The sequence below is a fragment of the Haliotis asinina genome, chromosome 5 (genome assembly GCF_037392515.1).
Source record: "Haliotis asinina isolate JCU_RB_2024 chromosome 5, JCU_Hal_asi_v2, whole genome shotgun sequence".
Classification (NCBI taxonomy): domain Eukaryota; kingdom Metazoa; phylum Mollusca; class Gastropoda; order Lepetellida; family Haliotidae; genus Haliotis; species Haliotis asinina.
Window position 1 is genome coordinate 77,813,573 of NC_090284.1, and position 124,503 is coordinate 77,938,075.

Consider the following 124,503-nt stretch of genomic DNA (forward strand, 5'->3'; position numbering starts at 1 on the left):
TTTTCGGAAAGCTTCAGCATTAGACTATTATACATTTTACATAACAGGGTTATTTGTGGTAAATTGTACAATGTTCTAAGTGATATGTATTCTGAGGCTAAAGCTTATGTTAAAACTAGCAATGGCATGTTAAGTCCGGTTTTGTTTTGCCCAATTTTAGTAATTACTGTTTTAATATCAGAATTTACACAGAGTGGCTTAAGGGGCATATTTGTTCATGACCTGACAGAGGCAATTTTACATTTGTTGTTTACAGATAATCTTGCTTTTATTGATGACAAAAAGATGCCTTTGTGCACTTCTCGTAATGCCATTTTAGGAGATGTGGTTAGAAGTTATTTATGTGTATATTATTACTGTCGTTTTATTAGCTATTGGTGTAGATTACTTCATATGGGCGGATGTAGATATCCTAAGGTTTGCTGTGAAATGATGAAACAGTTCGATGAGCACCGTGAAATGTGTTGGGTTTCACATATTCGTAAGCTATTCCTTGAAACTGGATTTGCTTATGTCTGGAATAGCCATGCACTGGAAAAAAGTTCACCTTTACAAGTTTGTAAATCTTTTGTAGAGATGATGTTTACAAGACATTTACAATTTTGGAAAGATTATGTTTACAAGACATTTACAATTTGTAAAGACCCACAAGGGGAGATAACTGGTGGGTGATGGTGAAACGGTCTGCAAGGCCTCAAATTCACACCTAATAAATCCTAAAGGCTAATTACAGTTTGACCCCTCGACATAATTAATGAGGTAACTGGGGCGTGAAACAATAGTGGGACAGATCACTGTTCAGTGGACAGGAGTTACTCTGTTAGGGGTAGGATGCTGATGCTCTTACTACAGTGTTCGGTGGAGTGAAGATACATGGGTGTTTCTGTCACTATGCACAAGCTGTTTAGAAAAGAATTCCGACTCAATATCCCACTCATTTTGTGTTTGGGAACAGTGAATAACAATAGCCATAAACAATATCGCCTTGTCACCTCTGATAAATATGCTAAATGATAGTATATGTTGCTATGAATCATGTGGTCGATCCAACCTTTACCAATAGTACCAGGGATACAGATGAGATAGGTCACCTTTTGAAATATTTCACAATCATATTTGATTTTTGTTGTTTCTGTTGATTCTTCCTTTCTATGGTCAGCCAAACAACAATCCACCATAATCCCATAAAATCATTGAGGCATGAAGTCCCATGAAGTCCCAGAAGACCTGTTGCACACGGGCTAGTTGCAGTTAACACATACTGCTATATTTAACATAACTAAACAATAATCTTCAGGAATGGAACCCCATGACAGAAATGTTCCCTGGGCAAATAACAGTTTCGAGGTTGGCATGGGAGGTTAAAGTAACTTGTAGGAAAAGCCAATCCCAACGTTTTCGAGATGATAAATTTCATGTTGGACTGGAGACGCAAATTAATGTGGTAATGTCAAGATTGTCCTGTCTGTATTTACACACAGATGTAAAGATATTGAGTATCAAAATTGGCATGCCAGGATTTCAACGTTATCTTTTGTTTAATAATTATGGTAATTTTAAAACTCGTCCGGGAGTTGAGAAGTAGTAGAGCTGTTCCAGTTAAATGATCTCTTAAGGGTATACTGTAAATTTCGTTGTGCATCGCATATATTGAATACTCAGCTACTACGTTTGTTTTAAACGTCTGAAAGACCACAATCAACTGTTGTGCTCGAAGCGTAATTTAGGAACTGTTGAAGATGAAGTCCATTTCCTTCTGGTATGTCCTAAGTAAGACAAGAAGAGAACTGTTTATACCACCATATTATTATAATAATCCATCCCATGGTCTCTCATTAATGTCAAGAACAAATTCTTCTCTTATACAGAGGATATATCAGAGGAAGAGGAAATTTACCATGTTAAGTAGTCGTGCATTATGTACAAATATATCTTGAGCAGTGTATTATTTGTATAAAGTATTAGAACTGTTTCAGGCAAAGGATACCATAAGGGTATATTGTATGTTTTGTTGTGCATTGCTTAAATTAAGCCAAGAGCGGTCAAGTACTCTATAGTCAAATAGACAGCCTCAATCCATATGACACACACGTAGTCGAAATAAAATATGATAATATCATCATAGGACATGTTCCCAATGAACAGTGAAAGAGTGTAGTAAATATTTCATCAAAAGATCATTCAAGTTCAGTTTTGTTTTATGACAGTCATCCACTTTGATCAAATCTTGCCCAAGGTGGCCCTGAAATTCCAGCACACTTCGTCTTTGTCTCTACTTTAATGTCTGGAAAATCCTTCTCCGTGGTACAGAAATGGACATTTTAAAGCGAGTGAAATCTGAGTATAAAAATAACTTCAGTCCTGCTTCACAACAGTTAAGTATTGATGGGAAGAGTTTACGTAAAAACGTGACAGGAGACGTGCACATGCAGAAAACCATCAGTTCCAAAAATAAAAGAAACACTCGTCTGTAGGTTCCATGGGCAGAGGATTCCGACACTTACATATTTTTGAAAGAAGAGTCTATTTCTTTAACATAAGAAACCAATATTCCTGGGGAACTACTCAAATGCAGTAACCATTGGATCTTATGGTTCTTTTTCCTGTGACACTTTAGAAACTTATGAGTCCAGTTTGCAACTGTAAAAAGGTCTTTTGAATTGTGTGGAATTGCAGGTCCTAGGAGTCTAAGTGCTGGGCGGAAGTCTATGCAATTTACTTGGCTTTCAATCTGGTCTGGGAAAAAACTGAAGCCAAGATGATGACACCTGTGATGAAGCCGAGGAGGATCCAGTGGATTTTGAGGACTTGAGCGTGAGACTGGTTCAACTCTGTAAAGCACACGTAATTGGACATGCTTTATAACTGTAAGTTTCAGAAGTATATAATTGCGTTCTACAATTCTGTATGACTGCGTCATACCATATAACTATGTCTTGGAACTATTTTCTTCAGTTGCAATCATTAATCCGAATTAAGCCTTGACCTTAATGATGGGGTTTATACTTATTAACGAGGAGGGTCATTCTTCTCCTTTAAGCCCAGGGCTGAGATACGGAAAATCCAGGGAGTGTTCTATGATTAGAATTGTTTTACAGCTGGACGCAGTGCTGGAATGTACTAGAACCCTCTTGTGGTGCAGAAAACTCCATGGATTTCCAGCAACTTATCTTTGTGTATACAAGCAGAGGCAGGTATAGCCTCTCATCCCAATCAGGAGACAAGCATAGTGTATGATATCATATTCTACCTAACCCACCACTGTCTGCATTGCTAATCACTGCTCTTGTATAATAGTACCTCTGCATCCGTACAGTCAGATAATGTTGTGCTGCCATAATGATGCCTTTGAACATACTGTCTTTATGTTGATTTGTGAGCTTAGAACATTTCATTATACAATTGCTGCCTACATGACACTTCAGTATGTTTGTTTCACACCTAGTTATCTCATGGACTGATTCCTGTGTGGGCTGACCTCGTGGCGGTAAGGTCCTAGGTCATTTTCAACACTGATGACACATCTCGACCTTCTGGACGCGTGGACAGATCTGTAGTGCTCAGTTGGACCTTGTAGAACGCCACAGATCTACTGCCGTCATGAACTGTCCCCTCATCCTCGCCCTGGCCCTCGCCACAGATATGTCTTGTACGGGAAATAATTTATTGGATCAAATCCATATATCGACGATACTTAACTTGAAAAAGATATTTTCCCACCGTATTTGACCTTCTCCATCATACAAAGATACGCAATGTGACACTGATCATCGACAGTGATACATATGAAGAGCTAACCAATGTTACATTAAACGAAGACTGCAGAGTTCCTGAACGAATAGCGAACACAGTCACCAAGCAGCGCAGCGTGTGTGGTACTGACATACTGTTTAATGCCTTCGTGGCAGCTTTGTTTTCATAAAAGTACTAAACTCAAACTAAAATAATAAACAAGCAAAATTCTTTTAGAATCAACAATCATTACTTCAACTCAAACACTCTCTATGGCTACAGAGAGCGATGAGATTGGCTTATACAGATTCCGTAATCCCGTGTACACACCAAGCCAGCAGTGAGACATGTGTTACTACACTACCAACCTAACTTAATGCGATGATAAGAAAGTGTTGACAATTATCATGTCTCCATTCACACACTGAAGGACGAGACACATTGAAAGGTAACATGTTAAACATTAGGAATTGTATGAAACATATAGTGAATCACTGACAGGCTAGATTATAGAACCTTTATCCAAAGAACGCTTTAATTATCGTCCATTGGGTATTGAAAGGTGTAACCATGATAACAAGACAACAGTAGACCCATGGCGCTCTGTGAACAGTACAGGCAGATTCACTGTCTCTTTTCGTTGTAAACTAATGGGCAAAAAAAACCGAAAAGAAACGAGAACCCACCATTGTGAAGAAGGAATGTGACGCTTCTTTTCAGAGGAGTACACAAACTCCGTGGTCTAGACTACGAGTTGTCGACTATGTACCATTTACGTTATGGCTGCGGAACGAGACTCGACCCTACAAAAGTGCTAGAATCTGTACTTAATGGAGAAAGTGTAACTAGTGGAGCGGCTAAGCATCAGTGGACAGTGCACATGCACCCAAGTGTGCGCCCCGGAACCTAACCTTGGTCAGTATGTCGATTGTAGAATATTTTGTGTCGAGTGTACGGTGCCAGTCTCGACTTTACATGGTTTGTCGTGCGCATATCGTCTGTCTTTCCCTTAGAGGGCGTGTTGTGTGCACGGTGTCAGTGTCTCTCTTAACGCTGTGTCACTTACATGCTGTGTCGCCTGTTCGGTTCCAATCTCTCCTTTACAGGAGACACTCCCCCTTTCGCGCGTATGGTGTCCGTCTCTCCTTATCAAGGTGTGTTGGGTGTAAGTCTCTCCTTACCAGGGTGTGTCGTGTATACGGTGTCAGTCTCTTTGTTGGAAGGTGCGTCGTGTATACGATGCCATTATTTTTGCATACATGCTGTGTCGTACGTATGATCCCTGTGTCTCCTTTACAGGGTGTGTCGTGTGTACGGTGCCAGTCTCGTGTTTATTACGTTATTTTTAGAAGTGGGCAATCCTGGATGTACTCAGAGTGGCAACTTTTAGAAAAATCACATTATCCTCCACTTATCATTCACGTTCTTGTTAAATATGAATCTCAAAACTGTTTACACAACCAACTGTGAGAAGATGTGTTGAAGGAAAACTAAAGCTAGTGTTACAGTTAAGAATTTACTATGTAAGAAATCCCCTGTGAACCAGCAAAACAGAACAAAGACAAGTCATACACGTTCAAATTCTGTATTATTTAGGCAAAGACAGCAAGTTATACAAAGTCACAAGTCAATTTCACAATACAGATTTCAAATTCAATACAAATGCGACAAAATCTAAGGCAATGGGTCACACAATATGTACTATAGCAAACTCACCAAAGTCTTCGTGCAAGAGAGAAACAGTCGTGCAGAATGTAATACAGTGAGCGGTCTGACGGCGGCTAGGAAGATCGAACGTTGACAGAGGCAGAAAGATATAAACTCCAGCGAATGAATGTGAATCTGTGTCGCTCACAACACGACAACTAGCATTTATATACATTTTTAGTCATTTCGCGAAAGTACGAGCACTAACTGTCATCGCCAACACTGCAGAATGCCCTCGAAACAATGTTCCCCTAAACAAACAGGAAGTCAAAGGCAGATAATTCCCGGACAAGCCTGCTGCAAAATCCTAAAAATGCGGATCATCTATTAAAACGAAATGTGACCCATCATATTTAATATTCAAAACACTAAACATTGTGACCCAATAATAATTATTATTGAATTAATAACAAAATTTACAGAAAATACACACTCACAATCACATTTTATGGATTACAACGTCTTTATACAGATTTTTGTACCGCTGTCAAAACAGGAATGAAGCTGTCTGTTTAATGTGTATGTATTGCATGCTAGTCATCTTGTTCATGCTACAGTGAACCGTGCTAGACTAACAGCCTATGCTTGTGAGAAATTTCCCAACCAAATAACAGATTGATGTGTTTCCTCAGCAACTGTTCTGAAGACCTACATACATGACTGGAACATGACAAACAATGTGACAAATGGTATTGTCGAATACAATTGTAGACACATTTAGACAACCATAAATATCCTGTATAAACACAGCACTCACCTCCACAGATTCCCACATACAGTCCGCAAAGTTCTACCACTAGACATTTAAACAAATATCACCAATCCCAAACATGTGATCTCTCCCAAGTTTATTTTGTACACTACCCATATTTAAGAAGCTGCATCAGCAAAAGTCAGTGTGTCAGCTTCGACAACAACAGCCGCACTGACTGTCAATGTCCAAATCACAGTGTAAACCTCCACTGTATTGACGGACAATGTTACTGTGACTACCCCTCGTAAGTATACAACCTCCACTGTATTGACGGACAATGTCACTGTGGCTACCCCTGGTAGGTATTATAATTATGGGGGTTTGGACGAGAGTGACACTTGCATAATGTTTGGTATTTCTGTAAAGAGCACTGAAGTTGATCACTTTATACTTTCTCGGATGCTGGGATTTTTTCTGTTGTCATGCCAGGTGTACATTGGGGACGTCAGAGAATGTCTCTAGTTCAGCAATAACTGAAGGTAACGGGTGAAGTCATCGGAGGCATGGAAATAAACTTGACCACTGTTCTCATATTTCATTTTATTGTTATGGAAATGTTGAAATGGGACATTTAACAAAGTTACATAGTAGAAAGAAACAGCCGTTATAAAAAGACCTGGTAAACCACAAAAGGGAGACTACTCTTCCTGCACTTTTATTATTCCTACACGTTAGAAACGAAGTAGGTAAAAGTGTCAAAGAGATGATAGATGCTTGATAGATAACCGATGTGAAGACGAGGTAGTGTAGTGTAGCTGGCCCTGGCCGGGAGCACAGCATACCAACAATCGCTGTGGACAAGAAATCCTGGAAAGGGTGGCACTATAGTCTTTTATTCAATATCTGTATTCAGTCCACGTATACACTTATTGAAGCCGCCGCAAGTTTTTTCTGATATGTTCATCATTTTCACTACTCCCAGGCCCAAGGCCTCTTAGCGTACATTGTCACCAGTTTCCCACATCATTTACTTGCGTCTTTTATCATTCAGCATCCAGTATTTTCACCCCTTCGAGTGGTATGATGTACCGTGACAATTTGTTATGCATGGACAACTTCAGTGGATGCGACGGTTCTGTGTCGATGCTTAAACCGTTATCAAGCAACTTTCAGCAATAAAGAAGTTGTCAGTACATACACAACAAATCTTTCCCAAATGTTTCCCATCGAGCAGTTCAACAAAACGTCATCTCCTCGAGCGATCAGCGATTTAAACAGACAGTACTTTATGACTGAACGTTCCCTTTCTTTGGGTACTCAGCAAAATAACTGTAGCTCGACCAGAAGTTTCCAGTTCACAGACAGACTGAGTAAAGACTTTGGCACAATGCAGCAAAGCCATATAGGGGTTTGGATCACCTAAAGTTTCAGTGTCACCCTCTCAGTGTCACCACCTCTTCCAGTGTAACAATGTAAACTGACATAAAATGGCCGGCCGATAGTGACCATTGATTGTCTTCTCAAATGCGACATGATCAACGCATACTAGAAAAACAGAATGTGTTAGTGTATTCCCAATTCAATTAAACGAGAGGCCGATTACACATAGCGGAGATTTGCTGTTAATTTGTTTGTTTCTTTGTTTGTTTTCTGTTTTTTTTGACATGACACAATGGCACAGATCGGCATGTACTTCGTGGTTCGCTAGTGTTTCTGAGAACGGTGAATTGCTTTACACATAAATCTACAGGAACAGGTGCTGCAGGTGAAGGTCGGGCTGAGAACTGGGCCACCTGGCTTTCTGTTATATATCTGGTACTGCCCCCAAGGTCTGCCTCCGAGGAAGCGAACACTTGCCTTGCGTAGTTTCCCAGTTTTGGCGAACGCCTGTTATCATCACTACAGCTAGTGGTGTTTATGTTTATGCTACGGTAGGAATCGTGTACTGGTGTTTGATGTTTTAAGAGATTCCGGGGATTACTGAGAATTGTTTTACAGATAAGGTTTAGAGATAACGATAGAGACTATTTTGAGACTAGCTTCTATCACGACATTGATAGTTAACAAATGTGACATGTCTCTCCTCTAGCTGTGACCAATGGTGCTGCATGTGATCGAGGGTCACATTAACTAAACTGACCGGCAAAACAAAAATGTATACACGGTTTTCAAGAGGTCATTATCATTGACCCACACAATCTAGACACACAAATATAGTGAATTGGTTTTAACATCAACTGTTCTAAACCTGACCTGCAAATCACATACATAATACAGAAACAGTCGTGCTCACGCATGTGTGAGTTCACTTGGGGTCCTGAAAGCCAGTTTTCAGTCTCATAGAGAATAAGCACGCACTGAGCTAATGAATGTTTACTATCATCACCTTAATATCCTGTATGTCCACTACCTGCATCAATACATGCACGGAGGCTTCATCTAGCCGAAGACGTTAGACAAGGTTTGCAACCCCATTCGTCCTGGAGGGCTTGTGCTACCTAGTTGCTATCTATTCTTCAGTGGGGTGGCGCGTTTCCGCCAGCGTCTGTCTAGTGCATCACACATGTGCTCGATCGGTTACATATTTGGAGAACGCGCTGGCCACTGTAGAACGTTTACGTTGTTCCATCTTGTCGCTGCCAGCCACCAACATTTCGGGCCCAACACAATCTGTGACGTCTGTTCAGGGGTCAACACCAGTCCTTTGAAGGGTCTATACACTGCTGATGGCGTTATTGCCCTCAAATGCTGGTCATCAGCTGGTGTTGGTCTTTCCTGTGTCTGGGCCCGTCTGCCCGTACTCTTGCAGCAGTCTAGAGACGGCCACGCGGGTGCAGCCGAAGGTTCTTGCTGGTGTGTGTCGACCTGATCTGGAGCATGACTATGCCCTCTCACGCTCAGCTGCTGAAAGTCGTTTCATATCTGTGGTGATTTTCTTTTTTGTTTGAAACTGCCTGTGTAACCTGTCCGTTCACTAGTCTTTATACCCTTTGTGCATATGAAACTCTAACAGTGGCAAAAGATCATGATTTATAACAATTTACCACCTCCACGTTCTATTCACGACGTGCTCGTGAATTTCACTGCAGGTATCAAATTGCTAGGTCATGTTTAAGTTGAGTGTCAGCACCACACCTTGTTCCTTGTCATAGGAAGAACGAAAGGTGTCAGCTTATTATCAGTAACTGGGATATTTTCTATTGCGTACGAGCAGCGAATCTTTGTAGGCAAGACAGCCTGAGTTAGGAGTTGTGTCACATCGGCATTATTCCAGCTATATAGTGATGGGATCATGACTACGTTCATAAGCATTTTAAATACAACAGAGAGAAATGCATACCGTGAGAGGGGATCAGTGTATAAATATGCAATATGTTTTACAATTTTCAATTTTGTACTTTTTCATATATGTTCAATATATCTTATCTACAAATTAACATCTTACATTTATGTATCTTTCTTTCAAGAAGTTTATGTTAAGATATGTAAAAGAGTATGATACCTGATACCCATAGAAAAGCATCGTATTAAATGTCTCAACATATATAGGTAGCATGGCCACCCGAAGATCAACAGAACAGGATATTGTTCTGTTTGTTCGGACATGCCATGTACTTGCCTACTTTAATTCCCTATGGGATTATCATGTCTGAACAGATATCTCCATCCGTCAGCCTGACCCAACAATCATCTGCTACACCAGTCCTAGTCTTGCTTTTGAGACCACCCCTCCTACCTGTTTCTTCTTATATTGATAGTGAGACGCCATGGTAGCTACATCCTTAACAGTTCCAGCATGAAAGTCATCTTTTTATAAATCCGACTATCATTTATGATGAAGCTTAGTGTAAGATCAAACTTGGCATTTGAAAAGTGCTCACTGTAGTACAATATCATTGCACACTAATTTGCATAAAGCAAATTAGTCGTTCTGCTCATTTCTACACTAATGTCTCCTTGGAAAAGTCCTTTTTTCATGTTTCATATATCCCTACCACTGGAACTGTAGTTAGGCCGCACTTGCTTTAACAGATATTTCACACTTTTTATCATTCCGGGGGATATAGTTGACGCCTCGTCTGTCCGTCCGTCCATCCGTCTGTCCGTAATCATTTTGTTTCTGGAGCATAACTCAGAAACCGTTCCATATTTTTAGACCAAACTTGATAGATATAATGATCTCAACCTATAGTTGTGCCCTTTGCTATTTACTGAGTTTTGGCATTTTTAATTTTTGTTTTGTTTTTCCATGGAACATTTTGGTGTTAGTCTAGTGGTGGGGGGCTTCGTTTCTGGAGCATACCTCAAAAACCGTTCAATATTTTTCTGCAAAACTTGGTAGATATATCAATCGGAACCTAAAGTGGTGCCTTTTGCTAGTTACAGGTTTTTAGTGATTTACTATTTTATCGGTTTCCATGGAAACGTTTCGGACTTACTCTGAAAAGTGAGACCTGTGTTGAGTTTCTGGAGCAGAACTCTAAAACTTCTAAATATCTGTCAGTAAAACTTGGTAGGTATGTGTGGCAGACCCCAAAGTGGTGTCTTTTGCTATTTACAGGTTTTTGTGACGTATCGTTTTCTGGGTTTCCATGGAAAGATTTCGGACTTAGTCTCAAAATGGTGGGATGGGATTCGTTTCCGGAGCAAAACTCAAAAACCATTCAATATTTTTCAGCAAAACTTCGTAGATATATCAGTCGGAACCGAAAGTGGTGCCTTTTGCTATTTCCAGATTTTAGTGATTTATTATTTTATCCATTTCCTTGGAAACGCTTTTGACTTACCCTCAAAAGTGAGAGGTGTGTTTTGTTTCATGAGCAGAACTCATAAACTTCTTAATATCTACCAAGTAAAACTTGGTAGATATGTGTGGCAGACCCCAAAGTGGTGCCTTTTGCTTTTTACAGGTTTTTATGATGTATTATTTTCTCGGTTCCATGAACATGTTGCTGACTTCATTTCTGGAGCACTGCTCGAAAACCATTTCATATCTTTCAAAAGATTTTGGCAGATACACAAGACAGATATTGAAATGGTGACTTTTTCTGATTTCAGATATATGGCATTTATATTTTTCATGAATTCCATGGAAACAATTCAGACATGGTCGAAAAACAATAAGTAACTGTGAGATGATTCGTCCTTTCAAATGTGTGAGGGCCGGGGGATACGTCATCTTCTGATGACTCTTGTTTTCTATTTCCAACAGTGCTATAGACTTTTGGTTTTGGTGACAAGGCTCATTTATTATTTATTTGTAAGATATAGGAGGAATTTGAGGATGTATTTGTCAGTACATGAGTATATTGACACTGGAATACATCCTGCTTCCAGATATTGCGGATCTAGCAATAATTGACGATTCTTCTTCGGATTCGGACTTTGACACTGCACTTGAAAATGCTTTGTAAGGCCGCCTAACTCGGAAACCCTCTCAGAATACCTCTGATATCCCGACCAAGTTGCACAAACACAACGGGAAATCAGGAATTACCATCACAGTAAGAATCACAGATTGTAACAGTGAGTACACCAACACACACTGTCAGTGAGTACACCAACACACACTGTCAGTGAGTACACCACCACATCCTGTCAGTTATATTTAGTACCCCAACACACACTGTCAGAGAGTACACCACCATACCCTATGAGTACAACACCACATCATGTCAGTGAGTACACCACCACACCCTGCAAGTGAGTATATCACCACATCCTGTCAGTGAGTACATCACCACACCCTGTCAGTGAGGACTCCACCACACCTGTCAGTGAGGGCATCACTACACTCTGTCAGTGAGTACACCACCACACTCTGTCAGTGAGCACACCACCACACTCTGTCAGTGAGGACACCACCACACCCTGTCAGTGAGTGTTTTCTGTCATATAGATTCTGCTGAGTGCTACAACAAATAAATTAAAACAAAATGCAAATGTAAAACAGACTAATGTTATGGCAGCAATGTCAGGCTACTACCTTGTTCAGGAATGTATCCATCAATATCCACATAAAAGAACGATATTCCATTCATCTGCAGCTGGTAAATAATCCTGCTCTATGTCGTGTGTCTTACAACAGTCTAATTTGCGAAAAAGTAACACATCGTTTCAAGTCTTCAAATTAGTGAAAACCTGATAAACCTCTCATTGGTCTCCCAAGATAGCACACCTGGCAACTAATTGTATGACGTCCGCCATTCTAAGTAATTTAGTTGACCAATAATGAGCAATCTATCAATCAACGTAATGGTGGTTAATTCGTTGAAGGGAGGATGTTGTTTTTACACTCGCACTTTACTACAGGGTGTAGTCAGTACAGATTAGTACATCTACACACACTGCCTTTTGACAAATCCGCTGTAGAAGATAAAAGTAATTAATTAATCTGTGTGTTATTGGTTAATCCTTAGATCGATGTTTGTTTTGTAACTCAGTTGATAAACCTTCTTGCATCACTTACTTGCACATATTACATAACATACAATACATTTGTCACTACAGACCTTAATTTATAATGTTGAGTATTTACTCCAGACAGGAGAAATGTCAAATGGGAACCTTTGTTGAGTAACTGAGTGCTGTTACCACTAATTATACCTGTTGTAAATTAATTAACTGACCACCAAGAGAATGATGACAAATAACACGTGTAGGTTTACACCATCAATCGCGAGTTACAGCAAGGAAGATGTAATCTCTGTGTCGCATGCAGCCTGAAAACACTTATGGGTCAAAACTGTTTTGAGGATGCCAACGGAACTTCGTTACATAAGAAATACATACAAGCATTTGCTGTGTACTTGGGTAAATAGGTGTAGTCAGGTTTTTTTACGTAAGAAAATTTTCAGATTTTAGGTGACTCTTTAGGTGAAGAAATTCTGCTAATGTGGACCGGAGCCCAGTCCCTTTGTCCGTCATGGTCGAGGGAACGGGCGCTGACCAATTTGCAGATTGTTTTCGTAATTAGACCGTTGGCGAGAAACATTATTTGCTCCGCATCAGTGCCCTTTAATGTAAAGGAGTAAGGGTTAATTTGATGCTGTCTGGAACTGAATGTTAAAACTGTCAGTTTCTGAATTGTGCCTCTCTTTCAGCTGTCTCTCGTAGATGTCTGTGGGGGTCTTCTTGATGCTGGGACTCACACAATTATTGTCCCTGACTATAATTTAAGAGAGCACTATCATGAAATGATAATTCATACCAAAATTAATTATTAATTGTAACCAGTACAAGCAATATATTAGCATTCAAATATTAGGAAAATATGAATACAGAATATTAGTTTCATCATGTATCAGTAATAGCTTAAACAAGACTCCTCTCAAAAGTAGTAAAGCTTATCTCACAGACATTCTATTGAAAAAGGTATAAGTTATGACCACACAATTTCACAGTTAGAATCCTAGCCTGAGGTAATCAGAACACCACTGTAAGACAAACTGTAATTCACTAAGACAAGGGTTATGTCTAGACAGGTTAATAAACTGCTTTGAAGAGGTAAACATGCCATCACATACAGTAAAATAACATTATGCAAACACCAGTTAAGGGTCGTTAAAGATCTAGCCCAGAGTAAGCAATCAAGCATCCAGTAAATGTGCCAACAAGATTAATGTCACTTAGATAATAGGATTAAAAGATTAAGTACTCCCCCTGTCTGGTCACTGAAGTTGTAATGGTAGGACACACCCCATATTTGTTTATTCTGTATTTCATTGGCTATTGTAGGTTACACCCATTTTTGTATCAGTCAGCAGATCAGAATCTTTGTATTGTTTAAATTGTAGTTAAATAGTCTCCAACTCCAATTGTCCAATTGACTCCCAACACAGGTCAGCTGTAGCCCTCAGCCCAGAGGGTTGTACCAACTCTTTGTGGCCACCCTTTTTACTCTGTCTCTTGTAAATAAAATTGTAATTAGCTTCTTGCGACTTCGGACTCTTTGCTGAGTTAATTCCACCAAACAAACCAGCATGCCGGTTAGATAAGGGATTTCACTGGTAACCTCACTTGGACCAAGACCCGTATCATTACAGCACCTTGAAATATGGCGAATTGACAGCCTTTACTCATTGAGCTGTGTCCTTCTATGGAGTTTGCAGCTGAACGCCATATTGCTCATGAGCACTCACTACAAAAATGACTTGGTTTCCAGAAACCTGGAAACCATCCGTAATGTGGGTAATTGCGGAATCCAGTTGTTTTCCGTTCCCTGAAACTCACTAACTGAGTTTCCAACTAGATTCCATTTTGGAAATGTGATTTTGGTATTTCTGTAAATGGAAACCAAAATGAAACTAAGTTCGGGGGTTTCCATACCTGGAATTTGCAACTCTCAGATCTCACTAAATGGAAACCAACATAAAAGTAGAAAATGTAGTTTCATGTTGGTTTCCATTGCGCTGTTTTGAACTAAGTAACATAAAATGTGTAATTGTTTACCATCCTGACATCCAGTTGGTATCCATTCAGTAAAACTGGGTGACCTAGTTTCCAAATAGAATCCATAATGGATACTCTAAGCTCCGGTGATGGAAACTGACATGAAGCTATGGTCATGTGTTGGTTTCCATTCCTGACTGAAACTTAGCTTTCACGAGATGTTATAATTCAATCTGAATGTGCCTGGGGAAGGAATAGTAGATTCGTATCATTGCTTAGATGAACAAGACATCAAAAGTAAATTGTTGACGGATCATTCTGTGGATATCACAATATTAAATGTGGCTTCAAACTGATGATACAAGAGCAAACTATACACTTTTTTCCTTCACATTCTTGTTTATTCGTCCAGTACATAATGTACATACAACATAACCAAATAATGTAAATCCTAGGAATCAGTAAAAATGCATGGCGTATGTCACTATTCTTGTAACCTCCAACTGGAAACATGTTTCACTTGTAGTTATGCATCATGCACATGTCTCCTTTCAGAAGCTTTTTGATGGGTTTGGATGAACAAGATGAATCACTTAAGAAGGTGTGGGGAAAGCAGAGGCCCACGGTTTGTACGCAAAGAACGGCAAAAAGTTCAGAGTAAGTAAACGTATTCTAGCCATTTTACATCTTGCAGAGATTAAAAATTTTAAGGAAACTTTTAAAATATCAAGTTAATTTGGATTCTTTCTATGTACATTCAAGGAATTTCAAAATGAACACTGTTTAAAAAGCGCAATTTATCCTTTGAAAAATACAGCTTAAAAAGTTTAATTAAATATCATGCAGCACATTATGCTGCAGCGTATGCTTGTGACCCCATATTCATAGCTTGTCTGCCTGAATGACTCCACATTATTGGTTAAGAAAACATGTCTTTTCACAATAACGAACAAAATCGTAGTTTGATACACATAATGTGCATTGTAAGTAACATTCAGAAAATAAATTATGGCTTTCAAAGGCGAATTTCTTCATGTCTCTGCACTCTATCATATATCAATAAGCTGTTCTTTGATTGAAACTTTTGATGTCAAATGCTCAGTTTATACTTTTTGATCTCTTCGCTTATCGGACATGGGGTTCAATGTATTTCACCTCAAGCAATGTTTGACAGTTTTCTTTTCTCTAGCCATGGATATCGTAGACGAATGCTTGTTTGTACTGATAGTTTGTTTTCTAAATTTCAGAAGCTGGAAAGCAGGAAGGCTGTGAAACGATTGACTGGCCGGAGGAGAAGAAGCACACAGTTCTTCCTCTCTTAGGGAAAGAGCTAACATTTTTCAAAACAGGAAGCCAAGTGATATGGGCTGGTCTACAGTGTGTTTAAGAAAAATATTCTGTACTCCCTGCTAATTATTCCCTTGCTTTTGTTTCATTTACTAACTTGAATATTCCGAATATTATTTGTTTACAAACATATTGTTGAATATAAATAAACTTTTAATGAATTTGTGTTTTATTCTGTTGTTTGTCATCCTGAAGCCTTTTACCATTATGCAATTGTATAAAATACCTGATTTGCTACACGTGAGACATGAAACAACATCTTTTCCGGAGGACCGGGTAAAGGGCCGACACGTGCAAGTTTCAGTTCATGGAAACTAGGTATTAAACTAGGTTGGAAACTACAACACGGAAACCGGGTTGAAACCTACAGTAAACTCATACATGGAAACCAGGTTGAAACCTACAATAAACTCATACATGGAAACCAGGTTGATACCTGCAATAAACTCATACATGGAAACCGGGTTGAAACCTACAGTAAACACATACCTGGAAACCAGGTTGAAACCTACAATAAACTCGTACATGGAAACCAACTGGATCCCGCTTGGAGGAGTGGGTAATGAAACGAACTGGAAACCATCCTGAAATGGTGCAGTTTCAGTTGCATGGAAACCACAATGAAACTATAGGAAACTCCCTGGAAACCAACTGGAAATGTTGGTTTCCATGACGTTTCTTGTCGGTTTCAGAGTTCCGGAAACCAGCTTATTTTTGCTGTGACTCATCTCAATGGGTACTTAGCAAGCTAAGGAGTTCCGAAGAACTCAACAAGCACAGGAGTTGCATTACTTGTAACAGGCCTCCTTTGTGCATCACTGTTCATACTGTCAGAACAAAGGGTATCTGTGTCCCACTGTCCAACCATGGGATAAGTGCATATCGTGAGAATAAGTTTAAAAATTTGAAAAGTTGAATATAAATTGTATATTTATGTGCTTATCCTATCCAATGCAACAGATTCCCACCCATCCTCCCCTACTTTGCAGATTTTCCAAGAATGAGAATGCTGTTTCAGTGATAGTCACATGGGTAGCTAGTGCAGTGCATTGCCCGTACTTTGCATGACATTTAGGAAGCTCTCTTGTCATGAGGGTATCACGGAGTGCTTGGATGGGTGGATAAAAGAGGCCTTGGGGGAAAAGTGTACATCGTTCCACTCACATGTCTATTACATTTTTATTTAAAGACAGCAAATGTCATAGCTCCAAATTCAAAAGCACGTAATTCGTTATTCTCATTACATAGTTACAATTTATGATACAGGTCAACTTCACACAGGTTCTTAACAATGAGATGCCCGCTCACGTGGGAAAACAGTTCTGTCGGGTGTCAAGCATCATGTGAATCTCTATAAGCTGAAATGTCCACACAGCCATCAGAATATTCTTGACGGTGAACACCTCATTGTAAGAGACACACATGGGAGGTCCATCTACATCCGTTTTCTTGATATTGTCATGAGCAAGGCGGCTGTGGCCAGTACGACATCGTCGTAAAATGACCTCTTCACGTCTTGACTGACAATCTAGGTAGGCATATACATATTGCTGGCTTCAGTTCATGAAAGTATATTTCTTCCTACCTGGGTGTCCCACTTCATTTTCATGAGGTCATGATGTAACATTGAAAGTTGATTTGAAGTCACTATACGGGATCAGCAGTGGAGATTGTTGTCAAGGACTGCATTAGCTGTGTTGCCTGCTATGTCGACGTCAGCGGACAACAAAGAGAGGACGATGTCACAATGACCAGAGGAAAGGTCGTTGTAAATGCCTAGGATGATAGGGTGACTTGAAATAACATTTTGAAATTCTTGAAAGCAAGATAATATAACCTTGATGGAAGTAGCATGTAAACATAGGTCTGGCCTATCATTTGGATTTAGTTATTGCAGAATTGTGCGTGTTGTGCTGGTGCGCCGTCACGTTTGTGTCAGTGACTTTATCATGAACAACCTACCGTTAATTACAATTCGCAAAACCATAATAACTTCTTTCCAATTCTTCAATCTCCGAATAATATTACTCATAAATGAAACTTAACTGGGTAGCAGTCCATAAGATAACTACATGTATATAAACTAGTCTAAAAAAGAAAACATACAGTGTAGCAACCTGAAAAGAAAATCACATCAGTAGCATATATATATATATATATATATATATATATATATATATATATATATATATATATATATATATATATATATATATATATATATATATATATATATATATATATATATATATATATGAATATCTGTGTAATTTTGATTCTACAGCAATTATACACAATTTCATTTCATAAAGCCGACATGTTTCACCGATACTGTGAGGTACGTGGTATCATAGTCTGAACTTTTACACAAATCAACAAGGCATTTCCCTGCATAATGTCATGAAATGTTGAATCACCATTAAGTGTGACCACCACTCGCTTCAACACACGCCAAAACACGTCGATGCATGTAAGACTGCCAATGACGTTAGTCGTGACCCGTTGCCATTTCTGGCGCTTGCGGTCTTCTGATTTGTCAATCCAGGTAGTCAAATAAGTGTTCTCTCGTATTCATGTCGGGAAAACATGTTGGCCATGGCAAAACAACGATGTCAGCCCTACACAGGAAGTTGTTTGTTAGTGTTGATGTATGACTCCGTTATCGTGTTGTTGGACAATGTCTCGTTGTTGTGGTGGATAAATGGAAACACGACTGGTCGCAACACTTCATCCCTGAATTGCCCAGCATTCACATCGACGTAGATCCTACACTACACCATGGCGACATGGTGAACGAAATTCGCTGCTAAACGTTCACCTACTCGTCTGTAAACAGGAGGCCTACCGTCATTACTGTACAGACTCAGGAGAACGTCACACGTCGGCAGTCACGCATCTTGCAACGTCGAGCTCGCCTGGCCAGTGGACGACATCGATCTTGAAGAGTCAGAATTATGTACTCCCCGGTTGGGTCGCGGCCACAGCAATAATGCTTGTCATCACAACACACCTTAACAGCACATGCACGTTTCAGATACAGTCCAAATTTAAGAAACATTTCTCTCAAATCCAATGAACAAGGATACATTGAGAACGATTGGCCAGGTATGTTTTAAGGGTGTACTTTATATTTAAAATTTTCATGATTACATATTATGCGGCGTGATGGTTAGAGCGTCCGCCCGGAGTTTGGAAGGTCGCAGGTTCGATCCCGGGCCGCGTCATACCAAAGGACGTTAAAACTATGGTACTCGTTGGTATCTGCCTTGGGCTAGGGTTTATTGTGTACAACACGGACTGGTATACTCAGAATCAGCATGTGTCGGAGTGGTATTCATGTTTAACTGCGGCATGGTGTCTAAGTGAGCTACCACTGAAAAAACATGTTACGTCTGGGCTAGGACAAGAAGCTACTGTTGGTAGCCGTGGAGGAAGGTACGTGTTGTGTGCTAGTTCCGATGTTGGTACAAGGAGCCATGGAGGAAGGTACGTGTTGTGTGCTTGGTCCGATGTCGGTACAAGGAGCCATGGAGTTAGGTACGTGTGTTTTATAGGAATATGTACAGATTGTATTATTAGTTTGTAGTGCTGATACGTGAATGCATCGTGACTGGGTTGAGTTTATTTTGAAGCTTAACCGTGCAACACAAATTCATCAAAACACGATTATGTACATTCTTAGATAATGTACAAATCTGTTAGTTTGTGTGAAGATGACATACGTTCAGTAGGAGAAGCGATATAAAAGACAGCAAGCTGCACTCCCACGCATTCGTCATGAGGGTTATTTTTGTTCTTGGAGTCTTGGCTGCAGTTGGTAAGTACATCAGCTCACAAGGATCTCATCTTCTGCAGTGCCCAATGGGGTCGATGTCCTGCATTGTTATGTTGTCCAACACATCTGTTGTTCAGATTGCAGGCCGGTGTCCTGCGTTGTTATGTTGTCCAACACATCTGTTGTTCAGATTGCAGGCCGGTGTCCTGCGTTGTTATGTTGTCCAACACATCTGTTGTTCAGATTGCAGGTCGGTGTCCTGCGTTGTTATGTTGTCCAACACATCTGTTGTTCAGATTGCAGGCCGGTGTCCTGCGTTGTTATGTTGTCCAACACATCTGTTGTTCAGAATGCAGGTCGGTGTCCTGCGTTGTTATGTTAAACTATATATGTATAAACTTGGTAGGCCTAGTGGCAGTAAGAGTTGTATACTCCCCAGGGATTTGAGACTGATAATACGATGTGACGTTGGGATTGACATCCAATGATCGACATCCAATCGATCGAGGAAAACAAATACCAGCGTCTTGAGCAAGCACTAATTGCATGGACATGTGCGCTATATAAATATCCAATAATAACAACAATTATTACTTATTTATGAAATTGAATGTTCTGTCCCTTTTGACGGCAATGTGACTATAAAGATTCTGGAATAGCATGATAAATATACGGACCTCGCTTTTGAAATATCTCACTTGCATCCCAAGTACACTGTCAGGCTCCCCATTGTTCTCGGGGCCTTGGTTTGGTACCTCATGATCTCTTGGCGCAGAGTGCCCGGGTTCTCCACCGGAAGCAAAGCCTTCTGACAATCTGGGTAATGCAGAAGGTTGCAGTGTTGGGGAGCCATCATATTCTCCGGAAAGTTCTTCGTGGGTTCGACTGGGCAGCGCTTCCTGGGAGAAGTCCCATTCGCTGTCTGGGCTGCGTGTAGAAGGGGCGAGGGCCCTGAGCTGATGATGCGCTTTACCAGAATCACCAGAAAAAAAGAGAATCACTGTGCCAGTATCACACGAACCCTCTGTGCTGCATTTTCTTTAATCTGTAAAACATAATGTTGGGCAACGTATCTGTTGATCAGAGTGCAGGTCAGCGTCCTACACGTTGTGATGCTAGGTAACACACGAATGTATGGCATGACACACTGACGTATGGTAAGACAATACTAATCCGAGAGCATTCTTTCTTTCTTGCAACTTTAAGTTAAAGACTGTTCACCTTTGTATAAGGCACACGTTAATGTAGAGATTATGCCCATACATAAATGAGTTGTAGATTAAATCTCACTTCAGGCTAATGTTTACCTGACGCTCAGCACAACGAGCACAGGTTTATTCTGAAGCGAACACCTTTCCCAATGTACATGAGCCAGTTCTTCTCCAAACTACAGAAACAAAGAGCTCACTCACGACATTCTGTCCACAGAGATGGAGTCCACTCAAACACAATGGACAGTCAATATTTGGTGTTGCCTTGACCCCGATTTCTCGAAACAAACTTTTTACTCAAATTTCAAACTGAGTTTGACAAAATGAAACAGCTGAATTTTAAATAAACCCATACATACTTAATTAATCTATCCACCAAACTCACATTGTCTACTATGTTTGAATTTGATATTGATTTCAGTTCATTCTAGGAATTTTCCTGTGTTTTCTCAAATTTGAGTAAAACTCAAACTTAAGACAAAAATGAGACATACGTTGTTTTTGCCTGGTCGGCCCTGTGAGTAGAATATGATGGCTGCCTTGGTACCAGTCTTTGCTTTTCAAATGGTGAGTTTTCCCTTCGAGCTATACAGGCAGCGTCCTTAGCTGCAGGACACCCTTCCATATCGCACCAGCATGCCATTACTATGGAGCCTTCACACATGACCTGACATGAAGTCTTCCATACTCAGTGTTACGTAAACAAATTGTGTGCGACACAACACTACAGCAGGGTTGTAACTATCGATACTGTGCAGTTGTTGAGTCTCCGATAGCAATTAATCGATGGTAGAAAGCGCAGCGAAATATACATGAAATACCAGATTAGTTCCCACTGATTTAAATGTAACCCTCCCAGTTACCCCTTAACCTAACTTGATTTGGATTTCAACTTTCTTGTCTGCTACGAGGGTTGGCTGAACAGTTCTCAGCCTGAGTGTTTTTCCCCACCAGGTAGAGACAGGTGTTTGCCACCAATGAGGACAATCATTTAGTGAATCATAGACACAAGAACTACAAACATACTAATAGTTTTATCTCAACTACAGCTCTTTTGGTAAACCTACCCTCTGAAATCATCAGAAATGGACAAAACTGAATACAGGGCAGTCATCAAGTACTTGCAAAAGAAAGGGATGTCCCCAACACAGATACATGCTGACACGGTCTTCACTCTAGGGGATGATGCTCCTTCATTTTCCACAGTAAAGAAGTGGGCTGCAGAATTTAAATGTGGCAGACAAAGCCTTGATGATGACCCACGCTCAGGAAGGCCTTCAACAGCAACCACTCCAGAAAACATCACGCGAGTGCTCGATATGTTGATGGATGATTGACGATTGACTACTCGACATATTGCTAGATATTGCTATCTCTCATGAGAGGGTTGAGCATATTATCACCAACGAATTAGGAATGACTAAAGTTTCTGCAAGATGGGTGCTCTTGACAGCAGAACAGAAACGTGTCAGGTTCCAGATGTCCCTTGACAATTTGCGTTGTTTTGAAGCAGATCCCGATGATTTTGTGGCACGATTTGTAACCATGGATGAGACCTGGATACATCACTTTCAACCAGAAACAAAACTACAGTCAAAACAGTGGAAGCATCCTGATTCACAAGCTCCGAAGAAAGCCAAGTCTGTTCCTTCAGCTGGAAAGGTGATGGCATCAGTCTTTTGGGATTCCAGGGGTATTCTGCTCATTGACTATCTTGAAAAAGGTCAAACTATCAACGGCAGATACTATGCTGATCTACTGAACCAGTTGCGAGAAGCAATCAAAGCCAAACGACGAGGGATGATCGCTAAAGGTGTCCTCTTCCACCAAGACAATGCGCCTGTTAACAAATCGGTGGTGGCCATGTCAACAATCCGCGATTGTGGCTTTGAACTCATTGACCATCCTCCTTATTCACCTGATTTGGCTCCTTCTGACTTCCACCTGTTCCCCAAAATGAAAAAGGAACTCGCCGGTCGCCATTGTGCAAGTAATGATGACGTCATTTCCGCTGTGACTGATTTTTTCAGGGTAGCTGAAGAAGATTTCTTCCTGACCGGGATTCGGGCCTTGCAGCATCCCTGGCAAAAGTGTGTGAACTTGGAAGGGGACTATGTAGAAAAATATATTACAAACGTGGACTTTGTAACGTTTTTTCACAGTGAGGCTTAGAACTTTTCAGCCATCCCTCGTATCAACAGAGACTTCAGATTGTAATTGTTTCATATAAACAATTAATGCATTCGGGAAATGACGTCAAACGAGACCATTCAAGGAGAAACAGTTTTGCAATAGCTGGTCGCAATAGACTATCACTAACGCAATGAGTCCTAACAATTAATGCATTCGGGAAATGACGTCAAACGAGACCATTCAAGGAGAAACAGTTTTGCAATAGCTGGTCGCAATAGACTATCACTAACGCAATGAGTCCTAACAATTAATGCATTCGGGAAATGACGTCAAACGAGACAATTCAAGGAGAAACAGTTTTGCAATAGCTGGTCGCAATAGACTATCACTAACGCAATGAATCCTAACAATTAATGCATTCGGGAAATGACGTCAAACGAGACCATTCAAGGAGAAACAGTTGTGCAATAGCTGGTCGCAATAGACTATCACTAACGCAATGAGTCCTAACAATTAATGCATTCGGGAAATGACGTCAAACGAGACCATTCAAGGAGAAACAGTTTTGCAATAGCTGGTCGCAATAGACTATCACTAACGCAATGAGTCCTAACAATTAATGCATTCGGGAAATGACGTCAAACGAGACCATTCAAGGAGAAACAGTTGTGCAATAGCTGGTCGCAATAGACTATCACTAACGCAATGAATCCTAACAATTAATGCATTCGGGAAATGACGTCAAACGAGACCATTCAAGGAGAAACAGTTTTGCAATAGCTGGTCGCAATAGACTATCACTAACGCAATGAGTCCTAACAATTAATGCATTCGGGAAATGACGTCAAACGAGACCATTCAAGGAGAAACAGTTGTGCAATAGCTGGTCGCAATAGACTATCACTAACGCAATGAATCCTAAGAAGTAAACAAAGAAATGCCACACAGAATCAACAGCGTGTCAGTTTTTGACAATTGCATTATAAAAGTAACCATGTAAAACTCAGTAGATAGAGATGGCAGTTAAAGCAGAGTAACAGAATATGTGCAAGGTCAATATAATGTACTCTCCTCTAAAAAGAAACACATATGTGCATTTTCACGAATTTGATATGCTAACGTTAAACTGTGATACTACGTGTAAATTTCACAGCATAAAAGATCAAATGTCTTTTAACATGTACAACTTTTGAACAATTCAGTAAGTGGGGGCTTCTGTTCCCCTTTAGGCGTTTTCTTCAAAATCTGTTGTGGCCACCATTAGCCCCTAAAACAGGTCTTCACTGTCTCGGCATTGACTGAATAAATGTTTGAATTCAAACTTCTGGCAAACTCCTTTGGCAATGCCTGCGACAGTTGATCCAGCGTCTGGGGCGTCGGTTGACGTACACTTATGTCGACTTCATCTAACAAATGCTGGATCAGGTTGATTCTGGACGGTTTTGAAGGTCATGGAACGGAGGGTCAAGGTTCAGAAACATGTGAATCCTTAAGAATTTATCACTGTGCCAAATAACAGACGAAGGTACCCAAAGTTAGATTTCTGAGTGTAGTAACCCCCCACATCATGACACTTCCACCATCATATCGACCAACGCCTGTCTTGTAGATTCCAGAATTGAGAGTTGTTGCAGCGCTGGACCCGTCGGCGGCGATGTAGTCGATGAAGCACGGAGCCGAACTAGGATTTTTCTAACTCGAAGTTCAGCTTCTTGTAAAAGATTACGAAAGGTTTGCGCTGACACCCTCCTCAAACCAGGCACTACGCTTGCAGTTGCTGTGATAGGTTGAATCCGCAGATGAAATAACTGTGAAGCAATGGTAATCCGAGGTTTACCACTTTGAGGCCGATATTGCGTAGAATTAGTTTGGTCCCATGAACGACTGGTGGTATTCTGGGGAACACTGAGGTGGCTCGCCAGGACAGGCTGACACTCCAGAGACTCCAGACTTGGAATGGCAATGTTTCCATTTTCAGTAGTCGCAGTCTGACGATATTCTTTCATTTACCCAAAAATGGCAGTGACCGTCTGAAAGCAAAACGAGCTGCTTATACAGGCAAATGTCCCTGTCCACAATAAAGTTGTTGTTTTTTTTCTCCATGCGATTTTGCATTCGTCCCATGTGCACGTGCCAACAAATGGCGAAACATAGCAATCAGTGTAAAAATACTTGAAAGTTGATGCACCAATATCACGCACGTCTGTCTTTTTGGGGATAAGTGTAAGAAGTGATTGTAACAACAACGAGAATGGTGAATACTACATTCCCCTAGGTACATGGCGTTGTCAATTAGCCATTATTGTGTGGCTAAGAACCCATGAGGTGAGAAAGTGATCTGCTCGGATCTGCTGGCTGTGCTTACTGTAATGGTTGTTTGCCTCTTCGTGATTTTCTAGGTTAGACCATAGTTGAAAATGTGTTGAACTGAACATGTGTGTATGATACGTTTACAGTTCTTTAAGTAATAATTACATGGTATGACGAGGAGTTCTAAGAGCTCACATATAATGCATGTTGTGGACGGATAGCTACATCCGATGTACACGTTGTTGTAGCTGCCACCGTCCAGGGGGAGCCCTGCAACGACGTACGTGACTGTTCCGTCACCCAGTGCGGCTCAGGTGGAACTATCACGTGCGCGTCGGGAATATGCACGTGTACCAGCCTCTGTACACCAGAACCAAACCTAGGTAGGTGGGACTCTCTCCCTCTGTGTGTGTGTGCGGGTGTGTGTGTGTCTGTGTCTCTGTGTGTGTCTGTGTCTGTGTCTCTGTGTGTGTCTGTGTCTGTGTCTGTGTCTCTGCGTGTGTCTGTGTCTCTGTGTGTGTCTGTGTCTATGTGTGTCTCAGTGTGTGTGTGTCTGTGCCTGTGTGTGTGTGTGGTATGGGGGGGGGTCACATGTTGTGACTGTGTGAGGGACAGAGAGTGTGTGTGTGTTGTAAGTGGGCGTGTGTGTGATCAATTGCGTGTGCGTGCTGTGGGTGTGTGCCTTGCGCGAGTGTCGTTTGTAAAGGGAGAGACTGTGTGTTTTGTGCGTGTGTGAGAGGGAAAGAGACCGTGTGTGTATTGTGTGCGTGTGATTTGTGTTGTGTGTTGTGTGTTGTGAGTGTGTGTGCGCGAGGGAGAGAAACTGTGTTGGAAGTGTGCATGTTTTGTGTATGTGTTCTTATGTTTGTATATGTGAGTGAGGGAGACAGTGTGTGTGTTATGATTGTGTGTGAGGGAGACAGTGTGTGTGTTATGATTGTGTGTGAGGGAGACAGTATGTGTGGTATAATTGTGTGTGTGAGGGAGACAGTATGTGTGTTATGATTGTGTGTGAGGGAGACAGTATGTGTGTTATGATTGTGTGTGAGGGAGACAGTATGTGTGTTATGATTGTGTGTGAGGGAGACAGTATGTGTGTTATGATTGTGTGTGAGGGAGACAGTATGTGTGTTATGATTGTGTGTGAGAGAGAGTTTATGTGTTGTGAATGCAAGTGATGTGCATGTAGAGTGTGTTTTGAGAGTTTGTTGGAGGAAGAGTGTTTGTGTTGTGAGTGTGTGTGTGGTGGAGAGAGATCATGCGTGTTGTGAGTGTGTGTGAGGGTGAAAGTGTACACGTGTGAGAGTGTGTATTGTGAGTATGTGTTGTGTGTGAGGAAGACAGTGTGTTTTGTGAGTGTGTGTGAGGAAGAAAGTGAGTGTATGTGTGTGGTGTGTGAATGTGTGTGAGCGGTGTGTTTGTCAGAGAGTCTGTGTCCGTTGTGAGAGTGTGATGTGTATGAGGGAGACGGTGTGTGTGTGCATGTGTTATCAGTGTGTGTGTGTGTGTGTGTGTGTGTGTGTGTGTGTGTGTGTGTGTGTGTGTGTGTGTGTGTGTGTGTGGATTACATTCTCATTAGAAACCAATGTGTAGATTTTATTAAATTGAAAAGGATAACTAAATACAGCATTTCTATTTAAATTGATAAATGCTTGTTTGGGTTTTGATAAAGATCTTCTATATGCATGTACCTACATACATCCAGAAACATCACCATGGTATGACCAATTTCTTTTACAATGTATAAATGGAATCTCTATGTTGTAAGATAACCTACTGGAAATAAGTTCGTAACTACCAGATGTTTATACCTCGTACGTCGGTGATTCTAACGCACGAACTGGGACACGTCCAGACTCTATTGTAGTTGATATATTAGAATCCATGGAAAATGAAAACTACACCTTTAGTGAATCTGTTTTGATTTACTTCAATCTTAAACGTTTTTCCGCCCACAAGGCAGTAAACAACTATGGCAAACACTTGCTTGACTCATGCTCTGTATTCAACATCCAGATAATGAAGGGGCCATGTGACTCAGGAACTAGAGATTTACATATATTGGTATTATGGTGCCAATGTCATTGCTTATAGAATATCCCCGACAAGTTCATTTGACTTTGTTAACGATTTCGCTAAAACACCCAGAGCCGGGTCACCCTATCTCCGATTCACGGTAAGATTACGAGTGCTTCATGCATGACAACATAATGTATTAGGAGAGCAATACCGGCTTTAAATTCATTTGGGACAGTAATAAACTAGAACAGTTCAGACATAACATTTTATCTGATGATGTACAGGAACTCCTAGATAAATCTGTGGACTGCGCTTTTACGTGCATTGAGAAAAGGGTTCATTCGCACGAAGAGGAATTTACAATATCGTAGAGGCTCTTAGTCTAACCGCATCTGATATAAAGAGAAAATTTAGGAAAACCAAAACATCTGTAAATGACTGGTCTGACAAAGAATGCTGAAAATTGAAAAATGAACGCTTTAGACGTCTGAACAAATCCAAAGCTCACAGATCAAAAATGAAAACTCATCAGTAAACTATAATAAGATAAGAAATAAATACCATTCCGTGTGCAAACGATTATAATCTCGTAAACACTGTCGTAAACTGCGAACTCACAGAACAGATACTCGCCTACAACTAGTGAAGAAATATTAGACAACATCCAGAATCTTAAGTTTAGCAAATCCCCAAGAATAAACAACATGATACCTGAATTGTTTAAATATTCGGCTGACCCTTTAATCCCTTACTATTTGTATGCGTTATTTGATGACCTCGCTAAAGCGTTTGACTCTGCGGTCTGCAAATGCAAATATATGAACTAGAAAACTTTTGTAAAAGCGGATAGAAATTTGGATCAGACAAACGTAGTGGTATTTAAGAATGGGCGAAACCTAGGAAACAATGGAAAATGGTATTATAAAATTGTAAACTTGAAACTACAAATTCGTACTAATTCCTAGGTGTATATTTCATTAATCAATTATATTGGCCATTGCACGCAAACTATGCAGCTGTGCAGGCACAGACAGTATTCCATGGAGTCCCAGGACAAATACGTACTCTTGCTGATCTCAACATGAATTTATTTTCCCAAAATCACCCGTTGAAGATAACACTGTTTAATAATTTTACAATCATATATGTTATTTCACATTGTGTCATAACATCGTGAGCTGTCGGAACTATTTGCACTAGTTGATCCTAAAAGCAACGTGATCAAGAGAGATGGAGAGAGAGACGCAGAGAGAAATAGAGAGAGAGTTTATGTATGGTGAATGTGTGATGAAGTTTAGCACACGTGTGTGCGTGTTTTGAGAGTCTGTGTGACAAACAGAATGTGTGTGCAGTGAGTGTATTTGTGAGTGTGTGAGAGAGAGAGATACACTGAGAGAGTTTATATGCTGTGAATGTAAGTGTGCTCCGTGTGTGCTTGCGAGAGAGAAGAGCGCGATCGAGAGAGTGCGTGTTTCTGTGTGCTGAGTGGAGGGGAGCGTCGAGATGTTTGTTGCTTCGGGATAATTTGGGACGGTATCATGTTAATGTTAAGAAGGTGATGGGTCATACTTCATGTATGTAATTCTGTACAAACAAGTCACAAGGCTGGTAAATGTGTCACTTTTAAAATAGCGTAAAGGTATCGTTCACACGATATGCATATATAATACCAGGCAGATACTGATTGCGTGTAACACCCGCCTGTGTCTTCCCCCCACCAGCAAGATGTAGAAGTCAGGCTGACTGCCGCAATGCTTACAATCAGGGCCAGATATCCTGCACGTGCCAGCCTCTCTCTGACCTTCACTGCATCGACGGACAATGTCACTGTGGCTACCCCTCGTAAGTATACAATCTTCACTCTGTAGACGTAGAATGTCACTGTGGCTACCCCTCGTAAGTATACAATCTTCGCTGTGTAGATGGAGAATGTCACCGTGGCTACCCCTCGTAAGTATACAATCTTCACTGTGTAGACGGACAATGTCACCGTGGCTACCCCTCGTAAGTATACAATCTCCACTGTGTAGACGGACAATGTCACTGTGGCTACCCCTCGTCAGTATACAATCTTCACTGTGTAGATGGAGAATGTCACCGTGGCTACCCGTCGTAAGTATACAACCCCCACTGTGTAGACGGACAATGTCACCGTGGCTACCCCTCGTAAGTATACAATCTCCACTGTGTAGACGGACAATGTCACTGTGGCTACCCCTCGTCAGTATACAATCTTCACTGTGTAGATGGAGAATGTCACCGTGGCTACCCGTCGTAAGTATACAACCCCCACTGTGTAGACGGACAATGTCACCGTGGCTACCCCTCGTAAGTATACAATCTCCACTGTGTAGACGGACAATGTCACCGTGGCTACCGCTCGTAAGTATACAATATCCACTGCATAGACGTAGAATGTCACCGTGGCTACCGCTCGTAAGTATACAATCTCCTCTGCATTGACGGACAATGTCACTGTGGCTACCCCTCGTAAGTATACAATATCCTCTGTGTAGATGGAGAAAACAATCTTAACGTTGTGGACTGTCAATTATCACAGAAGCTCGTGCCCATGATGATTAAGTTCATCGCTTGTACTGGACATAAGTACACGTAGCTTGTTGTTGATAAGTGCCTTGTCTGTTTCAGCGGCTGAAAAGCACATCGCGTTAACAACCGGAAATGCGAAATCTGCTGACAATAAATGGTTTAAGTGCACTCTAGTTGCTTATTGTTTTTCTTGCAATTCATACCGAAGAAAGCTGTAGTTTCCCGACACTCAAGAGTATGGACCAACATTGCTTGGGCCGTGCAATATTACCTCTAAGCTGGTATGTTCTGGCACGGCATCTCACCATACGGATATCGCGATCTGGTTCAAATTCTGCAATATATTGACTTATTCAGGGTTAGTTCCTTTTGGATTATGTAGCCTTGATTTACATAGCAACACGATGGCATCTGCTTCACGTGATTTCGAAGTGACTACCAGTGAGCGAGTACAGTCTTACGTCGCTGATGTATACCTATAGTGGGCTTCTCACTATATGTTAGGTCATCTCTTGTTTTCCCAAGATAACCGCATTTGAGGATTTTGTTTTGGAGGGTCAGGTTTACTTTTCGCTAGAAAGATCTCTTCCCAGGTTTTACTTTTTAGTTCGACCGCTTCCTAACTTCATACGGACATCAACATTCAAATGATACATGAGTGTTTGAATCATTTGAAAATTATCGTTGCAGATTAAACTCACAATACAATGTGTTTTCCAAGTGGGATAGGAACCGCATTTCTCATATCCAGGGGCAGACGCTCTACCGCACGGTCACCGGGCCAACAAATTAGAATAGTAAAATTATCTACTTATAGCTACTGCGATTACATTGATTTTACGCCCGCTTCAGTTATTGTTATGTAACTTCATTAAATGATCATGTATATTGTAATTACCCATCATTGACGGTGTATATGTTAGAGAAAACACTTCTCCTCGGATTTGGTAGACAATGAAAAAACATCGGGGTCGGGAAACCCCTTCCCCTCCGGTTTCACATTGGCTACCTCGGCGGCGTGTTTTCTCCTACACTTAAATCTATCCATGCAATATGACGACAGGGGGCAAGAAGCATGGACACTCATTGGTGACTGCGAAGAAGCGTGTAAAAACGTGAAGTTTGGAAATATGTATGGCTCATAAATATAGAAGCAATTCCATTTATATGTACAGAGTTTGCTTTAAGCTTGACAGAGATTCCTAGGACCAATATACCGTAGTTATAACTAGTTTTAAGTTTCCATATTTTTTATATCATCTTTCAAAATGTTTTACTTTTCAAGATTCTAGTCAGAGTCGAGAGACCATTAAACAAAATCTGTTCAGGATTTGGGGGTTTGAATGGTTTTATAAATGACATTTCCGAGGAATTGGGAGGCTTCAAATAGATCAGTTGTTTTATTTGGACTTATTAGTAGAACCTCCAGCTCTGACCATTTAACAATTCACATTATTTTGTTACTTTCGTTGTCTTCATAATGGGAGGTATGTTATGAATTTATCATAAAGGTCTAAGTGTAATCAATGTTGCATAATGGGAGGCATGTTATGAATTTATCATAAAGGTCTAAGTGTAATCAATGTTGCATAATGGGAGGCATGTTATGAATTTATCATAAAGGTCTAAGTGTAATCAATGTTGCATAATGGGAGGCATGTTATGAATTTATCATAAAGGTCTAAGTGTAATCAATGTTGCATAATGGGAGGCATGTTATGAATTTATCATAAAGGTCTAAGTGTAATCAATGTTGCATAATGGGAGGTATGTTATGAATTTATCATAAAGGTCTAAGTGTAATCAATGTTGCATAATGGGAGGCATGTTATGAATTTATCATAAAGGTCTAAGTGTAATCAATGTTGCATAATGGGAGGTATGTTATGAATTTATCATAAAGGTCTAAGTGTAATCAATGTTGCATAATGGGAGGCATGTTATGAATTTATCATAAAGGTCTAAGTGTAATCAATGTTGCATAATGGGAGGTATGTTATGAATTTATCATAAAGGTCTAAGTGTAATCAATGTTGCATAATGGGAGGCATGTTATGAATTTATCATAAAGGTCTAAGTGTAATCAATGTTGCATAATGGGAGGTATGTTATGAATTTATCATAAAGGTCTAAGTGTAATCAATGTTGCATAATGGGAGGCATGTTATGAATTTATCATAAAGGTCTAAGTGTAATCAATGTTGCATAATGGGAGGTATGTTATGAATTTATCATAAAGGTCTAAGTGTAATCAATGTTGCATAATGGGAGGCATGTTATGAATTTATCATAAAGGTCTAAGTGTAATCAATGTTGCATAATGGGAGGTATGTTATGAATTTATCATAAAGGTCTAAGTGTAATCAATGTTGCATAATGGGAGGCATGTTATGAATTTATCATAAAGGTCTAAGTGTAATCAATGTTGCATAATGGGAGGTATGTTATGAATTTATCATAAAGGTCTAAGTGTAATCAATGTTGCATAATGGGAGGTATGTTATGAATTTATCATAAAGGTCTAAGTGTAATCAATGTTGCATAATGGGAGGCATGTTATGAATTTATCATAAAGGTCTAAGTGTAATCAATGTTGCATAATGGGAGGTATGTTATGAATTTATCATAAAGGTCTAAGTGTAATCAATGTTGCATAATGGGAGGCATGTTATGAATTTATCATAAAGGTCTAAGTGTAATCAATGTTGCATAATGGGAGGTATGTTATGAATTTATCATAAAGGTCTAAGTGTAATCAATGTTGCATAATGGGAGGTATGTTATGAATTTATCATAAAGGTCTAAGTGTAATCAATGTTGCATAATGGGAGGCATGTTATGAATTTATCATAAAGGTCTAAGTGTAATCAATGTTGCATAATGGGAGGTATGTTATGAATTTATCATAAAGGTCTAAGTGTAATCAATGTTGCATAATGGGAGGTATGTTATGAATTTATCATAAAGGTCTAAGTGTAATCAATGTTGCATAATGGGAGGCATGTTATGAATTTATCATAAAGGTCTAAGTGTAATCAATGTTGCATAATGGGAGGCATGTTATGAATTTATCATAAAGGTCTAAGTGTAATCAATGTTGCATAATGGGAGGCATGTTATGAATTTATCATAAAGGTCTAAGTGTAATCAATGTTGCATAATGGGAGGCATGTTATGAATTTATCATAAAGGTCTAAGTGTAATCAATGTTGCATAATGGGAGGTATGTTATGAATTTATCATAAAGGTCTAAGTGTAATCAATGTTGCATAATGGGAGGTATGTTATGAATTTATCATAAAGGTCTAAGTGTAATCAATGTTGCATAATGGGAGGCATGTTATGAATTTATCATAAAGGTCTAAGTGTAATCAATGTTGCATAATGGGAGGCATGTTATGAATTTATCATAAAGGTCTATGTGTAATCAATGTTGCATAATGGGAGGCATGTTATGAATTTATCATAAAGGTCTAAGTGTAATCAATGTTGCATAATGGGAGGTATGTTATGAATTTATCATAAAGGTCTAAGTGTAATCAATGTTGCATAATGGGAGGTATGTTATGAATTTATCATAAAGGTCTAAGTGTAATCAATGTTGCATAATGGGAGGCATGTTCTGAATTTATCATAAAGGTCTAAGTGTAATCAATGTTGCATAATGGGAGGTATGTTATGAATTTATCATAAAGGTCTAAGTGTAATCAATGTTGCATAATGGGAGGCATGTTATGAATTTATCATAAAGGTCTAAGTGTAATCAATGTTGCATAATGGGAGGTATGTTATGAATTTATCATAAAGGTCTAAGTGTAATCAATGTTGCATAATGGGAGGTATGTTATGAATTTATCATAAAGGTCTAAGTGTAATCAATGTTGCATAATGGGAGGCATGTTATGAATTTATCATAAAGGTCTAAGTGTAATCAATGTTGCATAATGGGAGGTATGTTATGAATTTATCATAAAGGTCTAAGTGTAATCAATGTTGCATAATGGGAGGTATGTTATGAATTTATCATAAAGGTCTAAGTGTAATCAATGTTGCATAATGGGAGGCATGTTATGAATTTATCATAAAGGTCTAAGTGTAATCAATGTTGCATAATGGGAGGCATGTTATGAATTTATCATAAAGGTCTAAGTGTAATCAATGTTGCATAATGGGAGGCATGTTATGAATTTATCATAAAGGTCTAAGTGTAATCAATGTTGCATAATGGGAGGCATGTTATGAATTTATCATAAAGGTCTAAGTGTAATCAATGTTGCATAATGGGAGGTATGTTATGAATTTATCATAAAGGTCTAAGTGTAATCAATGTTGCATAATGGGAGGTATGTTATGAATTTATCATAAAGGTCTAAGTGTAATCAATGTTGCATAATGGGAGGTATGTTATGAATTTATCATAAAGGTCTAAGTGTAATCAATGTTGCATAATGGGAGGCATGTTATGAATTTATCATAAAGGTCTAAGTGTAATCAATGTTGCATAATGGGAGGTATGTTATGAATTTATCATAAAGGTCTAAGTGTAATCAATGTTGCATAATGGGAGGTATGTTATGAATTTATCATAAAGGTCTAAGTGTAATCAATGTTGCATAATGGGAGGTATGTTATGAATTTATCATAAAGGTCTAAGTGTAATCAATGTTGCATAATGGGAGGTATGTTATGAATTTATCATAAAGGTCTAAGTGTAATCAATGTTGCATAATGGGAGGTATGTTATGAATTTATCATAAAGGTCTAAGTGTAATCAATGTTGCATAATGGGAGGTATGTTATGAATTTATCATAAAGGTCTAAGTGTAATCAATGTTGCATAATGGGAGGTATGTTATGAATTTATCATAAAGGTCTAAGTGTAATCAATGTTGCATAATGGGAGGTATGTTATGAATTTATCATAAAGGTCTAAGTGTAATCAATGTTGCATAATGGGAGGCATGTTATGAATTTATCATAAAGGTCTAAGTGTAATCAATGTTGCATAATGGGAGGTATGTTATGAATTTATCATAAAGGTCTAAGTGTAATCAATGTTGCATAATGGGAGGCATGTTATGAATTTATCATAAAGGTCTAAGTGTAATCAATGTTGCATAATGGGAGGCATGTTATGAATTTATCATAAAGGTCTAAGTGTAATCAATGTTGCATAATGGGAGGTATGTTATGAATTTATCATAAAGGTCTAAGTGTAATCAATGTTGCATAATGGGAGGTATGTTATGAATTTATCATAAAGGTCTAAGTGTAATCAATGTTGCATAATGGGAGGCATGTTATGAATTTATCATAAAGGTCTAAGTGTAATCAATGTTGCATAATGGGAGGCATGTTATGAATTTATCATAAAGGTCTAAGTGTAATCAATGTTGCATAATGGGAGGCATGTTATGAATTTATCATAAAGGTCTAAGTGTAATCAATGTTGCATAATGGGAGGCATGTTATGAATTTATCATAAAGGTCTAAGTGTAATCAATGTTGCATAATGGGAGGTATGTTATGAATTTATCATAAAGGTCTAAGTGTAATCAATGTTGCATAATGGGAGGTATGTTATGAATTTATCATAAAGGTCTAAGTGTAATCAATGTTGCATAATGGGAGGTATGTTATGAATTTATCATAAAGGTCTAAGTGTAATCAATGTTGCATAATGGGAGGTATGTTATGAATTTATCATAAAGGTCTAAGTGTAATCAATGTTGCATAATGGGAGGCATGTTATGAATTTATCATAAAGGTCTAAGTGTAATCAATGTTGCATAATGGGAGGCATGTTATGAATTTATCATAAAGGTCTAAGTGTAATCAATGTTGCATAATGGGAGGCATGTTATGAATTTATCATAAAGGTCTAAGTGTAATCAATGTTGCATAATGGGAGGCATGTTATGAATTTATCATAAAGGTCTAAGTGTAATCAATGTTGCATAATGGGAGGCATGTTATGAATTTATCATAAAGGTCTAAGTGTAATCAATGTTGCATAATGGGAGGCATGTTATGAATTTATCATAAAGGTCTAAGTGTAATCAATGTTGCATAATGGGAGGCATGTTATGAATTTATCATAAAGGTCTAAGTGTAATCAATGTTGCATAATGGGAGGCATGTTATGAATTTATCATAAAGGTCTAAGTGTAATCAATGTTGCATAATGGGAGGCATGTTATGAATTTATCATAAAGGTCTAAGTGTAATCAATGTTGCATAATGGGAGGCATGTTATGAATTTATCATAACGGTCTAAGTGTAATCAATGTTGCATAATGGGAGGCATGTTATGAATTTATCATAAAGGTCTAAGTGTAATCAATGTTGCATAATGGGAGGTATGTTATGAATTTATCATAAAGGTCTAAGTGTAATCAATGTTGCATAATGGGAGGTATGTTATGAATTTATCATAAAGGTCTAAGTGTAATCAATGTTGCATAATGGGAGGCATGTTATGAATTTATCATAAAGGTCTAAGTGTAATCAATGTTGCATAATGGGAGGCATGTTATGAATTTATCATAAAGGTCTATGTGTAATCAATGTTGCATAATGGGAGGCATGTTATGAATTTATCATAAAGGTCTAAGTGTAATCAATGTTGCATAATGGGAGGTATGTTATGAATTTATCATAAAGGTCTAAGTGTAATCAATGTTGCATAATGGGAGGTATGTTATGAATTTATCATAAAGGTCTAAGTGTAATCAATGTTGCATAATGGGAGGTATGTTATGAATTTATCATAAAGGTCTAAGTGTAATCAATGTTGCATAATGGGAGGCATGTTATGAATTTATCATAAAGGTCTAAGTGTAATCAATGTTGCATAATGGGAGGTATGTTATGAATTTATCATAAAGGTCTAAGTGTAATCAATGTTGCATAATGGGAGGTATGTTATGAATTTATCATAAAGGTCTAAGTGTAATCAATGTTGCATAATGGGAGGTATGTTATGAATTTATCATAAAGGTCTAAGTGTAATCAATGTTGCATAATGGGAGGTATGTTATGAATTTATCATAAAGGTCTAAGTGTAATCAATGTTGCATAATGGGAGGTATGTTATGAATTTATCATAAAGGTCTAAGTGTAATCAATGTTGCATAATGGGAGGCATGTTATGAATTTATCATAAAGGTCTAAGTGTAATCAATGTTGCATAATGGGAGGCATGTTATGAATTTATCATAAAGGTCTAAGTGTAATCAATGTTGCATAATGGGAGGTATGTTATGAATTTATCATAAAGGTCTAAGTGTAATCAATGTTGCATAATGGGAGGTATGTTATGAATTTATCATAAAGGTCTAAGTGTAATCAATGTTGCATAATGGGAGGTATGTTATGAATTTATCATAAAGGTCTAAGTGTAATCAATGTTGCATAATGGGAGGTATGTTATGAATTTATCATAAAGGTCTAAGTGTAATCAATGTTGCATAATGGGAAGTATGTTATGAATTTATCATAAAGGTCTAAGTGTAATCAATGTTGCATAATGGGAGGTATGTTATGAATTTATCATAAAGGTCTAAGTGTAATCAATGTTGCATAATGGGAGGTATGTTATGAATTTATCATAAAGGTCTAAGTGTAATCAATGTTGCATAATGGGAGGTATGTTATGAATTTATCATAAAGGTCTAAGTGTAATCAATGTTGCATAATGGGAGGTATGTTATGAATTTATCATAAAGGTCTAAGTGTAATCAATGTTGCATAATGGCATTCCCGTTAAGGATCTTAGTTGTTGGGGGTCACAAGAGATTTTAACCCTAATTCATGTTTTTGCTTTAACAGTTCATGTTAACACGTGTATATATTTGCGTTGAATCTGAACGACTCCTCTTTAACAAGTGTGAATTTTACAACACAACGCGGTGTGCACATAAACATGTGTTATCTATGCACTTGGGAGTGTGGTGGAGTATTGTGGGGTTAATAGTCTATCCAAACTTCAATCCTCACTTCAACTCCAGTTATTAGTTTGCAGTTAGCAATTTACGCAGCATATCTGAACGGGGACATGTGTCCGGAGTGGGTGCTGGTGGTCACAGTACAGAGAGTTCCTTGGTGCCATGTATCTGTCTGTTTCTGGCAAACCTGGAAATTTACCAAATGCATTCATGATTTGAATAGGAGACACATAACAAACGTCCATCAAAGTGCAATAACTTAACTGTGAGTTAACAATAAGTTTAAACTGTACCATGCCCTACACCTGCAAGTGGTGACGCTGTCAGGTTTCCGATGCACCCGATTGCTAACACATGATACGACAGATGAGCATGTATTATGGGAAGTGTTATATACACTAAAATTACAATGTAGTTTACCTTAATCCTACTTAACATGTGTTTTGGTTACTAATGAGATCCTAATGAACAACCTCAGTGGCATGCGTCACTAGTGTTTTGATGGCTAATTAATCAACTCACATAAAATGCCTTCCGATAGATTAAGAATGAAATCACATAGTGGTGCAGTAAAAGGTATTGACTTGACAAATACACATGCACGTTGCACGCATCTCTCTGTCCGGATAACTGGAAATCTATGGAAATGGTCTGAAAATTCACCGTCCGGGTCCGGGAGCGCGGGGTCCGGTTAAGCGAATACAATTAATGAACGTAAGTTTCGTTTCACATAAAAACCGTCCGGAAGGCGGGTTTTCCGGTTATGTGGGGTCCGAGTAAACGGGGTTCGATTGTATATGGTGTAAGTGAAAATAAGGAATAGCATTGAAATGCTTCTTTCCGACTGGTGCGTCAAATGTTTTCGACTGATCAACCATGTGACTCTCTAAAAGCTGTGACTAGTCCTGAGTCCTATCATATCACCTGTCACAATTGCATCAATACTGCTCTAACGCTGTTACTAATCCTCCAAATAGAGGAAGTGTCACTGTTCCTTTAAGCTGAAAACATTGAAGTCTTATGTCAAAAGTCTTCTTGACTTGAGCGTTGAACATGAAAGTCTGAATATGGAAGACATGATGACGGTTCACTTCGACCAATAAGTTAATCATTGGGAGGGTATTGGAATCTTGACAATTTTTAAAGATATCGGACTACCCACACAACATCCATGGCACACACACACTCTCACGTGCACCAATACTTACCCACACCTTCACGTCCACAACGCACACACATCTACGAAGCACACGTGCAATATAATGATCCGCGAACCTTGGTTTCTTTTCTTAGCTCTTTACCAAATCACATACTCAGAATACCTTATCTCACTAGGTCTGCACTTCCAATCTACTTTAGAATCATTCTACAACAATTGGCATTGTTTTACAATGAAATGCCCCGGTTCACTTCTACCTCTAGACCAATATGTTAATCAGTGGGAGGTTATTGGAATCTTGCCAATTTTTAAAGATTACCCATACAACTGAAGCTTATGTTGAACCTCTTGAACAAATTTCCCTGTTTTGATTTGGACACTGAAACGTGTTTCGTAAAGCCAGTTGTGTGCTGATGTGCCTTCATCACCTGCTGCTGCCTAGCCTTGTCCCGCAACAGCAGACGACAGGTGGCGCCATGGCCTGATGTACTATACCCAGTTCAATAAGGGTACAAAAGGTAGGAAACAAGGGCTGGCGGTATAGTTTAAATGGATCAAGCATTCATGTCAGACGTATCTCAGAAGGTAGCAGTGGCTATACATCCGACTACTAAAAGCAGCCTCACAAGGACATGCGCGGCGCACATGCATTGTACCGCACACATACACATCCACTAAGTACACACATACCAATGCATGCATGCGAATCCACTGCACACACACACACATACTTACGCACACATGCACATCCAAGGCGCACACACCTACTCACCTCACACTTGCACATTCATGCCGCACACATACTCACGCACACATGCACATACACGAAGAACACACATATTAATGCACACAGGTAGAACCACAGTGCACTCATACTAACGCATAAAAGCACATCCACGAAGCACACACATTCCCTCGCATACATGCACATCCACGAAGCACACAAATACTAACGTCAACATGAACATGTACGAAGCACACAAATACTCACGCACACATGCACATCCACGTGGCACATAAATACTCACGCACACATGCACAGTCACGACGCACATATATTTACGCGCGCAAGCACGCACGCACGCACGCACGCACTCACCCACACCTTCACATCCACAACGGACACACATCCGCGAGGCACACGTGGGAGTATAATGATCCGAGAACCCTTTTCAGTCCAGGTTGTCAAGACAACAGAATGTATTAATTTTTCGTTTTTAAGATGGCTGGCTGTCAAGGTCCGAAGGAGGGACTTGTACTTTCATCTGGTCATCTTCTCAGTACGACATATTGTATTGTCTTCGTTTAAGACGTCTAAGCTCCCCAGAATTTGTAAATAGCTGAAATAACGCTTGGGATTTGTCTTTGCATTCCTTCAGCCATTGCTATCACTGCTCAATATAGATACGCTGACCTTCATTGTTATCGCCGACTTAAACCTGGCTTAGATACAATATCGGCACATTTAGCACGTCGCTGCTTTTCCAAACTTTCAATAACCTCAGTCTCCAAACGGTGTATGCCCGTATCACCATAGAGACAGGAGTGTCATCGTGGATGGCGGGTTCAGTGCCACAGACCGGCCTACTCCACACGGTTAGCTAGATGTTATAAGAATGGTGATAGAACGCCATACCTTAACATTAACTTATCTTAGCGCTAAATCTAGGCCCTGATAGCCGTGGTAAACGACTTCTGGGACCATCATGGATGTCACGATTTTTTAATCAATGGCCATTTGATGAAAATGTTCCACATTGTGGAAGTCGTGTAATCATCTATATTGGGTGTGACGACCTTCACGACCACTGATCGTGTCTTGAGCCGATTCGTGTGTCAGAATGTGTTTATCGGAAATTGAGTTGCTTCCATTCCTGATGGTGATTTCACATGGTGTAGCCACTCCTTTAAAAACAGCCCAGTCTCTCGGGCTGCCCCACATACTGCAGGTGGGTTACATCTGTTCACATCGCATAATCACAGGCACCCTCAATCAAACATGAAGGCATTCCTCGCACTTGGAGTTGTGGCATTCGTAGGTAAAATACATTTAACTTTATTGTGTAGTAGTGCAACTAAAAGGCAAGGATAGAATGGTTAAGGTGTCCCTGCTATGACATCATCTCTTCTGGGCTGTTATCTTTCAACACAGGGATTGCTTCCTTCGGAAAGTTCACAATCTACATTCAATGTATGGCAGAGGTAAATTGTATCCCGACTAACACAACAGTTTATTCTATGTGTGGCAGGGGAATATTGTGCCCCTAGCCATCAGAACAGTTTATTCTATGTGTAGCGGGGGTAAATTGTGTTCCTGACTAAAACAACAGTTTATTCTATGTGTGGCAGGGGAATATTGTGTCCCTAGCCATTAGAACAGTTTATTCCATGTATGACAGGGGCAAATTGTGTCCCTGACTGACACAACATTTATTCTATGTGTGGCAGGGGTATATTGTGTCCCTAGCCATCAGAACAGTTTATTCTGTGTGTGGCAGGGGTAAATTGTCTCCCTGACCAACGCAATAGTTTATTTCAGGTAGGGCAGGGGTAAATTGTGTCCCTGGACAACACACCAATTCATTGCTTAATCTACTGTCTAGCAGGGGATTATCAAGTATATACCTGCTAATGCCAAGTATATGAACAAAGATGAATGTCAACATGACAGATGATGTCTGTAAGTATATCTGCTACACCAACGGTATAGCATTTCATTCATTGTGCGTGTGATATACTGGGCGACGTTTGCGTTCGCACTCTGTCTGTTCAAGTTCAAGATTACAATATTCTAAACCACAGCAAAACTTTCCAAAGTCTTATGGTCATCATGTAGGGGACATTTCCAAACTTGACACCTCACTGACAAATGTCGCATGAAATTCCATATTCTGACTAGCGCCATATGCTCTCACGTACTTTAGGTGAACAACTGCAGTGCATGTGTTTGTGGCGTGTTGACAATGTCGACAGCTATTCTCTGAATACCCCTTCACAGTGCCCACCCTGCAGAGGCGACACTGTTAACCAGACATTGTTATCACAATCGTAATATCACTCGACACAGCTGCATTGTGACTACTTGCTTCTGACTCTCATGTCGGCGATCTTCTGTTGCAGTGGTCGCTATGCACGGAGAGCCGTGTTCTGAATCCACCACCTGCAGCATCACCCAGTGCGTTAGTGGAGCTAATCTCACCTGTATAGGCGGCACGTGCACCTGCACAAGACTGTGTTCGGCAGAACCTAATCTCGGTAAGTATTCTTATCATGTTTTAAACAAAATACAATTTTCACATTCCGATCCTCCTCCTCCTCCCCATCATCATCACCATCATTTAAAGATTAAAACAAATAATGTGGGCGTGATCCTGCAATACACGGATCTGATCATCTGCTCGGGGTCCCTGCCTCATCACCCTTTTTCCTGGAAGCGCTGTTCAGTTGATTCAGGCTTTCAAAGAATGTGAAGACTCCCAGATATCTCAGATACTCCTGACAGCCTTCTGCATCAAGCAGTGTGTTTGGAGGATTCTACTCCCGACAACCTTCTGCATCAACTAGTCTGTTTGGAGGACAGTTCTCCTGACAGCAAACATGAATACTCATCAAATGTTTTTTAACAAAGAAGTAGTAACGGACAAAGAAGTATTGTCTGTCAAATTTTGTGCCAGAAAGAGCATTCAGTGATACAGATAACGTCATTGGTTTATCTGAAACGGAAACATTTTGTTTCATAGCTTCGATGTATCTGAAGCTGTATACGGGCCTACTCCAGAGAATGTAATTATAGTTGTTGTTTCCTTGGCGCCTTCTACATATTCTGGCTTCTTCCAATAATGGACCTCTGAACCGAACCCTTAAGCATGACACAGACGCTTAAACAGGTTTTGCACAACGCCATTATGTTGCTTAAGAGGGTGTTTGTACCATCGCCGGTCATGCACTTACACGTGTTAGGCGGTCCGTAGCATAATCTACATCTCATATTTACATTTTGACATAACATTATACAGTGGCAGTTCCCAATAGGAAGTGACTTGTCCTAATCAGCAAAGTGAAAGTCTGTTGTTTCATTTTCCAGGCTAGCTAACTTTACCCAACTTGGCAGGACTGCTCTTTTTAACACTTTGCAAATACACTTGATGCTGTTGATAGATAGAAAATCTGTTACTGGACAGAATTCGCATTTCGCTGATACTGACTAGTGTACCGACAGAAAAGAACTATCAACAAAATCAACTTTAGTATTGAAATGATGTCCATCTTTGCTTGTTTGCTTTGTGGAATGTTTGCTTTTAAATAACGCCCTCCCAGGATGACTGGTCGATATATTGATTGAGGGAATAGCGAGGGTATGCCATGTATTGTCGACATAAGGAAGTCAGTATGACAATGGCCATGTTGGTTGGTTTGGTATGGCAGGAGTACTTAACTTGCGCCTTTGACTTTGGTCCGAGATCTCATCGATGAACTTCAGATTTTTTTATTATTGCAACCTCGCGATGCTGTTTACGTGATTTCAAATTTGGATATTTTTTTCGGTTCGTATTTTGATATTTTTTTTTTGTTTCTGTATGTTGTGCATAATTATGACGACACGTGTCCAGTAGTGATATGAAAAAGCTCAACATAGTATTGTTTCCGATGCACGTGGAAACTTCAAATTCTATTGTCCGTCAACTTACCTTTCGGCACACGATTTTTCACAATTTGCATAAAAGTCCTGTCAATGTGTAACAAGATATTGAATTTTGAAACGATTATTACACGTTTTGCCTTCAAACCTATCATATAGAAATTGTGAAAAATGTTGATAGTGTTACGAGGGGGTTAAAGCACGTGCTGGAAAAGTCAACAACATTGTAAAGCGTGTGTCAGCGTGAAATGTACATGCACGGGTTTTTTCATCTATCAGCTGCATACAGGCAAAGGAATTGAAAACTATGTTGTCTGTAGATACGCGGCAAATCATCAGAGTTCACTAAAAGAACAAGCAATGCCACCAAGACCTGCTAAAGAACTCTGCAAAGTGTTATTTCCCATGACACTATTTCAGAGTCTGTTCATGACACTGCAGTTAAATTAGGGGCCGTCTCAAAACATGCAAAGAAAAGAAAGCTGGATAACTTCGATAAAAGAATTCTGAGGGAGGGCATGATCCGGTTACATTGGTCCAATGAGGTCATATCGTCAAGCAGACTGAAGAAAATATTGAAAGAGCACAAAGGCATTGTGTTGTATAGTTTTACTTTTTGTTTGAATATCATTTCACGAGCAACCCTTCTGGGTCAGCCAAGTTTAACTGATGCAACTCGCTTGTCACAAGCTCTCTGATTGGCTGTTACAGTGCTGTCAGTACTCGGTCTATCAGACGCATAATTCATATAGTAGAAGCCAGACAGACTATTCAAGTACTCGTGACATCTCTCCTTTTACGAATTAAACATGATTAAGTGAATTAAACAATGAAAAGTGAATTAAACCACTGATAAAATGAAGATTTCTATTTCATTTTCACAATAACGCGATGCTTGGTAACGGCAATCAGTCTGTTCATAGTAATGAAGTCAGTCATCACGCTGTGTGTTCTATGATGTCACCATTTAAATCACTTTTGAATCACTGTGATGTAAAGTAACTTATCAACTATAAACTGAAATCGACACTTTAAAGTCCACATAAATCACTGATACACATTCAGCACTTGGACTATTTGTAACATATGTGAAAGTCTACTTGTATCTCGCTGGCATCCTGACTTCCCTCCCACTGCGAGTTGTTGTTACACTGTTGGGTGGTGGTTTAGGGATATCACCTGGCATCAGATGGTCTTCCGGGGCTGTGTGAGGCATCGCGATATCATGTGTAACCTCAAGCTTATCATCGAATTTGCACGGTTTTATGTGTTGCCACTTTCTTCTGTATTCAGCGCCATCTGGTGTCCTGGAGTAACGGTCACATTTCCGAGTCACTTTACCTGGTGTCTACGACTTTTTGTTTTCACACCAGATTACAAAAGGTTCATTGTAGCTTAATGGTCGCCATGACCTGGTGCCCCCTCCATAATACTTGGTGTGGTTTCCATGTTTAAGTTTGAGTGCACAATCAACTGAAAATTGCTTTCTTGAGTTCAAACTGCTTTTCAGCACTGGTAACCTTGTCCTCAGTTTTCTCCCATAGAGAAGTTGTGCTGGTGATTTACCATCAATCACCGGTGTGTCCCTGTAGTTCAACAGAGTAAGGTAGGGGTCACTGCTAGAATCCTTGGCTTTCTTTAACAAATATTTCACAATTCCCACAATTTGATTAGTTCGTTAATTTCATAGTCTTGCTCATTTGCCATCTGAAATTTCTTCAGATACTTTTTAGAAAATGGCAGTGATCTTTTGATCATGTTTACGCGACAGCCTAGAACTTTTCTTAGCTCTGTTTCTTCAAACGTGTGCAGTACTGGAGCTCTTGACAATGCATCAACCATTACTAGCTGCTTGCCTGGAATCCATTCATATGTGAAATTATATTTCTGCAGCCTCAATAACAGTCTCTCAATTCTTGGCGGTGCATTCACCAGTGGCTTGTTGAAGATAAACTTCAAAGGCGTATGGTCATTTTCAACAACAAAGAGACGCCCATAGACATATTGGTGAAATTGCTCTGCTGCATAAGCTACGGACAAGAACTCGTTTTATATTTGAGCACAATGCTCTTCCGCAGACGTCACAGATCTGGATGCGAAGGCAAGTGGAGAACCTCTTTGCACCACTTGGATGCATCACAGGAAATGTTCACTTCTTGTTCTGGATTCAACAACTTTAATACTGGTGCACTGGTCAATAATACTTTCAGTTTTTGAAACTCCTGTTCATATTTTTCATTCCACACAAATGCAACTTTACTGACTTTTCAGTCATAACCTTTGTGTATTTGTCCTTGTTGAGTATAAGGTTTTTGTCTCTGATGATCTGTAATACTCTGGCCAGCCTCTGGGTTAATTCTGCTTCTGTGTCTGCATGAACTAAGATATCATCCACATAAACCTCAACACCTACACAAGCCGTGAACCAGTCTGATACAGTTCTCTGATGCACTTGTGTGCATATGTTCAGTCCAAATGCTAAGCGATGGAAACAGTAATTACCATAGGATGTGCTAAATGTGGTTAACATAGCACTTTCATTATCCAACTTTATTTGCCAGAAGGAAGCTGTTGCATCATATTTCGCACAAGTATTTGGAGTTCCCCAAGTTTGCTGCCATCTCTTCAATGGTCGGAATGCTAAATTGGTGTCATCTGAGATACTGATTCAAATTTCGTGGATCGAGACAGATCCTTAGATCACCCGATGGATTCTCTGCAATCACCATGGAATGTATCCAATCACTAGGCTCCTCAACTTTTGATATTACACCATTAGCTTCCTTTCTTTCTAACTCGTTCTTTACTTTATCATGTAAAGCAAAGGGTATCCTCCTTGGAAGATTCTGCACTGGTTCAGTATGTAGTTAGCTTTCTGCTAGGTTCTGCTATAGATTTAGTTGTCACTGACTTCTAAATGTGGTAGGGAATAGTACTGACATCAGATCCAGTGTCTAGTTTGAAAGTCACCGTTTTATTTCTGAAACCTACAACCGGCTTCACGAATCAGTCAGAGTTGTCAGACACTGTGTGCACACTGTCTGTCGATGATCCCTTGGAGATATATCCCACACAAAAATCACTTTGATCATGATCATTTGTTGTGTGCCGTCCATATATATATGGCCTATTGTACTGGAGATATTCTTGTGCATAAAGCACAGTGCTTTGGCGTGACCTACAGAGTTTTTGAAAATGTCCCAGTTTTTGACACCTGTGGCACTTCGTCATGTAGGCAGAACATTTATTTATGGGATGATATTTCCACAATTATTTATCTTTCTTTCTCTTTCATTTCCCTTCATTTAGTTGAGTTTTGTTGGCTCATTTTTATGTTCATACCCCTGTTCTCTTTCATTTGGCTTGAATGTCCTTGGTTGACTTTTCTCGTGTGTTGCATGCACCACATTTGTTTCAGTGTTCATGTCTTTCAGTTTTCTACACACTTTCATGTGATTTGCACACTGTTTTCAGATCAAGCTGGCCACTGACAATGCCCTCTATCACCTGATCACACATGTTCCCTTCCATTTTATCTCCAAATTCACATTTGCCCACTTGAGTTCTCAATTCTTGCAAGAAAGTGTCAAAATTCGTATCACCCTGCCTTATCTGACGAAATATGTGTCTTTCTTTTGTTTTGTTTGATTTGCCCACGAAATGTTCAAACATCTGTAATAAGTCATTCGTAGGCTGGAACGTCTCTACAGCTTCTCTCCCGGTCCTATTGTCTGAGCCGTTATATATACCCAGGGTTGGCCAGTCTTGGTCTTTGTTCTTAGTTGTCCCCCCTTAGCTCCCTGTCAGTGATGGGTCATCAGTAATGATCTTAATTTGACCTCTAATTATTAACTGGCCAGAATGTGCTTTGAAGATGTTGTCTTAAACTTGATTGCTTTGGTACATTACCGGGTGGCTAATGCCTGTAATGACTTTTTCCTTTCGTCAGCATTATTTCTAGCGGTCAGCAAGTGCACGCTCAGTTGTGGGGCCGGCTGGTGATATTTTAGCCGCCTGCAACTATGACGGGTATTACCCAGGGGCAAGGGTATCTCACTGACCAGTGCAAATATCAATTACCCAAACCCGCTTAGTGAGTGTGGGCCACCTGGGCTCCTTTAATCGAGAGTTTGACAAGTAAATGGCGTTTTTTTTAATTTATCTTCCCTTCACCATTCCGCTGGGTGCGCTGATCAGGACGGTCCAACCTTAAACTGACAGCTCATGTTGTATGCGCGATGAGAGCCGTGCGTGTTACCATTACACTTAGAGACAGTTAACCAGTATAGCCTTCACCTTCACCGGTAACGTGCACGCCGGTGCATGGACAGAATATCGATCTTTTCCCCTTTTACGATGATATGTCAAGTGTTATATCCTGAAATATTTATTCTATGATTCTATGATACACCTGGGATAGGCATGACTGCTTACTTTGCAAGTATGAATCGCGAAATGGCAGTTTTGTCGTTTTGTTGACGTTTTGTAATCGGTTGTTTAAGTCTAGATGTCTCAGTATCACACATGTAAAACTGCAGTGTATATTCAGTGTATATGTACTCAAACCATTTTAGTACTACGGCCGATATGGCTGCATTCATGGAATTTGCAAGAGCGGGGAACTGATGCGGTGCGCGAAATGTGAAACACTGGAAGTCTTTTCATGTAAATTTCAGTCGGTCGTTCATGATGGGATTAAGATTTTGGACAACACAAATATTTAGCGTGTACAGAGGAAAGTGAGAAACAATGGTCAAGTAATTGTTAAATAACAGTAGCGGACGAATTATGTCAATCATCGCCTACATGTAGCCAACTTTCAAAAGCTATAAACACAGGCATTACTAAAATCTACTTTTTTATGTCTGTAACGGTTTGTGATGCATGAAATATAAATTCACTGTATAGGCAAATAATACATAAAGGATATTGCAAATTTCTACAATGACAAATTATCTACAATTTAATTATCATTAAATAAGGGTATAAAGTAACAGGTTTTGTTTTTCTTAAGTTTTAATAAAGGAAATAATATAAAAATATCAATTTACTAAATATGCAATTTCAGACACAGAAGAAACAAAACTACCATTAGGTAAAGTCTACATATTCAAGGGCACTAAATTCTATTTTCATTACATAACTAAACAATACATATATTCATATTGATAATGAATTTCAATTTCTAATATAATAAATGGCAGTATTAAGTGTTGTCAGCATCAAATGGTTTACATTTTCCTGCAGTGTCTAAATACATCTTGTCTTCACAGTGATCAGATTATTATAATGGTCATGAAAAAGCACGTATTTCATTTGTAGAGCTCGATCTTATCTTTTGTTGCATTAAATTGATTTTTCAAATTCTAACACAAATATATCAATAAAGTCAATATCTTTCTCTGTTAATCCCAAACAAACAGACATATCCTAAAATTTTCTTTAAGAACTGTTGAATGAAAATCACAAAGTTAGATTGTAAATTGTCTGTCATGGGAAATATTTTGTGAACTTAATGTTACCAAAACAAAAAACATATGAAACATATTTCTATCATAAACATCCGCTTTGGGCGGTCATAATTATATGTTGTTCTTTGAGAGAACTATATGGAAATGACTATTTATATTAAGAGCTTTAAGTGGTGTTAAACTTTTGTAAGAAATAAACCAGTAAATTCACAATACTGACTGGTGGACATATTTTTCAAGGGGGAAATATTTTATTTCAAGCTATGATGACTGGTGTTTCTGATGCAACCGACTATTTGCTAGGATAATAGGTGTATGGCACTTGTATATCTAAACATAAAAATATACAGTAGTGTCAGAATTGAAAAACAAAATGGATTCAGATGAGTGAGGAACTGCTGTTCAGAACGTAATATATATGTTTTTAAGTGACTGTTACATTCTATACAGCATTTCTTCAATTGTCAGGGATGTGTGTTAATCATAAATTCTCGATAAATAACTTCCAGTGGGAGCTCGTTCGCCGGAGGTGTAGGCCCGATTTTTTACATTGAATTGGTGGTTGTATAGGAACTATTTGTAAGATTTTAAAGAATTACCGGTGGGAACAAAATGACGACTGATAACATATAAAAAAGAATTCCTTCATTACTTCCCAGATGCCTCGACACCCGAAATTTGCTTTGTCTCGTGTTCTGTCGTAGGAAATGCCGTGACAATATACCGACTTTTCATGGCGTTTTCCCTGTTATCTTCTATCGTGTCAATTCTTACTGCATTTGTAAATTAAACAACGGATGCCTTTCTAAACTAAAAATCAAAGCAAAACATGCGTCAGTTATGGCTTTTCGTCGTAAACGATATTTTTTTTCAGTTAAGGTGAAACAAGGAAACGTGTAAGCTGGGTCCTGTGTTTACATGTAGCAAGTTGTCGCAGCGCACATTGACTCGGAAACCAGACCGGAAGCGAGAAGTTGCACCGTCACTTATATCATTATAAGAGGAGAGTTATCGCCCCTCGCAACAAAAAGATCGCCCATTAACTTATTGCATTGGGGCTAGCTGGAGTCCTGATATTGTGCCTTGGATAGTCACAAGCTCTCTGATTGGCTGTTATAGTGTTGTCAGTACTCGGTCTAACAGACGCATCATTCATATAATTGAAGCCAGACAGACTATTAAAGCTCACATATCGATGTATCAAAGTATACCATATTCAAGCTCTTGTTCAAATTTGGATATAGATACTCATATGTGTCACAGCGTATTGTTGGCTGTTCCATCATATCAATGTACTCCTTTGTATAACTACGTCTATATTTAATTGAAGGATTTTTATATGATGGCTTATTAGAAAGAAGCTGTAATAATTGATATGAAATTATGAAATGTAAATCTTAGGTACGTCATATGATGTACGGAACGTTTTAGGCGTTTTGTGTTGAAAAGGTAATTTTTGCCAAATGTTGACGAACTTTAAAGACATGATCAACTCGACATTTATAGCCAGATGCAGAAGCCAGACGAATTGCCGTACCTCTTACAACCAGGGCCAGATAGCCTGCACGTGCCAGCCTCTCTCTGATCTCCACTGTATTGACGGACAATGTCACTGCGGCTACCCAACGTAAGTACAAATATTCAACGTATTGACGGAGAATGTTACTGTGGCTACCCGTCGTAGGAATACAACCGCCACCTTTGCTGAGGGTCAAACATTACGTAATTGCTCTGCCAACTATATGTATCCAGGTGTAAACTTAAGTACACTGTACCACATCCTCCAGATAGATCCAGGTCCCCACGTAAGTGCACTGCTCTACATCGTCCACCTTCCTCATTCTGTCTGTTATTGTATATTACAGAGGCAACTAAAGGTCCCGGAGGAGGATTATATGCAAATAAAACATGTCTTTCTGAAAATAGTTTGTTGTCCAATCTGCGTACGTTGTGCGCGTGTGATTTCTGTTCAGTGGAACATGTACGCCCTTTTCTGCAAACCTGCAAAACTTTCTGGAACTTTCTACGAAAACTGGCTCAACAACTGGCTCAGTCCGCCCAGCAACAAGGACGAAGCATCCCTTCGACTTTTCCTGTGCACTGAGGAGTTTTGGCCAGTCTTGTTCAGGAGCTGAAACGTTTCATTGAGCTTGAGTCACTCTAAATGAGCGTGTTCATTTAGCTAAAAACCTGAGGGTTGCCACTCTGATTCAGTTTGGGTCACTTTCGTTTGCTGAGGGACTGTCAGTTTAAATGTTTTTAACAGAATTTACTTTTTTCATCAATCGCGTGTGCTTCTTCTTAACGATGCTCGTTAAAGTATACGTAAAGTGTTTTTTGGGTTTTTTTGTTTTTGTCATCAAATGCAACCAGGATACAATTCTTTAAAAACACTTGAACCTTCAAGAGTTGTGTTATGGTTTCTGTACAACAGTGTAGTTACGTTCTCAATCCCTTCGATCAAACGAAGAACGAAATAAATAATTATTTATTTAATATTTATTTATTAAAACGGGTAATGCCCACCGCAGGTCACAGACGAGCCGGTTTATGGACACATAGAGAGCATACATGTAACTGACAGACTTGTACATGACGTATACAACGGGATATCAAAAAGTAGTGAGCCTAGCTATATTTTCCATGTCCAATGTTTGTAAAGTTTCCATTTTATTGTGAAGGGATCATTAGCTAAGCCGTGTCCAAAGTTTCACAATCGTGGGTAATGTGGTTCACGAGATATAAGTCATCACAACACTTTGGGGTATAATATTTGTAAAATATTGGCAGAAAGTAAAACGATATGTCATTTGCTAGCTCTTGGATAATGGTATATTCTCAAATAATATCATATAAAATATGTCCATAGTGGTATTGAATGTATTCCCGTCATAATCAAGATTTGGATTGCTTGATTTAGATTTAGACAGTTGTTAGAATCAGTTATGTACTCATGAGGGAGTAGCAGCAGCAAGAGATTGTAGTTTAAAATTGTCTTTTTATGCACTGCAACATATACGTCTGATCATGAGGTGTTATTGTTGGAGAGGCTCACTACTTTTTGACATCCCCTCGTACATGTAGTTGTAAATACGTGTATATCTAGCTGACAGTTGTACATGACGTGTACATTTAGTACATAATGTATTCATGTAAACGTCAGAGTAGTACATACCCTATACATGTAGCCGGTAGAATTGCACATGACGTATACATGTAGCTGACAGAGTTGTGCATGAAGTATGCATTTAGCCGACAGTGTTGTACATGACGCATACATGTAGCTGACAGAGTTGTACATGTAGCTTACAGACTTATACATGACGTATACAAGTAGCTGACAGAGTTATACATGTAGCTTACAGACGTATACATGACGTATACAAGTAGCTCACAGAGTTATACATCACGTATACATGTAGCTGACAGAGCTGCACATAATGCATGCATGTAAACGTCTGAGTTGTACATACCCTATACATGTAGCCGGTAGAGTTGTACATGACGTATACATGTAGCTGACAGAGTTGTACATGACGCATACATGTAGCTGACAGAGTTATACATGTAGCTGACAGAGTTAGACATGACGTATACACATAGCTGACAGAGTTATACATGACGTATACATGTAACTGACAGAGGTATACATGACGTGTACATTTAGCCGACAGAGTTATACATGTAGCTGACAGAGTTAGACATGACGTATACATGTAGCTGACAGTTGTAGATGACGTGTACATTTAGTACATATTGTATGCACGTAAACGTCTGAGTTGTACATACCCTATACATGTAGCCGGTAGAGTTGTACATGACGTGTACATTTAGCCGACAGAGTTGTCCATGACGTATACATGCAGCTGACAGAGTTGTACATAATGTATGCATGTAAACGTCTGTGTTGTACATACCCTATACATGTAGCCGGTAGAGTTGTACATGCCGTATACATGTAGCCGACAGAGTGGTACATGACGTATACATGTAGCTGACAGAGTTGTACATGACGTGTTCATTTAGCTGACAGAGTTATACATGACGCATACATGTCGCTGATAGAGTTGTACATGACGTATACATGTAGCTGACAGAGTTATACATGTAGCTGACAGAGTTAGACATGCCGTATACATGTAGCTGACAGAGTTATACATGACGTGTACATTTAGCCGACAGAGTTGTACATGACGTATGCATGTAGCTGACAGTTATACATGTAGCTGACAGAGTTATACATGGCGTATACATGTAGCTGACAGAGTTGTACATGACGTGTACATTTAGCCGACAGAGTTGTACATGACGTATGCATGTAGCTGACAGTTATACATGTAGCTGACAGAGTTATACATGGCGTATACATGTAGCTGACAGAGTTCTACATGACGTATACATGTAGCTGACAGAGTTGTACATGACGTGTACATTTAGCCGACAGAGTTGTACATGACGTATGCATGTAGCTGACAGTTATACATGTAGCTGACAGAGTTATACATGGCGTATACATGTAGCTGACAGAGTTCTACATGACGTATACATGTAGCCGACAGAGTTGTACATGACGTGTACATTTAGCTGACAGAGTTGTACATGACGCATACATGTAGCTGACAGAGTTGTACATGACGTATACATGTAGCTGACAGAGTTGTACATGACGTGTACATGTAGCTGACAGAGTTATACATGTAGCTGACAGAGTTAGACATGGCGTATACATGTAGCTGACAGAGTTAGACATGGCGTATACATGTAGCTGACAGAGTTATACATGTAGCTGACAGAGTTAGACATGACGTATACATGTAGCTGACAGAGTTATACATGGCGTATACATGTAGCTGATAGAGTTGTACATGACGTGTACATTTAGCCGGTAGAGTTGTACATGGCGTATACATGTAGCTGACAGAGTTCTACATGACGTATACATGTAGCTGACAGAGTTAGACATGACGTATACATGTAGCTGACAGAGTTGTACATGACGTATACATGTAGCTGACAGAGTTGTACATGACGTGTACATGTAGCTGACAGAGTTATACATGTAGCTGACAGAGTTAGACATGGCGCATACATGTAGCTGACAGAGTTAGACATGGCGTATACATGTAGCTGACAGAGTTATACATGTAGCTGACAGAGTTATACATGTAGCTGACAGAGTTAGACATGGTGTATACATGTAGCTGACAGAGTTAAAGATGTAGCTGACAGAGTTATACATGGCGTATACATGTAGCTGACAGAGTTATACATGGCGTATACATGTAGCTGATAGAGTTGTACATGACGTGTACATTTAGCCGGTAGAGTTGTACATGGCGTATACATGTAGCTGACAGAGTTCTACATGACGTATACATGTAGCTGACAGAGTTGTACATGACGTATACATGTAGCTGACAGAGTTGTACATGACGTATACATGTAGCTGACAGAGTTGTACATGACGTGTACATGTAGCTGACAGAGTTATACATGTAGCTGACAGAGTTAGACATGGCGTATACATGTAGCTGACAGAGTTAGACATGGCGTATACATGTAGCTGACAGAGTTATACATGTAGCTGACAGAGTTGTACATGACGTATACATGTAGCTGACAGAGTTGTACATGACGTATACATGTAGCTGACAGAGTTGTACATGACGTGTACATGTAGCTGACAGAGTTATACATGTAGCTGACAGAGTTAGACATGGCGTATACATGTAGCTGACAGAGTTAGACATGGCGTATACATGTAGCTGACAGAGTTATACATGTAGCTGACAGAGTTATACATGTAGCTGACAGAGTTAGACATGGCGTATACATGTAGCTGACAGAGTTAAAGATGTAGCTGACAGAGTTATACATGGCGTATACATGTAGCTGACAGAGTTATACATGGCGTATACATGTAGCTGATAGAGTTGTACATGACGTGTACATTTAGCCGGTAGAGTTGTACATGGCGTATACATGTAGCTGACAGAGTTCTACATGACGTATACATGTAGCTGACAGAGTTGTACATGACGTATACATGTAGCTGACAGAGTTGTACATGACGTATACATGTAGCTGACAGAGTTGTACATGACGTGTACATGTAGCTGACAGAGTTATACATGTAGCTGACAGAGTTAGACATGGCGTATACATGTAGCTGACAGAGTTAGACATGGCGTATACATGTAGCTGACAGAGTTATACATGTAGCTGACAGAGTTATACATGACGTATACATGTAGCTGACAGAGTTATACATGGCGTATACATGTAGCTGATAGAGTTGTACATGACGTGTACATTTAGCCGGTAGAGTTGTACATGGCGTATACATGTAGCTGACAGAGTTCTACATGACGTGTACATTTAGCCGACAGAGTTGTACATGACGTGTACATGTAGCTGACAGAGTTGTACATGACGCATACATGTACCTGAAGTTATACATGTAGCTGACAGAGTTATACATGTAGCTGACAGAGTTAGACATGTAGTTGACAGAGTTAGACATGACGTATACATGTAGCTGACAGAGTTAGACATGACGTATACATGTAGCTGACAGAGTTATACATGTAGCTGACAGAGTTAGACATGACGTATACATGTAGCTGACAGAGTTGTACATGGCGTATACATGTAGCTGATAGAGTTGTACATGACGTGTACATTTAGCCGACAGAGTTGTACATGACGTGTACATGTAGCTGACAGAGTTATACATGTAGCTGACAGAGTTAGACATGGCGTATACATGTAGCTGACAGAGTTGTACATGACGTGTACATGTAGCTGACAGAGTTATACATGTAGCTGACAGAGTTAGACATGGCGTATACATGTAGCTGACAGAGTTATACATGGCGTATACATGTAGCTGACAGAGTTATACATGTAGCTGACAGAGTTAGACATGACGTATACATGTAGCTGACAGAGTTATACATGGCGTATACATGTAGCTGATAGAGTTGTACATGACGTGTACATTTAGCCGGTAGAGTTGTACATGGCGTATACATGTAGCTGACAGAGTTCTACATGACGTGTACATTTAGCCGACAGAGTTGTACATGACGTGTACATGTAGCTGACAGAGTTGTACATGACGCATACATGTACCTGAAGTTATACATGTAGCTGACAGAGTTATACATGTAGCTGACAGAGTTAGACATGTAGTTGACAGAGTTAGACATGACGTATACATGTAGCTGACAGAGTTAGACATGACGTATACATGTAGCTGACAGAGTTATACATGTAGCTGACAGAGTTAGACATGACGTATACATGTAGCTGACAGAGTTGTACATGGCGTATACATGTAGCTGATAGAGTTGTACATGACGTGTACATTTAGCCGACAGAGTTGTACATGACGTGTACATGTAGCTGACAGAGTTATACATGTAGCTGACAGAGTTAGACATGGCGTATACATGTAGCTGACAGAGTTGTACATGACGTGTACATGTAGCTGACAGAGTTATACATGTAGCTGACAGAGTTAGACATGGCGTATACATGTAGCTGACAGAGTTATACATGGCGTATACATGTAGCTGACAGAGTTATACATGTAGCTGACAGAGTTAGACATGACGTATACATGTAGCTGACAGAGTTATACATGGCGTATACATGTAGCTGATAGAGTTGTACATGACGTGTACATTTAGCCGGTAGAGTTGTACATGGCGTATACATGTAGCTGACAGAGTTCTACATGACGTGTACATTTAGCCGACAGAGTTGTACATGACGTGTACATGTAGCTGACAGAGTTGTACATGACGCATACATGTACCTGAAGTTATACATGTAGCTGACAGAGTTATACATGTAGCTGACAGAGTTAGACATGTAGTTGACAGAGTTAGACATGACGTATACATGTAGCTGACAGAGTTAGACATGACGTATACATGTAGCTGACAGAGTTATACATGTAGCTGACAGAGTTAGACATGACGTATACATGTAGCTGACAGAGTTGTACATGGCGTATACATGTAGCTGATAGAGTTGTACATGACGTGTACATTTAGCCGACAGAGTTGTACATGACGTGTACATGTAGCTGACAGAGTTATACATGTAGCTGACAGAGTTAGACATGGCGTATACATGTAGCTGACAGAGTTGTACATGACGTGTACATGTAGCTGACAGAGTTATACATGTAGCTGACAGAGTTAGACATGGCGTATACATGTAGCTGACAGAGTTATACATGGCGTATACATGTAGCTGACAGAGTTATACATGTAGCTGACAGAGTTAGACATGACGTATACATGTAGCTGACAGAGTTATACATGGCGTATACATGTAGCTGATAGAGTTGTACATGACGTGTACATTTAGCCGGTAGAGTTGTACATGGCGTATACATGTAGCTGACAGAGTTCTACATGACGTGTACATTTAGCCGACAGAGTTGTACATGACGTGTACATGTAGCTGACAGAGTTGTACATGACGCATACATGTACCTGAAGTTATACATGTAGCTGACAGAGTTATACATGTAGCTGACAGAGTTAGACATGTAGTTGACAGAGTTAGACATGACGTATACATGTAGCTGACAGAGTTAGACATGACGTATACATGTAGCTGACAGAGTTATACATGTAGCTGACAGAGTTAGACATGACGTATACATGTAGCTGACAGAGTTGTACATGGCGTATACATGTAGCTGATAGAGTTGTACATGACGTGTACATTTAGCCGACAGAGTTGTACATGACGTGTACATGTAGCTGACAGAGTTATACATGTAGCTGACAGAGTTAGACATGGCGTATACATGTAGCTGACAGAATTATACATGGCGTATACACGTAGCTGACAGAGTTATACATGTAGCTGACAGAGTTAGACATGACGTATACATGTAGCTGACAGAGTTATACATGGCGTATACATGTAGCTGACAGAGTTGTACATGACGTGTACATTTAGCCGACAGAGTTGTACATGACGTGTACATGTAGCTGACAGAGTTATACATGTAGCTGACAGAGTTAGACATGGCGTATACATGTAGCTGACAGAGTTAGACATGGCGTATACATGTAGCTGACAGAGTTATACATGTAGCTGACAGAGTTAGACATGACGTATACATGTAGCTGACAGAGTTATACATGGCGTATACATGTAGCTGATAGAGTTGTACATGACGTGTACATTTAGCCGACAGAGTTGTACATGACGTATACATGTAGCTGACAGAGTTATACATGGCGTATACATGTAGCTGACAGAGTTATACATGTAGCTGACAGAGTTAGACATGACGTATACATGTAGCTGACAGAGTTATACATGGCGTATACATGTAGCTGATAGAGTTGTACATGACGTGTACATTTAGCCGGTAGAGTTGTACATGGCGTATACATGTAGCTGACAGAGTTCTACATGACGTGTACATTTAGCCGACAGAGTTGTACATGACGTGTACATGTAGCTGACAGAGTTGTACATGACGCATACATGTACCTGAAGTTATACATGTAGCTGACAGAGTTATACATGTAGCTGACAGAGTTAGACATGTAGTTGACAGAGTTAGACATGACGTATACATGTAGCTGACAGAGTTAGACATGACGTATACATGTAGCTGACAGAGTTATACATGTAGCTGACAGAGTTAGACATGACGTATACATGTAGCTGACAGAGTTGTACATGGCGTATACATGTAGCTGATAGAGTTGTACATGACGTGTACATTTAGCCGACAGAGTTGTACATGACGTGTACATGTAGCTGACAGAGTTATACATGTAGCTGACAGAGTTAGACATGGCGTATACATGTAGCTGACAGAATTATACATGGCGTATACACGTAGCTGACAGAGTTATACATGTAGCTGACAGAGTTAGACATGACGTATACATGTAGCTGACAGAGTTATACATGGCGTATACATGTAGCTGACAGAGTTGTACATGACGTGTACATTTAGCCGACAGAGTTGTACATGACGTGTACATGTAGCTGACAGAGTTATACATGTAGCTGACAGAGTTAGACATGGCGTATACATGTAGCTGACAGAGTTAGACATGGCGTATACATGTAGCTGACAGAGTTATACATGTAGCTGACAGAGTTAGACATGACGTATACATGTAGCTGACAGAGTTATACATGGCGTATACATGTAGCTGATAGAGTTGTACATGACGTGTACATTTAGCCGACAGAGTTGTACATGACGTATACATGTAGCTGACAGAGTTAGACATGACGTATACATGTAGCTGACAGAGTTGTACATGACGTGTACATTTAGCCGACAGATTTGTACATGACGCATACATGTAGCTGACAGAGTTATACATGTAGCTGACAGAGTTATACATGTAGCTGACAGAGTTGTACATGACGTATACATGTAGCCGACAGTGTTGTACATGACGTTTACATTACGTATACATATAGCTGACGGAATTGAGCATGACGTATCCGTCTATATAAGGTCCTAATAAAGGGACACGTGGCCTTTCACGTGATCCCTCATTTTTTCCCTCAGTATATGTACACTCGGTTTTAAGAATGAAATGAAACTGTACTGAGCAATAGACAAATCACCAAAAGCATGTACTCACGAAACAGTCGTGCAAAACGTGCTGCGTTGATGGAGCAAGTTGTTAACATTAAAGTTCAAGTCAGGTTTGGACAGTGAAACAGTGTTCAGTAACGCGTATGGTCGTCATGTGCACGAATGCAAGCTACTACAAGTCTTTGCATTGACCGAATGAGCCTTAAAGATCGTGTTGTGCAATGTTCTTCCATTGTCTCTTTAAAGCCTGTTCAAGGTCATCCTGAGCCTGGGGAACTGGGGAACATGGAGACTGTCTTCCAGTAAGGTCCCAAGCATGTTCAGTGGAATTAAAATCAGATGACTTTGCAGGCTAGTCCATACGTGTCACATTGTTGATCTATACATCATATACAACTGTTTCTTGGGCATTATAATCCATGGACGGGTTTCGTCATCTACACGAAATGAAGTTAGGACCCGCTTGTTGGACCAGAGGAGTGAATGAGTGAGTTTAGTTATACGCGGCACTCATGAATATTCCTTCACAGGTCGTTTGACCAGACGAAGGATTACAGGCAGGTTTTAACATATCAAACTGCACGTGTGAAAGGTGGAGCACATTCATACCACACGTTTTGCATGTTGTTTCTAAGGGTGTTTGTATTCGGGTGGTGTTATCGATGTTATCACGTAAGTCAGTCACTAATGGTTACAGCACCTAAAAGGTTATGTATTCTTCTTAATATTTACCTTGTAGCAACATGGCGGCAAAAATTGCTATAGAAATTGATGAAGATATTACACTGAAAATACTTGCTGCTTAATCTTTTGTGAGGAGTACATACAATTAGTATGTACAGCATCACAAAACATGTCTGTAATGTACTGTACTGGCCTAAATACTGAAATAGATCATGAGGCAAGTTATTGTGACACAGAAGTCACTGGTATTATTGTGAATCGATTGTTTTTGAAATTGGACAATTGACCGAGTATGTTAGATTGGTAGAAGAAGCACCAACACGGGACAAGCGTCGCAATCTCTATCTCTACATGGAAAGGACTAGAGAGGTTTGCGGTGCAAAATAAAATAACTTTAGGTCATATCAAGTTAATATTGGATGGCAGAGCATTTGCGTTTGATCTGTCAAACAATTGTATTGTTGCTTTCGATACGAACCCACTGCCAAGCTGGATAGATGGATAGGGGTGTGGCCCAGCCCAGGGTACAAACAGAACTGATAATGATGTAATTAGTATAATCTCATGGAACGTTTGTGGACTTAAGAAACTTGTAAATGAATACTTAATATCCTTTTGGTGTAATTTTGACATTATCAATCTTTGTGAAACATTTAGTGATGATGTGAATGAATTCTCTGATCTTCTACCAGGATATGAACATTATTCACTAGTAACAGATTATAGTGGGAAAGGTAGACAATCAGGTGGTATTTGTGTTTACATAAGGAAAGCCATTGTGCACCATTTTATGAGGATTAATTTTATCTTTGACGATGGCATATATTTTCATGCAACTATACCCAAAAATAATGATAATGATGTTTATGATTAGTTGATTATGTGATGTGCTTATGTACCTCCGAAGAACTCCCAGATTTATGTAGAGAAGCATGAACCAGATGGTGTTGAGCAAGTACATTACAGCATAAGGCAAATATTGTGCAGTAGAAAAGAAGCTTGTGATGTGATAATAATGGGCGATTTGAACGCTCGAGTGGGAGAGGAGTAGGATTTCATATTTGATGATTCTGTGAAGAATGTAGATGTCGAATATGATTGTGATTGGTTCGATCAAAAGCGCACTTCGAAGGATAAACCTGTGCATTCATGGGGCATGTCTCTCCTAGGAATGTGTAGACTAAATGGGAGATCGCTACTAGATAAGAATGGGGATTTCACATTTTTCTCTCATTTGGGTAAAAGTGTGATAGACTATATCCTGTTATTATCAAGTATATTCAGCTATGCCTCAAATTTCAGTGTCTCACAAAATGATGAGTCAGACCATTTTCCTGTATCTTGCTCCTTAAATCTAAATATGTGTACTTCCTCTCAATCCATTGCTTGCAATACTCATGCGTGGGATAAGCTACATTGGAAGGATATATAGTGTGTGTAATGAATACAAAGGAAAATTGAAAAGCAATTTCAGGGATATATCTTTTGAAGATGCCATTGAGTGTTCAGATATTAATGGCGCTCAAATTTTATTAGCATCAGCTATTACACCTCCAGCAGTGCAGTGTGGAATGTTATGTCACAACAAGTTTAATATATGTACTTATGCCTCTCAGCCTGACTGGTGGGATACTGAATTGACAGCCCTAAAGAAAGAAAAAATATGTTCTGTTAAATAATTTTCGTTTGACTTGAAATACGTTTAAACTATTGTGTCTTCAAAAGAAAAGACTGTATGAAAAACGCCAAAACATCACATTAACTGATCTTCTACCCACTAACAATTTTGACACAAAAGAAGTATGGAGGAAAGTAAAGTGTTTCACTCGCCGCAGTAGTCAGTGTAGTTCCAATACACCAGACGAATGGCATACTTACTTTAAGATTCTGCTTCCAGACACCACTTTGACATTTGCAGTGACTTAGATACCCATGAGCAAGACACTTTGAGGCAGTACTTTGAAACGGTAAATGGACAGTTTTGTTACAATTCTGCAGAAATCGCCCCAGAAGAGGAGCATTCTGTATTTAATGACGGCTTACACATTGGAATTTCTTTCCAGGAAATAGAATGTACCCTCCGAAATCTCTCTAGTGGGACGTGTGCTGGTCCTGATTGGGTATTGAATGAATATCTTAGTCATGGGTCTGCTGAGCTTACACCCTACTTCCATAAGTTATTTAATAGTGTGCTTAACTCTGGAATCTTCCCTGCAGAATGGAGTGAAGTAATTGTATATCATTTGCATAAGAAAGGTACCAAGTCAGACCCTAACAATTATAGAGGTATCTCACTTCTCTCAGTGATGGGAAAGTGTTTCACAAAAATAATGAATAACAGACTAGTTGCTTGGTGTGAAGATAAGGAAATACTGGGTGAAGAACAGTGTGGGTACAGACAGGGTAGAGGTACAGTGGACCATATTTTTACTCTTTATTCCCTAGTCCAGAAGTATCTATCCAAATCAAAAGGTCGCTTTTTCTGTATATTTATTGACTTTGTTAACTGGCGAGCTTGGGGAATCAGCTTGCTTGCCAGCTAGGAGGTGTAACTATACCAACCCCCACACAACACGAGAACCTTAGTGAATAAACAAGGAGTTTATTACGCCACAGTCACAGGATCATTTTTACATGGTTAGATACAAATAATTATTAGAACATATTGACAATCAGTAATCAGTTGCCAAGATACATTATCATTACATGCTGCTATACAAAGTGCATAATCATCATACGTCGATGTACACGACACATACTACATAAATCAAGATACCTTTTCCAACACATAACATCAACCCAAATTCGTTCATACATCTTATAATACTAGCATATCCAAAACAACATTACGCAGTACATAATGAAATACACAGTGTCGAACACACTCTATACATTATACCAGTACCATTCAACACGGGAAGATATTCACTCATAATACATTAATTGAAACAATACACGACACGCTCCACGACAGCCACGAAACCATATTATCAAACAGACAAAACATGAACAGCAATACAGGGAGCGAGTTGGGCTTTACAGCGTTTTTAACAATATTTCAGCAATAGCTTGGGATACCAGGAATGGGCTTAATACATTAAATATTGTGCCCACGTGGGGAATCAAACCCGGGCCTTCAGCGTGACGAGCAAACGCTCTAACCACTAGGGTACCTAGGGTACCGCTCCTGAACACAGCAATAGAGAGTAATACAGTCTAAAATATATCAACGACCACGTTCCACATAAACATAACGACCTTGCCAAGGATCTTAACATGTGGTCATGATAGCAAAAATGTATTGCAGAAAACATTGAACAGTAATGGTAACGATTTGCCAAGGTAGAAGAAAGTAAAGGGTCTTACCTGAGTGAATAAACAAGGAGTTTATTATGCCACAGTCACAGGATGATTTGTGACTGTGGTCGTCCCTGTTTTATACCCTTTCCCAGCTGTCATAGCTAATCGGGTTTACTGATAATATTGCTGATAGTTTGTTGTATCTAAATCCTATTGCCTAATTCGATTACCGATATCGTGCCTACTGCGAAGTTAAGTTACTCTATCTGTCAGAATTAAATAAAGATTTTCATAACATATTTGACGACAACGGCGTTGACAAGCGAAAGACACGATGCATCTGCTGACACATACAAGATATTGGTCTTGGACATTCGTTATCAGTGTGACCACGAGTGAAGTACACAATAAATTGGATTAGCCTATCTTTATCTGTTAACACTTACAAGATATTGGTTTTGGACCTTCGTTATCATTGTGACCCTTGGCAGACTGAAGATGTGGAACGTGTAGCATTTCGATATTTCAATAAAATATTCTGTCATAGAATCTTTATAACATATTGTGCATTTCCACCATGTTAATAACTTCACTAAAGCATTTGACAGAGTGCAGCACTACCTCGTGAAATATGTGCTTCTACGTCATGGACTAAGTGGGAAAATGTTTAGAGTTATATCATCTATGTATGATCAGCTGAAATCCTGTGTTCTTGCAGAAAAAAACTTACTTTATCAGACTACTTTTCCTGCACGGTTGGCACCCGCCAAGGCTGTATGATTAGTCCTCTTATATTTACTCTTTTTATCAATGAATTAGCAATTATGTGAAAGGCCAAAGACTGCAAGGGAATTTTTGTAAGTGATGTTTTTGAAAACATTACTTCTCTGATGTTTGCTGATGATATTTCAAATGTGAGTGACATTGTTGGAAAAGTACAGAAAACCATTGACACTGCTGTGGAATACTGTGACCGGTACGGAATGAAGATCAACTTAAATAAAACCAAAATTATTGTCTTCAGAAGAGGTGGAGTTGTGAAAATACATGAGTAATGGTATATCAAATCGCAAGAGATCGAAGTAGTCAGTTCTTATAAGTATCTGGGAATCTGTTTCACATCCAAACTGTCATGGAGTTTAGCTAGAAAGACTCTTGCACAACAAGCGGATAAAGTCATGTATACTCTTTTGAATTTTATAAACAAATTTAAACTCAAAACCAAAAATGCGCTCTGTCTGTTTGATAGAATGGTTTTACCAATACATGTACTTAACTATGCTTCGGAAATTTGGGGCTTCGAAGAATCTTACTCGGGTGAAAGCATTCATATGAAATTTTGCAAAAGGATTCTGTCGGCTAAATCTAGTACAAACAACGCTATTGATTGGTCAGATGTACAGATTGCTGGACGTTTGGTCTAAACCTTTGTGTATGTCCAGCCAACGTTATCCTAAAGCATGTTATTCAATGCTGTGAGCTCTGGACAGCAAAGGAAGAAATATAATATATTTCCATATTATGGGCCTCTTTAGTAAGATACTTACTCTTTTCCTATGGGTTCGGCATTGTGTGGGAAAATCAAGGAGATGAAGATAAAATACTCTCTCTTCAAACAAGTTATTGATTGTTGGAAACAGAACTGGTTGACTACTATAAAAGAAAGCAGAAAGTTACCTCTCTGTCACAAATATAAATCTTCACTGGAAATGGAATCCTATTTCAGTGTTGTGCAAACAACAAGATATGGAACTGAGCTTATAAGATTCAGGTGTATTAATCCTAATCTTGCAACTGAAGCAGGGAGATGGACAGGACTTGCAATAGAAGAGAGAGTTTGTAAATTCTGTGAGTCTTTATACAACAGTATTATCCTTGAGGATGAAATCCGTTTTCTTATAACTTGCCCCCAGTATCATGATCTTCGTGTTCATCTGTTAAATATCCCATATACTCTGTCAGATGAAATGAAGTTTATGTATATCATGAATTGTGAGAACCAGTCTTTGTTAGCAGAATTTATCTTCAAAGCCTTGGCAGTGAGGATGCAGTATCTTGACTCATGATGTAAGGGAAACAACTCCAGCATCAAGCACAATCTATCAATTACTTTAGCATTTATTTATGCATTGTCACCTGTATACATTGCACTGTTCAGTGTTCACCTATATATATATTGTGTAAATCCGTTTGTACTCTGGGCCTGTGGCACCTGTTACTGAATAAAGGAATTGAAATTGAAAGAAGCACCAACAATTATTCGAATTTCAAGAAGCATAAAAATTGACATAAACATGAACATGGCCTGCAGTGTTAACTTTAAATGACCAAACAACTAGATACATATCATTTCCACTTCAAATAGTCCCAAGAAGAGAAGTCAGATAAATACTCTCAATCCGTCGTTCTGGAACAAGGTGCATGTGAAGTTGGTCAAGGCATTACGTGCCTGCTTGCGTATGTTATACAGAATGCTAGTTTTTGTACATGACTATATACACTGCAAATAGAGCAATATGCATTCAGAAATAATGACCACCAACGATCTCAAGGTACGATTGGGATGAGATGCTAGATTTCTATGTTAATGTTTAGGTTCAGAAAACTGCCACGATTCGTGAAACATTCATTCAGTCGACGAATTAGTATTTGCTCACGTTCAAACAACGCGGCCAGTTGCCCATGACGTTGGCGTCTTCGTATCATGTCAAGGAGTGTTCGGTGGGGTATGACCAGGCTCACTTCTCGGACACGAAGTCGACCTTTTGAAGTTTTGATATGGACACGAAGTCTACCTGCGGCTAACTTGGATGTCAAAGGTGTTGCTAGAGTCACGCTAATCCGCTAGAAGGTGTTGCTAGAGTCACGCTAGTCCGCTAGAAGGTGTTGTTAGAGTCACGCTAGTCCGCTAGAAGGTGTTGTTAGAGTCACGCTAGTCCGCTAGAAGGTGTTGCTAGAGTCACGCTAGTCCGCTAGAAGGTGTTGTTAGAGTCACGCTAGTCCGCTAGAAGGTGTTGTTTTAAGATTGTCGGTAATTTGGGCGTCCCATAAGATAGAACGTAGTTCAGTCGTGTTGTTCACATAAAATGTCACCCTTGTCATCAATGTTTTCATATGAGAGTGATTTTTACAATCATGAACACATTTAATTAAATTTGCTATTCTAGTATATAACGACAGAACTTGATGTAGATTACATTCAGTTTCGAAATGCCAAATGACCAGATGATTCCAGTGATTTCTTCCTACATCCCGTGGCGGCAGATACCAATGTGCTGGTGGCTTTATGTACCGTGTGAACAAGAGGAAGCGAGACTGGATATCGTGGAAATGTACAGAGAACTGTAACGCCACTGTGTCAACCGTCAGTGACATAGTGACGAAGTGAAAGGTGACTACAGTCATCCCAATGTCGAAACAGTCATAAAGGTAAACATTTTGTCGATCTCTAATATCGACATATTAAAAAGAAAAATATTTATATGTATAAATATATCTGACCCATGTCACGTTTTGCATATGAAGTGCTTAGGTATATAAAATGAATTAAAAATCAACTTTGATTGTCTTTCTGATGTACTATGAGATCGCTGCGCGGAATGCCTCTGCAGTTATTCTCCCCCAAGCAGAATGGAAAGGGTGTTCTTTTTTCCCATTACACTCAGTGTATATGGAGGAAAACCCAACAACATCAACTACAGAAAGCCAACAGTGAAACTGACGAAATCGGAAGATTCACCAGGACATGTGCTGTGCTGCCATTGCTACCAGTCCATGTATGTATCAGAATATGCTTAATACAATATTGCAGAAATATATAAGAATTACAATTAATAAACACAAACACGGTAAGTAGATGCATAAAGCATGATATTAATCACTATTTTCTATGTCTGAAGGTTGAGGAGATGTGGCTGGATAAATCAGCGACTATGCCCGACGAACCATGATGCCGAGACTTTGAGGGATTACATCACCAGTTACTGGATCGACAGTGGCCTCCATAGACCATAGTGGGACCTCCACGATTTCGACGGCCCCACACCAACAATCACCTTGAAGGGTGGTATTCTCGACTCAAGAGATTTTCTGGGAACGGTGCATCCCAATATCTTTGAAATTATCAAGTTTCTTGCTGAGGAGCAGATCCACACTGAAGTCCGTCTATTACAGTTCGGCGGTGGCCAAAAACGTCCCTTGAAGGAAAAGAAGTAAAGGAATTTGGAGCGTCGCCTGGACGTCCTCAGACATAACCGCAGGTATGGACTCATCAGCACAAGAGATTGTGCAGATGCTGCAGCTCACCTGCTTCATGTGGGATGATTTCTATCAGTGAATATACTGGACGACATATAGTATTTCCTGTTGTCTGTGCTTTCAATCGCATAATCCGGATTATCACCTTGTGAAAACACCGGATTATGTCTTTGTCTTTTTTAATTCCCAGTTACTTGGTGTAGTGTCAAATGGACAGGACGTCGACCTTTTTCTTTACCTGAACCGTGACATTTTACCCAAAGGTCGACGTCCTGTGCAGACACCCTTCTTGCAATTATATTCTGTTGATGTTATCATCCTGAACATGAGTATGACGAGGTGTTGTCCTGAAAGACAGAAGCATATTGTTTCGATGTCAGTGTCTGCTAACCGTTCCCTGCACAATACAGAGCGGGATTCGCCCAGTCTCCGTAATGCAGCCCGGTCGCAGACGGGCTGATGCAGAGTGACCTCATCTGGTTTTCAGCTAGTCAGTAGGTTCCCGACACAGTATCGCCAGTTCACAGAGAATAAAAACGAGCAAATCACAACTGTATTACAATCAGAATCAATAGCATTGACAAGAAATGGTCTTCAGAGATCGACTTTCCTTAAAATGTGTCAATCAAAACGACAACCTGAGCACGTGTGGCGCGACGCACATTCTCCAGTTAGAGTCACATTGCACTGCAGACACAAACTATAGGATAATACAAAATACAAAATACAGTACCACACAGCCACATATAGCACAACACATGTATATTGAGTTCATATTCTGATATATATGCACGTTATATATTGTTGACATTTATCACTTCTACAAGTATGAGCGTGCCGACAATATACCATATATAATAGTGCATGCAAAATCGGTTAAATGGTCAAAATCGGCCGAATAGTTTTCGATATATGGACTTTGAAGAGAGCATGGGGTAGTGGAAAAGGTTTTTGGTTGCTAAGGGCTGAAGACAATGTTATTTCAAACGGATTTTGAAAGGAGAAATAATGAGTATCAGTTCGAACCGCACACTTTGACTAACTCATATAAACCAATTACGCTACTAAGCTGTTTTGGATTTTGTTCACCAAAATATTAAACAAAATATATTCACTTTGGATGGCATGTTTCTTGAAATAGTTGATAGCTACACCTACCTCGGTATAACGCCCCACAGAAACAGACAACTCGTTTCGAGTATCAAAACTGTAAGTAATAGTGCTTCCAAAGCAATGTATAATTTAGTTTAAAAAGCTAGAAAGTTAGACTTGTCTTTAGATTGCTTATTGTCAGCATTTGACTCAATGGTAACACCTATCTTGACCTACGGGGCTGAAGTGTGGTCTTTTGAAAACCTTGAAATTCTTGAGAAAATGCATTTAAGATTTTTATGACTCATTACAGGATTAAGAAATTCAACCCCTCGTTTCATACTGTATGGGGAACTAGGAAGATTCCCTATTAGAATTATGATATTGCAGCAGGGTGGTGGATATAACCACTAGTTGTAACCACAGAAATACCATCCTCTCATAATCCCCAGTTTCATCATATCCATAAATTATGGTCTTCAACCATGTGCTTCACCAGTTTTAAAATTCTTTGGCTTAAATGATGCATTCTGCATGAACTCTTACAGGAGGGAGGTTCTCTCTTTTCAGCCTTCCTCCCAACTTTGACACTGCAATAAATTTCATCACTCATCTAGAACTGTGCTTGCTGTGACTAGCAGCCCAGTGGCTGGACATTATACACCACGCCCGGCTACAATATATAAACGTTTATTAAACTTTGGCTAACTTACCAAGAAGGTGTTTTTAAGCTTACCAACTTAATTTACAACTACTTATCATTCCAAAGAAGAACAGATAAAAAATATAATCCCTGGCTACAGCACGTTAAAATATATTAGACACTACTGGACTCTATTATGTTTTTGAAAATCCATCAACTTGCACAACCCAGTGGCTGGTCTCAAAAGTTGATTACATTCTTAGGATCGGTTTATCCAAAACTGGCACAATGACATTATTTCTAGCCCCAAGGGAACTTACTATCAACATCTAACGCCGTTTCCTAATTTTGACGAATATCTCTTCCTCCCAAAACGTATTTCATTGCCAGTGTTGAGATTTAGAACATGTAACCATAATATACCTACTGAGACGGGCCGCTGGTGTAACATTCCAAGGGACGAGAGAACGTGCCAGATATGTACTTCTAAAAACATTGGGGACGAGTGCCATTATATTTTCCGTTGTAAAGCATTAGATACTTTGAGGAAGCAATACCTACCCACCCATCTAATCATTTTTCCTAATGAAATAAAGTTTACGAAAATACTTTCTGTTAAAACTTCGCACGATATAGTGAATGTATCAAAATATATTGTAAAACTATCATCCCTTGTCAGAAAAGGATATTAATGTGTTTAGGTGTTGTTTTCCTGCCATCTTGGATCCTAGCTGATTTTGTATTTGTATATATGTCTAGATTATATGCTCTTGTACCACCAAGGTGTTTTTTTTTAGAATAAAGAAATTGTTAATTGTGAACCTGCGCAGGCTGTAATAACTTTTCTCCATCAAGGCCTGTGCCACATGCTCTTACAATAAGATCGTTAAAGGCTCATAAAATATATTGCACATATAGTGAAAAAGAGCATCCGGCCATCAAGGCCTGTGAGATATTAGTGCAACAAGCGGTTCGCATAGATCACTTGATGCCATAAGCTAGATGAGCTGGTTAACTGGTGTGAGCTGGATGGAAGAGTGGTCCGATCTAATTAGTTTCAGACCTACCTTAAGTCAGAATATAATGGACAAACGACAAGAAAATGGACCTCGTCCTCCACACTGTTAGTGTTACAGCAGTGACATATTCTTTCCTCTAAAGCAACCTTGTGGCGAGCAAACCCACCTAACTGCACCTGTAAGGGGAGGGTCCCACACCGCAGTTTACTCAGATGACTACGTAGATATCTGACCATGATAGTACTTACATATGGTTCAGTACTGAGTTTTTGCTTAAATAGACGATATGTACGAAGTTTATTGCCATATAGTTGGCCTCTATCGTTAAATATTTGAGTACGCCATTCTTGATTGTCCAAAATCACTAGAAGACTTTAATTTCTGAAATTCGGGTTTGAAAATAGTATAAAAACTAGATACTGGGAGATTCCAAGAAGCAAACAACTTAAGAATTTTGTTATTCCATGAATGTCTAAATTTAAGACACCAATTAGAGATTACATGGATAGGTCTGTTTTGGTCGGTTGCATGTATCTTACACCAAAATCGTAAGATTTCAACCGTTGTTTAGTTAAGGGAGGCGTCCATCCCATCTCGCACGCACTGCTAAGTTTGGGGCTTTACTCCCTACCCATAAGAAAATACGACAGGCTGTATCGCATTGATGCAACTAAATTCCCACGTACCCCATATGGCACTGCCGTAAGAAAGAACTGGTTGAAATAGATTATCATACAGGGTTTTATAAACATTACAAGCAAATCCTCCCGCAACTTTTAATTTACAAGTGATAACTCCTAGGGCTCGCTCGCTCGCTCACTCACTCACTCACTCACTCACTCACTCACTCACTCACTCACTCACTCACTCACTCACTCACTCACTCACTCACTCACTCACTCACTCACTCACTCACTCACTCACTCACTCACTCACTCACTCACTCACTCACTCACTCACTCACTCTACCTCAACGCCAACAACCTTTACATCTAGGCCATGAACTAGTATCTCCCCACCGGGGGATTCGAATTGCCTGAGACGATCGATGTCACGAGCGGATTGGAACAAAGGCTACCTGCTCGAAGTGGACTTGGAATATCCAGCAGCGTTACATCACCCACACAACAGCTATCTGCTGGCTCCCGAACGATTGACGGTGAACCCGGATTGGATGTCCGACTACCAACGAACCTTGCTGGTAAACAACAATAAGCCGGCCAGGGTTGAAAAGCTTGAAAACGAAATACATCGATCTCTATCACAACCGCACCTGTACCTGTCACCGGGCATGAAACTCACGAAAATCGAGTTCGACCAAAGTCTTTGGATGCAGCCGAAAACTCGCCACCAGCGATTTCGAGACAAATCATGAACAAACTCATGAGCAACTCGGTGTTTGGCATGACAATGGAGTATTTGAGAAAATGCATCAACACGAAGCTTGTGAGGTCAATCGAGGATGAAAACACTGGAATCTCATTGTTCGCCCGGCGTTCAGCCGGAGCAAGATATTTAATGAGGGCTTGGCTGTGTTGCACATGAGCAAAAGTCACATCAAATTCAACCAGCCCCAAGATGTATTCCATCATGAAAGCCGACGATGACAAAATCAGGAAGACAACAGGAGTGAAAAAATTCAAAAGAAGATTCAAAGAAGCTCTCTCCAAAAACAAAGTGTTCAAACACCAAATGAACAGGCTGAGAAGCAGTGACTGACGATCAACAATACCTCGCTGTCTCCCAAGGACATGACATGATCGCTCCACCTGATCAAAGAATTTGCTCATCCATAAAGTTTTGTCCTTATCTGATTCACCAACTTCTAAACATGCCTCTCACAGAAGTTACAAACAGTGATAGGATCAAATCTACGTTCAGAATCATTTTAAGTATAAGTCCAAATGGTTTCTTTAAACACATATCTATTACAATATTAATTAAAGACAGTAAATGTCATAGCTCCAAATTCAAAAGCACGTAATTCGTTATTCTCATTACATAGTTACAATTTATGATACAGGTCAACTTCACACAGGTTCTTAACAATGAGATGCCCGCTCACGTGGGAAAACAGTTCTGTCGGGTGTCAAGCATCATGTACATGTGAATCTCTAAAAGTTGAATCCCTACACACAGCCATCAGAATATTCTTGACGCTGAACACCTCATCGCAAGAAACACTCGTGGGAGGTCCATCTACATCCGTTTTCTGGATATTGTCATGAGCAAATTGTGGCCAATACTTCGTCGTAAAATTACCTCTTCACGTCTTCACTGACAACACATGTAGGCATATACAAGTTGCTGGCTTCAGTTCTTGAAGTTTATTTCTTCCTACCTGGGTGTCCCACTTCATTTTCATGAGGTCATGATGTAACTTGTGGAATGGTTTTGTTGTTTCATATGGGTAAAAGTCGTGAAAATAGCCTGGCCTCAGCAGTGAACATAGAACTAATGTTGGGAATTCTGTAAGGTGCTATGATATTGATATCAATGCTAGCTACAAATATGTGTGGTTCAATTCTAATTCCAAATGGTGGAACCATGCTTAACAGATTGTGAAACAGGTTTTCAACTGTATGTTGGACTGGGTTTATTTGGACGTACTTTAGTGATAAATTACAAAATGAATGAAAGTTTCTGGCGGCATTGTTCAAGGGAAGATTCGTTAGCCTCCGCATATAGACTGTTCACCGAAGGGGTACTACATGACAGAGCCTGAGGCCTTAGTGGTGGATATAGTCTAATTATTCTAACTTGCTTTTGCGGGCTCCACCATAGACAATGGAGCTATAATCTAGTTCAGAGCGAACCGTTCATTGGTACATGTGAAGGAGAGTAGTTTGATCTCCTCCCCACTCTGTATTTGAAACGCAAAACCTACCAAGCACTTGCTTTTTTTAAAAAAATGTGTGTAGTAAGAATGTAAAGAGACGGCTGAATATGAGTCTCAGGATTTTGGCCTCTTCTAACCTTGATGGAAGTAGCATGTAAACATAGGTCTGGCCTATCGTTTGGATTTAGTTATGGCAGAATTGTGCGTGTTGTGCTGGTGCGCCGTTACGTTTGTGTCTGTGAATTTATCATGAAACAACCTACCGTTAATTACAATTCGCAAAAGCATAGTAGCTTCTTTCCAATTCTTCAATCTCCAAATAATATTACTCGTATTTTTAACGAGTCGAATCCCTCATTGAAACTTATTATTTAACCGGGTACCGGTTCATAAGATAACAATATGTATATAAACTAGTCTAAGAAAAAGAAAATCATAACAGTAGCAAATATATTAATATCTGTTTACTTTTGCTTCTACAGCAATTATACACAAATTTATTTAATATAAAGCCCACATGTTTGACTGACACTGAGAGGTACGTGGTATCATAGTCTGAACTGTTACACAAATCAACAAGGCATTTCCCTGCATAATGTCATCAAATGTTGAATCACCATTAAGTGTGATCACCACTCGCTTCAACACACGCCAAAACACGTCGACGCATGTAAGATTACGAATGACGTTAGTCGTGACCCGTTGCCATTTCTGGCGCTTGCGGTCTTCTGATTTGTCAATCCAGGTAGTTAAATAAGTGTTCTCTCGTATTCATGTCGGGAAAACATGTTGGCCATGGCGAAACAACGATGTCAGCCCAATACAGGAAATTGTTTGTCAGTGTTGATGTATGACTCCGTTATCGTGGTTGTGCTGGATAAATGGAAACACGACTGGTCGCAACACTTCATCCCTGTATCGCCGTGCATTCACATCGACGTAGATCCCACACTACACCATGGCGACATGGTGAACGAAATTCGACGCTAAACGTTCACCTACTCGTCTGTAAACACGAGGCCTACCGTCATTACTGTACAGACTCAGGAGAACGTTACATGTCGCCAATCACGCATCTTGCAACGTCGAACTGGACTGGTGGACGACGTCGATCTTGAAGAGTCAGAATTATGTACACCCCGGCAGGGTCGCGGCCACAGCAATAATGCTTGTCATCACAACACATCTTAACAGCACATTCAAGTATCATATATAGTCCAAATTTGAGAAACATTTCTCTCAAATCGAATGAACAAGGATACATTGAGAACGATTGGTCAGCTATGTTGTAAGGGAGTAATGTCATATTTTAAATTTTCATGATTACATATTATATGGTGTGGTGGTTAGAGCGTCCGCCCGGAGTTTAGAAGGTAGCGGATTCGATCCCCTTGCGATCGGCATTAATGTGTACAACACGGACTGGAAGGCTCAGAGTCAGCATAATGTGTCTGAGTGGTTTTCATGCTTACCTGCGGCATACATATATATACTGCTATGTATACACTGATATATATACACTGATACATACATATATATATATATATAGAGAGAGAGAGTTATATAGTTATATATAGTTATATATATATAGTTATATATAGTTATATATACATATATACATGTATAGTGATATATACATATGAATATTTACAGATTGTATTATTAGTTTGTAGAGTTGATAAGTGGATGCATCGTGACTGGGTTGAGTTTATTTTGAAGCTTAACCATGCAACACAAATTCATCAACACGATTATGTACATTCTAAGATAGTTTTAAAAAAACAATTAGTTTGTGTGAAGGTGACATATGTCCAGTAGGAGAAGTGATATAAAGCACAGCAAGCTGCACTCCCACGCATTCGTCATGAGGGTTGCTTTTGTTCTTGGAGTCCTGGCTGCAGTCGGTAAGTACATCATCTCACCAGGATCTCATCTTCTACAGTGCCTATATGACAAAACGGGGTCGATGTCATTCATTGTTACGTTGGTCAACAAATCTGTTGTTTCGAATGCAGGTCGGTGTCCTGCGTTGTTATGTTAAACTATATATGTATAAACTTGGTACGCCTAGTGGCAGCTAGAGTTGTATACTCCCCAGGGATTTGAGACTGATAACACAATGTGACGTTGAGACTGACATCCAGTGATCGAGGGAAACAAATACCAGCGCCTTGAGCAAGCACTAGTTGCATGGATATGTGCGCTATATAAGTATCAATAACAACAATAATTATTATTAATTTATAAAATTGAATGTTCTGTCCCTTTTGACAGTAATGTGACTTGTAATATTCTTGAAAAGTATGATAAATATGCTGACCTCGCCTTTGAAATGTCTCGCTTGCATTCTAAGTACACTGTCTTCGTGCTCCCCATTGTCCTTGATGCCCTTGGTTTGGTACCTCCTGAACTCTTGGCGCAGATCAGAAGAGTCCCTTCTGACAATCTGGGTAATGCAGAAGGCCTCAATGTTGGAGAGCCTCCATATTTTTCGGCAAGTTCTTGGTGGGTCGGCTTGGCAGCAGTTCGGTGTCTGGGCTGCGTGTAGAGGGAGCGAGGGCCCAGAGCTGGTGATAATCCTTACTCGCCTGACTGTGCCAGGATCACCCGAACCCTCTCTGCTGCATTTTTGTCTTTAATCTATAAAACATAAATCTTGGCAACACATCTGTTGATCAGAATGCAGGTCAGCGTCCTACGCTGTTATGCTAGATCTGTTCCATAGATCTGTTGTTCATCATGTAGGACAAACGAATGTATGGTAAGACAATATTAATCCGAGAAAAATCGACTGAAGAAATCACATTATATGCAACTGTAACCTGAAGACTGTTCACCCTTTTATAAGACACACACGAATGCAGAGATGCTGATACATAAATGAGTTATAGATTAAATCTGACTTCAGACTAATTTTTATGTGAGGCTCAGCACAATGAGCACGGGTTTATTCTGAAGCGAACACCTCCCAATGTACATGTGAGACGATCTTTCTCAAAACTACAGAAACAAAGAACTTACGACATTCTATTCACAGAGATGGAATCGAGACAAACACAATGGACAGCCAATATTTGGTGTTGCCCTTGCCCCGATTTCTCGAAACAACTTAAGTTTTTACTCAAATTTCAAATTTCAAACTCAGTTTGACAAAGTGAAGCAGCTGAATCTTAACTGTATTTTACAGTAAACTCACACATACTTAATTAATCTGTCTATTAAATCACGAGTTCGGAGAATTGGTTGGCAGGAGGTTTGACAATACCAACCCCCACATAACACAACACCTGAGCAAAACAAACAAGGAGCTTAATGCACACCAGTCACAGGATGATTTTACAAGATAATCCAATAGTAATATGTTACAATTATAGTTATGAATCAGCTTTCAAAGAATACAAACATCATACGTAGATTCGTTATACATACTTCATTAATCACGGCACACATTCAAAAGCATACAACCTAATCTCATTGTTAAGTGCTCTACACATCAAGCCAGAGAGCGTTGATAGAATATATATTCTAAACAGTTCCACAACAGCATAGTATTCACAACGTAATGCCACAGATAAACTTTACTAGACAGCCACCCTCGGATTTGTGTTATATATCTATTCCAGCTAGCGCAGATAATCGCGTTTACAGATAAAACTTACGACAATGTTGTTATTGTGAACTTGAGGTGATTCAGATGGACCAAGGCATCAATGGTCAGTCGTGAGCATGACACGAGGGTATACGTGGCACGCACGTGATTTGTCCAGCGTGAACCAGAAACATTCGTATAGACAGATACACGCATTGCACCTTGGTTCTGTTAGCTTTAATGATACCGGTCAAGGATTAAATCCGATACTCGTTATCACTGTGATCCTTGAACCTTGACAGGTTTAACATTGAGGAACGTGGTCAGATGGTCTGTAAATTTCCAGTTTTCAATAACACACAACGTTATAAAATATTGGTAAAACTTTGTCCAATTTTCCCGTGTTAATATATCCACCAAACTCAAAGTGTCTACTGTGTTTGAGTTTAATATTGATTTCAGTTCATTTTGGGAAATGAATTTCCCTGTGTTTACTCAAACCTGAGTAACATTCAAAACTTTAAGTCAAAAATGAGACATACGTTGTTTTTGCCTGGTCGGCCCTGTGAGTAGAATATGTTGGCTGCCTTGATACCAGTCTTTAAATTTCAAATGGTGAGTTTTCCCATCGAGCTATACAGGCAGCGTCCTTAGCTGCAGAACACCCTTCCATATCGCACCAACATGCCATTACTATGGAGCCTTCACACATGACCTGACATGAAGTCTTCCATACTCAGTGTTACGGAAACAAATTGTGTGCGACACAACACTACAGCAGGGTTGTAACTATCGATACTGTGCAGTTGTTGAGTCTCCGATAGCAATTAATCGATGGTAGAAACGAAAAGCGCAGCGCAATATACGGGAAATGCCAGATAAGTTCCCACTGATTTAAATGTAACCCTCCCTGTTACCCCTTAACCTAACTTGATTTGGATTTCACCTTTCTTGTCTGTTATCAAAAGAGACTTCAGCTGCTATTTGTTGCATATAAACAATTAATTCATTGGGAAATGACAATTCAAGGAGAGAAAAAAATATTACCATAGTTTTGAAATAATTGGCTGCAATAGACTATCACTAACGCAATGAGTCCTAACAATTAATGCATTCGGGAAATGACGTCAAACGAGACCATTCAAGGAGAAACAGTTGTGCAATAGCTGGTCGCAATAGACTATCGCTAACGCAATGAGTCCTAACAATTAATGCATTCGGGAAATGACGTCAAACGAGACCATTCAAGGAGAAACAGTTTTGCAATAGCTGGTCGCAATAGACTATCACTAACGCAATGAGTCCTAACAATTAATGCATTCGGGAAATGACGTCAAACGAGACCATTCAAGGAGAAACAGTTTTGCAATAGCTGGTCGCAATAGACTATCGCTAACGCAATGAGTCCTAACAATTAATGCATTCGGGAAATGACGTCAAACGAGACCATTCAAGGAGAAACAGTTTTGCAATAGCTGGTCGCAATAGACTATCGCTAACGCAATGAGTCCTAACAATTAATGCATTCGGGAAATGACGTCAAACGAGACCATTCAAGGAGAAACAGTTTTGCAATAGCTGGTCGCAATAGACTATCACTAACGCAATGAGTCCTAACAATTAATGCATTCGGGAAATGACGTCAAACGAGACCATTCAAGGAGAAACAGTTTTGCAATAGCTGGTCGCAATAGACTATCACTAACGCAATGAGTCCTAACAATTAATGCATTCGGGAAATGACGTCAAACGAGACCATTCAAGGAGAAACAGTTTTGCAATAGCTGGTCGCAATAGACTATCACTAACGCAATGAGTCCTAACAATTAATGCATTCGGGAAATGACGTCAAACGAGACCATTCAAGGAGAAACAGTTTTGCAATAGCTGGTCGCAATAGACTATCACTAACGCAATGAGTCCTAACAATTAATGCATTCGGGAAATGACGTCAAACGAGACCATTCAAGGAGAAACAGTTTTGCAATAGCTGGTCGCAATAGACTATCACTAACGCAATGAGTCCTAACAATTAATGCATTCGGGAAATGACGTCAAACGAGACCATTCAAGGAGAAACAGTTGTGCAATAGCTGGTCGCAATAGACTATCACTAACGCAATGAGTCCTAACAATTAATGCATTCGGGAAATGACGTCAAACGAGACCATTCAAGGAGAAACAGTTTTGCAATAGCTGGTCGCAATAGACTATCACTAACGCAATGAGTCCTAACAATTAATGCATTCGGGAAATGACGTCAAACGAGACCATTCAAGGAGAAACAGTTTTGCAATAGCTGGTCGCAATAGACTATCACTAACGCAATGAGTCCTAACAATTAATGCATTCGGGAAATGACGTCAAACGAGACCATTCAAGGAGAAACAGTTTTGCAATAGCTGGTCGCAATAGACTATCACTAACGCAATGAGTCCTAACAATTAATGCATTCGGGAAATGACGTCAAACGAGACCATTCAAGGAGAAACAGTTTTGCAATAGCTGGTCGCAATAGACTATCACTAACGCAATGAGTCCTAACAATTAATGCATTCGGGAAATGACGTCAAACGAGACCATTCAAGGAGAAACAGTTTTGCAATAGCTGGTCGCAATAGACTATCACTAACGCAATGAGTCCTAACAATTAATGCATTCGGGAAATGACGTCAAACGAGACCATTCAAGGAGAAACAGTTTTGCAATAGCTGGTCGCAATAGACTATCACTAACGCAATGAGTCCTAACAATTAATGCATTCGGGAAATGACGTCAAACGAGACCATTCAAGGAGAAACAGTTTTGCAATAGCTGGTCGCAATAGACTATCACTAACGCAATGAGTCCTAACAATTAATGCATTCGGGAAATGACGTCAAACGAGACCATTCAAGGAGAAACAGTTTTGCAATAGCTGGTCGCAATAGACTATCACTAACGCAATGAGTCCTAACAATTAATGCATTCGGGAAATGACGTCAAACGAGACCATTCAAGGAGAAACAGTTTTGCAATAGCTGGTCGCAATAGACTATCACTAACGCAATGAGTCCTAACAATTAATGCATTCGGGAAATGACGTCAAACGAGACCATTCAAGGAGAAACAGTTTTGCAATAGCTGGTCGCAATAGACTATCACTAACGCAATGAGTCCTAACAATTAATGCATTCGGGAAATGACGTCAAACGAGACCATTCAAGGAGAAACAGTTTTGCAATAGCTGGTCGCAATAGACTATCACTAACGCAATGAGTCCTAACAATTAATGCATTCGGGAAATGACGTCAAACGAGACCATTCAAGGAGAAACAGTTTTGCAATAGCTGGTCGCAATAGACTATCACTAACGCAATGAGTCCTAACAATTAATGCATTCGGGAAATGACGTCAAACGAGACCATTCAAGGAGAAACAGTTTTGCAATAGCTGGTCGCAATAGACTATCACTAACGCAATGAGTCCTAACAATTAATGCATTCGGGAAATGACGTCAAACGAGACCATTCAAGGAGAAACAGTTTTGCAATAGCTGGTCGCAATAGACTATCACTAACGCAATGAGTCCTAACAATTAATGCATTCGGGAAATGACGTCAAACGAGACCATTCAAGGAGAAACAGTTTTGCAATAGCTGGTCGCAATAGACTATCACTAACGCAATGAGTCCTAACAATTAATGCATTCGGGAAATGACGTCAAACGAGACCATTCAAGGAGAAACAGTTTTGCAATAGCTGGTCGCAATAGACTATCACTAACGCAATGAGTCCTAACAATTAATGCATTCGGGAAATGACGTCAAACGAGACCATTCAAGGAGAAACAGTTGTGCAATAGCTGGTCGCAATAGACTATCACTAACGCATTGAGTCCTAACAATTAATGCATTCGGGAAATGACGTCAAACGAGACCATTCAAGGAGAAACAGTTTTGCAATAGCTGGTCGCAATAGACTATCACTAACGCAATGAATCCTAACAATTAATGCATTCGGGAAATGACGTCAAACGAGACCATTCAAGGAGAAACAGTTTTGCAATAGCTGGTCGCAATAGACTATCACTAACGCAATGAATCCTAACAATTAATGCATTCGGGAAATGACGTCAAACGAGACCATTCAAGGAGAAACAGTTTTGCAATAGCTGGTCGCAATAGACTATCACTAACGCAATGAGTCCTAACAATTAATGCATTCGGGAAATGACGTCAAACGAGACCATTCAAGGAGAAACAGTTTTGCAATAGCTGGTCGCAAAAGACTATCACTAACGCAATGAATCCTAACAATTAATGCATTCGGGAAATGACGTCAAACGAGACCATTCAAGGAGAAACAGTTTTGCAATAGCTGGTCGCAATAGACTATCACTAACGCAATGAATCCTAACAATTAATGCATTCGGGAAATGACGTCAAACGAGACCATTCAAGGAGAAACAGTTTTGCAATAGCTGGTCGCAATAGACTATCACTAACGCAATGAATCCTAACAATTAATGCATTCGGGAAATGACGTCAAACGAGACCATTCAAGGAGAAACAGTTTTGCAATAGCTGGTCGCAATAGACTATCACTAACGCAATGAATCCTAACAATTAATGCATTCGGGAAATGACGTCAAACGAGACCATTCAAGGAGAAACAGTTTTGCAATAGCTGGTCGCAATAGACTATCACTAACGCAATGAGTCCTAACAATTAATGCATTCGGGAAATGACGTCAAACGAGACCATTCAAGGAGAAACAGTTGTGCAATAGCTGGTCGCAATAGACTATCACTAACGCAATGAATCCTAACAATTAATGCATTCGGGAAATGACGTCAAACGAGACCATTCAAGGAGAAACAGTTGTGCAATAGCTGGTCGCAATAGACTATCACTAACGCAATGAGTCCTAACAATTAATGCATTCGGGAAATGACGTCAAACGAGACCATTCAAGGAGAAACAGTTGTGCAATAGCTGGTCGCAATAGACTATCACTAACGCAATGAGTCCTAACAATTAATGCATTCGGGAAATGACGTCAAACGAGACAATTCAAGGAGAAACAGTTGTGCAATAGCTGGTCGCAATAGACTATCACTAACGCAATGAATCCTAACAATTAATGCATTCGGGAAATGACGTCAAACGAGACCATTCAAGGAGAAACAGTTGTGCAATAGCTGGTCGCAATAGACTATCACTAACGCAATGAGTCCTAACAATTAATGCATTCGGGAAATGACGTCAAACGAGACCATTCAAGGAGAAACAGTTGTGCAATAGCTGGTCGCAATAGACTATCACTAACGCAATGAGTCCTAACAATTAATGCATTCGGGAAATGACGTCAAACGAGACAATTCAAGGAGAAACAGTTGTGCAATAGCTGGTCGCAATAGACTATCACTAACGCAATGAGTCCTAACAATTAATGCATTCGGGAAATGACGTCAAACGAGACCATTCAAGGAGAAACAGTTGTGCAATAGCTGGTCGCAATAGACTATCACTAACGCAATGAATCCTAACAATTAATGCATTCGGGAAATGACGTCAAACGAGACCATTCAAGGAGAAACAGTTGTGCAATAGCTGGTCGCAATAGACTATCACTAACGCAATGAGTCCTAACAATTAATGCATTCGGGAAATGACGTCAAACGAGACCATTCAAGGAGAAACAGTTGTGCAATAGCTGGTCGCAATAGACTATCACTAACGCAATGAATCCTAACAATTAATGCATTCGGGAAATGACGTCAAACGAGACCATTCAAGGAGAAACAGTTGTGCAATAGCTGGTCACAATAGACTATCACTAACGCAATGAGTCCTAACAATTAATGCATTCGGGAAATGACGTCAAACGAGACCATTCAAGGAGAAACAGTTGTGCAATAGCTGGTCGCAATAGACTATCACTAACGCAATGAGTCCTAACAATTAATGCATTCGGGAAATGACGTCAAACGAGACCATTCAAGGAGAAACAGTTGTGCAATAGCTGGTCGCAATAGACTATCACTAACGCAATGAGTCCTAACAATTAATGCATTCGGGAAATGACGTCAAACGAGACCATTCAAGGAGAAACAGTTGTGCAATAGCTGGTCGCAATAGACTATCACTAACGCAATGAGTCCTAACAATTAATGCATTCGGGAAATGACGTCAAACGAGACCATTCAAGGAGAAACAGTTGTGCAATAGCTGGTCGCAATAGACTATCACTAACGCAATGAGTCCTAACAATTAATGCATTCGGGAAATGACGTCAAACGAGACCATTCAAGGAGAAACAGTTTTGCAATAGCTGGTCGCAATAGACTATCACTAACGCAATGAGTCCTAACAATTAATGCATTCGGGAAATGACGTCAAACGAGACCATTCAAGGAGAAACAGTTTTGCAATAGCTGGTCGCAATAGACTATCACTAACGCAATGAGTCCTAACAATTAATGCATTCGGGAAATGACGTCAAACGAGACCATTCAAGGAGAAACAGTTGTGCAATAGCTGGTCGCAATAGACTATCACTAACGCAATGAGTCCTAACAATTAATGCATTCGGGAAATGACGTCAAACGAGACAATTCAAGGAGAAACAGTTGTGCAATAGCTGGTCGCAATAGACTATCACTAACGCAATGAATCCTAACAATTAATGCATTCGGGAAATGACGTCAAACGAGACAATTCAAGGAGAAACAGTTGTGCAATAGCTGGTCGCAATAGACTATCACTAACGCAATGAGTCCTAACAATTAATGCATTCGGGAAATGACGTCAAACGAGACCATTCAAGGAGAAACAGTTTTGCAATAGCTGGTCGCAATAGACTATCACTAACGCAATGAATCCTAACAATTAATGCATTCGGGAAATGACGTCAAACGAGACCATTCAAGGAGAAACAGTTGTGCAATAGCTGGTCGCAATAGACTATCACTAACGCAATGAATCCTAAGAAGTAAACAAAGAAATGCCACACAGAATCAACAGCGTGTCAGTTTTTGACAATTGCATTATAAAAGTAACCATGTAAAACTCAGTAGATAGAGATGGCAGTTAAAGCAGAGTAACAGAATATGTGCAAGGTCAATATAATGTACTCTCCTCTAAAAAGAAACACATATGTGCATTTTCACGAATTTGATCTACTAACTTTAAACTGTGATAACACGTGTAAATTTCACAGTATAAAAGATCAAATGTCTTTTAACATGTACAACTTTCGAACAATTCAGTAAGTGAAGGCATCAGTTCCTATTTGGGCGTTGTCTACAAAATCTCTTGTGGCCACCATTAGCCCCTAAAACCGGTCTTCACTGTGTCACTGACTGAATATTTTTTTTTTATTTAACCATCTGGCCCATCTCTTTGACATTTCCTGCGACAAGTTCAGCTTCTCGTAATAGGTTTGCGCTGACACCCTCCTCAAACAAGGCACTACGCTTGCAGTTGCTGTGACAGGTTGAATCCGCTGATGAAGTAACTGCGAAGCATTGGTAATCCGAGGTTTACTACTCTGATTCCGATATTGTGTAGAATCGGTTTGGTCCCATGAACGACTGGTGGTATTCTGGGGAACACTGAGGTGGCTCGCCAGGACATACTGACACTCCAGAGACTCCAGACTTGGAATGGCAATGTTTCCATTTTCAGTAGTCGCAGTCTGACGATATTCTTTCATTTACCTAAAAATGGCAGCCGCTTATACGGGCAAATGTCCCTGTCCACAATAACGTATTCGTCGCACTTGCACGTGCACTTTTTCTCCATGCGTTTTTTTTCGTTCCATGCGCACATGCCATCAAATGGCGAAAAATAGCAATCAAAGTGAAAAATGCTTGAAAGTTGATGCACCAATATCACCCACGTATTTCTGTTTGGGGAGAAGAGTAAGAAGTGATTATAACAACAACGACAATGACGTTGTCAATTCCCAATTATTGTCTGGCTAAGAACCCATGTGGCGAGAATGTGATCTGCTCGGTGGTACTTAGTGTAACGGTTGTTTGCCTTTCCATGGTGTTCTAGGTCAGGCCATAGTTGAAAAGCTATGTAACTGATTGTTGACCTGTACACTTGTTTACAGTTCTTTTAGTAATAAAGACATGGTATGATGAGGAGCTGTAAGAGCTCACATATAATGCATGTTTTGGACTGATAACCACACCCGATGTATACGTTGTTGTAGCTGCCTCCGTCCAAGGGGAGGCCTGCATCACCGTACTTGACTGTCTCGTTACCCAGTGCGGCTCTGGTGGAACTATCACGTGCGTGTCAGGAATATGCACGTGTACCAGCCTGTGTAGCCCAGAACCTAACCTAGGTAGGTGGGACTCTCTCTCTCCCTCCTGTGTGTGTGTGTGTGTGTGTGTGTGTGTAGGTTTGAGTGTCGTGCGCGTGTGGGTACATATGTTGTGAGTGTCTGAGGGACATAGAGTGTGTGTTGTGAGTGTGCGTATGTGTGTGAGTGTGAGGAATTGTGTGTGCGTGTTGTGAGTGTGTGCCTTGCGCGAGTGTCGTTTGTAAATGGAGAGACTGTGTGTGTGTTGTGCGGGTGTGAGAGAGAGAGAGCGTGCGTGTTTGTTATGCGCGTGAATGTAATCATGCGTGTTGTGAGTGTTGTGGAAGAAAGTGTACGCGTGTGAGAGATTGTATGGCGAGCATCTGTTGTGTGAGGGAGACAGTGTGTCTTGTGAGTGTGTTAGAGGAAGAAACTCAGTGTGTGTGTGTGTGTGTGTGTGTGTGTGTGTGCGGGGGGAGGCATATGTGTGAGGGGTAGCATGCGCGTTGTGCGTTTGTGAGAGAGTGTGTGTCAGTTCTGACTGTGTGTTGTGTGTGAGGTGTGAGGGAGACAGTGTTTGTGGATGTGGTATCAGTGTGTTTGAATGTGGATTACATTCCCATTAGAAACCAACATGTAGATTTTATAAAATTGAAAAGAATAACTGAATACGGCATTTTATTAGATAAATCCTTGTTTGGCCTTTGATAAATCTTCTTTATGCATGTACCTACATACATCCAGAAACATCACCATGGTATGACCAATGTCTTCTACAATGTATAAATGGACTCTATTTTCCAAGATAACCTACTGGAAATAAGTTCGGGACTACCAGATGTTTATATCTCGTGCGTCGATGACTATAACGTACGAACTGGGACACGTCCCGACGTTATTGAAGGTGATATATTAGAATTCACAGAAAATGAAAACTACTCCTTTAGTGAATCTGTTTTGATTTACTTCAATCTTAAACGTTTTTCCGCCCACAAGGCAGTAAACAACTATGGCAAACACTCGCTTGACTCATGCTCTGTATTCAATATCCAGGTAATGTGTGACTCTGACTCAGAAACTAGAGATTTACATATATCGGTATTATGGTGCCAATGTCATTGATTATAATATCCTCGGCAACTTTATTTGATTTTGTTAGCGATTTCGCTAAAACACCCAGAGCCGGGTCACCCTATCTCCGACTCACGTTAAGATTACGAGTTTTTCATGCACGACAACATAATGTATTAGGAGAGCAATACCGGCTTTAAATTCATTTGGGATAGTAATAAACTAGAACAGTTCAGACATAACATTTTATGTGATGATGTACAGGAACTGCTAGATAAATCTGTGGACTGCGCTTTTACGTGCATTGACAACATTGTAAACATTGAGCGAATTGAGCGAATTTTGTTTTCTCCTTCATGGGAATGGTGGTCCATTCCCAAATTAACACGAACAATACTGAGTGTTTGTTTAAACTCCTCGATGAGGTCCAAGAGGTAATTCGAACAGGTGAAAAACCAAAGTTAAGATGTTTCTTTCAAGGTTACAGATCTTCTTTTGATCACATATTGTACTACATACATAAACTACATACATATACAAACACATTCCCACAGATCGCCATTTTAGATAAGGACATATTTGATATATATATCAAGTTATGTTACATTGATTAAATGGACAAAATATTCTTACTTATTACACATATGTGCAGATGACTAGATTAACTTTATAGATTGGAAATACTAAATGGACAATATTCTAACCATATACTCATTTAGAAATGTACAAATCACAATGTTTTAGCTAGTGTAAGGGTATAGGATGCTCTAACAGGGAGGCGTAGACCTGCCATGTACTGAACCAAGTGCACTTCTCTTGTCGTATGTTCATCCAACAAAAAGCGAATCAACTCGAATGCATTAGGATGGGTTTTACTGACAAGGTTCTTAGCCTTCCAATTTGTTATTGGTTCTTGGTAATTGTTCTATGATGTCATCTGGAGGTGGTGACGTAGTCGGCCAATTGATGACATCAGTTGTACTGTGGTATATCAGCTAGGATTTTTGAGTCATAAAGTTAAAGTTGCAAACCAACCCATTTATAGGAAACTTGAACTGCATTGTTATTGTTGTTTCACTATTGTTGGGGAAAAACGTTCACCAACAGGACAAGATTAGAACTGTCCCCCAACATGTTCAGGTCGGTAAAGCAATAATCCTTCACTAATCCCTTGTGCAAACAATGTAAAAACAACAATCATCAAAGGGTACCAATTTGCGCTTTCCCGCCGAAATTAAAAATTCGACGTCGTGCGAGTTCCCCGACAAAAAACATTTACCATGTTGTAGAGGCACTTAGTCTGGCCGCATCTGATATGAAGAGAAAATCTAGGAAAACCGAAACATCTGTAAATGACTGGTCTGACAAAAAATGCTGAAAATTGAAAAATGAACGCTTTAGACGTCTGGACTAATTAAATGCTCACAAATTAAAAATAAAAACTCACAAGTAAACTATAATAAGATAAGAAATAAATACCATTCCGTGTGCAAACGATAATAATCCCCTCAACACTGTCGTAAACTGTGAACTCAGAGAACAGATACTCGCCTATAACTAGTGCAGAAATATTAGGTAACATCCAGAATCAAATCAGTTTAACAAATCCCCAGGAATAAACAACATGATACCTGAATTGTTTAAATATTCGCCTGACCCTTTAATCCCATACTATTTGTATGCGTTATTTGATGACCTTGCTAAAGCGTTTGACTCTGCGGTTTGCAAAGGTAAATATATGACCTAGAACACTTTTGTAAAAGCGGACAGAAATTTGGATAAGACAAACGTAGTGGTATTTAAAATGGGAGAAAACTAGGGAAAAATGGAAAATGGTATTATAAAATTGTAAACTTGAAACTACAAATTCGTACTAATTCCTAGGTGTATATTTCATTAATCAATTATATTGGCCATTGCACGCAAACTATGCAGCTGTGCAAGCACAGACAGTATTCCATGGAGTCCAGGAAAAATACGTATTCTTGCTGATCTCAACATGAATTTATTTTTCAAAAATCTGATATGAACATATATCATATTCTTTAATATGGCGCAAAAAATATGGGGATTACATTTGGTACATCTGTAAGCCTGTAAACAGTTTTTGTGTGTTAAGCAAAACACTCCAAATATCATAATCTGTGTAGAATGTGGCAGGCATGTATCACCCGTTGAAGATATCACTCTTTAGTAATTTTACACATTGTGTAATTACACATTGTGTCCCGTAATAAAGACTGCTAGTGGGAGACAGTATGTGCGTTTTGAGCATGTGTGCGTGGAGGGGGATGTTTTGTTGTGGAATCCTCCTCCATTCCTCCTGCAGCATGTGCAGCAACTGTTGAAGATTCTAAGGTGGATTACGACGTCAACGTACCCTTCTATCGATCTGATCCCAAAGGTGTTTGATTTGGTTTAGATCCTGGGATCTGGAAGGCCAGGGGAGGGTACTGATGTCGTTATTGGCCACAGTGGCACGTGCTGTGTGGGGCTTGGCGTTATCCTGTTGAAAGAGCGGCCATTGACGGTGAACAAGCTGAGGGACGTGCGGACAAAGAATCTGGTCGATGTATCGATTGACCTTCAGATTGCCTTGGACAAGCACAAGTTCCGATCTGTGGGTGTATGAGATCCACCCCTTCATAACACACTCTTCACCGAATGTGTCCACCTATCTGATGCAGTTAGGAACAACATGTTCATGACGTCGTCTGCAGACACGGTCTCTATCATTACGTCGCCTGAGGAGATACAGGGATTCATTGCTAAACCATATGCGCCTCCAGTTTGCCTGGTTCCATGGCAGCACCATCTTACACCATCTCACTCGTCAACGTCGATGTAGTCGTGTCAAGGAGGGGGCAACGTTTTGACGTATGGCACGCATTCCTACTTCTCGGAGACGGTTCCTGATTGGCTGATCGGACACTCTTTGGGTTACAAACTGTTCTTGTGCTGTGTCGCGGGTGGTACGATGGCGGTCACGTAGATGGGTTACCCGGGTGTACCGATCTTGGGCAGGTGAGGTGACTCTAGGTCTTCCTGACTTTGGACAGTCATTTGTCGAATTTGTTAGACGAAATCGATCCCACAATCGAGTTATTTTGCTGGGATGAACGTTGAAGATCCTTGCCACCTCACTCTTTGATTCGCCAGCTTGCAATCGTCCAATTGCCTGATTTTGATCGACAGCGTTGCAACGTCTACTTTTTATGGTGTCTTATAACTGCCACCGCGTGCCACATAAGAAAAGAACGACGTCGTAGAAGACGTCGCCCACGACCTCGCATAAAAAAGACGACGTCTTGAGCCACGTCGCGTTCTAAAATATCTTTTGGGTACACAAACAAACGGGCGACGTCGTGAACAACGTCGAGCAAGACGTCAATCTATTTTTTCCCTTTTTGAAGGGTTATCGACCTTTGAACATGGCTGACCACGCTTATGTCTAAAAGAAGAATTGTTAAACGAAACAGGATAAATACTTTAGCAACTCTCTATAAATATTTCTGTCGACCCGAAAATGTTTTTAATTTACATATCCAAACAAATATCATCCAAAAATGTCACTGTCCCTTGTATGTAAACCAAAATGAAACGATCTCTTCCCCACATTCCTAATCACCGGCACTACTGTTCGGCGGGGCATAGCTCGGGAAGTCAGCTAGACAAAAGCAGCTGGACTTCACACATGTATCTTGAATTGTTTTTTAATTATTCACAGATTAGTATTATATCTACCTACATATCACTTTCCTAGCCATTTTCTCTCTCAATTTTCAACATAGTCAGAATCAAAAGTGTTAAGTCTCTCGTTTTGGGGGATAAGGTATCAACATTATGAACTTATGGATTTGGGGAATTCCATCGTTTTATTGTATCAAGTTAAGGTGATCAGAGTTATATTTTATTACGGTTAAGAATTTACAGTGACAAACTATGTAAGAAATCCCCTTGTGAACCAGCGAAACGGAACAAAGACAAGTCATAAACGTTCAAATTGTATTATTATGAAACGAGAGCAAGGTATACAAAGTCACAAATCAATTTCACATAACAGATTTCAAATACAATATAAGTGAGACAAAATCTAAGGCAATGGGTCACAAAATGTAATATAGTAAACTCACTAAAGTCTTAGTGCGAGAGGGAAACACAACGATCGGTCTGACAGCAGATAATGTAGATTCAGGCATTGACGGGTTTTGATGGTCAAGCATTGGCAGTGATGTATATCCTCCAGTTTTTATGAATGAGTGTCGCCCTCAACACGGCAACCAGCCTTTTATATACATACTAAGTCATTTCGGGCACTTACAACAATCGTCAACACTGTAGAATGCCCTCGAATAAGTCTTCCGGAAGTAAACATATAGAAAACTAGGAGCAGATAAATTCTGGAAAACCAGAATCCTGAAAGTGTTGACCATCTATTAAAACGAAATGTGACCCATCATAAGTATTATTCAAAACACTAAATGTTGTGACCCAACAATAATTATTACTTAATTAATGCAAAAAAATATACAGAAAATACATACTCAGAACAATATATTTTCTAAACTTTTATGCGATATTTACGTCGCGATACGTCTAGATTTAAAACTTTTTAAGCAGTTCATCAACAGACAAACTTTCGTTATTATTGAGTTCATGTGAGTTTATTTTATACGTCTTGAATAATCACACTGTTCATTGTACCATCAGGTTTAATGCTTTAGTTTTCGAATAAACTGTATCTATTTCGTTTTGTTAGGATTGAATGAAACCTTTCATATTTTATGTCAGTGTCATCAATTATTGCATATGGAGACAAGTCATCTGCGAAAAATCTAATATTGCTATCAATATCATCTATAATATCATCCACATATATTATTCAATTCAGTTTATTGTATCCACAGGCCCATATACAAATAAACATATTGTCATACATATATACGTTGGCAATGGAAATATAACACACTTGGCATATATAGTTTACATTTGCTCTTTCATCTTTTCGTATCTAATAGAAATGGCGTGTTTACATAAGTTCCACACAGTTTCACTTCTACAATCAGACATAAGTGTACAAACCATTACAAGATTACAATTCTTAATGTATTTCTGAGGAATATATTGTTGTCTAATTTCAGTATACAGTGGGCATTTTAAAATAACATGGAATTCATCTTCTTTTTCATTTAAGTTGCAAAGTTTACAAATCCTATCCTCTTTAGGTATATTATTTCTACGTCCGATATCTACCTGTAATTGGGCGCCTCCGGTTCTTAGTAAAGCTATGTATCGCCTCGTTGCTGAAAGTTGAAAATTTGTAACATATTTTTCTGGGAACATAGTTTGTTTATATAAAGAATAATTGTCGTATCTAGTACTATCGGTTAAAACTGAATGCCACTCTTGTATGGAGACATCTTTAAGCCTCATCTTTATCATATTCAAAAAATAACTGGCAATGACCAATCTCTTGATATATCCATGCATATCCAAGACCCAGCTTGAACAGTGATTCTCTTAGAAATGATACCCAGCTAACTCTTTTCTGTATATCTAAACAAAATAACATATTGTAAGCTTTTGGGGAAGTCTATTATCTGACATGTGGAGTAGTGATAACTAATATCTAATGCATCTAGTAAACGTTTCTACATGGACTGGGAATCTGCCACAATCACCAGTAACCATTGCATTTGGTGTATTATTTGGAACTCCCAAGAATCTTTTGCAGGCTGTTATTTGTATTCGTTCTAAAACATGAAACTTCTGGTAGCCCCACAATTCTGCGCGGTACACACAAATAGGTTCGTATCGAATATTTTAAAATACTGCTCGTAAGATAGATTGCCTAGCGGTTTCATTGACCTCAGTAGCTCATGTAGCGCAGCTTTACCCTTAATACAGACACTTTGTACAGATTTTTGCATGTTTAGATTATATATAAACAGGACACCAAGATATTTATACTGTTGAACTATTTTAACTAAGTCATTTCAAAAGTACCATTTTTTCATATTTTCGTAGACCACCATGTTTCCTAAACACCACAATATTAGTTTTTTTGTAAATTAACCTGCAATTTCCATTTTATACAATAAGCATTCAAAGTGTCAAGATATTTTTGTAGACCAATGGCTGTATCTGAAAAGAGTATTTTGTCATCCGCAAAAAGTAAAATGCGCAGTTCTATATATTCCGGGAATAGTTTAATTCTTCTGTGACCAGTAGACTCAAGGGATTATATCAATTCATTTATATATAGGGAAAACAACAAAGGGCTCAAGACACACCCTCGGCGTAGTCCTCTGGACGATTCAAATACCTCTGAGAAAGAATCGTTAGACTTTACTATATATTTAACTCTTTCATAGATAGCCTGTAAAGCACCCAAAATGTTTCCTGATAATCCTATCTTATGTAATAACATAAGTAAGAGTCTTCTATCAATGGAGGCAAATGCTTTACGAAAATCTATAAATGCTACATAGAATCTGCCTTTCCGTTTAGATAAATGTTTCTGAATAAGAGCATTCAATATAAAAATATTGTCTGTTGTTGAATAACCTTCTCGAAAACCTGCCTGTTCTTCTTATATTTTTTACAAATTGTTTTACCAATGTCGTCAATCTCTGGTTAAGAATCGCTGTATATATCTTCCCAAGTACACTCATTAAGGTTATTCCCCTATAGTTGTCAGGATTCATCCTATCACCAGATGTATAAATAGGTAGTATCATGCCCATTGACCACTGAGGTGGAAATAAACCATTCTTAAATATGTGGTTAAACAACATTTGCAAAAAGCGGTTAATATGGTGTTTTCCCTCTTTGAAAAATTCACCAATCAACTGGTCGAGTCCAGCAGCCTTACCTCCCTTGAGTCTATCTATTGCCATGTTTATTTCCTGCTCTGTGATATCAACATTGATATCTCCCGTTATCTCACGAGTTTCTTCATTTAAAACAGAAAGACTTTCAGGGAAATCTTGATCCGAAGATTCCTTTTCAACGTACAATGCAGAAAAGTAGTCAAACCATTTCTCAGTACTAATATTACACACAGTGCGGGGAGTATCCCGAAGCTTCTTAAAACTACGCCCAAAGTGCGTTAAATCCTTGTTTAGCATATCGCCCCGAGACTGTGAGATTTTATGCCTGTAATCATTCTGTTTCTTTCTTATCATAGATTTATATCTGTTTGTTGTGACTCTATATGATGTAATTTTTTCTCTCGACTTGTTACTACGTAGTCTGCGTAATGCCTGACTCTCCTCCCGCCTACCCCGCCTGCAATCCCCATCAAACCATTTCCATCTAAGTTGTCTGCCAGAACTACCTCTGCTGAACTCAACCTGGAAACATTTTGCCGCTTTGTTTATAGTACTTGTGAATAAGTCTATAGATTCCTTTGTGTTTTCTGCATATTTGATTGCACTGGTACTGTCATCTGAACCCAAGTTCGTTACATATATTTCTTTCTTATCAATATCCCAGACGTGCTTGTTGAATGTTGAACTACTTTCATCCTTGCATACATTTGCATTATAGACACATAATTAAGGTAAGTGGCTTGATTCTGATCTATTCACAACATTAAAATGAAGTACCCGGTCACTCACATCTAAACATATCAGACAGTAATCTGTCAGACTCGCACCCGTATTGCCGAAGAAGGTCATTGCGCCTACATGTGTATCATTTCTATGGCGATCATTAACAATATGTAAGCCAAACACGGAGCAGAGGTCTATTAATGATTTGCCGAATGTGTTAACATACTTATCCTCGCTTTCCCAGATAGCAACTGTTTTGACAACGTCAACAACTCTCCTTGAACTTACATCAAAATCAGGAATATTATGAATACTACGGGTTCTAATACTGATCTTTGAGGGACGACTGTTAATACTGGTCCGAGATACTTCACCAACCTCTTGTCAACAAATACTATAGTCATTTGCACATTAGATGATTTGGAACAGATCCTACCTGCCCAATTTTACCCGAGTTTTATAGGGATACATTTGGAGAAGGTGTGGTGAGACTCTGGAGTTAATGGTAAAAAGATTTCTCCCTCCACTCTCTTAAATACTTTTACTGTCAGTTTGTGTGTTTAGGAAAACAGGATTGAAACGGTTGAAGTTTACCAAATTTAGAAACAACATTTCCGAGTAGCCTCGTTGTTAACCATGACATATCACATCATGCGGTAATTCGGTAACTTGTCTAATTTGAGCATTCCTAATACATTCCATTGATCGGTGACTATCCGTGAAGAACGATAGTATTATCAATTCAATTTAATTCAATTAATTTGTTCCCAAGAAGGCAACCCACGAGTGACTATCCGTGAAGAATGAATTTGTTCCCAAGAAGGCAACCCACGAGTGACTATCCGTGAAGAATGAATGTGTTCCGAAGAAGGCAACCCACGAGTGACTATCCGTGAAGAATGAATGTGTTCCCAAGAAGGCAACCCACGAGTGACTATCCGTGAAGAATGAATTTGTTCCCAAGAAGGCAACCCACGAGTGACTATCCGTGAAGAATGAATTTGTTCCCAAGAAGGCAATCCACGAGTGGTACAAGAGAAAGGTTTCCAGCATAACAACAATTTGTACTTTCCAAGATGACGGTTACATTGTACTGGCGACATAAAGACATTACGATTGAAAACAATTATGAATATTTAAATCCAGGCATATAAATATAAAATCCGCTTGAGACATCCGGCACACATGTATGCAATCACACTAGAAGGCGCTTATCTATTATACAGATGACTTGTGCAAGGTTCTTGATTTTTTTTTTACATTTCTACTACTCAACAATTTCTTGTACTTTGTTATACTTGGGAACAGTATTATGTATTTGTTTCGGATAAATTTGGATCTGCATTCATAAAAAGCTTCACATTTAAACGGAAGTGGACTTCATCGGTTACAGCGACATACGCAGTTTACATGTCCTATATTCTCTCACTGTGGTAAGCCAACAGCCATCCATGACAAGCAGATTATGGTTACAAGTTCTGTATTTCGGGAGGTGATGACATACATGTTTAGGCAGAAGAAGATAGCTATCAAATGGAGAAATATCTTTTAAAATTTTGTAATGAAGTCTTTCGGGCTTCTCTAGACGACAGATCTCCAGTTTTGACAGGTATGATCTTTCAGTGTCTGTTAGTCATTGGCTTTGTTGGTCACACGAAATACATAGGATAGGCTGACGTTTCTTTTATTAGCCCGGGACAAGACAGGCCGAACAGACTCAACACTTTTGATGGAGGCTATTTTGAAAGTGGACAGATAAGGGCTTCACTTTAACGGATCAGTTATGTAGCATCACAATGTGATATGTAGATAGATATAATACTTGTCTGCGGATTTAAGCACAATTAAAGATACACCTTTGAGGTGTTCGGTGTATTTGAAGACCCGTGGCAAGTGGGAAGGAACGCTTGCGACTCAGTATGTTTGCAGAGTATATACGAGGGGATGTCAAAAATAGTGAGCCTCACCATTACAATGATATAAATGTAGCTATTTTATGTTTTATTTTCGACATGGTATCTTTCAACATAAAGCAAACTGGTTTGCTATTATCCAGCCTTACGATCTCCATTTTATTTTGACTTTTTATCTTGGTACCCCCAAAAACGCAAAATCTGCAATAATTGCATCACAAACTTCAGGAAACAAAATACGCAAGAAACAGTTTGTGTATTTGTGGTAGGTAGAAGTCCGCTAAAATCAAACTTGTATATTAAAGTGGATAAAAAAACATTTGAAGCTACAAACGCTTGTTAAAGTGGCTCTCTCCTTCATGCTTACTGAAAGAGCTTGCTTTGGAGACACTAAACTCCCCCTTCCAGATGACGTCATCATAAGGACATAACTGATCCTGATGTTTTCACTATTTATACATGATGCCAATCGTGTAAGTTAAAACGAATGGTCACACAAGTGTCGGCTCCCAACATATTGTAAATAGTGTAAGTTTGAATATCTGCACACAATGTTTGTGAAAGATCAAAGTTGGGGCGCCCTTGTCTAAATCTTCTTTAAACATACCAAATCTGTGGCTGTTGATTATGATGGGAATACATTCCATACCATTCTGAACATATTTTATATGCTATTATCTGAGGACAATATTTAATGACATATCGTTTTCATTTTATGGAATCATTTTACAAATATTATACCCCAGTGTGTTGTGATGACTCATATCACGTGCATCACACTACCCACATATGTGAAACTTTGGATGTGGCTTTGCGAATGATCCCTTCACAATAAAATGAAAACTTGATAAACACTGGACATGGAAACTATACTTAGGCTCACTACTTTTGGACATGCCATCATATAGTAAAAGGGGTTTCACTTCGAGCAACGTTTGCTTGGAATACTACGTTTTTAACTCTATAAAGATGTATTTAGGTGGGTATAATACCGTTTTGGCTTTGATGTGCAGAAGTAAATTTAAGCATATGCCTACGCCCTGACTATCGGATTGGGGCTGAGTAAGTAGTACAGAGTAAGTAATACAGAGTAAGTAGTACAGAGTAGGTAGTACAGAGTAATTTTTCAGTTTTAATTTCCATGAGATACATATTACATACACCAGGCACTTATGGATGCATACATGTATACATACGAACATTTAACTCGCTGTTATCGTTAAGCTGTCCAGTGGTCAAAATATGTGATTAATAGTGGTACATCATCATATAATGATTCCACGCGGGACCACAGTAGGCCTGGGCATAGGTATAGGCATTTGTTTTAATATAATACATACTGGTACACATACAAACAGGTTGCAAGTCACTGTCATCATGGAAATGTACAGTGATCATCATCTCACTAATAACAACATCTGATTAATAATAGTTCATCACCCATTAATTTTTCCATGTACGACCACAGTGGGTCTAGGGAGAATTGCATATAACAGACAGTTAATAGTACATTGTCACATAATGTTTGAATTTATTAGGTCTAGGATGACTTGCACATGTCAGGCACTTTGTATTGAATTACATACACATACAAACCAGCTTTCGAGTCACAGTCATCCCGGAAGTGTACAGTAATCATTATCTCAGTAATGATAATGTCTGATTAATGATACTACAATGTCATATAATTATTACATCTGAGACCACACTGAATCTGGGTAAACTTTGCAACTTGCGTACTATTGTGCAAGGAAAGTGGGGACATATGACCAAAATGTCACAAATAGCTTAGTCATCGTGTGGAAAAGCAATAAAGTTACATGAGTTGTGGTATCTTTTGGTCTCACTTTTTATCTGTTGAAAATTTGATTTTAATTCTTCTCTGTTCATAGTGTAAATATTTTCTTTACTATTAGGCAAATAATGTTTGGAGGGTTGTTATTTTCCCCCTTTAAACAAAATAATATATTTTCTAGTGTTAATTCAATGTGTCGTTCGCCCAATATCTCGAGTCATGACAACACCGTCCACACTCCCTATACAAAACTACACACAAACAGTAGATGTTGGAAAGACTCTCGGGTCTGTTTACAAAATGTTCTTAAACTTACTTTACTTACTTACTTTCCTTTTGTTATCAAACTTATCTTAAATGTTAAAATCGGATATACTTGTTTATTTTGCAATTTCTTAACAGACAGATTTTTCTTACTGAAATTATCAAATACTGCATTCTTAATGCTAAGGTGTTCAAGGAAATTAATATATATTATTATATTCCATGGGGTGAATCATACCATTTTGATTTTTATTGTGGTTCAGCAATGTATCCCCGTTTTCCATTTCCTGAAACAAACCGGTTGTTTTAGAGACTATTGAGATGATAAAATTGCACCATAGATATTGGATAAATTTACACTTTCCCTTGGTCGCCTTTTTGTGACCAATGTTTAAAAATTCAGACCATACCTTCAGGACATCTATCAAAAATTTATTTGTGATTTTCGGTAGCATATTTTTACTATTATATTTCCGTCAGCTGTCCAAAGCTTTGACATGTTTGGAAGGTATATTGAACTATCATTCTTCCATAAAGTATCCTCATCCAATAATCCTTTAATCCACATCAACTTTTGTGCTGCAATAGGTCTCTTTATATAACTGGAACTTTAATATGTTAGAGTAGAAGTAACTATTGTTCTTTTGACGTTTCCTTTTTACAGATAAAGTTAAAGGGGCACTGATGCAGAGCGGATAATGTTTCTCGCCAACGGTCTAATTTCGAAACCAAACTGCAAATTGGTCAGCGCCCGCTCCCTCGACCGTGACGGACAAAGGGACTGGGCTCCTGTCCATATTAGCAGAATTTCTTCACCTAAACAGTCATGAGGCCGGATGCCCATCATATGCCATTATTTAAAAATACCCATGGTATTACTTGTCTGATTGTAACAAATTATCCCAGCAGTGTAGTCTTTTCTGATGCCTGGATGGTATAGTGACTGATCCAATTTCATCCTATTTCTGTGTTTTTAACCTCGATCTTTAATCATGTTACGTGGAAATATGATGTCTACAAGCACGTAGCAAGCCATTTGTTTCAGTCCGAAAGATTGCAAAGCTTTATATGTAGGTAGTTTTGAGTGTTGGTTCAGCTGTGATAGCAAATATCATAATATTTCATGCAATAAACTGATTTATATTTGCTCGTCACGACCATTATGTGTTTCTGTTGTGTCATCATGTGCATCATAGATACTATCGTCCTTAGAAAACAAGTCCCTGAAGTGGCAACACCATTCTGCCTGTGATACACTCGATAAGGGTAGGGCGCCTCTTTGGAGGGTGCGAATATTTCGCCAAAGTAGCCTTGGACTGTGGTGGGTACTATTCAGTCGAGATAACCTTGTGTTTTGTACTACACGCTTGAAAGCTCTACAGACACTCTTATACTTATTTCTGATTTTACAATACCTTCTACGATTCTGCACAGAGCGATAACATCTGAATTGCCTAAGGGCCTTCCGAGATTCCGATCTAGCTACAGTCCACTCCTCGCTGAATTTCGGTTTACGGTTTAGATCACCTTGTCTAAACTGTCTCCTCATACAGGCTGCCGAATCTAATATACGCTTTATAAAATTGTCTATGCCCTCTTCTAAAGAAGTCTCTAATTTGCTAAATATTAAATCTTTATTGGCATCCAGACTTCCTTTAAGAAACATTATATAATCATCCTGCTTAAAAGCATCCCATACAAATTTGCTAAAACTCTCAGCTCAATCCACTGTCCGGTTAGAACGGTAGGTAGACGGGAACGTAGACGACAGCTCTAGAGGAAAATGATCCGAATGAGGTCTGTCACCAACATTTAATTTTTCTACGAATTCAAACAAATCAGCAGATGCAAGAAAATAATCAACGACACTTGAGCCATTTTCTCCAACAAATGTAAACTCTCCACCTCTCAAAATAAACATGAACTTTTGAAGTTTTGGAGTGTATTGATTGATCCAACATGAATTACTATACTTTTGGCAGAACGAGTAATATGATTTCATAATCTGTCTGTGAATTATGTTCCAAGCCAAACGAGATTGTTATTTTAAGTATGTTCTCAGTATGATCATTCACCCATCCTTCAAGTTCATTCCAGAATATTTGTGTTACTCTACATTCCCAAAAAACATGAACATTATTCACATTCAGCTCATTACAAAACAGCAAACAGTATTGTCTATAAGTTTCATTTTTAATAGTTAATTTCAGTTTAGATAATACCGTGTAAAAACTTGTATTGAAAATCAAGTAGTTTAACATCTTTTAAACCATTAGTGACAAAAGTCTGATTCCAATCAAAAGTAATATTACCAAAGGATTTTTGCTATTTAAGACATATTTTAGGTAAATCCAGATCGGAAATCAAGGCGTCATAAAAAAATTCTAGCTCCTTTGCATGATTTCAATAAATTCCAGCGACACTCAGTTAAGAGTAAATAGAAAATTGGATATTTCCAGAGTGTTTAATAGTATACTTCCAAGAATCAGGAAGTATATTTAAGGCATGCAAATAGTCCAGGTATGTGCCTTTAATGTTATTACATATGGGATGTAGGGTAGTGAGATGCGAATGGGAGCAGAGTCGGGCTTGTTAGTACTGGGTTTTGGTGCTGAGTTGAGGACGGAGTTGATGAGACGGTCAACAAGTTTAGTGGGATAGTTGTTAAGTCGGGTGAAGACCTGTCGGAGATGTTTAAGTTCAGCCTGAGGGGTGACAGAGTAGAGGTTGAGTGCTCGGTAGGTAAGAGTGGAGATAATGCCGGTTTTAGATCTGGCTCCTCATAAACCTCCCTAACTCACATTCCTCACCACTGCCTTCCCACTAAGTATTCCCCCAACCAACTTGGCTTCTCCCCAATTAACTTCCTTTCACCTATTGTCATCGTAATCCCACTCATCCCATTTTGTTATTTTAAGATCATCATCATGTCACTGTAGCCCATCATATAACTCTCTTTGATCTTGCTTTCCCACATTTGTTGTTTTCTTGTACATATACTGATGTACCCCATCATTCTCCCATAGGCTTGAAAACGGTATAAGAACCTATACCGAAGTGTGAACATAAAGTACTTGATCATCGATGAAGTTGTAGAAGTTCCATTTCTTCATGTAGAAACGTTCACTGACAAGTGGGCATGGCGTATATAATCTAGCCTGCATATCAAATATTGCCCCCAAAATAAAAGGATTTATCCATCAGAGCAAGGTCCTTGTCCTTTATCTTTTCTTCACGGGCTCACACTTTCTCTTGGTGTTGGATGTACTCGTTTCAAGTTCTTGATGAACTAACAAACTCTCCTTTTCTCTGCAGTACCTCTGGTAAAGTGAACACGGATCATTCTTTGGTACGTGAAAAGAATGGTTGAACTCCTCGGTGAACACCGTCCTGTAAAGTGATGAAGACATTGCTTTGGTAGCATCACTGGTGCACTTGTCATTGTACAGTTCGTACATGTTTTACATTTAATGTCGACCCTCAAAGTTTTCTGTTCGGATCTCGACGGGTGTAGTGAGCATCGTCTGTTGGGAATGATTCTAAGTGCTCTCAAACCATTTTAGTGTACCGGAATTGATTGGAGAATGGATTGCCTTGGGATGTTGCTGAAGTAGACGTCAATACAGTACTGTCGTGGCATATGTACGTTGATGATGTTAATGGCACTGCTTGAGTCATATGTGAAGCATAGTGATCGTGAAGTCCTGTGAACGATACATGTGCCAAGACAATTCTTTGTTCATTCTCATTTCCTTGGGTTGTTGGCGTAATGTCCATGAGATTGACAGATGTTTTGCTGCAAAACATTCGAAAATATTGACCTGACCAATTTGCCAGTGACAGCGGGGGAAGTCTGCAACTCTGTTGGAGAAGTAGACAGCATCAAGCAGCTTTTCTTCTTCCAGTAAATAATCCTGCCAGTCTACTGGGTACTGTCCTCATTGATAGGAAAAAAATCAGTGTACTCATACATCCTTTCTTCTAAATGATCACAAAGTTGTTTTTTTCAAATGAGTGGCGGTCATACTTACTGATAGATGGAACGCTGACGCAGTAAAGACCAGAGCGTGGCACCTGTTGTGTAGTGTTTCCGCCAGACCGAGGAAGCTGAAACAATCTTCTTTCATGAATCTGGCGTATCTGAGCTGAATATTCCTTAGTCTGTAGCTTGTTTGAACAGATGACAAAATTTGGGGTCTTGGACGTATATAGGCTTGCTTTGTCATGTGGTTTCCTTGTCTTCAATTTTAATTAGCCTCGCTTGTTTGACCAAATGTTCATTTGAAGATTCTGAACCGGTGAAAAACTCTGAGTCTGCTGAGTCGAGTGTGGTTGTATCTGGATCATATTCTTCACCTAATGATGATGCTGGGTCGTTGTCAGGGAGTATTCCTTTTCTACTCCATAGTCACTACTCCTTAGTCTTTGTCACTATTCCTCAGAGATGATATTCCTCCACGCCCATAACACTTTGCGAAAATGAGTCTGTAGCCGCGTCAGTCTGGACTGGTATGTTTACAGGCTTATCACTCTGCTCTGGTATGTCTATAGGCGCATGAATCTGTGCGGGAATTTGATAATCATGACACCCAATAACTAAATCCATTCAGTATGTCTGTGGGTGTATCACCCAGTGCCGCTATGTCAATAGGCGTATCCGTCTGTTTAGGTGTGTCTGTAGGTGTACCTTTCAGTGCCGGTGCGTCTGTGGGCGCATAGCTCTGTAATAATTAGTCTATAGATTCACCACACTGTACTATTATGTCTATAGGGTTGCCACTCTGTACTGGTATGTCTACAAGTGCATCACTCTGTATTGGTGTGTTAACTTGTTGTGGCAAATACTTGGATCCAGTATCTATTGTCCTTTGTAAATCAAGAGGCACATGTATTGATACAAACTGGGTTTGATTATCCTGTTACGGTTACGAATTTAGCGTGACAACCAGCAAAACAGGACAAAGACAAGTCATAAACGTTCCAATTGTATTATGCAGCGAGAGCAAGGCATACAAAGTCACAAGTCAATTTCACAATGCTGATTACAAATTCAATACAAATGAGACAAAATCAATGGGCAATGGGTCACAAAATATATTTAGTCACAAAGTATATTTAGTAGCAAACTCACCAAAGTCTTGGTGTGAGAGAGAATCAACTATGCAGAATGTAAACACAGCGATCGCTCTGACAGCACATAATGTAGATTCAGGCGTTGGCGGATTTTGATGATGTAACTCCAGTAATTATGAATGAGTGTCTCCCTCAACACGGCAACCGGCCTTTTTATACATATACTAAGTCATTTCTCGAAAGTTCGGGCACTTACGAACATCGTCAACATTGTAGAATGCCCTCGAATAAGTCTCCCACAAGCAAACACATAGAAAACTTATAAAAAACTTAGAAAACAGATAAATCCGGAAACCAGAATCCTAAAAGTGGTGACCATCTATTAAAACGAAATGTGACCCATCATGATTATTATTCAAAACACTAAATGTTATGACCCAACAATAATTATTACTGAATTAATAACAACAATATACAGAAAATACACACTCGTAACAATCCTCAGTCGTATCACCCGGAGTTACTATATTCATTGGCTCACCCTCTTCATCACTTGCGTCGTACTGTGTAAGTATATGCGAATGGTATCAGATTGTGCTGTGGTGTCCAGGAACACCCGACATTGGGTTTGATTTATGTCTAATAGAATTAGCATGGTCTGATATGTCAGTGGCAAGTGACCAACTTGAAGATGTGACTGGGATTCATCTTCACCTGTATCGGAGCAAAACGCTGTTTTCTTGATACACCCAAAACCAAAGTACTACAATAAGGGACTGGGTAATATCACACCCTGAATATGATAATCATTACACTCAATAATTAAATCCATTCAGTTTCAGTTTGAAATATTGCTGACAAATACCTTGTATACTGAAAGCATATCACGAAGGTGAAGCACAAGTATATCACCACACTCACTGAGGTTATATCCGTGGACTGGTGTAAACTTTTGTTATTGTTTTTCTCCCGTGAGTACCCGGATGATATCACAGAATTCGTGACTGGTTCGTGACCTCTGCTGCGCAGTCCGTAAGCGCAATTGATAGTTTAATTATAGACAGATCAACTGAGGTGAAGTCATTTGTACTTCATTACAAATGTATTATGAAAACAAATGAAACACTTTGAAGGTTAATCATCTGCCAGTGGTAGAAATGGTAAAAAACTATTAGGACGGAAAAATAACGAAGCCAATGCACGTCTCTATATTTTGTCTCATAACCCTAATTAGTTTATTGTCGTATTTGTATGATTCTGAAAATTAATAAAAGAACACACGATTTGCTTATACTCATAGTAAATTTCTAACATAACAGCAACATTTATACAGTGTATAGATTGCCAATGTGGATCCTATTTCACACACATACGCGATCTAGTGTGTGTTTTCTGTCATACAGATTCTGCTGAATGCTACAACAAATAAATTAAAACAAAATGCAAATAATGAATGTAAAACAGACTAATTATATAGCAACAATGTCAGGCTACTACCTTGTTCAGGAATGTATCCATCAATATCCACGTAAAAGAAATCGTATTCCATTCATCTGCAGCTGGTAAATAATCCTGCTCTATGTCGCGTGTCTTACAACTGTCTAGTTTGCGAAAAAGTTACACATCGTTTCACGTCTTTCGTTGGTGAAAACTAGATAAACCTCTGATTGGTCTCCCAAGATAGCACACCTGGCAACTAATTGTATGATGTCCACTATTCTAAGTAATTTAGTTAACCAATATTGAGCAATCAATCAATCAACGCAAGGGTGGTTAATTCTTTGAAGGGAGGATGTTGTTTTTGCACTCACACTTTACGACAGGGTGTAGTCATCTACACACTCTGCCTTTTGACAAATCCGCTAGAAGATAAAAGTAATTAATCAATGAGTGTGTTATCGGTTAATCCTTTGATCGATGTTTGTTTTTGTAACTCAGCTGATAAACCCTCTTGCATCACTTACATGCACATATTACATAACATACAACACATTTGCCATTACAGACCTTAATTTATAATGTTGAGTATTTACTCCAGACAGGAGAAATGCCAAATGGGAACCTGTGTTGAGTAACCGAAGTGGTGTTGCTACTAATTATACCTGTTATAAATTCATGAATTGACCATCAATTTAAGAGAATGATGACAAATAACACGTGTAGGTTTACACCATCAAACGCGAGTTACAGCAAGGAAGATGTAATCTCTGTGTCGCAGCCTGAAAACACTTATGGGCCGAAACTGTTTTGAGGATACCAACGGAATTTCGTTACATAAGGAATACACACAGGTATTTGCTGTGTACTTTGGTAAATAGGTGAAATAAGTTTTTTTTTTACGTAAGACAATTTTCAGATTTCTCTACCAAAGGCAAAGTCATCGTTTTTTTTCTGTTTACGAATTCAAATAAATCAATTGTGTGTTTTATTATCATAAATAATAAACCATTGTAGCTACTATAGCTACCAGAATTTACGTATGCTATTTGCTATTACAGCTCAACCAACACTCAAAACTACCTAAATATAAAGCTTTGCAATCTTCCGTACTGAAACAAATGGCTTGCTACGTGCCTGTAGACATCATATTTGCATGTAACATGATTAAATATCGAGGTTAAAAACACAGAAATAGGATCAAATTGGATCAGTAAGTATACCATCCAAGCATCCGAAAAGAACTACACTGCTGGGATATATGGTTACGATCAGACAAGGAATATCATGGATATTTTAAACAAATGGCATGTGATGGGCATCCGGCCTCCGGACTGTTTAGGTGAAGAAATTCTGCTAATATGGACAGGAGCCCAGTTCCTTTGTCCGTCACGGTCGAAGGAGTGGGCGCTGACCAATTTGCGGTCTGCTTTCGTAATTAGACCGTTGGCGAGAAGCATTATTCGCTCCGCATCAGTGCCCCTTTAAGAGTTCATTAACAAGTACTCCGACCTTTGGGTGGATGTAAAAACAAACTGTTTGGTTTGTAGGGGTGTATCGCTATGGTTCTAGATAATGGGCAGTCAGTGCTAAACAGTTCACCGGAAATAAGTAAACAAGATTCTAGCTGTAAAATGTCATTTTCATTTAAACATTTATTGGGATGGTAATTTCTATTGTCCACATAAAAAATAACACACATTCATGTGACATAAGATATACATAAAAGGTTTATATCATTAAAATAAGCAGCTTTAAATAACATAACATACAATAGCAAGACAAAGTGACCATTTCCTTATGAATTAAAATGATTAATACAGACTATATATGGTGAAGGCAAAATGTACAGGCAACACAGATATACCAGAACCAAGAATCATGAGCTAAACATCTTCACAAACGAGTAGGCATTGTCCAGGTACTCCCTCAATGCCAGGTGGCCATTTGAAAGCCTGAACTTCAAGGTATTTAGTCGTTCTTCCAAATATGTGTACTTCTTTTTGGGGGCAGTGTTTGGTCAGCATTGTACTGAAGCATCTTTGCCTCGTTCATTCTTTGTTCATCTGCCTAGAACATGACCATATCGAAAGTTTGAGATGTTGTTTTCCCACAACATTCTTGAGACGACCATGTCAAACCTCGATGTTGTTTATGCGTGGGCCGTCAGTAGTTTTGGCACAGTTGAAAAGATTCCCCTTTCTAGCGTAGAGATCCGTCGTTGAAGTATCCCAGTATCAGGGAAACCATTTCGTTCACTGTAGCAACTGACATGTGCTTTCGCACGCATCTCCACGAGATCCATTCTCCCCTTTTCTTCTTGTTAACAATAAACATAATCATTCACATATATGTATCTTCGACCACGGGAAATAGAAAGAACCCTGTTATGCATTTGCCGTTGTGGAAATAATGATGAAAACTGTCAATTCCAACATTCGAATAGCATGCAACTTCTGTTTATGTAAGAAAATGAATAACTCACAACTAATGAATTGAATGAACTAAACTCATAAAACCCGCTGGTTCACATATTAACCCGGTGATATAATGTCATATTTCGTTTCATGAGTGAACACATTTAACATTTTGTACAAAACCAGAGTCTGATTTCCTTAAAGCAGCACCGTTTTCATAATCATCAAACATTAACTAAATTCGACAGATCTTTTACTTAAGGTATTGTAGCACTAACCGCTCAACTAGGTTACATAAATAAGTAGTAAAGTTGAAAATGAAATCATTGATTAGAGATCAATAGCAGCACAAATGCATCACAAAAAGTTATTTCGCGGTTTTCTACTCTAACAAATTGAAAACACAACGTCGGTCTTTAGGACACCATGCATTCTCGTGTACAATACTTGCAAAGATCGTGGATGAAATTGTGAGATTCATTTGGGTCTTTTATAAATGGTCACATGTTGTACTCATGTTTTGCACGTGAGAAACAATCACGGTGCTTGATATTCGTGCTGCATGACATCCACGCACATCATGACAATCCTGATTGATAAAACCGTTCAAAATCATGTTTGGTTGCATTTTGTCAAGCATCATCTTCTAAAACATTCCAGAAACAATGTGTAATCCCCAAAACATGTTTGAGTTTACAGAATAAGTATTGTCAGTATCATTTTTGAATTTCATTTTACGTTGTTTTTTATGAGTGTATAAGAGAAAACTATTTATGTACACCTAAACAGGTTTTCACTACTGCTATGTCTCAGTCTATGTATGTTTGCTCTGCATTTGTACATAGAAAAGGTATTGTTCATTGAACGTTTATAATGCAATATACATAGTGTACTACAGACCTGAGACCTTTTCAGGTCCGGAATAAAGACTGCTTGTGGAAGACAATATGTGTGTTTTGAGTATGTGTGCGTGAGGGGGCGAAAGTGTGTGTTGGAAGTGTGTGTGTGTGTGTGTGTGTGAGAGAGAGAGAGAGAGAGAGAGAGAGTTTATGTTGTGAATGTAAGTGTTGCACATGTGTGTGTGTGTGTGAGAGAGAGAGAGAGAGGGGGGAGAGAGAGAGAGTTTATGTTGTGAATGAAAGTGTTGCAAGCGTGTGTTTTGCGAGTCTATGGGAGAAACAGTATGTGTGTGCAATGAGTCTATTTGTGAGTTTGTGAGAAAGAGAGAGACGGAGAGAGAGATTGTGTGCTGTGAATGTAAGTGTGCGTGTGTGTGCTTGTGAGAGAGAACAGAGCGACTGAGAGTGTGCGTTTTGTGTCTGTTGTGTGCGTATTTGAGTAGAAAGGGGAGTCGAGATGCTTGTTGCTTGGGACGGGATCATTTTAATGATAAGAACGTGATGGGTCTTACTTCATGTAAGTAATTCTGAGCAAACATGTCACAAGGCTGGTAAATGTTTCACTGTTACAAAGACATGCGTATATAATACCAGGCAGATACTGATTGTGTGTAACACCCGCCTGTGTCTTGCCCCCACCAGCAAGATGTAGAAGTCAGACTGACTGCCGCAATGCTTACAACCAGGGCCTGATAGCCTGCACGTGCCAGCCTCTCTCTGACCTTCACTGCATCGACGGACAATGTCACTGTGGCTACCCGTCGTAAGTATACAACCTTCACTGTGTAGACGTAGAATGTTACTGTGGCTACCCGTCGTAAGTAGACAACCTTCACTGTGTAGACGTAGAATGTTACTGTGGCTACTCGTCGTTGTATACAACCTTCACTGTGTAGACGTAGAATGTTACTGTGGCTACTCGTCGTAAGTATACAACCTTCACTGTGTAGACGTAGAATGTTACTGTGGTTACTCGTCGTAAGTATACACCCTTCCCTGTCTAGACGTAGAATGTTACTGTGGCTACCCGTCGTAATTATACAACCCCCGCTGTGTAGACGGACAATGTCACTGTTGCTACCCCTCGTAAGTATACAATATCCACTGCATAGACGTAGAATGTCACTGTAGCTACCCCTCGTAAGTATACAATCTTCACTCTGTAGATGGAGAATGTCACTGTGGCTACCGCTCGTAAGTATACAATCTCCACTGCATTGACGAACAATGTCACTGTGGCTACCGCTCGTAAGTATACAATCTTCACTCTGTAGATGGACAATGTCACTGTGGCTACCCCTCGTAAGTATACAATCTCCACTGCATTGACGGACAATGTCACTGTGGCTACCCCTCGTAAGTATACAATCTCCACTGCATTGACGGACAATGTCACTGTGGCTACCCCTCGTAAGTATACAATCTCCACTGCATAGACGTAGAATGTCACTGTAGCTACCCCTCGTAAGTATACAATCTTCACTCTGTAGATGGACAATGTCACTGTGGCTACCCCTCGTAAGTATACAATCTCCACTGCATTGACGGACAATGTCACTGTGGCTACCGCTCGTAAGTATACAATCTCCTCTGCATTGACGGACAATGTCACTGTGGCTACCCCTCGTAAGTATACAATCTTCACTCTGTAGATGGACAATGTCACTGTGGCTACCCCTCGTAAGTATACAATCTCCTCTGCATTGACGGACAATGTCACTGTGGCTACCCCTCGTAAGTATACAATCTCCTCTGCATTGACGGACAATGTCACTGTGGCTACCCCTCGTAAGTATACAATCTCCTCTGCATTGACGAACAATGTCACTGTGGCTACCCCTCGTAAGTATACAATATCCTCTGTGTAGACGGACAATGTCACTGTGGCTACCCCTCGTAAGTATACAATCTCCTCTGCATTGACGGACAATGTCACTGTGGCTACCGCTCGTAAGTATACAATCTCCTCTGCATTGACGGACAATGTCACTGTGGCTACCCCTCGTAAGTATACAATCTCCTCTGCATTGACGAACAATGTCACTGTGGCTACCCCTCGTAAGTATACAATATCCTCTGTGTAGACGGACAATGTCACTGTGGCTACCCCTCGTAAGTATACAATATCCTCTGTGTAGACGGACAATGTCACTGTGGCTACCCGTCGTAAGTAGACAACCTTCACTGTGTAGACGTAGAATGTTACTGTGGCTACTCGTCGTTGTATACAACCTTCACTGTGTAGACGTAGAATGTTACTGTGGCTACTCGTCGTAAGTATACAACCTTCACTGTGTAGACGTAGAATGTTACTGTGGTTACTCGTCGTAAGTATACACCCTTCCCTGTCTAGACGTAGAATGTTACTGTGGCTACCCGTCGTAATTATACAACCCCCGCTGTGTAGACGGACAATGTCACTGTAGCTACCCCTCGTAAGTATACAATATCCACTGCATAGACGTAGAATGTCACTGTAGCTACCCCTCGTAAGTATACAATCTTCACTCTGTAGATGGAGAATGTCACTGTGGCTACCGCTCGTAAGTATACAATCTCCACTGCATTGACGAACAATGTCACTGTGGCTACCCCTCGTAAGTATACAATCTTCACTCTGTAGATGGACAATGTCACTGTGGCTACCCCTCGTAAGTATACAATCTCCACTGCATTGACGGACAATGTCACTGTGGCTACCCCTCGTAAGTATACAATCTCCACTGCATTGACGGACAATGTCACTGTGGCTACCCCTCGTAAGTATACAATCTCCACTGCATAGACGTAGAATGTCACTGTAGCTACCCCTCGTAAGTATACAATCTTCACTCTGTAGATGGACAATGTCACTGTGGCTACCCCTCGTAAGTATACAATCTCCACTGCATTGACGGACAATGTCACTGTGGCTACCGCTCGTAAGTATACAATCTCCTCTGCATTGACGGACAATGTCACTGTGGCTACCCCTCGTAAGTATACAATCTTCACTCTGTAGATGGACAATGTCACTGTGGCTACCCCTCGTAAGTATACAATCTCCTCTGCATTGACGGACAATGTCACTGTGGCTACCGCTCGTAAGTATACAATCTCCTCTGCATTGACGGACAATGTCACTGTGGCTACCCCTCGTAAGTATACAATCTCCTCTGCATTGACGAACAATGTCACTGTGGCTACCCCTCGTAAGTATACAATATCCTCTGTGTAGACGGACAATGTCACTGTGGCTACCCCTCGTAAGTATACAATCTCCTCTGCATTGACGGACAATGTCACTGTGGCTACCCCTCGTAAGTATACAATCTCCTCTGCATTGACGAACAATGTCACTGTGGCTACCCCTCGTAAGTATACAATATCCTCTGTGTAGACGGACAATGTCACTGTGGCTACCCCTCGTAAGTATACAATATCCTCTGTGTAGACGGACAATGTCACTGTGGCTACCCCTCGTAAGTATACAATCACCTCTGCATTGACGAACAATGTTACTGTGGCTACCCCTCGTAAGTATACAATATCCTCTGTGTAGACGGACAATGTCACTGTGGCTACCCCTCGTAAGTATACAATCTCCACTGCATTGACGGACAATGTCACTGTGGCTACCCCTCGTAAGTATACAATCTCCTCTGCATTGACGAACAATGTCACTGTGGCTACCCCTCGTAAGTATACAATATCCTCTGTGTAGACGGACAATGTCACTGTGGCTACCCCTCGTAAGTATACAATATCCTCTGTGTAGACGGACAATGTCACTGTGGCTACCCCTCGTAAGTATACAATCTCCTCTGCATTGACGAACAATGTTACTGTGGCTACCCCTCGTAAGTATACAATATCCTCTGTGTAGACGGACAATGTTACTGTGGCTACCCCTCGTAAGTATACAATCTCCACTGCATTGACGAACAATGTCACTGTGGCTACCCCTCGTAAGTATACAATATCCTCTGTGTAGACGGAGAAAACAATCTTAACGTTGTGGACTGTCAATTATCACAGAAGCTCGTGCCCATGATGATTAAGTTCATCGCTTGTACTGGACATAAGTACACGTAGCTTGTTGTTGATAAGTGCCTTGTCTGTTTCAGCGCCTGAAAAGCACATCGCGTTAACGACCGGAAATGCGAATGACATTGTCTGCTGACAATAAATGGTTTAAGTGCACGCTAGTTGCTTGTTGTGTTTATTGCAATTCACATCGAAGAAATTTGTAGTTTCCAGACACTCAGAGTATGGACCAACATTGCTTGGGCCGTGCAATATTACCTCTAAGCTGGTATGTTTTGGTACAGCATCTCGCCATACGGATATCGCGATCTGGTTCTAATTCTGCAATATATTGGGTTACTCAGGGCTAGTTCCTTTTGGGTAATCTGCACTTGATTTACATAGCAACACGGTGGTATCTGCTTGACGTGAATCCGAAGTGACTAGCTACCAGTGAGCGAGTATGGTCTTACGTCGCCTTTACCAATATCTATGCATTATGACGACAGGGGGCAAGAAACATGGACACTCACTAGAAACTGCGAAGCGTGCAAAACGTGAAGTTTGGAAATATATCTAGCCCATGACTATAGAAGCATTTCCACAGTTTCTACACAGTTTGACAGAGATTCCTGGGACTGATATGCCGTAGTTATAAGTAGTTTTATGTTTTCCATATTTTTTATCCCATTTTTCAAAATGTTATACTTTTCAAGATTCTAGTCAGAGTCGAGAGACCATTAAACAAAATCTGTTCAGGATTTGGGGGTTTGAATGGTTTTATAAATGACATTTCCGAGGAATTGGGAGGCTTCAAATAGATCAGTTGTTTTATTTGGACTTATTAGTAGAACCTCCAGCTCTGACCATTTAACAATTCACATTATTTTGTTACTTTCGTTGTCTTCATAATGGGAGGCATGGTATGAATTTATCATAAAGGTCTAAGTGTAATCAATGTTGCATAATGGGAGGCATGGTATGAATTTATCATAAAGGTCTAAGTGTAATCAATGTTGCATAATGGGAGGCATGTTATGAATTTATCATAAAGGTCTAAGTGTAATCAATGTTGCATAATGGGAGGCATGGTATGAATTTATCATAAAGGTCTAAGTGTAATCAATGTTGCATAATGGGAGGTATGTTATGAATTTATCATAAAGGTCTAAGTGTAATCAATGTTGCATAATGGGAGGTATGTTATGAATTTATCATAAAGGTCTAAGTGTAATCAATGTTGCATAATGGGAGGCATGTTATGAATTTATCATAAAGGTCTAAGTGTAATCAATGTTGCATAATGGGAGGCATGTTATGAATTTATCATAAAGGTCTAAGTGCAATCAATGTTGCATAATGGGAGGTATGTTATGAATTTATCATAAAGGTCTAAGTGTAATCAATGTTGCATAATGGGAGGTATGTTATGAATTTATCATAAAGGTCTAAGTGTAATCAATGTTGCATAATGGGAGGTATGTTATGAATTTATCATAAAGGTCTAAGTGTAATCAATGTTGCATAATGGGAGGTATGTTATGAATTTATCATAAAGGTCTAAGTGTAATCAATGTTGCATAATGGGAGGCATGTTATGAATTTATCATAAAGGTCTAAGTGTAATCAATGTTGCATAATGGGAGGTATGTTATGAATTTATCATAAAGGTCTAAGTGTAATCAATGTTGCATAATGGGAGGCATGTTATGAATTTATCATAAAGGTCTAAGTGTAATCAATGTTGCATAATGGGAGGCATGTTATGAATTTATCATAAAGGTCTAAGTGTAATCAATGTTGCATAATGGGAGGTATGTTATGAATTTATCATAAAGGTCTAAGTGTAATCAATGTTGCATAATGGGAGGCATGTTATGAATTTATCATAAAGGTCTAAGTGTAATCAATGTTGCATAATGGGAGGTATGTTATGAATTTATCATAAAGGTCTAAGTGTAATCAATGTTGCATAATGGGAGGTATGTTATGAATTTATCATAAAGGTCTAAGTGTAATCAATGTTGCATAATGGGAGGCATGTTATGAATTTATCATAAAGGTCTAAGTGTAATCAATGTTGCATAATGGGAGGTATGTTATGAATTTATCATAAAGGTCTAAGTGTAATCAATGTTGCATAATGGGAGGTATGTTATGAATTTATCATAAAGGTCTAAGTGTAATCAATGTTGCATAATGGGAGGTATGTTATGAATTTATCATAAAGGTCTAAGTGTAATCAATGTTGCATAATGGGAGGTATGTTATGAATTTATCATAAAGGTCTAAGTGTAATCAATGTTGCATAATGGGAGGCATGTTATGAATTTATCATAAAGGTCTAAGTGTAATCAATGTTGCATAATGGGAGGCATGTTATGAATTTATCATAAAGGTCTAAGTGTAATCAATGTTGCATAATGGGAGGCATGTTATGAATTTATCATAAAGGTCTAAGTGTAATCAATGTTGCATAATGGGAGGCATGTTATGAATTTATCATAAAGGTCTAAGTGTAATCAATGTTGCATAATGGGAGGCATGTTATGAATTTATCATAAAGGTCTAAGTGTAATCAATGTTGCATAATGGGAGGTATGTTATGAATTTATCATAAAGGTCTAAGTGTAATCAATGTTGCATAATGGGAGGCATGTTATGAATTTATCATAAAGGTCTAAGTGTAATCAATGTTGCATAATGGGAGGCATGTTATGAATTTATCATAAAGGTCTAAGTGTAATCAATGTTGCATAATGGGAGGCATGTTATGAATTTATCATAAAGGTCTAAGTGTAATCAATGTTGCATAATGGGAGGCATGTTATGAATTTATCATAAAGGTCTAAGTGTAATCAATGTTGCATAATGGGAGGCATGTTATGAATTTATCATAAAGGTCTAAGTGTAATCAATGTTGCATAATGGGAGGCATGTTATGAATTTATCATAAAGGTCTAAGTGTAATCAATGTTGCATAATGGGAGGTATGTTATGAATTTATCATAAAGGTCTAAGTGTAATCAATGTTGCATAATGGGAGGTATGTTATGAATTTATCATAAAGGTCTAAGTGTAATCAATGTTGCATAATGGGAGGCATGTTATGAATTTATCATAAAGGTCTAAGTGTAATCAATGTTGCATAATGGGAGGCATGTTATGAATTTATCATAAAGGTCTAAGTGTAATCAATGTTGCATAATGGGAGGCATGTTATGAATTTATCATAAAGGTCTAAGTGTAATCAATGTTGCATAATGGGAGGCATGTTATGAATTTATCATAAAGGTCTAAGTGTAATCAATGTTGCATAATGGGAGGCATGTTATGAATTTATCATAAAGGTCTAAGTGTAATCAATGTTGCATAATGGGAGGCATGGTATGAATTTATCATAAAGGTCTAAGTGTAATCAATGTTGCATAATGGGAGGCATGTTATGAATTTATCATAAAGGTCTAAGTGTAATCAATGTTGCATAATGGGAGGTATGTTATGAATTTATCATAAAGGTCTAAGTGTAATCAATGTTGCATAATGGGAGGCATGTTATGAATTTATCATAAAGGTCTAAGTGTAATCAATGTTGCATAATGGGAGGCATGTTATGAATTTATCATAAAGGTCTAAGTGTAATCAATGTTGCATAATGGGAGGTATGTTATGAATTTATCATAAAGGTCTAAGTGTAATCAATGTTGCATAATGGGAGGTATGTTATGAATTTATCATAAAGGTCTAAGTGTAATCAATGTTGCATAATGGGAGGTATGTTATGAATTTATCATAAAGGTCTAAGTGTAATCAATGTTGCATAATGGGAGGTATGTTATGAATTTATCATAAAGGTCTAAGTGTAATCAATGTTGCATAATGGGAGGCATGTTATGAATTTATCATAAAGGTCTAAGTGTAATCAATGTTGCATAATGGGAGGCATGTTATGAATTTATCATAAAGGTCTAAGTGTAATCAATGTTGCATAATGGGAGGTATGTTATGAATTTATCATAAAGGTCTAAGTGTAATCAATGTTGCATAATGGGAGGCATGTTATGAATTTATCATAAAGGTCTAAGTGTAATCAATGTTGCATAATGGGAGGTATGTTATGAATTTATCATAAAGGTCTAAGTGTAATCAATGTTGCATAATGGGAGGTATGTTATGAATTTATCATAAAGGTCTAAGTGTAATCAATGTTGCATAATGGGAGGCATGTTATGAATTTATCATAAAGGTCTAAGTGTAATCAATGTTGCATAATGGGAGGTATGTTATGAATTTATCATAAAGGTCTAAGTGTAATCAATGTTGCATAATGGGAGGTATGTTATGAATTTATCATAAAGGTCTAAGTGTAATCAATGTTGCATAATGGGAGGTATGTTATGAATTTATCATAAAGGTCTAAGTGTAATCAATGTTGCATAATGGGAGGTATGTTATGAATTTATCATAAAGGTCTAAGTGTAATCAATGTTGCATAATGGGAGGCATGTTATGAATTTATCATAAAGGTCTAAGTGTAATCAATGTTGCATAATGGGAGGCATGTTATGAATTTATCATAAAGGTCTAAGTGTAATCAATGTTGCATAATGGGAGGCATGTTATGAATTTATCATAAAGGTCTAAGTGTAATCAATGTTGCATAATGGGAGGCATGTTATGAATTTATCATAAAGGTCTAAGTGTAATCAATGTTGCATAATGGGAGGCATGTTATGAATTTATCATAAAGGTCTAAGTGTAATCAATGTTGCATAATGGGAGGTATGTTATGAATTTATCATAAAGGTCTAAGTGTAATCAATGTTGCATAATGGGAGGCATGTTATGAATTTATCATAAAGGTCTAAGTGTAATCAATGTTGCATAATGGGAGGCATGTTATGAATTTATCATAAAGGTCTAAGTGTAATCAATGTTGCATAATGGGAGGCATGTTATGAATTTATCATAAAGGTCTAAGTGTAATCAATGTTGCATAATGGGAGGCATGTTATGAATTTATCATAAAGGTCTAAGTGTAATCAATGTTGCATAATGGGAGGCATGTTATGAATTTATCATAAAGGTCTAAGTGTAATCAATGTTGCATAATGGGAGGCATGTTATGAATTTATCATAAAGGTCTAAGTGTAATCAATGTTGCATAATGGGAGGTATGTTATGAATTTATCATAAAGGTCTAAGTGTAATCAATGTTGCATAATGGGAGGTATGTTATGAATTTATCATAAAGGTCTAAGTGTAATCAATGTTGCATAATGGGAGGCATGTTATGAATTTATCATAAAGGTCTAAGTGTAATCAATGTTGCATAATGGGAGGCATGTTATGAATTTATCATAAAGGTCTAAGTGTAATCAATGTTGCATAATGGGAGGCATGTTATGAATTTATCATAAAGGTCTAAGTGTAATCAATGTTGCATAATGGGAGGCATGTTATGAATTTATCATAAAGGTCTAAGTGTAATCAATGTTGCATAATGGGAGGCATGTTATGAATTTATCATAAAGGTCTAAGTGTAATCAATGTTGCATAATGGGAGGCATGTTATGAATTTATCATAAAGGTCTAAGTGTAATCAATGTTGCATAATGGGAGGCATGTTATGAATTTATCATAAAGGTCTAAGTGTAATCAATGTTGCATAATGGGAGGTATGTTATGAATTTATCATAAAGGTCTAAGTGTAATCAATGTTGCATAATGGGAGGCATGTTATGAATTTATCATAAAGGTCTAAGTGTAATCAATGTTGCATAATGGGAGGCATGTTATGAATTTATCATAAAGGTCTAAGTGTAATCAATGTTGCATAATGGGAGGTATGTTATGAATTTATCATAAAGGTCTAAGTGTAATCAATGTTGCATAATGGGAGGTATGTTATGAATTTATCATAAAGGTCTAAGTGTAATCAATGTTGCATAATGGGAGGTATGTTATGAATTTATCATAAAGGTCTAAGTGTAATCAATGTTGCATAATGGGAGGTATGTTATGAATTTATCATAAAGGTCTAAGTGTAATCAATGTTGCATAATGGGAGGCATGTTATGAATTTATCATAAAGGTCTAAGTGTAATCAATGTTGCATAATGGGAGGCATGTTATGAATTTATCATAAAGGTCTAAGTGTAATCAATGTTGCATAATGGGAGGTATGTTATGAATTTATCATAAAGGTCTAAGTGTAATCAATGTTGCATAATGGGAGGTATGTTATGAATTTATCATAAAGGTCTAAGTGTAATCAATGTTGCATAATGGGAGGTATGTTATGAATTTATCATAAAGGTCTAAGTGTAATCAATGTTGCATAATGGGAGGTATGTTATGAATTTATCATAAAGGTCTAAGTGTAATCAATGTTGCATAATGGGAGGCATGTTATGAATTTATCATAAAGGTCTAAGTGTAATCAATGTTGCATAATGGCAGGCATGTTATGAATTTATCATAAAGGTCTAAGTGTAATCAATGTTGCATAATGGGAGGCATGTTATGAATTTATCATAAAGGTCTAAGTGTAATCAATGTTGCATAATGGGAGGCATGTTATGAATTTATCATAAAGGTCTAAGTGTAATCAATGTTGCATAATGGGAGGCATGTTATGAATTTATCATAAAGGTCTAAGTGTAATCAATGTTGCATAATGGGAGGCATGTTATGAATTTATCATAAAGGTCTAAGTGTAATCAATGTTGCATAATGGGAGGCATGTTATGAATTTATCATAAAGGTCTAAGTGTAATCAATGTTGCATAATGGGAGGCATGTTATGAATTTATCATAAAGGTCTAAGTGTAATCAATGTTGCATAATGGGAGGCATGTTATGAATTTATCATAAAGGTCTAAGTGTAATCAATGTTGCATAATGGGAGGCATGTTATGAATTTATCATAAAGGTCTAAGTGTAATCAATGTTGCATAATGGGAGGTATGTTATGAATTTATCATAAAGGTCTAAGTGTAATCAATGTTGCATAATGGGAGGCATGTTATGAATTTATCATAAAGGTCTAAGTGTAATCAATGTTGCATAATGGGAGGCATGTTATGAATTTATCATAAAGGTCTAAGTGTAATCAATGTTGCATAATGGGAGGTATGTTATGAATTTATCATAAAGGTCTAAGTGTAATCAATGTTGCATAATGGGAGGCATGTTATGAATTTATCATAAAGGTCTAAGTGTAATCAATGTTGCATAATGGGAGGCATGTTATGAATTTATCATAAAGGTCTAAGTGTAATCAATGTTGCATAATGGGAGGCATGTTATGAATTTATCATAAAGGTCTAAGTGTAATCAATGTTGCATAATGGGAGGTATGTTATGAATTTATCATAAAGGTCTAAGTGTAATCAATGTTGCATAATGGGAGGCATGTTATGAATTTATCATAAAGGTCTAAGTGTAATCAATGTTGCATAATGGGAGGCATGTTATGAATTTATCATAAAGGTCTAAGTGTAATCAATGTTGCATAATGGGAGGCATGTTATGAATTTATCATAAAGGTCTAAGTGTAATCAATGTTGCATAATGGGAGGTATGTTATGAATTTATCATAAAGGTCTAAGTGTAATCAATGTTGCATAATGGGAGGTATGTTATGAATTTATCATAAAGGTCTAAGTGTAATCAATGTTGCATAATGGGAGGCATGTTATGAATTTATCATAAAGGTCTAAGTGTAATCAATGTTGCATAATGGGAGGCATGTTATGAATTTATCATAAAGGTCTAAGTGTAATCAATGTTGCATAATGGGAGGCATGTTATGAATTTATCATAAAGGTCTAAGTGTAATCAATGTTGCATAATGGGAGGCATGTTATGAATTTATCATAAAGGTCTAAGTGTAATCAATGTTGCATAATGGGAGGCATGTTATGAATTTATCATAAAGGTCTAAGTGTAATCAATGTTGCATAATGGGAGGTATGTTATGAATTTATCATAAAGGTCTAAGTGTAATCAATGTTGCATAATGGGAGGCATGTTATGAATTTATCATAAAGGTCTAAGTGTAATCAATGTTGCATAATGGGAGGTATGTTATGAATTTATCATAAAGGTCTAAGTGTAATCAATGTTGCATAATGGGAGGCATGTTATGAATTTATCATAAAGGTCTAAGTGTAATCAATGTTGCATAATGGGAGGTATGTTATGAATTTATCATAAAGGTCTAAGTGTAATCAATGTTGCATAATGGGAGGCATGTTATGAATTTATCATAAAGGTCTAAGTGTAATCAATGTTGCATAATGGGAGGTATGTTATGAATTTATCATAAAGGTCTAAGTGTAATCAATGTTGCATAATGGGAGGTATGTTATGAATTTATCATAAAGGTCTAAGTGTAATCAATGTTGCATAATGGGAGGTATGTTATGAATTTATCATAAAGGTCTAAGTGTAATCAATGTTGCATAATGGGAGGCATGTTATGAATTTATCATAAAGGTCTAAGTGTAATCAATGTTGCATAATGGGAGGTATGTTATGAATTTATCATAAAGGTCTAAGTGTAATCAATGTTGCATAATGGGAGGTATGTTATGAATTTATCATAAAGGTCTAAGTGTAATCAATGTTGCATAATGGGAGGCATGTTATGAATTTATCATAAAGGTCTAAGTGTAATCAATGTTGCATAATGGGAGGCATGTTATGAATTTATCATAAAGGTCTAAGTGTAATCAATGTTGCATAATGGGAGGCATGTTATGAATTTATCATAAAGGTCTAAGTGTAATCAATGTTGCATAATGGGAGGCATGTTATGAATTTATCATAAAGGTCTAAGTGTAATCAATGTTGCATAATGGGAGGTATGTTATGAATTTATCATAAAGGTCTAAGTGTAATCAATGTTGCATAATGGGAGGTATGTTATGAATTTATCATAAAGGTCTAAGTGTAATCAATGTTGCATAATGGGAGGCATGTTATGAATTTATCATAAAGGTCTAAGTGTAATCAATGTTGCATAATGGGAGGTATGTTATGAATTTATCATAAAGGTCTAAGTGTAATCAATGTTGCATAATGGGAGGCATGTTATGAATTTATCATAAAGGTCTAAGTGTAATCAATGTTGCATAATGGGAGGCATGTTATGAATTTATCATAAAGGTCTAAGTGTAATCAATGTTGCATAATGGGAGGCATGTTATGAATTTATCATAAAGGTCTAAGTGTAATCAATGTTGCATAATGGGAGGCATGTTATGAATTTATCATAAAGGTCTAAGTGTAATCAATGTTGCATAATGGGAGGCATGTTATGAATTTATCATAAAGGTCTAAGTGTAATCAATGTTGCATAATGGGAGGTATGTTATGAATTTATCATAAAGGTCTAAGTGTAATCAATGTTGCATAATGGGAGGCATGTTATGAATTTATCATAAAGGTCTAAGTGTAATCAATGTTGCATAATGGGAGGCATGTTATGAATTTATCATAAAGGTCTAAGTGTAATCAATGTTGCATAATGGGAGGTCATGTTATGAATTTATCATAAAGGTCTAAGTGTAATCAATGTTGCATAATGGGAGGTATGTTATGAATTTATCATAAAGGTCTAAGTGTAATCAATGTTGCATAATGGGAGGTATGTTATGAATTTATCATAAAGGTCTAAGTGTAATCAATGTTGCATAATGGGAGGTATGTTATGAATTTATCATAAAGGTCTAAGTGTAATCAATGTTGCATAATGGGAGGTATGTTATGAATTTATCATAAAGGTCTAAGTGTAATCAATGTTGCATAATGGGAGGCATGTTATGAATTTATCATAAAGGTCTAAGTGTAATCAATGTTGCATAATGGGAGGTATGTTATGAATTTATCATAAAGGTCTAAGTGTAATCAATGTTGCATAATGGGAGGTATGTTATGAATTTATCATAAAGGTCTAAGTGTAATCAATGTTGCATAATGGGAGGTATGGTATGAATTTATCATAAAGGTCTAAGTGTAATCAATGTTGCATAATGGGAGGTATGTTATGAATTATCATAAAGGTCTAAGTGTAATCAATGTTGCATAATGGGAGGCATGTTATGAATTTATCATAAAGGTCTAAGTGTAATCAATGTTGCATAATGGCAGGCATGTTATGAATTTATCATAAAGGTCTAAGTGTAATCAATGTTGCATAATGGGAGGCATGTTATGAATTTATCATAAAGGTCTAAGTGTAATCAATGTTGCATAATGGGAGGCATGTTATGAATTTATCATAAAGGTCTAAGTGTAATCAATGTTGCATAATGGGAGGCATGTTATGAATTTATCATAAAGGTCTAAGTGTAATCAATGTTGCATAATGGGAGGCATGTTATGAATTTATCATAAAGGTCTAAGTGTAATCAATGTTGCATAATGGGAGGCATGTTATGAATTTATCATAAAGGTCTAAGTGTAATCAATGTTGCATAATGGGAGGCATGTTATGAATTTATCATAAAGGTCTAAGTGTAATCAATGTTGCATAATGGGAGGCATGTTATGAATTTATCATAAAGGTCTAAGTGTAATCAATGTTGCATAATGGGAGGCATGTTATGAATTTATCATAAAGGTCTAAGTGTAATCAATGTTGCATAATGGGAGGTATGTTATGAATTTATCATAAAGGTCTAAGTGTAATCAATGTTGCATAATGGGAGGCATGTTATGAATTTATCATAAAGGTCTAAGTGTAATCAATGTTGCATAATGGGAGGCATGTTATGAATTTATCATAAAGGTCTAAGTGTAATCAATGTTGCATAATGGGAGGTATGTTATGAATTTATCATAAAGGTCTAAGTGTAATCAATGTTGCATAATGGGAGGTATGTTATGAATTTATCATAAAGGTCTAAGTGTAATCAATGTTGCATAATGGGAGGCATGTTATGAATTTATCATAAAGGTCTAAGTGTAATCAATGTTGCATAATGGGAGGCATGTTATGAATTTATCATAAAGGTCTAAGTGTAATCAATGTTGCATAATGGGAGGTATGTTATGAATTTATCATAAAGGTCTAAGTGTAATCAATGTTGCATAATGGGAGGCATGTTATGAATTTATCATAAAGGTCTAAGTGTAATCAATGTTGCATAATGGGAGGTATGTTATGAATTTATCATAAAGGTCTAAGTGTAATCAATGTTGCATAATGGGAGGCATGTTATGAATTTATCATAAAGGTCTAAGTGTAATCAATGTTGCATAATGGGAGGTATGTTATGAATTTATCATAAAGGTCTAAGTGTAATCAATGTTGCATAATGGGAGGTATGTTATGAATTTATCATAAAGGTCTAAGTGTAATCAATGTTGCATAATGGGAGGCATGTTATGATTTATCATAAAGGTCTAAGTGTAATCAATGTTGCATAATGGGAGGCATGTTATGAATTTATCATAAAGGTCTAAGTGTAATCAATGTTGCATAATGGGAGGTATGTTATGAATTTATCATAAAGGTCTAAGTGTAATCAATGTTGCATAATGGGAGGTATGTTATGAATTTATCATAAAGGTCTAAGTGTAATCAATGTTGCATAATGGGAGGTATGTTATGAATTTATCATAAAGGTCTAAGTGTAATCAATGTTGCATAATGGGAGGCATGTTATGAATTTATCATAAAGGTCTAAGTGTAATCAATGTTGCATAATGGGAGGTATGTTATGAATTTATCATAAAGGTCTAAGTGTAATCAATGTTGCATAATGGGAGGCATGTTATGAATTTATCATAAAGGTCTAAGTGTAATCAATGTTGCATAATGGGAGGTATGTTATGAATTTATCATAAAGGTCTAAGTGTAATCAATGTTGCATAATGGAGGTATGTTATGAATTTATCATAAAGGTCTAAGTGTAATCAATGTTGCATAATGGGAGGTATGTTATGAATTTATCATAAAGGGTCTAAGTGTAATCAATGTTGCATAATGGGAGGCATGTTATGAATTTATCATAAAGGTCTAAGTGTAATCAATGTTGCATAATGGGAGGTATGTTATGAATTTATCATAAAGGTCTAAGTGTAATCAATGTTGCATAATGGGAGGTATGTTATGAATTTATCATAAAGGTCTAAGTGTAATCAATGTTGCATAATGGGAGGCATGTATGAATTTATCATAAAGGTCTAAGTGTAATCAATGTTGCATAATGGGAGGTATGTTATGAATTTATCATAAAGGTCTAAGTGTAATCAATGTTGCATAATGGGAAGGGCATGTTATGAATTTATCATAAAGGGTCTAAGTGTAATCAATGTTGCATAATGGGAGGCATGTATGAATTTATCATAAAGGTCTAAGTGTAATCAATGTTGCATAATGGGAGGTATGTTATGAATTTATCATAAAGGTCTAAGTGTAATCAATGTTGCATAATGGGGAGGTATGTTATGAATTTATCATAAAGGTCTAAGTGTAATCAATGTTGCATAATGGGAGGTATGTTATGAATTTATCATAAAGGTCTAAGTGTAATCAATGTTGCATAATGGGAGGCATGTTATGAATTATCATAAAGGTCTAAGTGTAATCAATGTTGCATAATGGGAGGTATGTATGAATTTATCATAAAGGTCTAAGTGTAATCAATTG

At 38.8% G+C, this 124,503-nt stretch overlaps 2 protein-coding genes across 2 annotated transcripts; both read left to right on the forward strand.

Annotated features, from left to right (window-relative positions):
- Nucleotides 1-19,603: 19,603 nt before the first annotated feature.
- Nucleotides 19,604-30,037, forward strand: LOC137284323 (uncharacterized). The gene is made up of 4 exons (XM_067816089.1): nucleotides 19,604-19,688; nucleotides 25,549-25,683; nucleotides 29,041-29,161; nucleotides 29,969-30,037. The coding sequence occupies exons 1-4, from the start codon at nucleotides 19,649-19,651 to the stop codon at nucleotides 29,973-29,975; spliced, it is 303 nt and encodes a 100-aa protein (XP_067672190.1). The 5' UTR covers nucleotides 19,604-19,648; the 3' UTR covers nucleotides 29,976-30,037.
- A 45,345-nt stretch (nucleotides 30,038-75,382) lies between these two features.
- Nucleotides 75,383-112,016, forward strand: LOC137284324 (uncharacterized). The gene is made up of 4 exons (XM_067816090.1): nucleotides 75,383-75,425; nucleotides 85,317-85,451; nucleotides 108,477-108,597; nucleotides 111,941-112,016. The coding sequence occupies exons 1-4, from the start codon at nucleotides 75,386-75,388 to the stop codon at nucleotides 111,945-111,947; spliced, it is 303 nt and encodes a 100-aa protein (XP_067672191.1). The 5' UTR covers nucleotides 75,383-75,385; the 3' UTR covers nucleotides 111,948-112,016.
- Nucleotides 112,017-124,503: the final 12,487 nt, after the last annotated feature.

Bases quoted from the DNA above. Each gene is read 5' to 3' on its own strand.
- LOC137284324 (XM_067816090.1), top strand. From the start codon at position 75,386: ATGAGGGTTGCTTTTGTTCTTGGAGTCCTGGCTGCAGTCG. The intron at 75,426-85,316 runs GTAAGTACATCA...ACGTTGTTGTAG, and splicing joins TGGAGTCCTGGCTGCAGTCG to CTGCCTCCGTCCAAGGGGAG. The intron at 85,452-108,476 runs GTAGGTGGGACT...TGCCCCCACCAG, and splicing joins TAGCCCAGAACCTAACCTAG to CAAGATGTAGAAGTCAGACT.
- LOC137284323 (XM_067816089.1), top strand. From the start codon at position 19,649: ATGAGGGTTATTTTTGTTCTTGGAGTCTTGGCTGCAGTTG. The intron at 19,689-25,548 runs GTAAGTACATCA...ACGTTGTTGTAG, and splicing joins TGGAGTCTTGGCTGCAGTTG to CTGCCACCGTCCAGGGGGAG. The intron at 25,684-29,040 runs GTAGGTGGGACT...TCCCCCCACCAG, and splicing joins TACACCAGAACCAAACCTAG to CAAGATGTAGAAGTCAGGCT.